The sequence below is a fragment of the Eleginops maclovinus genome, chromosome 1 (assembly GCF_036324505.1).
Source record: "Eleginops maclovinus isolate JMC-PN-2008 ecotype Puerto Natales chromosome 1, JC_Emac_rtc_rv5, whole genome shotgun sequence".
Lineage (NCBI taxonomy): Eukaryota > Metazoa > Chordata > Actinopteri > Perciformes > Eleginopidae > Eleginops > Eleginops maclovinus.
Genome location: NC_086349.1, coordinates 8575042 through 8715793, shown reverse-complemented (window position 1 = coordinate 8715793; position 140752 = coordinate 8575042). Strand labels below are relative to the sequence as shown.

The 140752-nt window shown below is 41.0% G+C and overlaps 11 protein-coding genes and 2 long non-coding RNA genes across 19 annotated transcripts in view; 7 read left to right on the top strand and 6 right to left on the bottom strand.

Moving 5' to 3' along the window:
* gnb1a (guanine nucleotide binding protein (G protein), beta polypeptide 1a) overlaps positions 1–16553 on the top strand; it is a 31894-nt gene extending 15341 nt beyond the window's left edge. The window contains exons 1-11 of one of the 4 annotated variants that reach the window (XM_063912674.1): positions 2147–2251; positions 3384–3490; positions 4456–4494; positions 4671–4777; positions 7605–7668; positions 8068–8230; positions 9519–9585; positions 10000–10201; positions 10684–10900; positions 13612–13727; positions 14327–16553. In XM_063912674.1, coding sequence (XP_063768744.1) covers positions 3434–3490; positions 4456–4494; positions 4671–4777; positions 7605–7668; positions 8068–8230; positions 9519–9585; positions 10000–10201; positions 10684–10900; positions 13612–13718 — 1023 coding nt within the window. In that variant the 5' untranslated portion in view covers positions 2147–2251; positions 3384–3433 and the 3' untranslated portion in view covers positions 13719–13727; positions 14327–16553. Of the gene's footprint in view, positions 1–2146; positions 2257–2782; positions 2933–3383; positions 3491–4455; positions 4495–4670; positions 4778–7604; positions 7669–8067; positions 8231–9518; positions 9586–9999; positions 10202–10683; positions 10901–13611; positions 13728–14326 lie in introns of those variants that run through there. The other 3 variants (XM_063912844.1, XM_063912763.1, XM_063912593.1) reach the window with 3 other exon arrangements.
* A 1396-nt stretch (positions 16554–17949) lies between these two features.
* Positions 17950–38534, top strand: nadka (NAD kinase a). Its single transcript, XM_063889278.1, has 12 exons — positions 17950–18084; positions 18840–19021; positions 26524–26607; positions 32255–32384; positions 32479–32587; positions 32674–32759; positions 32850–32952; positions 33039–33181; positions 34044–34136; positions 34564–34728; positions 35212–35294; positions 35756–38534. The coding sequence occupies exons 2-12, from the start codon at positions 18864–18866 to the stop codon at positions 35901–35903; spliced, it is 1302 nt and encodes a 433-aa protein (XP_063745348.1). The 5' UTR covers positions 17950–18084; positions 18840–18863; the 3' UTR covers positions 35904–38534.
* On the bottom strand, positions 20177–22451 carry LOC134868254 (keratin, type I cytoskeletal 10-like). 2 transcript variants are annotated; one of them, XM_063889253.1, is made up of 4 exons: positions 21498–22451; positions 21061–21343; positions 20586–20927; positions 20177–20482 (listed from the first exon to the last, which is right to left on the bottom strand). In XM_063889253.1, exons 1-4 carry the CDS (start codon positions 22064–22066, stop codon positions 20204–20206), a joined length of 1473 nt encoding a protein of 490 aa, XP_063745323.1. In that variant the 5' UTR covers positions 22067–22451; the 3' UTR covers positions 20177–20203. The 2 variants fall into 2 exon arrangements, with proteins under 2 accessions (XP_063745323.1, XP_063745316.1); XM_063889246.1 differs by having other exon boundaries at positions 20177–20927.
* A 145-nt stretch (positions 38535–38679) lies between the features above and the next one.
* LOC134868264 (uncharacterized) lies at positions 38680–47657 on the bottom strand. Its single transcript, XM_063889264.1, has 9 exons — positions 47502–47657; positions 45331–45439; positions 44752–44926; positions 42869–43014; positions 41377–41553; positions 40777–40893; positions 40584–40670; positions 39441–39588; positions 38680–39187 (listed from the first exon to the last, which is right to left on the bottom strand). Exons 1-9 carry the CDS (start codon positions 47513–47515, stop codon positions 39168–39170), a joined length of 993 nt encoding a protein of 330 aa, XP_063745334.1. The 5' UTR covers positions 47516–47657; the 3' UTR covers positions 38680–39167.
* A 4932-nt stretch (positions 47658–52589) lies between these two features.
* On the top strand, positions 52590–61848 carry LOC134865644 (solute carrier family 35 member E2A-like). The gene is made up of 9 exons (XM_063885305.1): positions 52590–52856; positions 54066–54536; positions 55908–56043; positions 56195–56322; positions 56872–56992; positions 57074–57127; positions 57214–57286; positions 58068–58213; positions 59325–61848. Exons 2-9 carry the CDS (start codon positions 54257–54259, stop codon positions 59551–59553), a joined length of 1167 nt encoding a protein of 388 aa, XP_063741375.1. The 5' UTR covers positions 52590–52856; positions 54066–54256; the 3' UTR covers positions 59554–61848.
* Positions 61849–62408: 560 nt separating this feature from the next.
* On the bottom strand, positions 62409–67331 carry LOC134865653 (solute carrier family 25 member 45). The gene is made up of 7 exons (XM_063885316.1): positions 67200–67331; positions 66526–66582; positions 66369–66412; positions 66221–66292; positions 65909–66097; positions 64907–65141; positions 62409–63002 (listed from the first exon to the last, which is right to left on the bottom strand). The coding sequence occupies exons 2-7, from the start codon at positions 66560–66562 to the stop codon at positions 62722–62724; spliced, it is 858 nt and encodes a 285-aa protein (XP_063741386.1). The 5' UTR covers positions 66563–66582; positions 67200–67331; the 3' UTR covers positions 62409–62721.
* Positions 67332–75772: 8441 nt separating this feature from the next.
* On the bottom strand, positions 75773–78133 carry LOC134865270 (uncharacterized). The gene is made up of 2 exons (XR_010165919.1): positions 78079–78133; positions 75773–77307 (listed from the first exon to the last, which is right to left on the bottom strand). It is a non-coding gene; the product is annotated as an uncharacterized LOC134865270 (long non-coding RNA).
* On the top strand, positions 78119–100972 carry mad2l2 (mitotic arrest deficient 2 like 2). The gene is made up of 8 exons (XM_063884749.1): positions 78119–78507; positions 78845–78963; positions 79062–79133; positions 93494–93594; positions 93720–93814; positions 97130–97203; positions 99589–99681; positions 99813–100972. The coding sequence occupies exons 1-8, from the start codon at positions 78468–78470 to the stop codon at positions 99849–99851; spliced, it is 633 nt and encodes a 210-aa protein (XP_063740819.1). The 5' UTR covers positions 78119–78467; the 3' UTR covers positions 99852–100972.
* LOC134869626 (uncharacterized) lies at positions 82883–83608 on the bottom strand. Its single transcript, XR_010166437.1, has 2 exons — positions 83226–83608; positions 82883–82936 (listed from the first exon to the last, which is right to left on the bottom strand). It is a non-coding gene; the product is annotated as an uncharacterized LOC134869626 (long non-coding RNA).
* Positions 83613–90523, bottom strand: LOC134871035 (uncharacterized). Its single transcript, XM_063893624.1, has 2 exons — positions 90306–90523; positions 83613–90016 (listed from the first exon to the last, which is right to left on the bottom strand). The coding sequence occupies exon 2, from the start codon at positions 89811–89813 to the stop codon at positions 83613–83615; it is 6201 nt and encodes a 2066-aa protein (XP_063749694.1). The 5' UTR covers positions 89814–90016; positions 90306–90523.
* A 665-nt stretch (positions 100973–101637) lies between the features above and the next one.
* On the top strand, positions 101638–107878 carry tmem82 (transmembrane protein 82). 3 transcript variants are annotated; one of them, XM_063894319.1, is made up of 6 exons: positions 101638–101909; positions 102011–102083; positions 102231–102426; positions 105350–105608; positions 106386–106573; positions 106997–107878. In XM_063894319.1, exons 1-6 carry the CDS (start codon positions 101816–101818, stop codon positions 107075–107077), a joined length of 891 nt encoding a protein of 296 aa, XP_063750389.1. In that variant the 5' UTR covers positions 101638–101815; the 3' UTR covers positions 107078–107878. The 3 variants fall into 3 exon arrangements, with proteins under 3 accessions (XP_063750389.1, XP_063750381.1, XP_063750372.1); XM_063894311.1 differs by having other exon boundaries at positions 105194–105608; positions 106997–107876; XM_063894302.1 differs by having other exon boundaries at positions 105194–105608; positions 106386–107060.
* Positions 107879–110938: 3060 nt separating this feature from the next.
* LOC134865581 (msx2-interacting protein-like) lies at positions 110939–115489 on the top strand. The gene is made up of 2 exons (XM_063885205.1): positions 110939–111198; positions 113849–115489. Exons 1-2 carry the CDS (start codon positions 111116–111118, stop codon positions 114171–114173), a joined length of 408 nt encoding a protein of 135 aa, XP_063741275.1. The 5' UTR covers positions 110939–111115; the 3' UTR covers positions 114174–115489.
* A 188-nt stretch (positions 115490–115677) lies between these two features.
* On the top strand, positions 115678–136553 carry spen (spen family transcriptional repressor). Its single transcript, XM_063885192.1, has 14 exons — positions 115678–115943; positions 120606–121220; positions 123784–123941; positions 124110–124310; positions 124399–124550; positions 124664–124789; positions 124924–125037; positions 125124–125237; positions 125328–125428; positions 125544–133362; positions 133495–133839; positions 133938–134132; positions 134266–134442; positions 134558–136553. Exons 1-14 carry the CDS (start codon positions 115795–115797, stop codon positions 134687–134689), a joined length of 10398 nt encoding a protein of 3465 aa, XP_063741262.1. The 5' UTR covers positions 115678–115794; the 3' UTR covers positions 134690–136553.
* Positions 136554–140752: the final 4199 nt, after the last annotated feature.

Below are 140752 nucleotides of genomic sequence, written 5' to 3'. Positions count from 1 at the left end.
ACATCTCACTGCCTACCCCACTCCCCCATGTCATCAGAGTGGAGTCGTCAGTTTACCCCCAAAAATATAACGACTACTAGACCTTCCTGTGATTTATTTCCTCTCACTCTCTGTACTAAGTTGTCCTCAGATATATAAACTGTAAAAAAAACATACTTCAAATGTTTTGTAATCAACTACTATTATATCTGCAAACAACTTGGTAATATGTGTTGGCCGATGAGGTTTGACATATTGTCAAATAGTGTATGGTTTCAGAACAATGGAAATCATTTTTCAAATGTAGAATTCTGTCAATCATTCTGTAAGTGACATCTTTAAATAAGTAATAATAAGTATCCATTTAATGTTTATTATATTATCCATCAATATTCTCGCTTTAATTCATTTCTGTAGAGAAGAAGTCGGCTCACATTTTCTTTCTCATCTTCTGTCCGGTGTAAGGAAGCTCTGCAGAAGTGTTCTCTGATTTTAAAACCACACCATAAAATCTGTGTCTGGTGAGAAACTGAGTGCTGCATGCATGATCATCGGCGTTTAGGAAGGAGAAATACCAGTGAAGTGTGTTAGTGTGTGGAGTCAAATTACACTTCCTCTCTCTTTGTCACTGTGTTGTGCTCGAGATGTCGGAGCTGATAGGAGTGGCTGGAAAATGTTAAGTCTGTTCTCTCTCTCTCTCTCTCTCTCTCTCTCTCTCTCTCTCTTTCTTTCTTTATTTTCCCCCTCGTCTCTCTCTCTCTCTCTCTCTCTCTCTCTTCCCCCTCCTCCCCCACCACCTCTCTAAAAATAGCTGGCAGAAAGAGAAGGCAGCGAAGTCGAGGCTCTATCTGCCGGGCTGCCAGTGGTTTTATACTCCCACCACCAGCGCAGGGAGAAAAGTCCTCTGAATAACACCTCTAATACTAATAGCCTTGTTATATATTTTTGTCCGTATTCTTCCTCAATTAGACATGAAACTGGTATGCATTTTAGAGGCCAGGATATTTTAAAGCATAGTAGCCATGGAATACAGCATAACTATTCATATAAAGCAGTCTTTTAGAATGATTTACATTCTTGAATCTTCTTTATACGCTGTTTCTCTGTCACAGAATGAGTTTTTCTCACTACCTCTTGCCAAAAGTGAAGCCAAATGCCCTTTTTTAAACAAGGAAGAAGTGAAGAATAGCTAAAGTGGAGACTAGAAAAGGCACTACAAGGAAATATACCATGCCTTTAATTTATGTTTGTTGCACTAAAGTTGGCTGGCTATGTTTTAGAATGGACCCAGTGTAGTGTCAAACTGAATTACAGCCTTTCTAACCATTATGCCATTGTTTTAATCCTTTTTTAGTTATTGATATCGTTTATACATTTACTGGTGACGAATGAACATCATAACCAAATAACTAGTACATGTGATGTGACTGTATGATTTCGAGACAAAGTCAGACACTTGATTAAGCAACTAACTAACCAGCAAAGAGTAAACCGTGTATCTCCTCGGCCACATTGTCTTTCAAAGTCAGGACAATCACTGCTTGCCAGAATGGATGCTGTTAGCATGTTGTAGCAGCCACAAGGCTTGTGACCAACGTTTAGCACTGACGACTCCACCCCCATTGTCCTTCGGCCCTGGGAAAGCACCACCGCAGGAGCAAAGGACGTTTATTCGAGCAGGATTCTTTTCCACGGTTCCTCTGCAGAGCTAAGAAAACAACATCCACATGTTCTGAATCACAAACAAACATGGCTTTAGCATGAGTTGTCATTTCTAGTGGCATTTTAATTAGAAGTTAAACATGGAATAAGACGTACAATAGAGTTGATGGTAATGTTGGTGTATTTGGTTTGGAGGAAGAATTGTCAGCAGTAGAAGTGTAGTATTTGAGGTATTTACACATTGCAGCCTACAGGGTAGACTTCAATAATCAGCGGAACATGTCCTACCCCCAGTACCCCATTTCCAAATGTTCACGTGTTACCGGGTCGCATGTTTGTAGACCAGCTTTTGTTGAGATGTCCCCTGGTGAAGTTACATTACCTCCTTCACACAGAGGGCTATCACAGACCAGACAAGAATTAGCTTGGATATCACCACGAGATTTGTTTATCACGAAGATTAGGGGTTAAGGCGCCTTGTCATTTCGCAGCGCTGGCCAATCAGGTAGCTATTGTGATGTCAGGCGCTTGAAGGATAAGGTGTTCATTTAGAAAGTCTCCACACTCCCAAAGACAAAGGACCTATATCGAAACCCAGAGAGACAGGGAGGTAAGGTGTGTTCGCGGGACCAATGGTACCGTTGTTGGCTTGAGTTCAACAGATTGGCTGTTTCCTGTTTGAGTTTAGTTTGTCGTGGCTAAAGGAACTGGAGACCAACAGGCGGCCTCATCTTTGAGCAGGAGTTCTCAGTTTGAACAAGTGTTTTTCTTATTTTGCATGACATGGTATTTAGCTTATCCACAGCAACCTACATACCTTTAGGACCATAGACCTGCCTATGTGAGCAATTTGGGGATAAGCGTCACAATTTGGGACTTTGGCGTGTTGACTACAGGAGCTGTGGATCGAACCCATGACCCTCTAACTGGTAGATGCGCATTAACACCCTGATCCGCCAAAAATGTACCTAGAATCTGTCTTGTTTCCATGTAGAGGGAAAGTGTCAGCGCTAAGGGCGTCGACCAGAGGATTGGGGTCAGCGGGATAGCCACTGCTTTTAGGATCATCAGCAGGTTTTGTCTTAACCGGATTTGCCTGGAGGAGCTGAATCAACTGTGTCCCGGGATTACAGGGATGACATTGGAGGAGAGTTTAGAGCCCAGAGGCCAGAGCATTGGTAGCTTCTTCAAACCAGCGTAGCACCTCGCAGTTCCAGTACAGCATCCACATCCAAGCTGGCTTTTTTGGACGACTTTCTGGACTCGTAACTCTTGTTGCTTTTGACTCTCAGTAAGGTGTCGCTCCCTTAACGCAGAGATCTTTTTAAATGTATATTTTACCTTGTCTGTTGAGGAATTTGTGGTGTGGTCAGCTCTTCGCCCAAGGCTATTGTTTGTAAGAGGGAGAAAACCACTCCAACATTATCCTCAAAATTGTTATCTTAAGCCTAAAGTAGCTGCACAGTCCTTGTTGCTAGGTAACTGTTTCAAGCTGTTAAGGACGAGTCTCGAGCCGTCTAGAAAGTGTTAGGCTGCGGTGATTCCCTGCAACTTTGTATGGGCCTTACAGGACGGATTGAAGACACACTGTATGATCCTCAAGTAACCATGTCCCTAAAGTCATCACAAACTATGATGCCTTTACACAGTCTTGCATGTTTTTAATTTGTGTGATCCCGCTGACAGGAAATGAGAAATATCTGGTGTGTATGTTGACCCTCATGTTTCTTCTTCTCCATCAGATCAGCAAGAGACTAGGCGGCGGAGCGAAGCACACCATTAGAAGAGGAAAATGAGTGAACTGGATCAGCTACGCCAGGAGGCTGAGCAGCTCAAGAACCAGATCAGAGTAAGTCCTTCAATCTCCTCAGGTCTGCCTGTCTGCCTCATTTTGTTCCCTTACTATCCAAATCCAGATTTACCTTCGTCTTTCAATGTGTTTGACTGATATCCCATCAGATTTTTCTATTGAGAAACGCCCATTTTAATGGTCTAAATCGCTTGATATAGCACAAATGAAATCAGTTAAGCCATTCAGAGCTGGGAAATAAATCAATATGATATAAGTTGGGATATAGGGATTTATATTGTGTAGGAATACAAATATCAATATGTGAAGCCAGTGTGGCCTTTTCCTGGTTTTAAAGGTGACATTACAGAAAAGTAATTTAACAGTATATTATTTTCCTTTCCCCAGTCATTTCTTCCACCAGTGATCATTGGTCATCATCTCATTGTTAACATATTTCTGAAAGCCCCAATAGTGAGCTCTGTAACATGTCAAAATATGGATAATGATGTGTTTGGTCCATTTTCTGATATTTGATTTGCTCCTTATCGCCCAGCCCTATCGGATCTAGTTTTTTTTAGGTTAATCAGCCACTAAAGCCAAACGTGTTCCGATGATATTCCAGAGAAGCGACTGTACTGTATTTCACATGGTCGCTGCTCAGCTGTACGTGTCCCTATTAGCATCATTGTACTGATATGCAACCTAATGAAATCCATCTTAGTTGTTATAATGCAGCGTTTAAGTGGCCATTGTTCCCACTTGTGTTGCTCTGTAATTGTTTATTTTATATTATTAACATTTTGGTTTAGTGTTAAGAGCCCATTGCCTTTTTAAATGACATTTATGATATTGGTGTGTCTAAGAAGAGGAAACCGTGATCCTATGATCGTATCACCATGACTACAGCTATAGTTTTCAGTACACTTTATGCTATAAATATCATTTGGTTTGCTGGTTGGTGATCAAGAGTATGCAAAATACAGAAGCTGATTCACAGATGATTAACTGATGTTGTGTTTCAGGATGCCAGGAAAGCGTGTGCGGATGCTACCCTGTCTCAGGTAGGAAACCTGTTTTAAACATGATATTCACTCAAAATGACGTTTAAATCATCATAACATGAACTGAAATACACTTAAGTTTATTTGTGAGTGTTATTTGATTTTAAGATTGCTTAAAATAGCTGCATTTTGGTCTCAAAGTGACCCTTTTTTTCTCCCATCTTACTCCCGTTTAGATCACAGCTAACATCGACCCTGTTGGCCGAATTCAGATGCGCACCAGACGGACACTGAGGGGGCATCTGGCTAAAATCTATGCCATGCACTGGGGCACTGACTCGAGGTAATCTCATTCAACTCTATTCTGTCCATTCACTAAATATTTCATCCCATTAGCTCAGCCTCAAAACAGGAAGTGGATCTAAAAGCCAGCCTGACTGTTTGTGCTGCTGACTGCTCCTGAGGGTCCACGGCATGTCATGAAATCCCACAGTAACTCTACCGTCCAAAAACAAATCTATTTCTTCAAGCAATTTTTTAAGATTAACACGTACTGAATGTTACAATTCACAAGTAGAATTTTAGAACACGTGCACAAAAGGTAAAGCATTCATTTCTTGCTGTGTGTGCTGTGCTTGTGTGCATTGGGGGTGGGGTATGTGGGTAGGGAAAATACTCAAAATGGCCTCTTGTTAGAGCCGTGTGGAGGCTAAATTAAAAGACAGATGAAGCACTCCTATCTCTCCCCCCCCAGAGTTGCACACACCTCTCCCCACAGCGAGCAGAAAGTTAATGACTGTGGTGCCGCTGTGAGTCCGTCCACAGAGACCCACCATCGTACGGCTGAGAAAAAGTTCACCACTGTGTTTACCCACCGTCAGTGCTTCCTGTTTGTTTCTTTCATCTGTTAATGTTTCACCACCCAGAGGAGTTGGGGGGGGGGGGGGATATTTATCAGGCTACCTGCAGAGATTCAGCCTCCCAAAAAAGAAGGTCACATGAACATGTTTTGACCCACAGCCTAGGCTAAGTGTGCTATTTTTAGCCCCGAGGAGACACTGCTTTGGCTTCAGTCTGTGGTGGGTCTTCCAACAGTTTTAAGAAAGAAAAGCATCAGTTAGTTCCACTTCCCCCTCGTCAACCAGTAACATATCAAGCTAAATGTTCGAGAACTCGCTGTCTGATCCAAAAAGAAATCATTTTGAAAGCAGAACTTTGTAGTTGTAGTATTATAATTTAATGTATCTGTCAAATTATAGAGTACATTTACTGTAACTGCAGATAATGATGGTCGTCCACTGTGTGCAAACAACCTTTCAGTCAGCCCAACTTATATGACTCAAGGCAGCATTTAATGATACAGTGTTCATCTTTACTCAATAATAATAATATATAAATAATCCCATGATATATCGAGGGAAGTGCTGGTTTCTAGTTTTAGCTCAATGCTGTAGAGAAATATGAGATCTCGGTCATAGACTCATGGTCTGTTTCAAAATGTTTTTGTTTTTTTATTAGCTACAAAACAACTTGAGGTTATTGAAATCATTTTGATTGAACTTGAGACCCTCGAACATCATGAGCTCTATATACTCTGTAATACTGCTCCTGTTACAGTTGCCATGTGTTTGTAGAGTTGAGCCATTTCAATCTGCACAGAGCAAGAGTAGCCACGATTAGAGGAGGTAGAAAAAGTATGGCTCTTGTTGTTTTCCTCATCTGCTACCATTCACTTCAGCCGAACCAAACTGCACTCCTCTCCTGGTGTTTGCCTATGTCACTCGACCGCATCACAGTTACTCAAACAGACCTGAGGAGTGAAGAGCGACACACTGATTCAAAGATTTTAAAATCAGGCCTTTCCAAACACGTCCACAGCGCTCTGTTCTGACGAAAATCTGGTTTATTGTGGAGTTACACATATGCTATGGTTTATAATTTAGCAAACATATAAATTAAGTTAGGGCTGCACAATTAATCGTAATTTTATTTAAGTGTAACATTCAAACATCAGTAAGCACAATATTTGGTAAAGGCAACAAATGTGAAAATCATTTCCAAATATATTTATATATATTTTGTCTAATGATAATGTGAATGTCTTATTGACCCTAATATTGCATTTGCATTATCAGTCAATCTAATCGCAATCAGTTATTTTTACTTAATCCTGCAACCCGGATTTTAAGTTAAGAAAATGTCAAAATATTCTGAAAAATATAACAAAAATTGAAGAAAAGAGATGTTTATAAGAGAAGTAAATACACAAAGTAAATACAATAACACAAATTCGATAAGCAATCATTCGTGTTGTTCAGCTTCCAGGAAATGGTATCAACATTTCCTGGAAGCTGAATTTGGGGCCAAAAGCGAGGATGCCTGGCTCTGAGATCATCATGGCTTCATTATTATGCTGGGAAGTTGATGCTTCATCTTCTTTTGGACTGAAATTCCCAGCACAGGCCACTTGCAGTCCCTGGCTTATTATCTGCCTGAGTGTGCACATGCAAGAGGTAGTTAAGGTTTGCAAATTCCCAGCAGGCATGGCTGTGCTCACTCTTCGTACTGGTCCTGTGTGTATTGGGACCGTTGCTGTAGTTACTCTTGTTGGAGTCACCCAGATAGCAGAGCACAGCCGCAGAGGGCCGGCTCCACGATGCTAAATAAGATTTATAACCATTCCTGTTGGAGTAACTGTGCCAGCCGCGGTTAGGATTTTGAGGGAGTAAAAAAAAAAAGTAGATCAATTGTCTTGAAAGTTGTTATTGTTGGTATATATATTTACTACAAACTGGATTGGTTTGCCCCAGCCTTCTACGTCTATACGATCAGTACTGTTCATTTTGATGAATACTGTGATATTGATACAGCACATCTTTAAAGGGGCCCTGTTGTTTTCTGGTTTTCCCTTTCCTGTAGTGTAGGTATAGAGGCACAAAATACAAATATGAACCTGGAAATGAGCAGAATAGGCCCTTATTAAATAATCCTGTAACATATTTATCTGATAAACATGTCAATTAAAGCTTTTATATTTAGTACCAAAAGTTAAAGGAGCTGTTAAAAAATAAGATTGTGATGAAGCCATTTGTTCATGTGATGAACTACCTTTTCATAATAAGCTAAAGAGTGGTTTCATTTGTAGTTTATACTTTTCTTTCTCTCATCAGGCTTTTGGTCAGCGCCTCCCAGGACGGCAAACTCATTATTTGGGACAGCTACACCACAAACAAGGTAATACAATCTTAATGATGTGTAATTCTTATGTTTTCTCACACTAGGAAGAAAAAAATTGTCCGCTGCTCATTGAGCTTTTAAGGGTGTGCAAGGACTTAAAATCAGATACTGTCAAAAAATGTTGAATTTGGTCATGCAAACTTTTGCCTTAACCTGTTAGACAACAACGATGATTATTTCCTGCAGCTTGTTTCATTTCGATGGACAAAGTGCTGAGTTCCTTATAGAATAACTCCAGGGAATTAAGAAGGTGCCATGTGATGCTATTAATAGTGTTTGTTTTGCCCTTGAAAGGTTAAGTAAACACGGCGGACAGACTCGGTCACATGGCCTCCTTTCTCCCTCCCATCTGTCGCGACACGATATATGATATTAAATCTTCCTCCCCTCTTCCAGGTCCACGCCATCCCGCTGCGCTCCTCCTGGGTGATGACATGCGCCTATGCCCCTTCTGGGAACTACGTTGCCTGCGGTGGCTTGGACAACATCTGCTCCATCTACAACCTGAAGACCCGCGAGGGAAATGTGCGCGTCAGCCGCGAGCTGGCCGGACACACAGGTAGGCCCCGACACATTTCCCAGCATTCCCAGGATGTTATCCAGGGTCAGATCATATTTGGACTTATTTGTGCCCAATGTTTACGATTAAATGCTTCCCACAGAATTTGTCTGCAAGTGGAGAAGGTTATGCACGCTATGGCACTATTATAGTTGTCCCAACACCATAAGGAATAATTATTTTCCCTTAGCAAGCAGTAGTTTCTATTAATATTTACCAACCATAATATGCACTACTGGAAATGTTTGCAGAAGCCTTCAGAAATAAAAGCCCTAATAGTAAAAGAAGATGTTACTTAAGTAAGAAAAAGAATAATTAGATTTGTCTTAATATTCAGTGAAATGTGCAAAATAAGAGAAAATGACACAATGCAGAAACATCTAGAATAAAGATATTACAGATGTTTTCGAAAACAAATAAAAAGATTCCTGAAATGATAGTAAATGTCAATTATTTTGTCATCGTTAAGTTGTTCCAGTCGGTTACTTTAATTAATAACAAGGCTTTTTAAACTTTATTTAGTGAAGAAAAAACACGATATTACCCCTTTGAATTGTAGTGAAGTTGCATGAAAAGAAAATACATATAATAAATTGGTGAAGTACAGGTACTTCAAGTTTGCCCTTATGAACAGAACTCAGTGAGTGTACCGAGTGCACTGCTTTACACAAAATGTCCTGTTATCATGACGGAGCAGTTGATCGTGCATTTCTGGAAACAGTTTCAATCAGTTTCTCTCTTTCTGTGAGGGGAAAGATCACACCCAAAGCCAGTGTAGTATTGATGTCTGGTATTGTTTAGCCTCGTGTGGTGGTGTAAGCCTCATGTTATTTATACACCAGAGAGATGCAAGTCACATGTTGTGTCTTCCTCCATAAAAAAACCAGGAGCCGGTCGCACCGTATCCCGGCTCTAAGTAATGAAAGTGTTGAGCTCTTAGGCAAGGAGCGTTCATCTGATCAGTGTCACATGATGCAGGAAGTGTGTCAGCATTTTAGTTCTAGTTCCCTCGCCCATATGGAGGGGGTGAACTCACTCTGCCTGCTAGTGAGGGATGAGTTATGGAAGCAAGTCATGAGCGATGTATACCGTACAGCTTTATTTCTTTTCCGGTTTATGAGATAATTAGGCAATTCATCTCAAACACCATCACACATAACACTCTGCTAGGGTGTGATGAGGTTATGGGAATATCATTTCTTTCTCTGTGCAAACAGTAAGGAAATGAGTGCTGTAGGAAAGACTGTACATCCCGAATAAGTAACTCAGTCTGTCTGATTTCTTTCAGGTTACCTGTCCTGCTGTCGCTTCCTGGATGACAACCAGATCGTCACCAGCTCTGGAGACACCACCTGGTGAGTTGTGTTACTGCACCCTATGTAGCCTAATGCTACACTCCCACAGACTACCATCCCAGTTATATCAACACAAAAATAAATAAAGATAGTCCAAAATTATTATCATTATATATTTCAAATGTTTTTGGCTGTTAATATGTTTCCTGGAAACATCAAAGCCTACACGCTTTATTTTCTTCTCAGTTTTTCAGTCTTGCATTTTGAGAGATTTTATTGTTATTTTTCCATTCCAAATATATTTACATTGACAAGATCCTTCTTTGAGTTTGAGGTTCTTAGTCATCTTGAAATCCCCAGGTCTTGGGTCTGCCTGGGCCAGACACTCTTAGATATTCACCTCTTAAATATGTCACAGCGTTGTTTTGTATTTTTCGACAGTAAGCTTACCATGTTCTCTATGCTTCCTCGCAGCGCTCTGTGGGACATCGAGACCGGTCAGCAGACGACTACATTCGCCGGCCACACCGGTGATGTCATGAGTCTTTCTCTGGCGCCCGACACCAGGCTGTTTGTGTCCGGAGCCTGCGATGCCTCGGCCAAGCTCTGGGACGTCAGAGAAGGAATGTGCCGACAGACCTTCACTGGCCACGAGTCGGACATCAACGCTATCTGCGTAAGGCCTCACACACACACTCTCTTTTTCATGTTATAAACTCATTTTCATCAAGGTGTCTGGTCTCAAATCATTCAAGGCATATCCAAGTTTAGTATCAGGTCCTTTAGGGCACATTCAGGTAACATCAAAAGCAGGTCCTTTCACACTTGGGTATGCTGACTAAAACAAAGCCACTGCATATAAATGTTTTCCTTTCAAAGCTTTAATAGCTTTGTGGCTTTCTTTTTTGCTGAGACCAAGTCCGTTGGATGCATTTGACTCGAACTGCTGCATATGTATGATTCAAAAAGAAAGTCCAGCAGGTCATGGTTTTGCACACATTACTGTAATAGTAATCCCTCCACCTTGCCCTTTGGTAAATGGCCAGAAGGAATTAACATATATAAGCTTTGGTAAACATAAAGGGTGTGGCAAGTAACTGTAACACAACCCAAGGACATAATAAATGTAATCACAATAACTCTTTTTTTTTTCTGCAGTTCTTCCCCAACGGCAACGCCTTTGCCACGGGTTCAGACGACGCCACCTGCCGGCTGTTTGACCTGCGTGCCGACCAGGAGCTGATGGTTTACTCACACGACAACATCATCTGCGGCATCACCTCCGTGGCGTTCTCCAAGAGCGGCCGTCTACTGCTGGCCGGCTACGACGATTTCAACTGCAACGTCTGGGACACTTTGAAGGCCGACCGCGCAGGTGCGTCGCTACAGAGAGGCTGAGCGGGCGTGAATAAGATGTGCTGATGTGGTGATGAAACGTAGACACAACACAGCTCTGTCAAAAACTGGACTCAACATGTTTTTTGCAGGAAATTGTTAGTTACTCCCTTTTTTAAATTACAATCAAAACATTTTTGTACACATTGGGAGTTAAATAAAATAAAATACCCAATAGAAGGATAAAATAAAATGATATATAATTATTTAAACATAGGAAGTTAGGTAAAAACACACAATAAAACATTCATATAAACAATAGTCAAATAAAATAAAATAAGAATATTAAGATAAAAAAAACAAAATAAAAAATTTAGATAAACAAGAAGTTAAAGAAAAATAGAGGAATAAAAATACAATATTTATATAAACATAAGATGTAAAGTAAAACAGGTGCACTGAAAAGATAAAGTAGAGAAAATGGTATTAGTATTAATAAAATGTATACCTATATGCTGAATTGCACAGTTAAACAGCGTTTAGCAGCTAATGGTGAATAAATTCAAGGTAGATCTATTGACTCAAGCAATTAATGGTATTGTATATATTCTGCAGGACAATATTCAAAATGTGTCATGAAGTCAACGTTACCAGGGCTGCTCCTTTACAGTGGTAGCACTTTGAGCTGTCTGAATAACCAGCAGTAAATGTCAGAGTTCGGTGTCAGGCTCAGTCAAAAATGTGGAGTAGAGGTGTTGGAAGAAACTGAGCAAATCTGTACGCCACTGTTCAAATCACCACAGCCCTCTCTTTAGAGCTGAGCTGATCGGTGCACTTTAAAGGTGTATGAGACACTGGAGGACTTTAAAACGTGAGGAATGTGGAGAACTAATCTATAGCTGGCTTTGAGCTCTTAGTTTCACACCTCTGCGACCCTGACCAGAAGATTCAGAAAGTGGGCGTGGCTTTCAGTTTATTGGTTTTGGAAAGTTAGACCTATTGGACAAAGCTTTTTACTTCTCGCTGAATAAATGAAGCCAGGAAAGTTTATTGCCGGGCATGTTATTGTGAAAAAGTGGTAGTGTAGTTGAGTTTGATCCTTTATACACGGTTGTCTTTCCTAATACTTTTTTCATGATGTAAGCATACATTTCCAATTGTTTGTATCTTTATCTGGAAGGTTAGACAGCTGGTAAATCTATGACCTGTTGGAAAACTACATCATTAAGGCAGCAGAACCTTTCCAAACCTAGTTGTGAAGAGTTTACTGAGTAGTACAGACCAAGTAAAAAGATACCAGAACTCCTTGAGGGCACTGAATACAGCTGGACACCCTGGAGGAGCTGCGATAGGAGACACAGCCGTACAATAGCTCTTGCCTCTCTGCCTCACAAGTCACAGCTTTATACTCGCTGAAAACACTCACATGACATCGGGACTAGTGTTTGCCAGAAGGCAACTCTGGAACAGAGGGAAGAAAAACAGAAGGAAAATAAGTGGGATGATAAGACGATTGTTAGCTTTTTGGCCATCACACTAAAATCTAAATTTGGAGAAAGTCAAATGGCGGTGTCGGTAGAAAACGTCAGACCTGCAGTGTGTGTGACGGTAATTTGTAAAACTGAAAAATGCAGAAAGAGCCTTAAACGTAAAGCCAAAACTGCACAGGAGTGGCTTCACGTCCTCCGTCTGGTTCAGAATATGATAAGATTCCTGTTAACTCACGCTCGCCATGAAACCGACAGAAGTAAATGCATTTTAAAATTGGGAATGGGGAGGAAAATGTAATGGCCTGAAATGTAAATCTGATTCAGACCTGTACAAATACTATATTACTGCATGAGGTTTCCATGCCAAAATACTTTACCTGTAATTAATTACAGTTCATTTGTGGAGAATTGTTTCCACAATGACTTGGCAACAAGATGTTAAACACTTAAGTGAAATGCTGTTTCTAACTCAAGTTTATATTATGCAGAAATCATTGACATTGCTGATGCAGGAGCAGGTTTCTAGGAACTTTGCATAAATACTAGATTGTTTACATTGTGGTATTGCCAATGTGAAAGTTAGCGCATGTACCAATGAAACAAACCTCTTGTTGGGGAGTGCATTTGAAGCATTGATTTCTGGCAGTGCCCCTACTTGTAATGTGTCCCTACAAACACTAGTTGCACCAAGGAGCAACAGGTCAGTCATTGCTGCTGTATCCGATAGGAATTTGCCCAAAAGAGTTGACTACATGAGACCTCCACTCTGCAGCAGTGGCATCTCTCTTCTCCTTTTACGTAGTTTTGAGCAGGAGGTGCTCTCTTTCCAAGTCTGGTTCTGACATAGCAGAAGAGATCCTCGGTTTTGTTTCTCCACGTTATACAAGGAATTTATATACATCTTTGGAGAGCAGCAGGCGTCACCTGCTCCAGCAGCGAGGAGCCCCTGTGGAGGCGTGAATACTTTACAGATATTGACTGAGGGTCAGGGATCAGAGGAAGCCCACATCTGAGCAGGCTATTTCAAATGCACACTCATTTGATCCGTTGGAGGGAGGATTTATTGATTATCAGCATATCGGGTCTGCATTGGCCTTTTAATCAGTAAATGCTCTGCCAGTGGCAAGTGGAAGGGTCTTTATGGTTTGAAATGGGGGTTCACAAATATCCAAATCGCTTATCCAGTTCTTGCCTAGCATGTTTCATCCATCAGGCAGAGCAGGTGTGTGTCTGTGTCTCAACCTCTGGTGTCTCTCCGCAGGTGTCCTGGCCGGTCACGATAACCGGGTGAGCTGCTTGGGCGTGACCGATGACGGCATGGCCGTGGCAACAGGGTCCTGGGACAGCTTCCTCAAGATCTGGAACTAGAGTCTAAAGGTGGGTGAAGAGGAAGGATGTGTGAGAACGAGCTGTCCTTCTAGAAACAGCATCAGCAACATCTACAGTTTGTATTGACTGCCATCTGGGGGTTTGGAATGAAGGTGCAACATGAGATATAAAGGGAAACCTAATAAAATATCCCATCACGGCTGGGTGATATGAACAAAATCATACATCACGATATTTTAGACCAAATGGAAAATATTGTTTGGTGGAAATTGGGGCTTTCAGAAATGTTTACACTGAGAATTTTCATTAATAATCATCAGTAATTTAGTTATAAGGCCTAAGCAGGTTAAAACAACCTTGCGTAATTTCATTAATCAGTATAATATTTATATATATATTGCCCAGACCCAACTGCACATGATGCAATTGTTATTATTGTTTTTTACCATGCAGTGCCTGTTTCTGCCTGATCAGCCTTTTCATTTTTCACTAGGTCGCACATTTTATATAAATGTGAGCAGTTATAGTTTGAGTTTTGTGGATATTTGTATTAACCAATCTTGATAAAAGCAACATGATGATTTTACCTTTATCTGGTAGGTTGTAATGAAGGTTGAGAGTAACTCGTGTGTTTTTTTTGTTTGCAGATGGCATCTGGACTCCAAAGTTGAGTGGAAGACCATTCCAACATCACAATGTTCAATTTTATTGCATATCCAATCTTTTCAAAAAACACCATGATACTGACTCCAAACACCCCAAAAAACTATCAAGGGCAAAAATTCTCTCTTTCTCTCCTTCTCATTTAAAAGAGCACAATTGTCTGTCAGTCATTCAGCTACACACACAAAAACAGAAAAAAAAGGTTTGAGGAATTTAGTGGTTTTCAAAATGGAAACGGAGGGGGAAATTGTGCATTCCTCCATCACCATGGTCTGGTATTGTAGTAAGTGAAAATACAAACACCCCACCGCTGCCGCCGCCACCACCACCACCAAACAAACGTGTCCTCATTACACACAGCTCTGAGTGAAGGTTATTACATGACAGTGATCTAACTCTTAATAGCTTTTTGGCCATGTTTCTTTTATTGTTTTCATTATTCCTTTTTTGTCGAAGAGAAGTAGATCAGCAAACTGTCAGGTAATGTTTAAAATGAGGATCAAAGCTTTGTTTTATTTCCTAGTCTTTACACATTTTAGAGAATGTTTTTAAGTTGAATACTAGAAAATCACGACATTTTAAATCCAGCTTTATCCCACTGGAGAACAAAGCGAGAGAATTGAGCTTCAACAGGGAGTCCTCGAGCCACTTCTGGCCCTTCTGTATATTTAGCCCCCTGATACTTTTACTGTTTGTTTTTCTCCAGTGTAGTCCACAAAAATCTTTGTTTGCACAAAAATTAAACTTTGCATATATAGAATAATGTCTAAAGGAAAAAAAAGTAAACTAACCAAGCACATGCTGTTTATGATAATGAATGCTCGTTTTTAAAACGAAAAACTACAAAAAAAACAACAACCATTTTAACCATTCTTACACCTTTTTTGTCTGGCGACAGTGTAGAATAAATAAATGAAGATTAACCCATCGGACCATAATCCACCCGCCCCTCTTTTTTTATTCTTTTTTTTTTTCTCCTTTTAATTTAGTGGGTTTTTTTCCCGGTTTCTGTTGCCCGTGGTTGGGACCGGTGATGTGATTTGGTCGGGTTAGGGAGTACCTCCACTTTAGCCCGGTTGCAATCCGGACGTTTCTCTTTTAACAGAGGTGCCCATTCCGTGCTTGGAAATGCAGTTACTACTCTGTGAATGACATGTTGTATAAATCAATGTTTGAAAATAATGATATTGAAACTTTTTAAGTTAAAAACGAAAAAAAAAAAAGATTTTGGTTGTCTGCCATGGGTGGGTTATCTCTTAGAATCGCATGCTGTAGAATTGCTTAAAAAGGTGCATATGGAATTAAGTCCTTTGATGTTTTTCTTTAAGAAAATAACCTGTTGAATATATCAATACAATGGTATTTATATTTTTCTTTTTTCCTTTTTTTTTTCTTTTCTTTTTGGCTACTCCGTGCATACATGATTCAACTAAAATGTCAAAGCTATGCACTTGAGAAGCAAACCCTGCAACATAAACGGTTACTCGGTCCATACTTGGGAGGGATTCCACAAATTTAAGAAGTAACGTAAATGTTTAAAATTGTACACATGCATACGTACATTCATTCACCGAAACATACACAATCTCAAACGGAACAAATAAATTGTCATTCCTTCTGTAGCAAACAAAAATTCCACAAAGAAAAACATTTTATAACAGGTTTTTTTCTGTCCTTTAATAAAAAATGAAAAAAAAAATCTTGCAGCATCTGAATGGCAGAATTTTCTGTTGTTCCCCTTCTCCTTGTAAACAGAGACGCTCTTTCTTTAGCAGTAGTGACATTTTTTCCATTCTGTTTTTTCTCTGCGACATTCTGTACAAAAAATGTGCTGTAATTGTGCGTTAGGCCTGGAGTTGGCAAAAAATAAAATGAAATAAAAAATATTAAAAATTAATTAAATTCCCTTTCCTTTTCTCTCTTTCTCCATCAAATAACTGTAGAGCTCTGCACCCCCACTGTTCCCTTTTCACCTTTTGTATTTAATTTTAAAGTCAGTCAGTGTACAACCGAAAGCTGGATGCAAGATAGAAACTATATTAAAATGTACTGTTATTTAAGATGTAATAAAAAGCAGTTTGAGATGACCTACTGTGTTGAGTGTGATTCACTTAGAGCGGTTGCCACTGAAGCTAGAATGTTGCAGACTGTTTGGTTTCCTTGTAATTATGTTCAAGTCAAATAAACAATTTCTTATCCACTGTTGAATCAGCTTGGCTTCTCTGTACAGTCATTTGCACAAAGTGTATTTGCTCTTGGCATATTGTTAGAAACAGAGTATAAAGGTTGAAAATACTTACACGTAATAAAAACTGCGGACCACGTCCGTCAATGCACTCAGAAAAGCTTCATAATTAATTTAAAACAAATCTAAAACCTCTCCTTAAAATACTTCCTGACCTTTGTGGCCACCTACTGGACATAAGTATAAATTACAACGAATGATTAAAATATTTATATAATTACCTCACTGAAATTAATGATTTTAAATATAATGTAAACTTTCTGTTTAAGCAAAATAAAAAATATGTTTGATTTTGCATTGTCAGTGATCACATATAACGGAGTACATTTACTCAAGTACTGTCCTGGTGTATTTTATGTCAAGCTATAAATGATATGTCAAGACTTTTATTCCAGCAATAATACTGCATGTTAAATGATGAACATCAAAAACTTTACTTTAAATATTTACTTACAAAGTTTATCCTATAATTTGACTAAAGTAGGTTCTGTGATAAAAAGTTAACTATGACAGCTCAATCTGCACCAAAACATAAGGTCACATCTGTCATGTGAATTGAAATGCTTAATAAATGTAATACCCTGCATAATCCAAAATGTTGGTACATGCGTAATGTAAGTGGAAAACAATGAATGAATAGACTGTGTGCAGCGATCCACACAGTGGCCCTCTTATTCTGTTGTTTACTGATTGGGCAATCACTTACTTACTGTACGCCCCCACATTACTGCAGATTTGGGTGACAAGAACTTAAAGTGGGTTAGAGCGCTAAAGATACTTTAACAAAGAGAAAAAATGGCCCAAGGCCTTAGGTCAGATTCCTAAAAGGCATGAGGGGGCCAGCACCTCATGTTTGCCTTAGGTCTGCCAAGCAAGTTAATGTTGGCCATGCAAATTTTGTCCCATTGCATCACTGTCTAGATTGCATTTCTTCAATTGCCCCTTTGGGATGTTTTGACATGTTGAACATGTTGAACAATATACAATATTGTATATCAATATACAAAAGCACACAATAAGCATTCCTACATTTTAAATATAGAATGATATACAAAAATATGAGCTATAGGTAAATACATGAAGCATGAGAAAACCTCTGTTTGTACCATATACATATTATAACATTGCAAACAAGGGAACCCCCCAAAATTAGGCTTTGATATAGTTTATTAAAGGGCTTACTATTAAGGCATTTTGAATGAGTTTATATTATTATAATGTAATCTTAGAATTATTTGTGCCTCTGTAACAATGAAAGGGTTTTTATCTGGCGCTCTACTCTGCCTGGTAAGTCGTCCAACATGACGTCGCCGCTGAGAGGGCCTGTGATTGGTCGGTCCGTACCAGGAAGTGATGGGCTGACCGTTGACAGCTCTCCTGCAAAGTAAGATTGTGTAACCTTTTTGTTATCTAATAAGTAATGGCGAGGCTCTGAACCCAGTGGCTCTTTCCTCCGCTGTGCATTTGAGTCGTCGCCTCTAGCGCTGTGGGTAAAAGGTATTGTTGGCCTCAGAAGTGAATGATATTACGCTGTGTGTTGAGCGTGGTTAACTAGCTTAGCTCGCTAACTAGCTGAAAACTAGCTTAGTTAAGGTTAGCTCACGGTGGATACTTGTAAGCACCATTCATCCGTTTAACACTCATGAATATCAGTTTAGGTCGTGTTGTTGCTAACGTTGTTTATCAATTAAACTGTGGGTGAATGTTTAACTTACTAGGCTTGTTAACTCAGTCGACAACGGGACTGCTTGCCTCAGGTTGCCAAATTATAATGATTAAACTGTAACAAGCTATGTTGGCCATTCATCCAGCTGACTAACCTGACGAACCTGTCCTGCTTCATATCTGACTTTAGCATTATTTAAAGAGTTTCTCAGTTTGAAACATTAATTTCAGTCGAACTTTCATCACGTTAATTTAAATTCGATATATACTCAGAAAAACTTTCAACTGACCCTGTTATCACTTTGTGTAACGTCAGTTTGGCGATGGTATGTTATTAAACCGATATAAAAAGGCGAATTTTGCAAAATGGTGGATTTAGTATGTGCCGAATAACAGACCGACGGTTATTTATCAATGCATATTATATGCCAAATACTGTTCGGAAAAGGTGTGTCATTTCAATGAAGTTTGAATTAAACTACGCATTTTTCCGATGGAGTTTGGCCTGGGCTTGAGTTGGCTAATATTTGGATGCCTGTTTATATTTGACTCGCGCCTCATTAATGATTGACGTGCCTGTCTGTCAGGCCCTTGCAGCCCGGCTGTGTGAGATGGACGGTGGAGAAGAGGTGCGAGTGGAAGCTGCCCCGTACTGCTGCTCCAGCTGTGACGGAGGGGAGGTGAAGGCACGCAGCCTGGCGCGGCGCAGCAACAAGAAGACCCGCAGCCTGAGCACATCCTCCGCCAGCAGCTCCTCTGACTACAGCAGGTAGGTTTGGAACAGGGGCCCACACATGGAGCATGAGGACGCGCTTGTTGTTATGCTTTGAGCCCTATGTCACAAGAATGTTAACAACATTGCCATCTGTACTACACCATGCATTACACCTGCTTGTTTTTAGACAGTTGAGATGCACAATTAATCGACATTTTATTGAAATCGCAATATCCAAATTGTAGTAAGTGCATTATATACCATACATTCATACAGTTACCTAAGGTATTTACTCTGTAATATGAGTAAAGCTGCTCTTGCTCAAAGCTGTTAACATGCCTTTAAAGTACCAATCAGGACTGTCCCAATATTGGTGAGGAAACGAAATGTCAGTCTTACATTACATTTGTCCAGGATGTTGAAATAAACTCCTACAGATCCAACATTACATTTGTCCAGGATGTTGAAATAAACTCCTACAGATCCAACATTACATTTGTCCAGGATGTTGAAATAAACTCCTACAGATCCAACATTACATTTGTCCAGGATGTTGAAATAAACTCCTACAGATCCAATGCTATTGAGTTTGAAAATCCTAATATGGCAATGGCACTAATATTTTTGACATTACAGTTTTTCTCTATTGCTTAAACACATTTTGTGATACTGCCCTCACTTTTCACAAAACTCTAAACACAAAACACTTTTCTAAAGCTACGTACACACAACCTCACAGTCTCTTTTCAAAACCAACCCATCACACCAAAACAGTTGCTCATATGCTCAAAACCAACCCATCACACCAAAACAGTTGCTCATATGCTCAAAACCAACCCATCACACCTAAACAGTGGCTCATATGCTCAAAAGCAAACTTTGACACCACAATACCACTCAAGGCCTGCAAAAATGTAAACACTACTGAGCATCATTAACCACGTTACCCAAAAAATTGAAAACACCATTTTCAGTGTGAGACTTCTTTTTTTACAGTTTCACAACTGCCAGGATGCATTTGAGCAACCCTTATTTATTCTCAAATATGTATTGGGCATTTACTATAGATTTGTGCATTTCATAGGAATAATGAATAATACATAAAATGCAGTAATATCACAACGTAATGCAGAAAATGAGTACTGTAAACTCCATGGAGGATCCATTACACACAATAGATAAAGTACAGTAACAATTGAAAACACAATGTTCAGGGTGCGATCTCTTTTATTAGGCCTACGTTGTACATGTAAATTGACACAGTATGTTGACACTGCAATCATTGGGCGGCATCACGTCGTCGGACTGGGTCGGGCCACAGTACCTCATCCACGTCACAGGCAATATTGTCCATAGCCAAACATCGTGGGAAGAATGCCCTGGCATGCCGCACCCAGCCTTGGAACGCCTCCACAGCCACATCATCACAGGCCAGGTCCATAGCCCTGAGAAGGTTCTCTCTGGTGTACGGTTGGCGGTCATAGACCTTCCACCGCCATGATGAGAAGAACTCTTCTATTGGGTTTAGGAATGGAGAGTAGGGTGGCAGACACACATTAATAAATTGCTGGTTGATGTTAAACCACTCTCTGACCTGGATGCTGCGATGGAAACTAACATTGTCCCAGAAGATGACATATATGGGAAGATCAGCCGGCCCAGGATTCTGCTGGTCGTTCGGGTGGTCATGGTCATGCAAAACTTCTCTGAGCTCTCCTAGGAAGGTGAGGAGACGCTCAGTGTTGTAGGCACCAAGTTCAGCATGCCGGTGGAGAAGCCCTCTAGAACTCATGGCAGCGCAGAGGGTGATGTTTCCTCCACGTTGGCCGGGCACATCAACGATAGCTCTCTGTCCTATGATGTTACGGCCTCTCCTCCTCCTTTTTGTGAGGTTGAAGCCAGCCTCATCCACAAATATAAATTCATGGGGTCTGGCCATGGACTCCAACTCGAAGATCCTCTGTGGAAACAAATAGCGTTTTCAGGTGTTCAGAAAGACAGTCAATACAGCACATTACAGTACGATAGTATAGTATTGTATGTTACATGTAAGTACTGTAGGCCACCGTGTACATAGATTTTACTGTACTTACTTGCACATACTGGTGACGGAGGTGCTTTATTCTGTCAGAGTTGCGCTCAAAGGGTACCCTATAGGCCTGCTTCATGCGTACTCTCTGGCGCTTGAGGACTCTGTCTATGGTTGTCAGGCTAACATCGTCAATGTTCGGAAAGTTCATATTGTCACCAATGATCCTCTCCCGTATCTCCCGTAGTCTCAGCACATTGTTCTCCCGAACCATATCCACAATGACGACCTCTTGGGCTGGTGTGAATCTGGAAGCCCTCCCACCTGCATATGGCAATCTTTCAACTCTAGAGAAACAGTCATTTGGTCAGAAATGGTCCTTGCAGTACACACTTTTACTGTAACCATTATTGCACTTGTCTGTATGTAGGTGCACTCCACTATACTACTGTATACTGTAAACATCTAGTGTAGTGACTAAAAAAATAGTACATACAGTACCTGTTGTGTTCTCTGAAGGCCCGAATAATGGTGGCCACTGAGAATCGGCTTAGGTTTGGTTGGACTCGTTGTCCAGCTTCGGTCATTGTCATGCCGTGGACAATGACGTGGTCAATGACCGTTGCTCTCATTTCATCTGTGATGAAGATGCGTTGTCTTGCTCGCCCTCCTTCTCCTCTCCCTCCTTGGCCTGCTCCTCTACCTCCTTGACCTGCTCCTCTCCCTCCTTGGCCCGCTCCTCTACCTCCTTGACCTGCTCCTCTCCCTCCTTGGCCCGCTCCTCTACCTCCTTGACCTGCTCCTCTCCCTCCTTGGCCCGCTCCTCTACCTCCTTGACCTGCTCCTCTCCCTCCTTGGCCCGCTCCTCTACCTCCTTGACCTGCTCCTCTCCCTCCTTGGCCCGCTCCTCTACCTCCTTGACCTGCTCCTCTCCCTCCTTGGCCTGCTCCTCTCCCTCCTCTGACAAAAACTCCTCTCCCTCCTCTGGCACGAACTCCTCTCCCTCCTCTGGCACGAACTCCTCTCCCTCCTCTGGCACGAACTCCTCTTCTTCTTCCTTGATCATCCATTTTTGTTTGGAACCTTCAGCAAACTGACTTATATAGGTGTGGTCACATCATTTGCAATAGGTGTTTTCAATTATGAGTCGTTGTGTTTACTGAATTACACCAGGTGTGTTCATTGTGTTCAGGTTTTGCTGACTGTGTGTGGCATTTTGCATCACATGAGCTTCACAATGCATATTTGAGCAGAGATATATGCTAAATGTGTTTTAGCAAGGCAAAATGTGTTTAGAGTTTTGAGAAAAAGGGGATGGGTTTTGTGAACAGTGTCTACAGGTGAATTGTGTTTTTGGTTGTGGCAAATGGGGGGTAGTTTTACTAAATGTGTTTAGGCAACTGGTCATTTGGTTTAGAGTACTGGGTTTTGTGTCTTAGCAATCGAGAAAAACTGTAACAGAAAGCTGTTGTTGTGGATATAAATAAACAAACAACTGTTTAACAATTGGAAGAGGAAGCTGATCATTTTTAGTGACATGTTGATAAAAGGGCAGTGGCTATTAACAAACTAACATTAGGGGAAGTGGGTTTCCTGTTGAACTCTTTTGAACTTCATTCAAAAGAACTAGTGCACAAAGCTTCCCTGGTCATCACATTTAAGGTTATTTTATATTTTGTTGTTTCCATTTTTTGTCCTATCCCAAAACAAAACATTTAAGACATCTTTTCCCAACTATTTTTTTATTTCTATTTCTATTTCTTCTTTGAGATGTCTGCACTTGAGCATTGTTTATTTCTTCTTTTTATTTCTAATCATTTTCAATGCCTTGTATTGTGTTATGCTGCGGCAACACAACATCTCCCAGTTTGGGATTAAAAAATGAATTCTTATTTTGCATCAATCTTATATGGAATCTGTTCCACTCATAGCCAATTTACCGTTCGTAGGATATGTTTGTTTCTGCAGCTACACAGTACTTCATTAAGAATTACAGTTCTACATGAGCTTAACCCATTTTATTTAATGAAATTTACCCAAATGTAAATTAACAAGGTATTTGTGTATATGTGCATTGGTTATTTGTAGTATTTAAATTGTATTGGATGATAATATTTCTAGTTTATTTTGGCTTGATCATATCAAAAGCCGTATAGTTGAACGCCATTGTACATGTTAAAGTGCCATGAGTTTAACATTAGCTTTGCATTGGAAATAAGTTGAATTGCATTGTCCCTGTAAATACAATTCCTAAACAGTTTCCCCCTGTCATACATGATGGACACTGAGCAGCATTATCAGCCAATGGGAGACTGTCTCTGTCCAAACCCAAAACATAAAGCTGAAAGAGGATTAAACTCAGATTCTTATTTATAATAATAATCCTCAGTGAGCAACACCCTTCACATCAAAGTCGTTTCATTTACTGTTAAAATGAGAATATTAAAGAACGCGGCATTACGAGGCAGTCAACAGCAGATGGTGAATCCTCAGATTCAGACTAAGAGGATTTGTGGGCTGAGTAGTGGGACGGAGCATAAAGGCTTCTGTAGACAGTGGCAGTCATGTAGCGCAGCTCAGGGTCATCGACCTTTCCCCACTGATAATCATATTGTTTTAACAAAGTCTAGAAGACAGGCTGTGCTGTGCGTAGTGCTCTCTAAGGCTGTTAGCCATCAGTTATGGATAAGAAAAGTTTGACTTTGCAACCATAGCTGAATCAATATTTTTTACTTCAATGGCTGCCTTTCAAACATCAAAAGTGTCAAATACTTTGCTGCCAGCATGCTGCACCTCTCGCTCTGCTGCAGATTCATTTTAAATAACTTCATCTAATCTACAGTATGTAATGATAAACAGGTTGAAGTGATTCTCTGTCTCCATATTTCTATAAGGTTACTTATTGGCTTTGAATTCCTGTGAAAAGGAACTGCGACAGCCCCCAACTGTTAACTGTTAATCGATATTTAAACCGTAGTCTTTTTTGCATCATTTACAGACATTGTTTGCAATGCAGACAGATTAGATAAAAGTGTTTTTTAAAACATTTCACAATGCATTATCACCATTCCCCGGAAATGTGAATAGTCGTGACACAGAATGGGCTTCATTACTCAGCACCAAAGGTCACAGCGTTAAATGTTCTTTAATCTTTTGGATAGATAGATTGAGACACATTGTATCAAATAAGCTCGTGTCTGCATGTGATGAATTGAATCTTGGAAATCCCGAGGCTCAGACTCTTTCTCTAAATGTCTGTCACTTCTCTTTTTTTCTTTTTTTTTTTTACAAATGTTTTTATTAGTTTTTGCACAGATAGCAAACTGATATTTTCTGGACATTAAATGTAAAATACTGTGATTTTCTAATACAAATGTTAAAACACCAAAAACCCCATTACCCCGCAATCTCATTCACACATACATACAGGGGCGGGGGGGAGAGGACAAGAGGACAAGGAAATAACAACAAAAACAAATAAAGGAAACAAATAAAACAAGGCTGCCAGGTTTTATGGAACGTCGTCAGGGAGCCTCTAAGGGAGAACCTAATCCTTTCAAGCCTGACGCAATACAAGATTTCGTGTATCCAGCTATTATGGGTGGGATGAGAGGGATGTATCCATTTAAGGAGAATAAGCCTCCTAGCAAGCAGAGTGGTGAATCCATAACTCGTTGTGTGGTAATGGGTGCATTGGGCAACAAAGGAATTCCGAAAAGGACAGCGAGGGGGCTAGGGTCCACTGTCTCACCTAAGACCATCCTGAGTGAACCAAATATTGCAGACCAGAACTCTGATAGTTAAGGGCACGACCAAAACATGTGCATGTAGTCAGCCGGAGATTGTTTACACCTATTGCATGCGTCAGACCTGTTGGGACACATCCTAGCCAGTTTTGCATGAGTAAAATGTACTCTGTGCAAAATCTTGTACTGCAGTAAACTATGCCTTGCAAATATAGAAGAGGTGTGTACCAGGACCTCTACACCCAGCGGTGTAGGAAGAAGGCCGGTAGGATAATAAAGGACCCCCATCACCCCAGCAACAGTCTGTTCTGTCTGCTGCCGTCTGGCAGACGGTACCGCAGCATCCGGACCAAGACCACCAGACTCAGAGACAGTTTTATACCACAGGCTATAAGACTGCTGAACTCCTGAGCTCTGTGAATGTCTACTCACATCTGTTTATAGTACACATATATATTATACACATCTGCCACAAATATCTGTTTATACGTAATATATGCATCTGTCTATACCTCCTCAAACGACAGTGTAAAGTATATAAATTACTGTACAGTTTATTTAAATAATTACAGTTTATTCTACATATGTATATATTTGACATCTTTACATCCTTATTGTTGTTATTGTATATATTTTCTTTTCTAATTTTTGCACTATGTATGTTGAGTTGTTGGAGGAGCATGGGACATAAGATTTTCATTGCCAACATGTACGCTGTATCTGCTGTGCATATGACAAATAAAACCTTTGAACCTTTGATATGTCCCCACTGATCATCTGACATGTTAATCCCGAGGTCCTGGTCCCATACAACCTTAAGTGAATGTAAGCAAGTAGGATTTATCTTTAAAATGTTATCATATATAATGGAGGTGAGCCTCCTTGAATCGGTCTTAAGTGATAGGAAAGAATCAATCATCGAATCAGGTGGTCAGCCTGGAAATTGGGGGTATTTCTTTTCCACAAAGTGCCTGATCTGACAAAATCGGAACAAATGGGAACTTGGAAGATCAAATTTGTTGGCTAAATCTGCAAACGATGAGAAGAGACCACCAAGATAAAGGTCATTAATAGAGCGCAGGCCTTTGTTTGACCAAGTCAGGAAGACTGGATCCGAGAATGACGGGAAGAAAAGGTGGTTGCGATAGACTGGGGCTAGACCTGATGACGCATGTAAGCCACACTGCCTCCTAAACTGACCCCAAATCTTTAAAATGATTATTTTGCAATCGGATTCTGGGCAACTTTTTTAATTGGGAAAAGTGATTGAGAACATACCACCGACCAAAGTGAGACACCCGAAGAGGACGCCTCCATCTGGGCCCTCCGAGGGCGTTCTCCCTGTGCCAAATTAATGTTCCAAAAAAGAAGCTTATTAATATTACATGCCCAATGATATTGGCGGAGATTAGGCAGTGCCAGGCCCCCTTCAGACTTGGGGAGTTGAAGAACTACTCTTCTAATACGTGCCCTCTTGTTACACCATAAAAAGGAATAAATCTGCTGGTCAAGTCTCGAAAAAAACGTTTTATTTATAAATATTGGAATATAAGAACTGAGGTAGCACCACCATTTTAATCAAATGTCACTTCTCTTTTTGTCCTTAAATGAAAGTGATATTTACTGATTATAAAGTGTTCATAAAGAGGAAATTAGAACGTGTTCCTGTTTAAATAGCGGGCACTTTCGTGAACGAATTGTTTAGGCTACAGTGTGCATACTTCCCTGACAGCATTTGTCTTTCTCTAACCTGAATGTTGCCCTTGTCGTCTCTCTTTCAGGAGGAATCAGTCCCTTCATGGACCAAGCCCTGTGACCACATTCGGCCCCAAGGCCTGCATGCTCCAGAATCCTCACACAGTAATGTAAGTTCTGCCTACCACATGGCTTTTACATTATAAGTAGTGTTTGTAAGCTTGTCCTTTTATGTCCAAGACACATATCCGTGAACATGCATGAGTCTGTGCAGCACTACAAATAAACACAGCCACTTGGTGTTGTTTCGGGTCTTGTTGTGCAACATTATTTCTGTCAGTTGTTATTTTAAAGCTTTTCTTCAAACCATTTGGACCTGAACGGCCAGCTGTCAGGTGACACTTATTTTTCTGTTGTTACATAAAATAGTGAAGCTCACTCAAACTTGTTTGAGTTTGTTTTAATAGAAATACATACCAACAGTACTAGTTCTCACAACGATTGCTAGCAGAAGCTGTGATCAACAAACTGACTGTCAAATTAACGCTTTACACATCGTTTCATTTATCTGTAACAACAAGATTCCTTTCTACTCAAAGTCAATAGCCGTGTCTCAATTCAATGGCCGCGTGCTTCGGAAGACCCAGCCTACCCGGTCAACGGAAGACCCAGCCGACATAGATCGGGTAGGCTGGACCGAGCGGCCTACAAAATGAGACGGTTTAGTTACCGAGCACCTCCTGTTTATGTCACGTGATACGAGCTGTTCGGTTGTGCTCCAGAAGCTTGATAGCAAGTTACTTAACAACCAAACTCAGCTGAAGAGGATCAGAAACTTTACATTTAGTTTTTTTGTTGAACCATTTATTGGAGATTACTGCCGGCGATGAAAAAATAGAATAAAGATGAAGCTGTTCCTTTGGCCTCCAGTAATGTTACTTTAGTTAGTTAACAAGTAAATGATGTATATATAGCTGGTGTCATTTAATCATATCATTTCCTATTTAAAATAAGTCTTTATCTTTGTTAATACATATATGTTTGTTTAACTACGCAACAAAAGCATGTTGTATAGATTGATTCTTAACCATATTAGTTTTCTAATGTTATTATCTAGCTGGGGTTTAAAACTGTTTATATTCTCCTTCTTCCCCTAAACCTATTAATATAATTAGAACAGAATTTAAGACTGTTTAATGAGCTAGAGATATGCTATTATTCCACTGTTATTTACTTTTACTATATTTAACAATTAATATTTAAGTTATTTTTTTATTTTCATCTAATCTTTAAGTAGAGGAAAGAATATATCCATCATCCCTCTGCAGCTTCATGTCTTCTATTATGAGAACTTCCATCACTAACACAGAGCAAATCCTTCAGTGAAACCAGCAGTAAAACAAATACCAACAGAAGTGTGTTTATCAAGTTGTTTATTTTTATCCACATTCAGTGATTCCTGTGCTTGCTGCTGCTTTTAAATCCACCCTGCTGCAGAGACCTGAACGCTATTTAATTTGAATAAAACTCCCTCGTCACCAGTGCGCATTGCATCCTGGGATATGGTAGACCGCGGAGGATACATCAGATGTATCCTCCAAATCCGGGAAAAGTGGGCCGCATTCGGAGGAGTCTTGTCTTTTTATTTTTTTTATTGGGACAGCCTTCTCTCAGGGGAAGTCACGCAAGCTGTCTACGAATGCAGCTTCCGAAGGATGCGGCCGTTGAATTGAGACACGGCTAATGTGTCTCATCTTTCAAACTTTTATTTGGACAACATAAAGTTCAGGTAACCTGGGTTCAAGTTTTGAGCCAATACCTCAGACCCCTGCTAACTACATTAGCACGTAGCTCCGTAAGTGTTAATCAAATCATTCAATCAGAAGAGAACATGAAAAGGAACTACGTTTTCTAATTTTCTTTTGTCTCCAAAAGTAAACAAAAACGTGTCACTCTTCTTCTAAACTAGTGGTGTTACAAGCAGCTATTTACCTCATGAACCCGGTCTTCAACCGAAAATTTCTTAACATCCTCTTCTGTAACTTCAGAGTTTGCGAAAAAGCTGTTGCGCACAGCATGGCAACGCCACATATGTTGTTTTGTACACTTGTGTCGTAGTCAGAAGAGAAATATTGAAGCCAAGGTTTGTGCTAACTGGCAGCCCTAAAACATTTTACAGGACAAAATATTGTTGCATAACTGTATCAAGATCCAAAGCAACAAGGAAATGTGTCGCTCTAATAAAACTTTGCATTTCTATCCAACAGAAGAATAAGTACTTTGGCAAAGGGATCTTACTGACTATCTTTCCCAGACGTTTTTCTTGAAATTGCTTGAGGTATTCTAAAAGAAAGGTTCCTGCAGATGCAAAGCTATACTATAACACAATTTATGTTTTTAAACACTGCATGGGGGTTCAAGTGTTGCAGAGCATTTGGATTGCGTTATATGTACATAGAAAGATGTTCCTGTTATTCTGTCCACCTGCTGAACTGTCACATACATCTACGCAGTGAGTCAGCCTGCTGTGTTATTTAAGCACTCTTGTAGTTGACCTGACAGAGCCTTGTCAGACTGCTGGCCCCTTGACTCTATCCGTCACATAAGTGGCCCCCAGCACTGTTTGTTTCAGGCAGCAGTAAGTGACGGATTAGGTCTCGTTAAGCTGCTATAGACGGGTTAAAAGTAGCATTACCAGGCTATCTTTACTCCAAAATAAAGGTAAGGCTGTAGTAGTCGCATTTAGAAAGACCTGGTTCCACAGAGGAATGCTGTTCCAAAAAACCCTTCTCTTCTTCTCTGTGGGGGGGGGGGGGGGGGGGGGTGTGGTCCTGATACTCATTGTTGTTATTTGTTGAGTATTGCTTTTGACCTTAAGTCTCGGAGAGCACTTGTTCATCAACTACCAACAGAATCTCAACCTACCCAAAGTTCCCTGACACCCTGAAAACACCCTGAACACACCCTGAAAGGAAACACTGGACAAACAATGGAAAGCTTTTTAGAGCCAGCCTTATGGAAACTGTGTTATATGAGTTATTTATTTTATGCTATCTCAATTACCAAAGTGTTTCCATTGAAAACCACAGGCGCATTCTTTGGATTTGGAAGTGAATATTGGAATAGTATAACACTAGCTCTGCTGCATCCCTGTGTGTACTATTGTTTGAGGTGATATTGCTTGTGAGAGTACAAAAGCAGCTTGCAGACCGTGGAAGCAGTGAACGAGTTAATTCTAAGTTATGATGCGGACAGAGGTTGGACATTAGGAGGCACAATTACATCCTGTTGTATTCCCACTACGGATAATTAAATCATTTACCCACATGTCGAGATATTTTTCCTTGCACTTCCCCTTCCTCCAGGTCTCTTGAAAATGGGTCATGCAATAAAAAGGGAGTTTTTCTGGCTTTACATAAAATAAAAAAAACATCATTTATTTTTAGGACCAACAACAAACCCAATGCAATACCATTTATGAACTCTTCTTGGATGACTGTAGAAAAATAGAACGTGACATTTTTGTTTCAGGATGTGAGAAGCTGGTCATATTTGAGATGGCTTGTTGACTTTAAATCCCGTCCTTACAGTGGATATTCCAGTTTCAAGGAACAGCATGTCATTGTTGTGTTTCAGTAAATCACACCCATCCAATAAGGAAGCCCTTTCCCTATGAGGTGGGCGGGGTTAAACACAGCAGAGTGGGCGTGTGCCGAGATGAAGTCAACTTTAAAGATGAGGGAGAGCTTTACCTCGGCAGCAGAATGCTCCTGGAAGCTTTAGTGTTAAGTCTGGGGGACAAATATAGCCGGGGAGGACTCAGCTCGAGGGGGTAGTTAGTTGATCCTGCTGCGCATGGAGACACTCTCCGCCTCGCTCTGCCTTTCGCACAGCCGGCACAGCTACACCGCCAGAAGTTAAACCAACCCGGTTGCTCTATAGCTGCTTTTTCTACAATGTGTGGCAACAGAGGAAGTTGTTAAAGGAAGAATGAGCTGAGCTGTGAGACACAGCCCCATTCTCCAACCTGAGGCAGCATCCTTGCCTACATGTGTACAGTCATGAAGTTTAACCAGAGCGTACTGCAGGATTCATCCGGCAACAACAACGACAACAAAGTGTGGAAATGGTGAGAGCCTCTTTCCTGACAGCTTCTAAGAGCTTTAGGCAGCAGTTGTTAATCAAATATGTCAAAGCTTGGCTTCTCTTTTACCTAATTTAAACTAATGTTAAGAATGCTGAAATACATTTTTGGGACCTATTTTAAGTAGACTTGCTTAGTTTAGATTTTTTAAATGATATTTATAGCTTATTAATGTTTTTTTATATAATAAATGCACTCTTTAGATGTGATGGAAAGATATATTGTAAAGACGTTCTGTTTTGTGTCTTCTTCTAAAGCATCAGATAGCTTATCCAATTTCACATATCTCCATTTTGTCTCATGATTGTACAATTTAACTGAAGTTTCTCAACACGTGTTTGATAAATATAATTGCCACCATGCTTGGCTTTGTTTTGCTGCTGATTTGTCCTGAGTGCACAGGGTTGGACTGAAATCTGGATTCAGTTGAATTGTTATCGCAGGCTGCATGGCCCTGTTGTCTGCACAGAGCGGGGCTGATGAAAGGACGAGGAAGGTCCGGGGTGTGGATGCTTTCAGGTGGTCAGAACAGAAACTGTCCATGAATAGATCACAGCTTGTCACCGTTTCAAATGCTAATGAAGTTTTGATTGGGTTTTGTGTTTGAAACCAGGCCTGCCCATCTCCCGGTAATTCCACGGTTAATGAGGTTCACTCAATTTAGGAAGTGTTTTTTTACGATTCTAGCAGTATGTTTACCTCCCTTTTTAAAAAAAAGTGGAAACACTGCAAGGGGTTGACACAATGGCCTGTGCATTAGGAGGGAATCTGATACTGGTAATTATCACCTGGGGAAAAACCTGTGGCCATTAGTTTTCTTCAAATGGGCTTTTAATGTGTGGTTGTTGTTATATTGCTCGATTTTAATGTGACTTTTACTTTATTTATTAGTTGTCTTTTTTTATGTACCTTTGCCAAGCGACTTTGAGCACCTGTAAAAGTGCTTATAAAATATTTGTATTATTAGTTTGTGGTATTTTGTGTTGGTTGGATTTGGTGTCTTTGATACTTGTTGAGTTGACAGAGCAACAGGATATTTTTTAATGATAGTTGTTGTGTGTTTTGGAATCACTGGTCTCATCTCTGATCTGTTGTCCTGGAATGTTCCTCAACCAGCAAGGAACCAAGAGGAGTGGAAAATCATATTTGAAAGTTAATGGGAGAGTGTGTGCTGGTTTTGCCAGTAAAACTGCCATGTCATAGCACAATATTCTCTACATGTGATCAGTCGATCAGTAACGGACCAATTTGTGTGACGCAAACCAGAGCCACCATCAGACTCTGCTTTTGTTCGCCTATTTACAGCTTTATTTTTTTCCACTAGTTTCAATATTAGTGGTCTCGGTCTATATCAGCCTCCGGGAGGTCAGATTTCCATGCTTCCTGCTTTTAGTTAAGTCTTGATTAGTTTGGCTAGTTTTTTAATGCTCTTTCTTCCTCTCACATTTGTACCTTTATGTTGTCTTTCTGGAAACATGGTTCCAATTATATCCCTGACCCTGTGTGGGGGGGTTGAGACAAGGTGAAGGCCATCAGACAACACAGGGTCTCTAATCTGGTGGCTCTAATTGGATGTCTTTAAGCAGTCCTGGTTGTGATGATGCTTTGGTTAAATAACAGCTGTTCGGAGGCTCAGCGCTCGGATCTGTATTTACGTAGATGTTTGTTTTCAGGCACATTCAGGACCCCGCCAGCCAGAAACTGACATGGAACAAGCCGCCAAAAAGTGTCCTTGTCATCAAGAAGATAAGAGATGCCAGTCTGCTTCAGCCTTTCAAGGAGCTCTGCATATTCCTCACCGAGGTGTGGCCACGTGTTTACCCACAGCATATCTGATGATGATTATTCACAGTCCTCGCTGTCAGGTCCTTATCTTGTTTCTGTTTGGTTCTTATAGGTGAAGGACATGATTGTTTATGTGGAAAAGAAAGTTCTGGAGGATCCCGCCATATCAGACGATGAAAACTTTGGGGCCATTATTAAGAAATTCTGCACTTTCAGAGACGGTATGAGAACCAGCCATCCTCAGGACACTGTACATCAAAGACTGGATCTTTATTTACAAGGTGTATTGTCTTTGTTTATTTCTCAGATCTCGATGACATCTCCAATCGCGTGGACTTCATCATCTGTCTTGGTGGAGACGGAACTTTGCTGTATGCCTCTTCCCTTTTTCAGGTATTCACTACTGACATTGTGTGGTTTTTGTTTTGTTTGCAATTTCTGGTGTGACAGTCCTCTGACCCTAACCTCTTTGTTAATTCGTAGGAAAGTGTTCCACCAGTTATGGCCTTCCACCTGGGCTCCCTGGGTTTCCTGACACCGTTTAAATTTGACACCTACCAGTCTCAGGTCGACCAAGTTATCGAAGGTACTCAAATGTTTCTCTAAGCTCTCTTTGAACACCGTGCTCCATCTTTCATATGCAAAAGACTATAAAACATGTTTCCTATTTAGGTAATGCTGCCATCGTCCTGCGCAGTCGCTTGAAAGTCCGGGTGCTTAAAGAGAACTGGGAGAAGAAGGCGAGATTGGACGAGAAGGGCATCATCCTGACCAATGGGGACTCGGAGAGCAGCCGGAAAAGCGTGCAGTATCAGGTAAATATGTCAAGCTTATATCACTTCTGTATAACGCATAAACAAAAACACTTTGAGCTTGAGCCAAACATTAATTTTCCCACTCTCCTGGGCAAGATAAAAAAATACACATTTCTAGTCATTTTAGTTTATTTTGAGGGACCAGCCCTGGTAGAGGACTGGCTCTCCTAAACTCAAACTAAATCACACAAAACATTAATAACTGCTTCTGTGGTAGCAGCCAATGAGAGTCCTTCTTAAGAAATGTTTGGTGATTAATCGCACCAGGATGCTCCGGGGCAGTGCCACTCATCCACCAAGTGAAGTTCAATCCCCGGATTTGTCCCTAGATATGTCAAAGTGTCCTTAGGCGACATACCGTAACCAAAACTGCATACGAACGGTGTGTGTGTCTTAATATCTGAACAGGCAGCATCTTGTTTGAAAAATGGTTTTCAATTTTCTGTATGTATAACACATGTGGAAACTTTGACAATAAAGTGGACTTTGACTCTTTTGGCTTTGAATGGGTGAATGCTCACACGTGTTGCAGCTGATTCTGATTCTGAAGTGTTTTGAGCGGTCGCCGTAGAAAAGCTGTGTATAAACGCAGTGTATTTACCATTGACAGTCAGGTAAAAACAGCTTACACATATTGAGTCATCTTAATGACACGTCTCGTCACCCCGAGGCCTCGGGGCTGTGAACCTGTTGTTAAAGAACCGCAGCAGTAAACACAGTCAGAGAGACGATCTGAATGCAGGTGTGAGGTTAACAGTCTCCCACAGGTGTTTCTACTGACAGGGTGAGGAGGGTCTCCTCCAGTTCAGACCAGTGTTGGTTAATGCCAGCGTGTGTGTGTGTGTGTGTGTGTGTGTTTCAGGTGCTGAACGAGGTGGTGGTGGACAGAGGGCCGTCCTCATACCTCTCCAACGTGGACCTCTTCCTGGACGGACACCTCATCACCACAGTGCAGGAGACGGTGAGTGAGAGATAAGCCGTGACTCTCACATGGAGTTACACACTGTTTAAACAAGTCCAGTACTCGCGCTCAAATCACCTCAGGCTGCCAGAGTGTTTAAATACTCTGAGAGAAACCGGTCAGACAGCCCCAACCTGACAGTCAGCAGAAAACAATGTGTTTTTTTTGTTGATTCACACTGTATATATATTTGGTGTCCAATGTTCACTTCCTGTTGGAAAGTTGATGCAAACATTGCCTTCTAAATGAGTCATGAAACAATTAGGAGGTTTTTTTTTAAATCGAAATAATATTCAGAGTGATCTCTCCTCAATCTTCTTTAGCTGTCTTGAGGACTTCTTTTAAATAAAGTGTGTTTTTGTGCCATTTTAAGTTAGTATTTTATTTATCATGCCTTAACTCCCCCTCCGGTGTCTGTGTCTCCTCAGGTGTGATAGTGTCCACCCCCACAGGAAGTACAGCGTACGCAGTGGCAGCAGGAGCATCCATGATCCATCCCAACGTCCCGGCCATCATGATCACCCCCATCTGCCCCCACTCCCTCTCCTTCAGACCCATCGTGGTGCCTGCCGGGGTGGAACTCAAGGTACTTACTCTCACTCCAGGAAGTACAACTCGCATGTTTACCTAAGTTAGAGTTAGATAAAGATCCCACACCTCTGGACTATAATTATTGGAGTATAACTGAAGTTTGAATCTATAACATCTTTTAATCGCAGACTGAATAGTCCGTTTCGACTCATAAACCCACATTTTTTTCACTTTGGTTTGGCCCATTTGAAGTTAATGCACCAGACTACAATGGTTTGGCTTATTCAAAGGAAACACATCTGCATTTTTCTTGCTTTTCTTAGTTTTATCTTAATGGTTTATTGCACTTATTGTAAGTTGCTCTAATTAAATGTAATTCCATTTATTATTTTCTGCATTTGTTTAAAGAAAAATGCATTTTACAGGCTGAGATCCCAAAGGATTTATACCAAAATAAATCAAAGTGTGTGATTTAAGAAAGAACACGTGGCAAGTCAAATTTGTAAACTAAAACTGTAAAAAATGCTCTTCTTGTTAGATAATGCTGTCACGCGATGCCAGAAACACAGCCTGGGTGTCATTTGACGGACGGAAGAGACAAGAGATCTGTCACGGAGACAGGTAAGTCCAAATACCGAGCTAGTCATTAAACACACACACACACACACACACTAAGGCTGACACTGAGTTAGTGAAGCAAAACCAAACCCAGAGACTGCGTAATGGATAATAAGTTTAGCTGGCAGGCCGCAGCCTCGACACTGGCAGGCTTTGTTGTGTAACCTCGTCAACCAGCTTAGCGGCCCGGGGCCCGGAGAGTCCCTGAGCGTCAGGTCCAGGTTCTTCCTTTATGTAACTCCTCTGGTGATAATCAGCTTCCTGGTTCTCCAAATGAGCTGCCAGTCAGTCCGAGTCATTGACACTGAAACAAACCCCCATTGTTGCTTCAGAGGGAAGTTACTGATGTCCACACCTCCTCTTTCTGGTGAATCATTACACGTACCTGGACTTTTTCTTTCTTCAGCGCCTGCAGTTATTGTGAAATTGTTTATGAGTTTTTCTTTTTTCCTTTTACTTTCCAGTATTACCATCACCACTTCCTGCTTCCCCGTTCCCTCCATCTGTTTCCGGGACCCGGTCAATGATTGGTTCGAGAGCCTGGCCCAGTGTTTGCACTGGAACGTAAGGAAGAAGCAGAACTACCTCAGCTCGGAGGACGAAGAGTCCTGAGGCACGAGGCGTCCTCAAGGTCTTCCTCAGTGTCAAGGAGCCCTCAGTGTCGGTTATTAGCTCGACCTCGCTCTGTGCCCTTTTCTTTTCTTTTTTTTATGGATTGAAGGGCTCTCCAAACTCCCTTCAAACAGTCTATCGAAATGATGTTGCTCTTAATCTTGTAGACCTTTCTACTTCGTTATATACAGTCGCAGTATTTTGACACGGGAAGTCTTATGCTCAAGGTTTCCATGTTCTCCCTCCATCCACGCCTGCCTGTATTTGGTGAACGTAGGATGTGCATGAACAAATAGATCCTCAGCACAGGACCCCCGCAGTGTGGGACACTCTATTTCAGTGCAGCATTTATTTTTCCAAAAGCCTTTTTTCAAATGTCTGGGTTTTTTTATGTGACAGTGGAGCTCAGCCAATCCTCCTTAAGGAATTAAAGCTACCAAATGTAACCAGCTAGCTCCTGTTAGTTAGCAGCAATAATGTCAAAGGCATGTTAAATGAACACAGAAAATAACCTCAACAGCCTACAAATTCTTCTAGCTAAGTCACTAGGCTGGCTAGCAATTGTTGTTAATCACTCAGCATCAAAGTAAAAATTCCATTGCTAATGGCAGCAGCTAACTGGCTTACTTAAATAACTCTGTGACGAGAAGTTTGTTTTCTTTTAGCCAACAGGAGCTGGCATAATGAGTCCTCCAAGCGGCTGGATGCATGTGATTGACAGCTACACCCTAAATAGTAACATTTTAAAAACTACAATAACAGACTCTGGAAAAAGGGAATTTAGAAATAAAACAATCTATAATAAAAAAAAAATACATACAATTAAAAGATATGAAATAAAATTAGGAGAAAATTAATTGCATTTAAATTACTCCTGAAAATATATTTCACAATGTATTGGACCATTGCTCCACTGAGATTAAATGTGCATACGCCTTAAACACTCTACTCAGAGAACCAGGCTCACAGAAGTAACCTCCCTGAGCTTGTATGTTAGCAGTATGTAGCATATTTATGAGTCTGTAGAATACTTTACATACTTTCATATATGAGGTCATTTTCTGATATGAGAGCACATTAAATCGATGGACTTTTGAATGGAGTTTGGCCCCGCTGTCTGTCCAGGATTGTTCCAACGTGTTTCCATCTGTATGCTGTGCAAACTGGCCTTTTGGAAATCAAAAAGCAGTTTGTATATCTTGGGCCATGTAGATTTTTAAATTGAAATAAGATGTAAAAGCAACTTTGGGATGACCTTGGACTGAAACTCTGAAGGTCAGTTGTTGAAGAGAGTTATTGCAATACTGTTGTTGGTCTGTCTTAGCACTTTTTAGTCTTGAAGAGGGACGGCAGGGACACATTACTTTATAAACAAAGAAGCTAGTGCTCTCAGTACAAATTAAGGATCAGTCACAGCTCTCAAAAAAGAAAGAAATGTTGAGTCAAACTTTCACAATATCTGTTTATCCAATCAGGATGAAATGCCAAGACAAACGTTGTCTTACACTATATTTCGGTGCATCCTGGGAAACAGATTTACGTACATATTGGGCAAAACTGGCCCAGGTGTACGGACTGTGCCTTAAACACTGGTATCATTGCTGTACAGATATCTTCTAATTATCCAAGGTTTACATCAGGGTGATGATGTAATCACACACGTGCACGGATGGGATTTGTGCATTTTCATTGAAACTACAGGTTGTCTTTGTTGTCTGCAGCGCATTGACGGTTCTAAAGTGTGTGTGTGTCCCACAGTCATGCAGTCAATGCGCTGGCTGACGTGGGAAAATACGAGGTGATAGTCATTCCAGGCAAACAGACCACAGCTCCCATGTCTTCAGTGTCTTTCTAACGCCTGGTTTTTAAAATGACGTCTAAGCCATAGCTGATCTCTGTAGGTTTTATAGACTGTGGGCTCTGGGGGGGTTTTAATGGTCTGTGTGTGTGTTGAGGAATTCCAATTTCAGATTTTTGGGTCAGTTTGTCTGCTGCTGCGCCGTCTTTGAGGTGGCCTACCTTACATATCTGTTCCCATAAGATGTCAGAGTGTAAATTGGCTCAACAGACAGTGGTGTCATCTGGTGTAACTCAAGGGGACCAACCGAGCTCTAAAAGGCAATCATTCCTAACTGTGTAAATACATGACGCTTGAATAAGATGTATTTTGTAAAGTCTTTATGTTTATTAACCCGTTTACAATGTGTCATTGCTGAAAATAAATCTATTTGCTACTTTTTTACACTAACACGTTCCTCAGTAGTTTTTTTTGTGGACATTTTTTAGCAGTTTTGATTTTCCAAATTTTAACTAGCTTGTGATTGGTCAGATGTACTTGTAGATTCAAAAGGAGCCAAAGCTTATTAAAAAAATGTAGTCTTAATTTTTTAGATATAATTATTAAATCCACATCTCTCAACACATTATGCTAACGGGTCATTTCCAATGTCGGGCTGTTAATTCCCTCCCAACCCGAGTTGTGCAAAAAGTGACATCTCTTTTCTACGAATCATTTTCTCTCTTCTCTCATTTTGTAACTCAGACTTTTGTATTGTTAATTTTCTTAATGTTTCTAAAATGAATCCTGCTACTTCTTTTTCCAGAGCACTTTAATAAACGGAGAGAAAGTTATACCAGGACGTGTGTATCCTCATGTTTGATCCAACTTGCGTTACACCTGGAGCCAGTCCTCAGGTTACCTGGAGGTAGGAAACAAATCAATCAACATAAAACCTTTTTTCACTCCTTTCGTGAAAGCAAATCAAAAACAACAACCTTGTTTTAATCATTTATTTAGAAGAGTGCAAAAAAGGGAGTCATTAAAAAAAAAGAGTCCAGTGTTGCATAAACAAGTAGTAGTCACAAGATTTAGGATGAACGATTAGATTTCAAAAAGCAAACTAAAGTCAGTCAACATTCACATGTAATTTACTGGAATTAAAACGTTAGACCTTTCGAGATTATATCATTTTCAAGTTGGAAAATATGTCTGCATTTGAAAGTATTTGGCTTTTACACACAGTACAACCACTAAGGATTAAGATCACAATGTGCATCACAGTCAGAACAATAGCTACAAAGGCATTTTCCGTATTCAGTTGTGATGCTTTACATCCTGTAGATGGAAAAAGGAGAGTTAGCTAAAATAAAATATGCAGTACTCCGCACACGTTAGGGAAAGGAAAGCTCCTGCTCAGAGGGCTTCCTAATGCCGGGCCCTCAGCATGCAGCTGTGTCCTTGGTCCACGAGCACTGGATGTTTTATCACTTGCCGGGGGCCATCACTGCAAAAAAAAGTAAGGTTGAGTGTTCTGAAACTTTCCAACCAACACTCACTCAAGGTCAGTAGAGGCGGGATGGTTTCTCAGAATTAACGATGTGTTCAAGAAGTAAAGAGGGAAGTGGTTCAGGATATTTAGAAATCAGCAAACATTATATAGTTTCTCTATTTCATATAGCCTCTTTTTTTGTTGTCTTCTGATCAGACTAACGTTTGAATAAGTGAAAAAGACCAATGATATCACTAAGTATACTCACTCCTCTCTCTCAGGCCTTGACCAAAGCTGTGCACCAGTCTGATGAGGCCCCAGAGCAAAACCACTTTAATCACCAGGGAAATCAAAGCTCCTGTGATGGCAGCTGCCTCCAGAGTAAATGTTCTGTCCTGGAACCATATGGTTACCACCTGTAAAAACAGCAAAAGAAATGTTTAATCGAGTAATCCAATGTTAAAAGGTAAAGTATGACATAACAAATGTCATAAAGGGCTGATCGGATTTTTTTTTTACTGAATGACATTCTCTAGTAGGATTGTTTTTGACATATTTTGGACATAGTTCTTTGCATGTTCTTCTCATATTTCCGACATATTATGCCATTTGTTCATATTTTGGACATATTATAGGTCTCTCCTGCTGTTGACACAGTGAACCACCAAATCCTTCTTCATGGTGGAATGAGCTCCCCACTGACATCAGGACCGCAGAAACTCTGCATATCTTCCGTGGTAAACTGAAAACGCATCTGTTTCGGTTGCATCTTGACAATTACACTCTTGCCCCAAAAAATAATTGAAGGACTTTAAAGAGTAGGTTTAGGTCTTGTAACAAATTCGCCAACTCTTACAAGGGTAGGACTTGCTTGAAGTGAATATATCTGTACTATCCTTGTTGATGGAGTTTGATTCTCTATGTTTTTTGCACTTATTCGCTTTGGATAAAAGCGTCAGCCAAATGAAATGTAATAATGTTGTTTTTGTCATCTTTTCAAAATACTACACTATTTTGTTTTTTGTGTTATAGTTTAGTATATAGTCAGTGAGGTAGCTACGGTTAGATTGTTTGCATTATAGACATACATTCACTTTGGTAATGTTAGTATTTGCAGCTGCCTAAACTAAAAAGTTAGTTTTGGAAAAAAAAGGAGGACCCTTTGGGAAAACGACTTTTTATCTGCGTACAAAAGTCATAATGTAGAATGTCCCTCAAAACATATTACAGTATGCCCATAAAAAATGTAAATAAGTCGTAGCATAGTATTAAAAAAAATGTCTTCAGGAATAGCCTGAACATATATTGTTTTTAGGGAAGCTACTCCTTTGTAAATGACAACAGACAGTCATTCATGCAACGGTATTTGTAAAGGTCAGTCCATTCACTGAGACATTTGAACGCAGCTCACCGTGTATACAATATAAACAAAGAAGGCCAGTTGAGGAAGGTTCTGCACCATGAAGACCCACACAAGGACCTTGGCTTCCTTCAAAACCTGAAAAACAACATGTTTTAGTTACAATTAACGACTGACTGTCATTTTTTGCCTTTTTTGTGAAGAGCAGTGTTACGAGGGCAAACATTGGCTAAAAAGCACTCACTGCAACTGCCCCGACAGCGGCCGTCAGGCAAGCCCACACCACTCCCACTGCCAGGATGATGGTGTTCTGAGCAGACATGGCCACCTCCGACGTCGTGATGAGGATACATAGACACAACTGAAACACACCAACACGTTATTCAAGAAATCAGCGGCTTATTTGAAGATATATATGTGATTTAAGTTCACACAAAGATGCGTTCATCATACACATGAGGAGAAACGGGTTGCAAAAGAAACACACGGACCAGTTCCTCGTGCAGCTACAACACAAACATCCAAATCAGTTAATTTTGCTGTTGTTATAACAACCATAGTTTTGTACATTTTTACTGTTTCATCCGCTGATAGCTGCTGTTGCAAAGTTGGTGTTTCATTCTGTACTCACTTCTGCGTGATAAAGGTGAACTTTAAAATATTGTCATGGTTCATTTTATATTTTCATTTTCTTCATACTGTTATGTTCCAATGTTAATCTGACTGCCATTTCATTGTATATATGAATCAAAAAGATGTATGTATAAATACCGTGTGCAGTGAATTAATCATCCTGACTGCAGAGGCTGTCTGTCAGATTTTGGAAAGAGGAATGCACCAATACCTGAGCCTGAAGGTCAAAGGTCACCATTGAGAAACACAGGTTCAGCAAGAAGTATTGCTCCTGGAGGCTCTCCAAGGCCCCGCCCACACGGAATGCCATAGCGTTGGGCCTCTGGATGAGCAGCGTGGTGCAGCAGACGTGGATCACGCCCAGACATATGATGCACACAAAACGAACCTGCCACACAAACAGATCTCAGTTCAAACGGGCTTTATTTTGTATTTATGGCATCCTTAGTATAAAATCCCAAGAGGGGCAGTAACTATGCGTCATTTAGAGTCTACAAGTCAATCACCCTATTCTTAACATGAGAAACGTACAAGTGTTGCAAATAACAGCAACATTTGATCAAAAATCATTACCTACAAGATAAATAAAAATGATAAATGTAGAGGATTCAGCCACGATGACCAGCCAAAGATATAAAGATGAACTAGGCTAGGCTGATACATGTGAAAATAGCGGCATCAAGTGGTGGAACAACACTTTTCAACAGGATCATAGTTATGAGTATTTGCTGTAATTTACCCACTCAATAACTCAACCAGCAGCTATCAGAAATCTAACCATGTCTTTTACAATGTCCTTGTTCTGTCCAGAGGGACGCTCAGAGTCAATGACAATGTTGAGAGTGTTGTGTTGTTCCATTTATTATCGTGTGCTTCCCAGTTATTACACTTTAATCGCAGTATCAGGCGATTTTCTGTCAATTTTGCCCTTGGTTTTGACTCTCAGGCAACACACGCCTGCTCCAGCTTCTTGGTAGAGGAAGAACCCAGGCACTATTCAGAGCTCAACAAAAATGACCACTGCAGATTGATTTTATACTTCTGTATGCTGTGTCATAATGTAGGTTTTAAATGTTGGGGTTAGCTTGAAATTCACATTTTCACTTTGTGTTTTTTTTATTTAAGAAGGTTAGATAATTCACTTTAACGAACAGGTCCATCATGTAAATGTGCCAGATTTAGCCATAGAGGTCATTTTCCTCTGTGTTTCCTGGCAACTTTATGCAATTAAAAGAAAAACATACAAGAGCAAATAATAACAGAGAAAAGTCAAACTTATTTTTAATTACATAAATATAAAAAGCACATAAATACTAACCCATACACACACAACAGACACAGAAGCACACACAGAATCACAGATAAAGTGTCAAAGCCATGCTCCTTATTTCTGTGGGCATCATTCCAGGTATGTGCTGCCTCATGGGTAAAGGCTGACTGCTTAAAGGTACTTTTTCTATGAGGCTGATTTTGTATTCTTAAACAGTCTCTATCTCTTGCATTCTTGTTGATTGTATAAAGTAACATAAATAATTCATTGAAATTAATAACAAAACAGGTCATTAAAACATGTTAGTATTTGACGATGATTCTTAAACTATACTTGTCGGCACTCCAAGCTGTTTTTTATTTATTTATTATCATTATTGAATATAAATGCTGCTCATGCAGTGTACTGCAGAGTCCAGTAGAGGGCGACCTACCAGCAGCTCCTGCTTGCTCTTTGGCTCCAGCACTGAGAAGTTGACTATGGATCGAACCATCACCAACAGCATGCTGAGCACGAACACCACCAGCTCCTGCCTGTTCTCCTGCAACACCCCCCGGCTGATGTAGTAGATGCAGAACACTGCGGGGAGGGGGGACACACCATACATTGCTCACATACAGTACAACACACTTTTTTACAATCATTTGCATATAGCTACACTTCCATATTTTTACTTTTACATGCACATTCTTTCCTTTCTGACTTCAAAGCCATTACAAGTGTTCAAATTTAGTTCAATATCTTCTTGGACTATTTTTAAGTCAGTTTTACTTGTATTGAATGTAGCATTTTTTTACATACTTATTATGTAAGTAGTTAAGTGGACCTGACCTTTTTATTATCATTTATTTTATAAAATGTCAATAATAACAACAGGGTTTGGAAGGTTTACACTTGCTTTTTTGCCCTTTCATGACAACGCACAAATGAATTAGGTTCATTCCGGTTAACTGTATGATAAGACATACAATTACTGGTGTTTTTTATGAATGTTTCCATGCTCACTACTTTACTGTTTTTTGTTTTTCCTTTTACAGTCAGGATATATCATTAAAATAAATGTGCTGTCATTTCTGTACAAGCCAATTAGTATTGAATATTATGCAAAATGCACTTTTTGCTGTCTTTTATACATAAATATGTGTCCCCGGTGTGTAAGGAGACTCACAAAGTGTCAGAAAATACAACCCTCTCTCTTTTCCTCCTTATCTCTAAAAACGGGGGTACAAACGAGCTGATCCAGATTTGCTGTCCTTATGACGTTGTAAGGAAAATGTGGGCTGGATTTACATTGAAATCCTGGCAACGTCCTGCCCACGTGACACGTCCCGACCTATCGTCCCCCATATACAGTCCCGAGCTGAATCCCCTGATTCGTTAACTCTCTGGGTTTTCCAATCCTGCTCTGAGCATGTTCATGTGACGGAGGGAGAGTTGGTGATTACAATCAATGATCCGATTCAACAGTGGAGGACTTGATATGACTTTGGGAAAATAACATAATTTCTGGGTCTAAAATCGAATTAGCAGGGTCACCAGTTTGTAAAGTAATACTTGGCTCTTGGCTGCATTTTACACAGGTTTTATATTTGGGAAATTAATGTCCTGAAAAGCCTCTATAATTGAGTTTCTAACCACAGAAAATAACATTTCTGGTCGGCCCACTTCTTAATATACAAGTTGGAGTTTAAGTTTAAAGTCATTATGATTACATTGCCATCTCCTGGTATACTGGATTGTCACAATACTTCAAAGAAAACTACAAAAGGCTCAAATTAAATTGGTCATTTCATAACAACTTAAAGTAATAATTCCAACACACATCTCAGTCCAGCATATTTTTTAAAAGCTTAACTGGTTATATTAAAATATTAAGAGATCATACATTTCAATTTACAGGCCTAATGGGCAAAAACCTGCCTGCCTACAAATCTGAAAGTGAGTATACCGTTTAACGCAGCTTTGAAGAAATGGTTCAAAAGTAATACATTAAATGAAGAGAACAAATGGTTAATGAAGGAAAATAAATGGTATATTAATCAATAAGGAAAATACCCGTTAGTTGTGACGGATAAGTTTGTAAGGACAATTTTGAGTATATTTGACTAGGTTCAAATGTGTTATGATGGGAGTGATATATAAGCAAAACTGATTGTAAAAAGTGAGGCAGTGAAGCCATGTGGAGGAAATGCTATTGCATTCATTTCCTCAACAGTATTTATCACGTGATCATTTTAGAAAGACTTCTGCTTTTTAATAACAGCTTGCTCTACTTGCCGGTGACACTGAAACTACGTTGCTTTCCTCCATACTCACATATTCCAACCATCTGGATGAGAGACACAGTGAAGTTGTCCTCATTGGTCGGATCCACATCCATGTGCTGCTGGTAGACGCTGTACAGGGTGAGGCTGAGCAGCGCCAGCAGAGACGCTATGGTGAAGCAGAAGTAGAGCCTGAGCAGACATGACAGCTCCGACCAGGGCTTTATCTGAGAGGGGCGAGATGGAGAGGACAAAGATTGAGAAAACAACCTGTGATATGATCAAAATGTTCTCTGGAACGAGTGTCTGAAAGTTGAAGTTAACAGGAATGTAAACACACTTTCTGCAGGATTAGTTTTCAATGGTTTGAAAGTGGTTCTGTTAATGCATGTGCTCCTGTATACCAAGCTATGTGTGTAATGTGAGTGTTAAAAGTGATTTCCCCATTTCAGGATTAATAAACTATGTCTTCTTCTTTCTTTCTTCTACTTTAATGATTATATTGTATACATGACACTTGAGCCCATCAGCACACACATAATTGGTTTCACTTCTCCTCTCAGTCATTATCCAGTTCAAATAAGTTGAACTCGGCCTCTACTTTCAGAACAACTTATGTAGAACAACTCACCGGTCCACATGGTGTGGGGATCAGCTCCCGGTGTCTGGGCCTCAAGTTTGGAGACAGAAGGTCTGGATCTTCCTGTGGATGCCCAGAATTCTGGTTGCCCAACAAAGGACTGCAGTTTGAAAAAGAAAATAAGATAATCCTTTGTTAGTATGCGACTGAGAGAGAGAGAGAGTTCTTTGAACTGTTCATTAAAGACACTAAAGTCTCTTCTGTATCCCTAATATTCAAATGTATCGTACCAAAGTGTATTGGGAATATAAGGGAGTTAATGGTGTGTAGGGTGCAGCAAACACACTAACCTTGAGTAGTTACTTTTATCTTTATTTAATATTTTGATAATGTTTTATCTTTGACAATGGCCATTAATCAACAGACCAACTGTTAATAGAAATAATTTAAGAAAAATTAACATGAATTAAAAGGAGCAGATTAAATGATCTGCAATAACAGCATAGTACGAAAGAAACAACAGCAGAAAATAAGCAAGGGGAAATTAAACATATGCATGTAACGCCTAAAAATGGACTGTGCAAGAAGAATACATTGGGTGGTACGGTAGGTATTTTCCACAGCAGTCACTTTGAGTAACAATGTGAGATTATGATTGTCTGACAGTGATCATTATTCACGCTTTATGATTTGCCAAAATGTGTGTTCAGTGACAAAGGCCAAATGTTTGAAAAATCTTAAAGCTGAATGAAATGGACCTCGTCACAATTTAAGAACATAAATGGATACAAAGTGCTACAAGTCAATAGAACAGAGCATGACACAAACATTAAGCAAAGCAACAAGATCACAAACTGATCCTGTTGTGAAACCAGCACAGAGACAATGTGGATAAGAATCAGCTTTCCCAAGAATGATTTAGTCATAGTCAGTATGTTGTAAGACACGACCAGCCCATAATGACTACACAGACGGAAGAGTTGGGAAATTCAGGAAAACATGACAATAAGTGGACATTTAAGGTCAATATACTAAGATTTTTCCAAACTGTTTTTAACTACTTTAAGTTAAGTAAAGTGCATAATGAAGCAGCTCTTAAGTGATCAGATTTTTGGATTTAATCACAGTACTGTTTTGTAATTTGAGTTTAGTTAAGGAATAAATTGAATATATGAAGTAAAAGATTCAAACAGTTTCAAAGCTTCCGTAAATACATTCGTTTTTAAAGTGTAAAAGTAACTCAGATGCAGTGTTGGGAAGTAACTAAGTACATTTACTAAAGTATTGTACTTAAGTCTAATTTTGAGAGACTTGTGCTCTACTACAATTCAGAGGTAAATGGTGTACTGTTACTCCATTACATGTTTTTAATACCTTTAGTTACTTGTTTACTGAAATATAATCTAAACTTAAATAAGACTTTAGTTACACCTGGACTAAATTCACAAGCTACCCTGCAGTATACAAAGTAACTTAAACTAGCTGCACCTTTACCAGCTTTGATAAACACTTCAATGCATCAACATATCATATATATTATTTTTGGAATGGCCCAATCTGCAGAATCAGTACTTTTGGTACTTTAAGTATAGTTAGATGTTAATACTTTTGTACTTTCATTTTAGTAACATTTTGATTGCAGGACTTTTACTTGTATTCCTACACTCTGGTTTTACTCAACTACAATATCTGAGTTATTCTCCCAACTCTGGTGACATGTGCAGACTAATACTCTTTTAAATACTTTTTTAAAAAAACATTCCTGTTTTATCATTTATGTGTGCTGATATCAATTTATTTTCTAGGTAAAATATGTTCTTCTCTGTAATTGTAATACTTATCATTCTTTTTCATACTTGTGTATTCAAAACTCACTTATAAGTGTATCTGGGTTTCTTGGTCTATTTATTTAATGTTGTGTTTTTTGGGTGTTCATTCATTTTAATATTTAAATAATGTACTTATGCTACATTTCTACATCAGTTTTCCAGCTCTGGATGGCTCAGTACTTTTTTCATAAAATAAGACAGTCAACAAATGAATCAGTTTGATATTCCTGTTCATAATTAATTTGCTTCCTGTATTTTTTTACTCAAATAACCAGTTGTTTTAGAAAAGGTTAACCGGGTGTCTAGAATTGTGAGTGCTGTTGAACTGATTTTTCCTTAACAAAGGACACAAACTGTTACGTTAATACATAATCAAGAAACTTCGTATCCGACCTTATCTCGTCCATTCCCTTTCGGAACAACCTGCACGATCCGCAGCTCACATTCTGACGGTTAGTCTAGCCTCCTGCTGACTAAACTTCAGCTTCACGTCTGACATGTAAACAGGAACAGGACTTCTTCTCTACAATCCTCGCCTCTCTTCATCGGCTGCTCAGGAGCGCTGCTGCCCCCTAGAGAGCTGGTCTGATAATGCAGTGGCATAAGAAGAGTTCCTGTTCAGGAATTTACAGTTTTCTTTCAATTGCTTACACACCAACAGGGACGTTGCAATGGGGTAGGCAAACTAGGCAATTGCCTAGGGTCCCGAACTGGAAGGGGGCCCCCCAAAAAGGTTGATTATATTGGTCCACAGCAACGACAACATTGAAATGGCTATGTAAAACTCACTGCAATGACATCTCCAGAACCCCTCTAAAAGGGTCCCTTTGCTACTTGGGAAGGGCCCCCCCCCCTAAAGACAGCTGTTAACATTTGTATACAGCAGCAACAACATCCGTAAAAAAACCTTAAACGTCTTGCCATGTAGAAGACACTGCAATGACACGTCGGGAAACCTCCTAAAGGGGGCCCCATGCTACTAGCGCACTGTCAAATGCTTCGTAATTTCAGCGCGGCCGGAAGATGAGGAGAAAACGGGACCGTGGTAAATGAGAATATGTTACACTGAATACATTTTTTACGCCAATGTTTTAATTTGTCCCATTAATCATCAGAGAAGTTGGTTGTCATTACATTGTTAACAACAGCTAGCCAACCATTTATCTAGTTTACTGTGGCTAAAAGCATGCTGTATATCTCAGAATTTGTTGGTACAGGGGTTGTTGACGTGACAAGGCAATTTCGCTGTCTCATGAGATAAAAATGAATTTAATTCATACTTTTAACATTTTAAATGCTGTAAAAGTTTAAAAATGTCTCTGTTTTGTAAAAATGTACTGTCATAAATCCAGACAGTTTTTCATATTTTTTATTACTTTGAGCTAAATGTTAAAATTGTCCTATGGTGTGACTGTCCCAACCTAGGTTCAATAGATATTAACTTTTATAAATAAATAAACAAAACTCAGGAATTCTTCTAAACACCCCTGGCATAATTGTGTAAGTGTCTATTTTAGTAAGTACCAATGCTTTTTTCTATACATATATTTCTAAGAGTGTAGGGATTTATTAAACTTTGTCACTGAAAACAATGTCCTATGGTGCGACACCATACCCTTATTTTGAGACGGGCAATTTCATGGACAACTATCTCTTATTGATGGACCCCCTCTAAAGTTATTTGACTGAAGACTCCAAAGAAGCCCATGACAAGTGCACATGGTAAGTTTTTCTATCATACGTGTTCAAACATTTACATATGTTTTCACACCAGTGAAAGTGTTGAGTTGTGTTGTCCTTTGGTGTGACTACCTTAAATGATATTTTTTGATAAAAATCTGTGTTCTAAACAACATAATCATTGAGAATTATGCAAATGTGTTTATCCATATGCTAATCAGAATTAAGCTAGCAATGGCAGGTCTATCAACTGACACAGAAGACTAAATGTCCTTCGGTGTGACAGTAAATGTCCACTGGTGTGACGCTTTGGACAGTCACACCAAAGGACAAAGATGTCACACAAAAGGACAAAGTCTCTTAAAAGAAGCTTTTAAAACAACCAACTATAGATTATTTGAATGATTTCTTTCTATATTGACCATATTTGGCCATTTTAAATTCAGTAATGATTTAAATGAAGTCTATGCTGCTGATTTTAGAGACAGTGTCTAATGTGATGAAATGACATTAAAGTAAAGTTTAAATTAGATATTATTGATGCAATTTCACTCTTTTTTAGAACAGTAAGATTTGAGGGTGAGATGAGCGGGAAAGAAAGAACAAGGAAGTACAGAGAGCGAATAAACAGTGATCCACACAGCAGGGAGGCGATCCTTGCAGAGCGACGGAGAAAGTAAATCAACCTGAAATGTTCCCTTTCAATGCAGTATAACACATCATTTGCATACTTTTAGCATAGCTTGAGTATCAGTCAATCTGTTACATTGATCTTAATCTATTTTCTTTTTAAACAGGTATCAAGAAAAGAAGACTGAAGGCAAACTATGTGCCTTTAACATCAATACAATACCAAAAAGGAAGCAAGGACAATTGCGAAAAACATGGAAAGAATCAAAGAAAAGATGCAGAGCCAGGGAAAAAGCACTGAATGCTATTCTGGACATAACCCCAACGTCTCCAGAAAACATACTGGTGGAGCCAATGGATTTGATACCAGCAGAACCTCCAGAAGAGCCTGCTCCTTTACCTCTTCAACCAGTAGTGCCCCCAAATCGTTCTCATGATTCCAAATATTGAGCACAAAAAAAAACAGTTCAAAAATGTGTTTTTAAAAAGTAGCCTACTATCTAAATTACATTTTATTTTAATAAATATTAAGCTAAATACATTAATGTTAATGTTTGAAAATGACGATCGTTTCTGCATGAAATTGAATATGCAAATGCAAAATAAATTGATATTGACTGATGATATATTACATATGTTTTACAATGCAGTACTGTTTTTTAAAATAAAAATGACTTACTTTATAAAAAGTTAACAATAAAACCTTTATAAATCAGTTTTCTGACTCAGTCTTGCGTTTACTTTCATCTCTGTCCTTTAGTGTGACTTGGATGTCCTATAGTGTGACATTTCTAAAAGAATCAAAACTGTGTTTTAACTTAAAAATGTCTTTGAAAAACATTGAATATTGCATTAGGGGAGAGACAAGTATCACTTCTGAAAATGTAGTATAATTTTGAAACATTTTGTACAATTGACAAGAATGTTATCCCTGCATTTCTAGGAAGAAGTCCAACGAGCTCAACTGTAAGTGGGTAAAAATATTCTTAATAGTAATTTCACATTAAATAAAAACTCTTTATGGAAATCAAGTGTGCAACAATGTAGAACAAACTGTTATTAGCCATTTGTATATTATTTCATATATTTTTTTTTCCATTTTTTAAACGTCACACCAAAGGACTTATTAACAGTGCAGTGCAGTATAAATGTAAAAAACAATGTAAAATTAATAGACTAAGATTGTGACCACTTGTATTTTCTGAAAGATCAGTTGTCACACTACAAACATATTTATGTTTTATCTTCATAAATGGTGTTTTACAAAAAAAACTTTTTTTACGGCCTATTTGTCAACTACCCACAGGTGTATAAAAGGTAATCAAAAGCTATGTAAGCTGAAGAATAAGTTAGTTAAGGCAAAGCGTTTCCTTTCTCCCATTAGCAGAATAATCAATTGCTAACAACAACAACAATGCTTAAAACAGTTAGGCTACTCTGTCAGTAGACTAGCTTGTTCGCTCCAAACTGTTACTAAAGCAATTGAAAGATATTATACATCTCCTTGAATTTGTTTGTAAAAGTGTAACAGTATACAAAATCTACATAGACTGGAGCGATGTCAACAGCTGTGAATGATTTCATATAGATCTTAACAATTGGGTGTGTGTGCACTTTGCTTGATTAAAATATAAAAACTATTTTCCTCTTTTTATCTCTAGGTGCTTTGCTTAAATTGTTTTGTCCTCCAAAAGATGCCTCATCAGATGAAGGTAGGATGAATGTATTATAAATTGACAGGGACTTGCTCTCCAATTTAGATTATTTTATTTAATATGGCCACACAGATATTTGTTTTTAAGCAATGACTTGTTTTTTGTATACTTTTTATTTGTATACTCATTTATAAAAACAATTCCCAGCCATACCATCAACTTCAAGCCATGAAGAGGAGTTGTGTGTGGGGGTGTGTGTGTGTGTGTGTGTGTGTGTGTGTGTGTGTGTGTGTGTGTGTGTGTGTGTGTGTGTGTGTGTGTGTGTGTGTGTGTGTGTGTGTGTGTGTGTGTTTGTGAGTGGGGCCCCCCAGGTCTCTTCTGCCTGGGGCCCCCAGAGTGTATTGAAACGCCCCTGCACACTGAAATAACACATAAAGCACAATTATTCAATCCCACGCTCAAAAAGCAAAACCTCAGCTCAAATCTCCAAAATTCTAAACACATTTTCAGCTCTGCACCAAGTTTGCAATTCAATTTGGCACTTTTTGCAAGACACTGCACACGGTTCTCTGAGTAAGACACAGAAATCTGACATATTCACTTGTTTTCCGTTTTCAAAACACTGCCATTAAAAATGCTATGCAATTAACAAATACACATGACAAATGACCATGAACACCAAACTGCTTTATTGTTCACTGAAAAAAGGCTACACATAAAACTTTTTACAACAACAGTGGATATATGGATAGCAGCAAGAGGAAGAGGGAGGATATATAGATATATTAGATACTGTATTAATATTGTGTTTATTAATACCAATAGAACAGCCTTGCCTACTCTTTTTGATTTACAGTAAACCTATACCTAAAGTCTAAAGTCTGTCTCTCTTTTAAGACCTCGGTTCTGGATCTGTATGGTAGTTCATTTTAAACTATCTTGCCCATTATAAAATGTACTATATGACACGTTGAGCCATGGCTTTATGGCCCGTTAAAAAACATTTAGAATGAGAATTCAATGCCCTCGTCAAAATAGACTACAACATATAGAGAGCCCCTTTTAAATTGTTCACGTTGTTAGGTTTTTATAAAAAAGGGTCAGATTTTTTAATGAAACCAAAAATTCCATTATTTTTAATTACTTCAGACTTACAAATGGTTAACTTTGAAGGCATCAATGGTGTGCACGATCTTTGTTTCGTGGCAGCTTCAGAAAGTTATGAAGAGTCTCACCGGAAAAGCAACGATTGTGTCTTATAAAATAAAAGCTTTTATTTGTATTGCGGCCAAAGGTTATCACTTACAAAAAATACACATTAAAAAAATATATACAATCTCTTATCTTAACATGTTAAAACTATTTTATTAGATTAAATGAGTTTAAACTACTACCTTACTTTACCCGGTATGGCCAATGTGTTAGTTACTGCATTTTGTTCATCCCCGCTTAAAGGTTTTATTTTGAAGGGTGTTTTTGTGGGATTTGTTTAATTTAGCTTGACATTGCGCAGGGATTGTTGTTAGCTAGTGTCCACGTCTCAAAAGTCAGGTGCACCAATACGGATTAGCAAGATAAATACAGTTTTTGTGTAAAGGGCGTAGTCTCATTTTACTCTTTCTCGTGTTGTGAACAATGGCGGTCAGCACTGCTGGCTCTGTAGCTGAATTGCATCTGATGTTACTACAAAAAACAGCGGCTAGCTAGCGTCAATGTGCCATTTTCTCTTTTTTTATAACACTCGATGCTATCTGGACTTGTTGAAGCATCTAAAACCTAAGAGGTAAGAGTTCTTGTAAACTTCAGTTTGCATTTAATAATGGAACCTTGTGCTTTATCTAGTTATTCTTAACTTATAGTCTCCTCTGTCTGTTTTGACAAGGCGGTGTTGCATTGTTTGCATGTGATTGACACTTGAGGACAAATACACCTAAATATTGTTTGATAACGTTACAGCAAACTGCACAGATTAGTGTGGTGAGGGTGTTGTTTCACCTGCCACACCTCGTTCTCCTCCAGCAACATGCTTCTTTTCATAGAGAATGTGGATGTAAAGTAATACAGAGTAAAATCGCCTATATGCAGTTGTGGAGAAGTACATTTACTCAAGTATTGTACTTAGTAGTTTTGACATAAGTATTTCCTTACTTTTTACTCCACTACATTTATTTACTGGTTACTTTTATACAAATAAAAACACATGATATGCTGATGTGGTGTAATGCGGAATGAATACTTTGACTCTTTTGGAGTACATTCTGATGCTTCTGCTTTTTTTGTACGATTACTTAAATACAATGTTGGAACCTGGGCTTTTATTTAAGACCATACGATACCAACATTTTTGTTTCGATCCCAAGTCAAGAATTGCGGTTTCGATTATTTTCTTAAAAAAGGGGAAACCGTCTTAAATGTCATTATTGTGCTTTATTTCAAACATGGGGGGAAAAATTGGTCAAACAAACTACTTATAGTAAATGAACTACATTATTTAAAAGTTTACATTAACTTTGGATGCTCTCTTTTCCCCTCTCCTGACAGCCAGTCGCATCCGTCTCATGCAGCTCAATGATCCAGTAAAGAGTGACCTGACAGTGAAGAATAAACATATTTATAACTAGTTTAGCTAGTTCCAGATGAAAATAAGATATTTAAGTGTGTTAGGTCTTTAACTTGAAGTACGTGTTTTGCTCTGCGCACCGGTCCCGCCACAACAGGTGGAGCTGCCGCGGTGATCACGTAGAGCTTCTTGTTCTCTGTCAGCAGAGATGTAACCAAAATACTTCCGAATTTCGTTTCGTTTACTTTTACTAAGTAAAAGATCGGAGTTCTTCTTCTAACACTGTCTATATGTAGCAATTCTAAGTATATAGCTAATGCAATGGTTGGACACTCACTCAATGTGTGTGTGACACAATGTAATACAAAAACCGGTATTTTTTACCAGAGCTGTTTGAAAACGCCTGTTCCCCCCTCCCCTTTTCTTGTTCAGCTTGTATCTCAACTGACAGGAAACTATAGAGAGGACGAGGATCACAGTGACTTCCCAGCATTAACTGCAAGACTGATTGATTGCTGGACCAATCAGAAGATGGACTAACAATCAAAACTCTCATCGACCCCTTCACCTCCCTCCTATCAGCCACCTGTTGGGCCCCCGTGGGCCCTCAGGCAGCAGGTGCGATGCAGGGCAGTAGGCAAAACACGCGGCATCCGCTGTGGCACCTCCTGTCGCCGTTCCGCACCCAGCAGGAGCGGGTATTGCTGACTCGAAGCGATAGCCTGCCAGGGGAGCAGGTGCTGAAGATCACAGTCACAGAGACTACAATGATCGAGGCGGAGTCAGGGGTGTGGAACTGGCGATCCATGACCTACCTGGGCCTCTGGTACTTCTTCAGCTTCTGCACCCTTTTCCTCAACAAGTACATCCTGTCACTGTTGGAGGGGGAGCCAAGCATGCTGGGTAAAGAAAAAGATAAATATACTTAGCCACACACATTGTTCTTTTAGGAGTACCTTACAAATTAGGACAACCCTGTCGGCTTTCTGCGGGTTGCATCGAATAAAAAAACCTGGGATTCAAAAAGCCATTGAGATTTGGCTTTCCTTCCTATGTCACATTCAGGTTCTTAAGAATATTGTCCCCAAAATTACTATCGCCAAAAACAGTTTGAGATCTACATTTTTTAATGTTTTGCTGCAGCCAGTAAGAACAGGCCGGGCTTTATCGGAAGGGGGTCTTAAAGAGACAGGTTCTTCAAAAGAGCATTCCGGGGAGAGGGTGATAACAGGTATATACGGACAGACAGTATGAGAAAAAGGTTTTAATTTGACATTAAAGCATGTAAACATGTTACAAGTACAAGTAAAAGGCAGAAATGTTAGCATTATATGGCCACTTTAAAAAGAACTAAAACCAAGCAAGGCATGAAACCTGTACAAAATGGCTTTGTTTTATTAAAATCTTATAGGTTTTAACCATACTTTTTCCTTAGAGTCACGGTTTGGAAACCTATCTTTTAAAAGACAGAAACATTTCAAATCAAATTCTTCAATAATATGGTTACAGTGGACATCCAGCTCTATTTTAAATGATGCATCCCTTTGCACTGTAAATTTGAATGTCTACCTTCCAGACAAAGGTTTATGACCACATGGTGTAGAACCAGGCTGCAGAAAAACAGCTTTGCTTCTGTGGTCATGACTCAGATGAACTATTCATAGTTACATTGGACAGATGCTCTGTGTATCAATATGAATGCCTCGTCTACTGCATGCTAAGTATAAACACAGTCTGCAAGTAACTTGTCACCAACCTTTGTGGTTTTACAGGTTTGAGCCCTTTGTCTATTGCATCATCAATTTTTTTACTAGTCATTGTTCAGCTTTTTGTAAAGCAACCCATTAGTCTTAAGATTGAACAAGAAAAACAACTTGCACAAAAAACATGTCACTTCCTTAAAATAGGTAAAAACAATAGATTTTGACTTTGCTGGTGCATTCAGGGACCCTAAAATCCAACAGATGCCAAACATTTTAATGATAGGGACTTGAACTTTTTTCTCCCACTAATTAGTTCTCTCAGATGTATTTACTGAGTTGTTTTGTTTAATATATTTAAGATTTGCTAAATTACACGTGATGAGAATGTTGCTTTGACAAAATCAGTATTGTATTTGTTGTTCCCTCAAGTGAATGGAAACGCAACAAGCAGGTAGTATGCTGCTGTTCTTGTTCTGCTTACACCTTTATTTGTCAAACAAGACAGTGGTAAATATTAGTGTTGCAGGTGACATCATGCCTCAAGTGTTTTTTGCTACCATATGCTCCCCAGGTGCTGTTCAGATGCTCTCCACCACCATCATAGGCTTCTTAAAGATGTTTGTACCCTGTTGCCTTTACCAGCACAAGTCCAGAACAGACTACCCCCCCAACTTCATCATGATCATGCTGTTTGTTGGACTCATGAGGTCAGTCCCATTCATGATTTCTTAGTCATTTAGTAAAGTTAGAGACTATCTAGTAGCTTCTAAGAGGGTAGAAAAGACGTTGTACTACATTTACAAATACTGATGCAATCTTTTGTCATATATTGGCATCATCTTTGTCTCCATTCCTCAGGTTCACCACGGTGGTTCTGGGCTTGGTGAGCCTGAAGAATGTGGCGGTGTCTTTCGCAGAGACGGTGAAGAGCTCAGCTCCCATCTTCACTGTTATCATGTCCAGGCTGATCCTCGGGGAGTACACAGGTAGACGACACGCTGAGTAAATGTCAGGAGAGAGGGGCTTTAGGGGACACTGTAGTCTTTCACTTCTGATGGAGAGTCAAACTGGTCCTGGTCTTTCCTCAGGATTTTTCTTGTTACTTGTAACATGGAGGCCAACATGCACTGAAAGTTGTTTAGTTGATGCACATAAAGGAATGTGTGCTTAGCTTATTTCTCTTATAACTCAAAATCCAGATGTGTGATTACTAACAAGTGTGGTTAAGATACACACTTAAATACATCCATGGTTGAAAAAGTGTATCATAAAAATGTGGTCTAAAACTGGATACAATATGTTACAACTTCTGACTTGATTGTAATTCAGTTAAAGTACATTGTTAACCGAGTGGAGTAAAACACCTATATTATCACCTCCATCCATTTATTTAGCAACAATTGTGTTGACAACACAGCACTAAATGTGGTTATTCCAGTTACACTACCACAACGAATTCAGCTGAATGGGTTTTGTGTTTAGAAAAAGCTTTGGACTACTTTGCTTATTTACAACGCGTGTCCTCTGTTCTGCAGGGCTGTGGGTGAACCTGTCCCTGTTCCCCGTCATGGCGGGCCTAGCACTTTGCACAGCCACAGAGATTAGCTTCAACATGATTGGCTTCTCCGCTGCGCTCTCCACCAACATCATGGACTGGTACTGCAGCACTCAACAGAACCATCCCACAGCAGTGTGATGCTCTATATGCTTTATTCAACCACTTATCTCTCATTTCAGTTTGCAGAACGTATTCTCCAAAAAACTGCTAAGTGGAGACACATACAAGTTCAGGTAAAAGACTGTGAACCCTCCTAATACCAGTGGTGAAATAAAAAAAAGTGACATGCATTTATAATACAAATCCTGGCTTATTTCAGCCCTCCAGAGCTGCAGTTTTATACCAGTGCCGCTGCAGTCATCATGCTTATACCTGCCTGGCTTTTCGTCTTGGTAGGTCAACGCACACACAATTGCTACAATTACTGCTGTACTGAATTATTGCAAGTGTATTTATAATGTGTGATATACCTAAAAGCTGTAGCTGTATGTGGCAGTGACTTTCACCCTATTATGCTTTTGGGGGTTTTCCCTTTCCTGTAGTGTGTTATATAGATTTTGGTGCATGTAAATGGTCTGCAAAGGTTAAATCCCAAAGTTCAAGCAACAGGGAGTTTCGCTGCCACACACTCCGTGCCTGAAATAGTTTGATCGTAGTACTTACTAAACAGCGGGACATCTCTAAGCTTTTGACCAGTCACAGCAAAGCCAGCCAGCTAACCAATCAGAGCAGACAGGGCTCTGGTTTTAGACAGAGGGTGAAAAGAGGTGCTGCAGCACAGGCAGTATGAGAGAAAAAAGACCTCTTTGAACATTAAAGCATGTAAACATGTTACAGTAGAGACACAAAATACAAATATGAAACCTCAAAATGAGCAGTATATGGCCCCTTTAATAACAAGCAGTCTGACACAGACAATTTCTTTCTTTGTCAAAATGTACTTTTTGGTATTTTTTTTTTATATTACGCAGATAAATATGAGCCAACCAAACACAAACATAAAAAGTAAGGAATTGAATTAACCACACCAATTTCTACCAGTGGTGAGACAATGCACTGGCAGCTTTAACATAAGAAGACATGAAGGATTCTGTATTTAGAGTACATGTTCTGATAGTTAAAGGCACAAGTTATGATGTTGATGCGTGTCATGCTCCGTCTCCATGTTTCCAGGACATCCCGGTAATCGGGAAGAGTGGCCGAAGCTTAGTCATCAGTCAAGACATTGTCCTGTTGCTGCTTTTTGACGGCGTCCTGTTCCACCTGCAGAGTGTCACTGCCTACGCACTCATGGGACGGATTTCCCCTGTTACCTTCAGGTAGGAGACAGACACAAAAGAAATACCCAACATGTGTAGTCGTGCATTTATCTTAAAGAGGAACTAAACTGTTTTACAGAAAGTCTGCAGACTGGTTGTATGGTTGCATATGCAAGTAAACAGTTCATAAAAACTGGAATAAAATAAAACGGGGGTTGCAGCAGCGCTCTTCTGAAGTCTGCTTGAGGCCACGATACTCACTAAGGATCGCACAATGGAAGTCCTACCAAACTCTCAAACCGGCCAAGTCGCATTGTTGTTAATTTGGGGGCCAGGTTCTCCCACCTGACATTAGTTTGCACTGTTAATAAAATACTTATAACTCAAGTTCTTTATGTTTTTTATTTTAATTTTGATTCTGACCGAGTTATAGAGTGAAATGTAAAATGGTGCGCTACTCCTTTAAGGGCACTCTGGTGGATTGATACGATTGATAAGACAATATTCAGGATATCTGATTAAGTTCAAATCTGTCCCGAGCTTGAAATGATTAGTACATTATGACTTGACACATTGACCTGCTGTGGCTTTGATAAAAGGTAAATGATCAACAACACTGCTTAGAAATGTTGGGTAATATTAATGTGGCTCAGTTAGGGAGCATTTTTAAATAGTCACCCTGTGGGCCCAGGTGGACTCTGGCACAATCTGGACCGTTGACCATAAACTCGCTGCTTAGTTGTAATGTAGCGCTTGTATATTAAGAGCAGCAGAACGCCAAGCAGTATATGTTCCTTTTTTGCTCTATTACTTTAAAAGAAAACTTTAAGCGACCTAACTAGCTCTATTTTTCATTTTCCATATGTAAATTAAAGGGTTTTTTCATGTATTTAAAACTTACTGTTTGTCAATATAGAAATAGAACACTGTGTTTGTTAAAAAAAGAAATGCTAAGAATATGTCATGCCATTTTTCTTAGTTAATACCTGACGTGGTCTTGTTGCTGTAGATGCAGATGTAGTGCACTCACTTTGAGCAATCTATCCTATTTTCACTAAACGAGTCATGTTTTGGCGTAATAAAGTAGGATGGAGTCATGCATCTTAAGGAATGCTCCCATATGTCACGAGTTGGATTATTCTAACAGTATAAACCTTCCTGTCTTCCTCAGTGTTGCCAGTACTGTGAAACACGCCCTGTCGGTGTGGCTGAGCATCATCGTGTTCAGCAATCAAATCTCTATCCTCAGCGCCGTCGGCACCGCCTTCGTGTTCCTGGGGGTCTTCTTGTACAACAAGGCCAGGCAGATCCAGAGGACCACCTTACGGGCCCTGGCTGCCGAGCAGAACCAAAAAACACTTCTACAGGAAAAGATCTCTACATCCCCTCAGTCACACTGACGACTCAGCACTAAAGACTACAAATACTGCCTGAAAATTGGTTCAAGGTATTAACAAAGATTCTCTTTGTGGCTGAGCAGAGGGGCTTATGGGATATTTTGTCATTGTGCACACATTCCAGATAAAGGGGACCACTTATGTAATGTTCCCCAAGGATTCGTTTTGAATGTCTTGCCCCTAAAATCTCAATTTGTATATGAATTACTCTTCCCGTTTTAACTTGAATTCTTGAAGAAAACTAATTTATTCTTGCAGGCGTCCGTGGTGAACTAAGAATGAACAACAGGAAACATTTGTGATGAATTGAAGTAAATGGTGGCCGCGTTTAACAACAGCAAAATGATATCACATTGTTTACAAACTTTCCCACATTTACAAGAACATGCATTTAGGCTAAAATCTTACTTTTAAAACATTTGCGCAATAAACGTCCCACTTTCACAGGCCAAAGTGTTTTAAATAGTAAAGCTTTAGCAAAAGTGTGAGTGTTAGGGAAGATGTTGGCATACGACTGGAGAAACGATTATTATTTTGTGTAAGATTTCATGAGAAGTTGTTTGGATATGGTTAAGACCTCATCTTCGATTCATAAAGAACTTTTTCTGTCACCATGGAGGCATACGAGAAAAACAGGGTTTAGTCCTGTGCAACAGTATAGACAGTATTTCTTTATCCCTAGCTAGATGATGTACTCACTTACACACCCTTGGCTTTATCTAATATCGGTCAGTGAAAGGGAGGGAAGCTCAGGGTGTCCTTCAGCTAAATGAAGGAAGTGACTTCTGTAAGATCTTTGTCTTACATGTGCATTCCAGAGTGTTTCTTTCTCTCTGTGGTACAGCAGCTGCTGCTGAATGTATGCTATTGTGAATATGTGTAAAGCATTGAAGCTGTAAGGTTATAATTCTGTGGTGGTGTAAGCAACACTGTATCATACCTGTGTAAAAATTTGATTGCATCTGAATATAACATCATCAGGGTGCCTGGTGACAAATGTTTTTAACAATGTGTGAAATATTTTAAAGCCACATACTGCATTCTACGAATGCTCATCCTCTATCATATACGTTGATGGTGTATGTAGATGTTTGTGTACTTTTTTTTTCTTTGTAAACTGGCTTTCCCCCCAATGCATGCTGGGAAAGCAACCTTGCCAACCTTAAAAAAAAAAGGGGCCTTTGACATAATGTATTGATGAGCAGCTGTAGATCGCGAATTCATAATCTCAAAGATTATTTTTTTTGTTACAGCTTGGGTTTTATTTTGTTGTCCTGCCTCTCAGTTTATCTCTAAAATTCTTCAGATTAGAAGGCAAACTGTTACGCAATCTGTCTGTTAAAGATTCATCAAAGCTAACAAAACAACTCCCTAATTCAACCATGACCCACTGTAGTTGATTGCCTTCTTGTTCAATGAATGATAATACGCGATAACACAAACACGGTCTGTTTTCTTTCCTCATTGGATCTATTTAAAGCCATATCACTGTGTTCCAGATGTCAGCTAATTACGTTATTACAAATAGCACAAGAAATGGCCTGAACAAAAATAAAACCCAGTTTGTAGTAATAGTTATTATTTTTTATTATAAGAAGCTTTGGGCCACATGCAACAAACCCTGTTTATTGTTACTATCGATGTAATGCCACAGTTCTTGATAAGATCTGTATAGACAAATGTGTGTTTCCTACATCGTTATTTTAACCAAAAGCAGCTGCATGGTGCCAATAATCAGATTCTTTTTCACTATACTGCTACAATCTTTCTGCCTCAAGTCTCCTACACAAATGGTGTTAGGTTCAGGCTTCTCGTCTGTTTTATGGTTGGACAAATCCATGATGATCATTGTCAGTCTGGCAGTTACGGTTTGAGCATTTTCATTATGTTCTACTTTTGTGCCTCAAGAAAAGTGTCTTTTGTTCTTTAATTTGATTATAAATGTTGTCTGACTTGAACATATTTCCAATAACTTCATGTCCTTCTGTTTTCCTTTTTAATGTTGATAAGTTGTTTCTTGGTGCCATTTAAATCCAGGAGTAGGGAAATATTTGATATTGATTCCCTACAAATATATCTTTCTACAATTCTCTTCCGTCTTTGGAATGATGTTTCGAGAGGTAAGTCCAAAAATGTTTTGAGTATTTTATCATTAAAGCTTCAGAAGTGGAAGTGTTGAGGTGAGAGCAACTATTAACTGTTTGGGATCAAAGATGTAAAAGTATTCACTAATGTAACTCTAGGGAGTTTTAAATGATGTTTGGTGGACATTAAAGAAAATAAAAATATTTCTAAGCATATTTTGTAAGTTGATTTGGTCTGCCAGTATTAACAGTGATCTCTTGTTGCATTGCTGATTTGGTATCGTAAATGTAAAACAAACATAAGCTATAAAAAAGGTTGGAAATTGAAACTAAATAAAAACAATTATTTAAAGAATCTCAACTGTAAGGAAGATGACTAGGGCCACATGTGAAAAAAACACAATTAAATCTTGATTTGTAACAAGTGATCCTTTGCACACAGCACAGTTTGATCCATTGTTGATGTAGTATAATATAATTGTTGTACATTTTGTCCTGCTAATCCTGTATCCATAGAAATGGTTTATTAAAGCAGGCTTAACTCAAAGTTCATCCAATCCCGGCAAGTCTTTAAGACCAGGGACCTTACTTAGCAAGCTGAAAAAAAAACCCATCCTCAGAGCAACAGTTCAATGGTCTTATTTCCACAGTGCAAAAGGTGCAATGTGTACAGAACCCACAAAGGAAGCAGCACATTCAAATGACACAGAGACTGTTAAATGATGAGTGGAGACTCCTGTTGGTATACACAAGTTATTTCTATGTGGGGTTTCTAGGAAAAACTCCATGGACCAGACACCAGAAAAGGAAATCCTCAACATACTTTGTACTGTTTTTATTAAGAAATCATTCACTGTTGGTATCCAGTTCAGAGTAATAAAATGCTTGGAAAGAAACACTTGTCGGTCCGCAGCATTGTTCACATTCATATTCTGTCAAGAATTTGGGATGATCGATCGATTGATGTCGATAAACATGAGCAGCTTGATATGATATCATTGTTTAAGGCAGTTCAATTCACAGGATGCTGAATCTGAAAATCTTCATCAGGTGGAGTGTTTTCAGGTTTTTAAAGAGTCTAAATATGTCATCTCTTCGGGGGATAGAAAAGTTTCATGAGACTCTCGTAGCTTAGGAAGGTGACGGCGTTGACGGGGAAGGCCCTCAGACTGTTCAGGGTGAGGCCTTTGAAGAAGACCCTGACTCCCTCCTCTCTGAGGCTCACTCTCATGCAGTGGAGGACCCCGCTGTACTCCCGGCCGCCAGCCCCCGACATCTGGAGCCGGGCTTTCACCACGTCCATGGGTGTGGCGAGGGCCCAGGTCACCACTCCCGCCACGCCGCCCGCCATCAGTATTGCATATGTACCTGAGGACAGAAAAATATGAGATATTAAGTGTGGAATGCTACATCAAAATAAAGTCAATATTTGGAATCTGGAGGCCGTTTGAGTACAGTGAACGCATTGTCATGTTCAAGAAACCAGTTTGAGAAGATTTGAGCTTTGTGCAGCGCGATGCCCTGCTGCAAGAATATGGTCAAAAAGGGATGGACATGGTCAGCAACAATACTCAGGTAAGCTGGGACGTTTAAACAATGCTCAATTGGTAATAAGGGATACAAAGTATGCCAAGAAAATATCCCCCACACCCTTACACCACCACCAGGCTTAACTGCTGATACAGGCATGATGGATCCATGCTTTCACGTTGTTTGCGCCAAAATCTGAACCTACTGTCCGAATGTTACAGCAGAAATCGAGAGTCATCAGAGCAGGCAACACTTTTCCAATCTTCTATTGTCCAGTTTTGGTGAGCCAGTGCAAATTGTAGCATGTGTTTCCTGTTCTTAGCTGACAGGAGTGTCTCCTGGTGTGGTCTTCTGTTGCTGTAGCCTATCTAGATATTAGTGTTTACGAGCAGTTAAACAGTTGCAACTAATAAAGTGGCCAGTGAGTGTACAGTATATGACCTCTTGTCTCAGATACATTTTACCTCTTAAATGTATCATTGAACAAAAACACTTTGGTTTTGACTATTATTTATAAGAGCTGAAATTAAAAGCACACAAAAAGGTTATTTCTCACATATTTTCGTTTTGCATTAGTTCTGCTATGGAAAACTTCCAAGTGCCAAGATAATCCAAGTAACAACTATGGCTTATCAAGCTGCTGATTAAACAGCATGATTATCACACAGGTGTGCCTTAGCACTGGTCCCAATGAAAAGCCACTAAATAATGTGCAGTTTAATCACAGAACACATGTTACTGATGTTATAAGGTTAAATGGAACGTGCTATTGGCATGTTGACAGCAGGAATGTCCACCAGAGCTGTTCATTTTGTTCTTTTTAATTATCTTCTATGTCGTTTCCTTAAGGAGGACATATTATGATTATTTTCCGTTTCATATTTTTATTTTGTGCCTCTGATGTGACATGATTACATGCTCTAATGTTCAGTATGTTATGAGCTGGTTTATTATAGACAACAAACAAAGGTGTATTACGTTGATATAAATATGAATGCACAGAGATACCGTGACAAGTCGCTGAGACACATTTTCATGGCATTCATCCATCTCCATCACATCCTGTTGCAGCCTTGTGAAGCATATCCCCATTTGTCAAGGATCTGCACACAATTTCTGGAAAACATAAATATCCTTGCATTGCCTGCAAGTGTATGTCAACTATTTAGCATGTTTGGGATGCTGTGGGTCAGTGGGTACCTACATTTGCACAGCCATTAAAGACGAGTGTGCCAATTGTGTGTAGAAAACTTTACGAGGCACATGGTGGTCAGACTAATTCTGTATGGTGTCTGTGCCTAAAAAAATGCATTTCTGTAACCCTGACCATGTGAAATTCAAATTCAAAAAATGTTTTCAAGATAAAACAAAAAATAGCTGTTTAATGTGACCAGCACCAGGTGCACCTGTGTGATATTCAACATCTTGATAAGCCGCAACTGTCACCTGAATGGATTATCTTGACAGGGAACAACGTTTTGGAATAATTTATCACTGAAATTTGAAAGAAAAAAGTCTATAGTGTGTTAAGTAAAAGGCTGAGATCTTTAACTTTTAAACGTTCTATTTTTGTTCAGTTCATTTCCTCATAATTTGTATTTAAAAAGTTTAAAATTTGGCTTAGCGGGTCTTCATTTTGATGTACCATTTTTATTAATAACCTTCCATATTTCATAAACTGCCCTGCATACATATTTAATTACTGAGGGTCGTACTGTTGCACTATTGCCTCTGAGACCAACCTGGCTCTTTGCCGCTCTCGGTCAGAGCCTTTCGCGTGACCTCATAAGGCAGGAAGTAGAATCCATAGCAGGGAATGTCCCTCAGGGCGAGGGCCATCCCTCCTCTGAACAGACCCCTGGGACCATCCTCCTTCAGGATGCTGGCGACACAATGAACCGGGCCACGGTATCGAGCAGTTGTTGTTTGACCCTGCAGACGCACCTTGACCAGGTCAATGGGTACGCAAACAAACACCTGAAGGCAGATCAGATAAAGGGTAAGGACACATTGTTCTTAGCAGCTTTGAATAAGAAATAAATATTGTTTTGGAAACTCTTGGAAACCTCCTAGTGGTCTAATAAAATACTGATTATTTACCAAATCAAATGATTGTCCCCATGACCTTTCCATCACCACAATCAGGTCAGAAATAATTATTGACTCATGGCCCTATTCCCAAAAGTTACCTTAAAGTACGCATGGTACTCTGACAATGAATTATAATGACGTTTGGCGCCCTCTTCTGTTAAGGCAATCGATGTTGACAAATTTTCAAGGTTTTTCTAACCTTACAGCCTCTACCTGAACCCAAGCGACATGCAAATTGTCGAACTGCACACCGAAAATATCTACAATGTACGTGGTTGAAAGCTACATGTTTGATTTTCCTGACCCTGGGCATCTCCTCAGGACCCCGGCTCAGGTCACATTCTTGATCTAGCAGCAAGACTTTTGTTCTGTGGGATGTAATAAACATTGCAACCTCTAGAGGCCAGTAGCACATTACACTTAAAGTTTAATTTCCCCATAACATCTGAATTGCATCTTGGAGTATGTGGGAAACACATACAACAAGAAATGAGTGATAATTTGCTTACACCTCTGTTAAAGCAGAGTTTTCTCAGCCTATAATGTCACATTTGAAAGTACTTGCAGTCCTATCTATCCAGTAATATTTGCAGTTATGTTAATTACAAAGGTGTTTTGAAAGAAGCCAGACCATGACCGATAGTTCTTTTTACCTGCACCAGGCCTGAGAAGCATCCGGCAGCGATAACATGTGCAGCAGAAGGTTCTTTGCCTTGGTTTCGGTCGCTGCGCTCAGACTGAGTGAGGTAGTCTAAGGCATTACTGTATGAGCCAAAGACAATGGAGTTGTTGATGCCCGTAGTCAGCACCGGAAATGCCATGCCTTTGAAGAATCCACGGAGCTGATATAATAAAGGCATTACAACAAGTCAAATATCCATCAATATTTTGAGGTGGAGGCTGGAGCTATCTGTGTCGGGATATACAGTATGTGGTGCAACAATTTAAAAGGGCAAAACACTTACCCCCTCAGCAGAGTAGGTTTTAGCTATACAATGAAATATCCCTTTGTATGCAGAATGGGCCTGCAGGCGCACCTACAAATAAAACATGTGGTTACAAAACTAGGTTTATGCATTTAGTCATGTTTATAAGTTTCAGTTTGGCATGCACCTTCACAGTATCCACTGGATGTCCAACTGCCAGGCCCACTGCACCTACAATAACCGACAGGGAAATGTTACTTCTGTACATCATAATATTCTAAATATTCTATTCAATCAATATCTGTTTTCTGTCACAAAAAAAACATTTAAAAAGTTTTTCTTACCTGAAATGCTCCCAGCTAAGAATTCTAAAAGAGGCATGTCTGGCTCAAATTCACCACCTGCGAAAAATACCAGCGTGGTTTTAAAGATAAAATATGAAGATACTGCTTTACAGCTGCTATAAAGCCACCTGACTATAGTCCTGCAGCCAAGTAAGGTTAATATGTGACAGTTAGGTTAGGTAAATGTTTACATCAAAGTTGGCAAAATCCTGTAAAACTGCAAAGAAAAACAAACAAACACTTCAGCCAGTCTCTCTTTCACATATCCCTAACATGGACATTGATAGTGAAAGATCCTAAACATAAGCCCATTTGATGTAAATATATACATAACTGGCTAATTCGAGTATTAAAAGTATTAAGAGTACCGAAACAAGGGAGCAAAAGTGGTTTTAGCAGCAAAATAGCTGTTTAAAAAAGAAAAACTAGCTTAGAATATCTAAAAGTAATTCATTACTTTCTCAAATGTTGTGGACACACTCAACTTTAATAGTGTATGTGCATTTTTACTATTGCAAGCCATACTTCGAGCGTTTTAAGCGTTAGATATTGTTAGCCTGTCTCTCTAGCTTAACACTTTACTGCATTGTCATAACCAGTTTAATAGCAAATGTGTGTTGTCATACAGCGCATATCGTGCAAAAAAGGTGAATTACACCAAACAAGTTGCCTACCTTTTGTAAGTATCACGTCATAGTCTGAATAGCGTAATCCACATCTTTTTCATTGTAAACCTCTGCACAATCTTCCCGAAGTATTCATGAATCAAGGATCCCTGGCTCTGCAGAGACTGCGGTAGAGGTCTCTAAGCAACCGGCAGTTAGAACACCATTTCCTGTTTGACAATGCATCCTTCAAAATAAGGGTACGAATAAGTCGTTGTATAACAAAACAATATACATAATACCTAACATGACAGATTTTAGGTATTATGTGCGTGTTCTCATGCTGGTACAGGCACAATTATGCATCTGATATTGTAACACTTGTAAGTGTTGCTACTGAATGTAGAGGGACAGCAGAAAAAGTCCACATATGGCATTTGGATGAAAGCAATGTAAGGTTTTTCTCATTTCTGCTAAAATAATCTTTTCAGTATTGAATCTGTTCATTTTATCTGTGATATTCTTCAAGTTCAGTAAATAGAACTGTTGATAGACAGGTTTAATTCAACATAATTTAAGATTGTTATTGCAAAGATGCATCGCTATATATATTTTTTAATGATATTTAAGCTTCTTTATAAACTTTGGCCCATCATTTCTTATTCCAATAATCTATGACTTTAAGGTTTGAAAGTGTAATTGATTGATTTCTGCTAAAATGATTGATATGCGTAGTGCAGCATTGACGTATTAAAAAGAGTCCATTTGGTCACTGATTAGGACAATTAGGAACACTCTGTTTCTCTGTTATAACCATCCATCCATCCATCCATCCATCCATCAATCTTCTCCCGCTTTTCTGTCAGGGTCGCAGAAGTAACAGCTCCAGCAGAGAGCCCCAAACTTTCCTTTCCCTGGCCACATCAACCAGCTCTGACTGGGGGATTCCAAGGTGCTCCCAGGCCAGCGAAGAGATATAATCCCTCCACCTGGTCCTAGATCTACCCCGTCACGAAGCGACTGCAGTACCGCAGTTCTCCGGCCCATCTCACGCTCCATTGTTCCCTCACTCGAGAACAAGACCCCGAGATACTTGAACTCCTTCACTTAGGGTAAGGCTTCATTCCCTACCTGGATAGGACAGTCTATAGGTTTCCTGCTGAGAACCATGGCCTCAGATTTGGAGGTGCTGATCCTCATCGCAGCCGCTTCACACTCAACCGTGAACCGATCCAGTGAGTGCTGAAGGTCACAGACCGATGAAGCCATTAGGACCACATCATCTGCAAAAAGCAGTGGTGCAATCCTTAGCCCACCAAACTGCAGACCCCCTCCCCCACGACTACGCCTCGAAATCCTGCCCATGAATATCACAAACAGGATTGGTGACAAAGCACAGCCCTGGCGGAGGCCAACCCCTAACCGGAAATCGGTCAGACGTGCTACTGAGGACCCGGACACAACTCTCGCTTTGGGAGTACAGAGATTGGATGGCCCTGAGTAGAGACCATCACCCCATAGTCCTGCAGCACCTCCCACAGTATCTCCCTGGGAACCCGGTCATACGCCTTCTCCAAATCCACAAAGCACATGTACACCGGATGAGCGTACTCCCAGGCCCCCTCCAGGATCCTTGCGAGAGTGAAAAGCTGGTCCATCGTTCCACGACGAGGACGAAAACCGCTTTGTTCCTCCTCAATCTGAGATTCCACAATCGGCCGGTCTGTTATAACACCTTGGTTAATTTGTCTCTTAGGGATCTTCCTCCTGCTCCTTGGGGTTTGTTGTTGTAGTTTAACCGGCAGAAGACCATTGATCTGTGACATGATTTGGTAGCACTACACTGCATAAAAGACACCATATTGAGTATCGTACACAAGAAAATGTCACCAAAATTATGCAAAAGGACCTTCCTTACTTGTTGGTTTTGGAATAACAAAGAGGAGACCATTATTGTGTGAAGATGAATTTGGTAGCAATAGCCATTGTGAAAAAACTATTAAATTGATTTGGGTAGCATTACACTGTAAAATAGTAAAGATATTAAATATTTTACACAATGTAAGCTGTCCAGTAGGGGTGGCCTTTTTGTTGTTGTTGTTTAAACGTAAATTAGGTTGTAGCTTGTCTACTTTACTACGGTTGGTATGACACTTCACAAATGATTTGTTTAAGTTTCCATCAAGTTTTAGTCCTAACTTTACTGTATACCCTGTCTGTGATCAAGGTGCACAATACCCATGTGACATTAAACAGAGATAATTGGTTAAGTTGTATATCTAATAATATTAATAATAATGCAGATTTATATAAATATATTTATATGGTAATTGTTTTGAACTTTTCCTTATGTAAGCTGTTTACACTGTAGTACCAGTTTTTTTGCATAGTGTAAGAAAACACATTGAATATGAATTATACTTGAAATAAATCAAATATAATATAACGTAATTGTTGATTTGTTGTGATAAAGTGTCTGCTGGCTAGAATATTGAAATACTGAAAAATTAACCCAGAAGTGTAAAGTAACTAGTACATTCAGTCAAGTCCTTTACATACAATTTGAGGTACTTGCTCTTTACTTGAGTATTTCAATTTGTTTTGTCTACTATTTGTTTACTCGACAACAATTCATCAATAGTTAACTTTTACTCCATAACATTTATTTAATAACTTTAGCTACTTTGCAGATTTTTATTTGTCCAGATTTTCACTAAACTACCTGCTATAGTTTAATAAACTCCCCTCTGGAAGGGTTATCCGGACAAGTACGGCGGATACAACTCGAGTCACTTTACGAAGTTTTATTGCGCACACATACACAATAAATTCACCCACTGATTAGCCCAATTGTTTCAGCTACACTAGCCCGTTGGTAACGTTAGTTACTTAGTGACATTTAGTTAGGTTGTAAACCTGCAATGCAAACACAAAACAAAACCCGAATTAACCAATGAAATTATACACTCGTTCATATTAACATTAATTCCTGATTTAACCTAGCTTAGTTTATAGTCACACCGACAAGGCGTACCAGTCCTGACCATCAATTGAATGAAAACAACAAAAGGGGGAGGCACCTTGTGGCGAGTTGTGCATATACACACACACAGGTCGGAAACCAAGTATGATAACAAAATAAACCTTAATATAACATGAAAGATATTACAGCAATCAGTTACAGTAACCTGGTTTGATTACAATATAAATATAAACATAACTCTTCCTATCACTTATAAATATATATATATATATATATATATATATATATATAAAGCAATAGTTTCCTCTGCTGGAAAGTTCTACACCTCCCACTTGGGCTACTGATTCTCGAATCCAAGTAGGCCACCATAACCAGCTCAAACAGTTAAACTTCTATATGAATTTCACCCCATAACCATGCACATAACGTTGCACTCTTGAACACGAATGCCACAATATGAATAACTACAGGATCAAGGTAGTTTTAATGTCCATAACCAACACTCATCATCCTTGATGAGATGACATCTTGATATCCTTTACCGAAACACACCACCAACCTCTAAGAGAATGGCGGTGGGGGAGCCTTGATCCTTTACCGAAACACACCATGGTGGGGCTCCTTTACTGTCCTTTACCAACCGAAACACACCATGGTGGGGAGGTCATTTGCTCCTCCACTGGTAGCAGGACCACCAGCCTCCTAACGTCCCTGTTGAGGGACAGTTCTCAGCACCACGGCTTCTCTTGGACTGCCTGCCGACAACCGGACAGCTTTGGCATGTTCTCACTCTCACGTCTCGTACTACACCCTTCACATCAGGACACGCCTCCACGACTCGACCCAGCCTGAACTGGCCCCTCAGCGCGTTCTGGTCAGCCAACCACACCAGGTCCCCCACCGCAACATTTCTAGCAGGCGCGTGCCACTTCTGTCAGATGTAGAGACCCGGACCCGCCAGCTGGCTCCACCGCTTCCAGAACTTGTTGACCTCGATCTGGACTGCTCTCAGACGGACGACGGGGTAAGTTGGATACTCGAACCCTCCGGCGTCCCCACTGGGTCCTGCGCATCCCAGGTGTCTTTATTTAGCCTACCAGCCTCCTGGAAGGCTCTTCTCACAAGGATCACTCCTTTCTGTTTCACAGGTGTTGCTAGACCGATCGGGTCAAACAGCCCGGCAACCTGGCTCAGTAGAACCCGACGAGTCAGCGGTTTTAGTGTCTTCACTTCCACTTCTTCCGCGAGGTCAATCTCAGTTCTCATCTTCTTCTTCCTTCTGGAGAAGTTGATGGAGACCATCACAAAGAGTTTGTCCTCTTGCACGAGGTAACCAACCCCCAGGGCTTTATTGTCTTCCTCCCCTAGCTGGTTTGGCAACATCAAAGTCACCGGCTTGGACTCTGTTCCTTCCCGCCTCCCACTTTGACCAGACCGGACCCAGGGCTTGAGGTAGAAGCCTCCTGCTTTTAATATCTCCTCCACTCCCTCTAGGACCTTGTCTAGGCATTGCGGGTCATTGTGGGACGTGAGGAGGTCATCGACGCAGGAGTCTTCTTCAATGACTCTTCTCTCCTCCCTCATATCAGAGAACTGGGGAAACTTTGCAGTCTCCCGCATGGCAACCTGCGCAATGCACCCCGCCGGTTTGTCTCCCATGTTCACCCTTACCACAGCGTAGTCCTCAATCTCCTCATTTGGTGAGTCCCTCCACAGGAATCGATGCACATGAACTTCTCGTTCCTCCAGCCACACCGAATTATACATCTTAGTGATGTCTCCGATAGCTGCGTGTCCTCCCTCCCGGAATCTGAGGAGCACCGCTCTGATGGGATTGAGGACGTCTGGGCCTTTGAGTACCATGCTATTCATGCTCACCCCTCTGAACTCCTGACTGCTATTCCAGACAAGGCGCACCGGCGTAGTCACTGAGTGGGGGTTTGGTGCGGTTAGGTGACTCACCCACCATATGGCACCATCCCAGCTGTCCATTACGTCCTTGGTGAGTTTAACAGCAGCTCCCCTCTCCACCATCTTGTGAACTTGCCTTGTGTAAGCGTCTTTCCACATGGGGTCTTTCATGAGCCGCTTCTCAGACCTCAGGAACGTTGCTTCCACAGCCTTTCGGTTATTGGGAAGAGAGGCTGGGTTTTCCTTCCAGGGGTACATTGCATCCCAGTGTGGCTGGCTGCTGTGTGTGTCACACTCTCTGAAGGTCAGGCCTGCCCTTATTATCTCCAGCTCCTTCTCGTCAGCCAGGGACATCTCCTTTCCTCCCGGTCGGCACTTTCCACAGCGACACCCTCCGCAGGCAGGGTCACAGGCCGCTCCGATACTGTCCCATCTCAGCCACTCAATGACCTCTTTATTGCACGTTGCTGTCATTCGAACTTCCACCCTGCTTTCTAGTTCCAAATGGCATCCCGGCCTTCCTACAAAGTGTTCTTCAACTTTGACGGCCACTGTCCTCATGGAGTGTGCGAAGTGCGTCTTTGAGTGCCATGTGGTCACCTCCACTTCTTCAAAGAGGTCCGGATGCATACCACTCACGGTCTTGCCTAGGGGACCATCCCACAATACCAGGTCGCCGACCCTTTGCAGTCTTTGAGGAGCTAACCGGCCTTCTCGGGTACTGATCAGTAGATCGATCTCCTCCGGGCGGGCCAGTCCTCCCGGCTCAACTTCAGGAAAAAACTGCTCCAGCCGCTTCGATGTCACCACTCTGTCCACTTTAGCGATGTCTTCCATCCCGTAACAGATCATTTCGTGGAGCTTCAGGGTTCCTCGTGAGGTCCACACTTTTATTGTCACAAGATACCTTTTTGTATTAACTTTCACCTTCATTGTGCCGACACCATACACAACAAGTGAGATCGGTTCACCTGTCAGCCCTAGTCTTTCCGCAGCTTGGTGCGTAATGTAATTGGTGTCAGACGCAAGATCGACCAAGGCGCCAAGGCCGTCTCCTCTCTTTGTCGTGACAGGTACGAGCATCATGAGGACCGGATGTTCCTTCAAGCCGCTCTGTTCTATCAGACTCTCACCGGAAAACACTCTCGACGTTACCTTGTTAGTACAAGCTCTGCGGACAGCTTGTAACTGGTGGGGAGTCAGTCCCAACTCGGCGAACACAACCTCTTGCTCCTCTGTCGGACCACGAGGTCCCCTCTTTCCTTCCGCTTTGTTTTCCCTCTTAACAGCATCCTCCTTTGTCGGTGCCATAGGGCAGAGGAAATAGTGGTGGTCCACAGGAGTGTCGCCCTTCTTACACTCCTCCTTTCGACAGAGAAACCTTGAGGTGCAGGCACCATCGACCCCATGAACATCCAAGCACTTTGTACATGCTTTTGCCTTTTTCACCTGAGCTTTCTTCTCTGACAGATTGGCCTTCCTGAAAGTCTTACAGCGAAACAATTTTCCTCCGTGTTCTTCACCACCACACACAGTGCATGGCGACTGCTGGGAGTCTCTTTTGACCGCACTTGCTGTAGTCTTAGTGAACGACTTTTTTTCTTTCCATCTGTCACTCGGCTTCTCCCGGTAGCTTGGTCTCTCGGGTGCGTTAGCAGGCCATGGCTTGCTGGGTAGCAACTGCTCCAACCTCACAAGTAACGACCTTTGTCTTCCAGGAACAGCAAGAGCCTGTCGAAACGGTTTCCTGAGTGGACACTGTTAACAGGGTTTCTTACATACATGAGCCACTCTCTTTTCATGATATCAGGGAGTTTACTCTCTAAAGACCGAATCACCAGCTGGTTCTGTATAGCGTCAACACACCCCAGGTCTGTGAGGTCCAATGCTGCCCTCTCCACTGAGGATCAACTCTAACGTCTCCCGTGACTGGTGGTTCCTTACAACAGGTCGTGATTGTAGCTCCACCACGATCTCTTCTGCCGTTTGCGCTTTATCACCATACCAGTTCTCTAATTCCCTGAAGATATCGTTTGCGTCTCTGCAACGCAACAGTCTGAGCTCATTTCTCACAGCCTCACCTATACCGTCTAGCAAATGAAGTTTCTTGCATTCCCGTGACCCTGTAGGTTCTGCCTGCGCCTGGATACTCTCCCATTCAGCCTTCCAGCGCCAATAATCCCTCCTGTCCCCGGAAAACTTAGGCAAACTTATGGGTGGGAGCCTTATTTTAGGTCGGGCCCACTGAGAGTTGTTACCCCACCCTTCGTGCACACCAGAGCCGCTATATGACCCGCTACTTCCTTGTCCCATGCTGAGATCGAAGGGCGGAACAGCCCGAACGTTAGACAGTTGTGGCGTGCTGGCGAGGGTCGGAGGTGGAGCAAAACTAACAATAAGTCCACCGTCAGACTGTCATGACTGCGGGTGGGCTGTAATGTCTGTTGGGGAGTACTGTCAGTGGCGGCTGCCGCATACCCGCTCGGAGGTTGACTACTGACCTTAGCAACTTGAGCAACGCTGGTAGTGATGTTTGCTCTGTCGCTTGATGTGACATCCCCACTGACTGCGTCATCATCTCCCGTGTCTTCATCCTCCCTCTCCTCACCTCCATCATCGCTGCAATCATCATCGTGTTCTGTACTGTTCTTCCTTACGACCTAATTTTCACGCCGGCATGTCCACTCATCCATCAGTTGCTCCTTGCCCTCTTTCAGTGATAAAAAGAGCACCCATTTCTCCTTTCCATGCGGCCGATAATCTCTCCAGGTGTACACAGTGTTTCTGAGCTCATGGAGTTTTCTTTCCAGTTTACTGCTTTCGATCCCTTGCTGCGTCCATGGCACTACTTTATCTCTTCCAAGTGCCTCAGCCCGATCAAAAACAGATTTGAACTGCGTTACAAGAGCACCTATATCTGGTGCTGCATACTTGGACCACAGCATTCCCATGACTGTGTTCTCAGCGTCACGGAACTTTTGCTCACTGGCGTCTCTCCTCGCCAGGGCATCTCGCAACTCACCATCGTCGTCAGTTGGGTCTACCTGCCCCTGTGCGTCGATATATTCATTACTGGCATCGGGGAGTTTATCATAATCGTACTTTAATCTTGCTAACTCTTCTGACAACTCAACTTCACGTAAACGGCCAGCACTAACATCAAAGCGGTTTATTCATGTTGTAAAGTTTCGTTGCGCATTTGAGCGCCTCCGCTTTAGGCTCTCTAGATCTAGCTTGTCTTCCGCCATTTGGTCCTTTCCAAGTGAATCAAATCACTAGAATCACTTTAGCAAAAGATCAGTGCAAAAAGGTTCGACTCGTTTTGGTAGATCCGTTCGGAACGAACGACTCGTCCTTGAACGGCCCAGACGTCTCTTGCTGGCTGCTACGGCTGGAGCAGTGTTGCGTAAAAAGTCACTTTATTAGCTCCGCAGTTTTTATGCTATCCACACAGCCTTACTTACGGTTGTGGAAGTTATTCAGCCCTTTAACGGCCCTGTTAGCTCTTGGCATCGGCTTCTCCGTTGTAGAGGCGTTGTTGACGGGCGCTCCCTTCACAGACTCCGGGTCTCCGGTCCCGACGCCGGCCCTCAACGATGGCTATTCTCCGCTCGGGGTCCGTGTCCTCTCCGGCACGGCTCCGACAGCGGTTTACAACTGTCCAGGTTTTCACTAAACTACCTGCTATAGTTTAATAAACTCCCCTCTGGAAGGGTTATCCGGACAAGCACGGCGGATACAACTCGAGTCACTTTACGAAGTTTTATTGCGCACATACACAATAAATTCACCCACTGATTAGCCCAACTGTTTCAGCTACACTAGCCCGTTGGTAATGTTAGTTACTTAGTGACATTTAGTTAGGTTGTAAACCTGCAATGCAAACACAAAACAAAACCCGAATTAACCAATGAAATTATGCACTCGTTCATATTAACATTAATTCCTGATTTAACCTAGCTTAGTTTATATAGGGTGACCAGATTTGAGGTGGCGAAAAAGAGGACACTTGCGATTGTTGGGGGGTGGGGGAAGCGCCAGTCAATTTAAGTACACGCTTAATGGTCCCAACAGTGAAAACCGGGCGTTTCCATGAATTTATAAAACCCCCCCGGACGCTCCGGACATGACGTAAAAAGAGGACATGTCCGGGCAAAAGAGGACTTTTGGTCACCCTAGTTTATAGTCACTCATCGACAAGGCGTACCAGTCCTGACCATCAATTGAATGAAAACAACAAAAGGGGGAGGCACCTTGTGGCGAGTCGTGCATATACACACACACAGGTTGGAAACCAAGTATGATAACAAAATAAACCTTAATATAACATGAAAGATATTACAGCAATCAGTTACAGTAACCTGGTTTGATTACAATATAAATATAAACATAACTCTTCCTATCACTTATAAATATATATATATATATATATATATATATATATATATATATATATATATATATATATATATATATATATATATATATATATATATATAAAGCAATAGTTTCCTCTGCTGGAAAGTTCTACACCTCCCACTTGGGCTACTGATTCTCGAATCCAAGTAGGCCACCATAACCAGCTCAAACAGTTAAACTTCTATATGAATTTCACCCCATAACCATGCACATAACGTTGCACTCTTGAACACGAATGCCACAATATGAATAACTATAGGATCAAGGTAGTTTTAATGTCCATAACCAACACTCATCATCTTTGATGAGATGACATCTTGATATCCTTTACCGAAACACACCACCAACCTCTAAGAGAATGGCGGTGGGGGAGCCTTGATCCTTTACCGAAACACACCATGGTGGGGCTCCTTTACTGTCCTTTACCAACCGAAACACACCATGGTGGGGAGGTCATTTGCTCCTCCACTGGTAGCACGACCACCAGCCTCCTAACGTCCCTGTGGAGGATGGTGGAGGGACAGTTCTCAGCACCACGGCTTCTCTTGGACTGCCCGCCGACAACCGGACAGCTCTGGCATGTTCTCACTCTCACGTCTCGTACTACACCCTTCACATCAGGACACGCCTCCACGACTCGACCCAGCCTGAACTGGCCCATCAGCGCGTTCTGGTCAGCCAACCACACCAGGTCCCCCACCGCAACATTTCTAGCAGGCGCCTGCCACTTCTGTCGGATGTAGAGACCCGGACCCGCCAGCTGGCTCCACCGCTTCCAGAACTTGTTGACCTCGATCTGGACTGCTCTCAGACGCACGACGGGGTAAGTTGCATACTCAAACCCTCCGGCGTCCCCACTGGGTCCTGCGCGTCCGAGCAGGAGGGACAAACAAAACCCGAATTAACCAATGAAATTATACACTCGTTCATATTAACATTAATTCCTGATTTAACCTATTTTAGCTTATAGTCACTCACCGACAAGGCGTACCAGTCCTGACCATCAATTGAATGAAAACAACAAAAGGGGGAGGCACCTTGTGGCGAGTCGTGCATATACACACACACAGGTCGGAAACCAAGTATGATAACAAAATAAACCTTAATATAACATGAAAGATATTACAGCAATCAGTTACAGTAACCTGGTTTGATTACAATATAAATATAAACATAACTCTTCCTATCACTTATATATATATATTATATATATATATATATATATATATATATATATATATATATATAAGCTATAGTTTCCTCTGCTGGAAAGCCCTACATTATTAATGATGTGAAATGTAATCAACACTTAAATAAGACTTTAGTTACACCTGGAGTAAATCCAAAGGCAACCCTGCAGTATACAAATTAACTCAAATTAGCTGCACCTATGCCAGCTTTGATAAACACTCTAATGCATCAATAATTGTAATCAAAACATATAATATATCATTCTGAAATGGGCCAATCTGCATAATGAGTAGCTAGGCCTACTTTTACTTTGGGCCCTTTGAGTATATTTTGAGGATAACACAATTGTCTTTTACTTGAGTAACATTATGAATGCAGGACTTTTACTTGTAACAGAGTATTCCTACCATCTGGCCTCTGTTACTTCTACTTTTACTCACGTACAAGATAATACAAGTACTTCTTCCGCCTCTGTCCACAAGTAGCTTGAAAGCAAATTGTAAACAACAAGTGACGTCAATTTAATGCGCGACTGAATAAGGTGGAAAAAAAGCCGCGTTCGAGTGGTGAACTAGATTATATACTTAGTTCGATTTAACAACGTACCTCTGAATGTGTACTAACCTTCCTTTAAGCTTTCTAGAAAATAACATTTCACTCCCCCCCTCGCAGTGGTTGTCATCGTCTAGCCGGGCAGAGACAACAGAAGGAAATCTTAACAACTTAGAAACAGCCTCGAGATAATGAGAGCTCCACACACTGGCGCTTTGCTATGGTTAGCTAGCTAGACCATTAGCTTTTCGTTTCATTTGACAGTTTTTGGGATTGAAAACATGACCACTCTAACGAGACAGGACCTCAATTTTGGACAAGGTAAGACAAATTAACCGACGGCATGAAACAGTTAATCACCCGTCCTTTAGCTGTGGCTCATAGCCCAAATGCCTCCACACAATTCAGTTGATATATTTGACAATGGATTTTCACCAAGCCAGTGAATAGATAACCCATTCACATATATATTTAGAATTATGGGTATGAACTGGATAATTCGGCTGTATAGCATAATGCATATCTGTACATTCTCCCTTACTTGCTTTTGCCATGTGATGCCTCTGAGCTAATGCGGCAACACTAAATTGGCAGGAATTTGCATTGAGTTTGGTCTTACAAGGACACATGAAACCCATGGTTGTTTCCCTTTTTCCAGTGGTTGCTGACATCCTGTGTGAGTTCCTGGAGGTCGCTATCCATCTCATCCTGTATGTCCGTGAGGTTTATCCATCGGGAATATTTCAGAAGAGGAAAAAATACAATGTACCAGTTCAGGTATACAGCATAAAATGTTTGTAATTACTGCATGCTCAGATTTTGCTCATCCCATTTGATCCCTAATACTGTTCGGGTTTTGATGTGTTTATTTCCAGATGTCATGTCACCCAGAGCTGAATCAGTATATTCAAGATACACTTCATTGTGTAAAGCCACTCATTGAAAAGGTAAGACATGACATAATGCTGACCAGTTATGGAAGATGCTTTTAAAAGTACTAGTTTACCACTGTCAAAAATATTTTGTGACAAGTAAAAGTCATAATTTGAAACTATGTGTATAATCAGATGAATATACTAATAAGTATTGAAAGCACTTAATGAAGGACATTTCCTTTGTGGATTCACATTACTCATGCATTACTCATGCATTTGTGTAAAACCAGGATTTTGTCTCCTGTAGTTTGTAGAGGTGGAATATTTAGAATTTATTATAAACTAATCCGCTGAGTATTTTCTCCATTATAGGATTGAAAAAAATAATCAGTTTAGTTTGTGAAAATGGTCAGATATGCACTCAGAGCCCCAAGTGACACCTTCACAATTCTTGTTTTCTAAATTAATTGATTAAAAGCAAAAGCAGCAAATCTGCTTTTTTTTAAATAAAAAAATTAACTAAAGAATCAAAAAACTTTAATTTTCTGTCAATCAACATTTTGATTCGTCGCCTATTGTCTGACAGATTTGGTAGTATTGATACTCGTAGTTTAGTTAAGTTAGATAATTAATGTAGTCTAATCCATGGTTTTATTTTTTTTAGACCTAACAAGATTTTCAAACTTATTTAAACCCATTGGTTTGAATGAAAGTGTTTGTTGCAGTTCAAGCTTCTCTTTGAATTCAATATGAATAACTATTATACTAACTAATATCATTTCTTAAAACCTTGCAATACAGTGTTTTTTAACAATAAGCTTTGAGTTAAATCTTAAACATGAGATTTGTACTGTGTACAGTATATGTAGAAATGACTTTCACCTGCATTCGCATCTGAACACATACATGTATATATATTTAACATTCCTAATTCATATATGTATATACAGATGTGGACAAAATTGTTGGTACCCTTCCGTTAAAGAAAGAAAAACCCACAATGGTCACTGAAATAACTTGAAACTGACAAAAGTAATAATAAATAAAAATGTATTGAAAAATAACGAATGAAAATCAGACATTGCTTTTGAATTGTGGTTCAACAGAATCATTTAAAAAAACAAAATAATGAAACTGGCCTGGACAAAAATGATGATACCCCTAGAAAAGACTGAAAATAATTTGACCACAGGGTCATGTTAAACTAAGGTGTGTCCTGTAATTAGCATCACAGGTGTCTTCAGACTTGTAATCAGTCAGTCTGCCTATTTAAAGGGTGAAAAGTAGTCACTGTGCTGCTTAGTATCATGGTGTGTACCACACTGAACATGGAGCACAGAAAGCTAACGAGAGAGTTGTCTCAGGATGTCTAAAAGAAAATTATAGACAAGCATGTTAAAGGTAAAGGCTATAAGGCCATTTCCAAGCAGCTTGATGTTCCTGTGACTACAGTTGCACTTTGGCTGCTGTTTGAGCCAAAGTGGACTTAATGGAAGACGACCGAGGAGGACACCACTGTTGAAAGCAAATCATAAAAAAGCGAGACTGGAATTTGCCACAATGCATGTTGACAAGCCACAAAGCTTCTGGGAGAATGTGCTTTGACAGATGAGACACAACTGGAACTTTTTGGCAAGTTACATCAGCTCTATGTTTACAAATGCAAAAATGAAGCATACAAAGAAAATAACACTATACCTACTGTGAACCATGCAGGAGGCTTGGTTATGTTCTGGGGCTGCTTTGCTGCATCTGTCACAGGGTGTGTTGAATCTGTGCAGGGTATCATGAAATCTCAAGACTATAAAGGCATTCTAGAGTGAAATGTACTGCCCAGTGTCAGAAAGCTTGGTGTTAGTTGCAGGTCATGGGTCCTCCAACAGGTTAATGACCCAAAACACACAGCTAAAAACACCCAAGAATGGCTCAGAACAAAACATTGGACTATTCTGAAGTGGCATTCTTTCAGCACTGATCTAAACCCTATTGAACATCTGTGGAAGGAGCTGAAACATGCAGTCCGGGGAAGGCACCCTTCGCTTGATAGCAGTGATTGACTCAATATGTTGTGCAACAAAATATTAACTTACCGTAAGTGTAACATCATTTTTGTCCCGGCCAGTTTCATTATTTTGTTTTCTAAAATGATTCGGTGAAGCACAATTCAAAAGCAATGTCTGATTTTCATTCGTTATTTTTCAATACATTTTTATTTATTATTACTTTTGTCAATTTCAAGTTATTTCAGTGACCATTGTGGGTTTTTCTTTCATTAACGGAGGGGTACCAACAATTTTGTCCACGTTTGTATGTACATTCAACTGATCATTGTTTAACCTTGTTATTTTGATATTTTTATTCAATGTTACTAACATGTCTAATCTTTTCACATTTTAGTATCCTTGTGTAAACTCTTATCTGTACTGTCCTATGTTTCACTCTTACTCTGTGGCTATGACACCTGAATATTCCCTACGGGGATCTATAAAGGTCTATCTTATCTTTCTAACAGAAAAACAAGAGACACACTTGTTTCACACAAATTTGATTTTAAGATGTATATCATTTTAACCCATCCCCTTGGAATTCAGGTATGTTTCACAGCAGTTATTAACTTACACATTTAATTAGACCAGTGGCCCCAGTACAAAGGTACCACACTTTTTGTTTTGTTTGTACTATGTACTGTTCTTCTGCTGATATGTAAGTTTGTTTATCTCTGTAGATGTTTCAAGGAATGTATAACTCTCTGTGGCTATTTCAAGATCTGTTGTATGCATTTTCTATACCTCTTTGACACTGTGATAAGACAAATTCAACCTTTTAAAGCCCTGAAGCTTTGTAAATGCAACAAATGTAACTATAGTAACTGTTTGATCATTAATTCAAAATCATTACAAATAAAACAGTGATTGAGAATGATTAAAATGCAACAATTAATTTATTGTTCAACAGTAATAGAAATGCAATGGTACAAAAGGAAAAGCAAACTGAGGAATATTCTCAGTCTGCTTCTTCAGATGGGCAGCACTATCAGACTGTTTCTGAACCAAGAAGGGCTGGACTCGTCTCTTCCTTTTGACCTCACCCTTCCTGAGTGTCAGTTCGTCCGGGGCTGCAGTTATGACAACAAGTCTATCATGGGGGGTTGGAAGAGCCAGAGTCACAGCAGGGCCTTGTTCTCTGCTGAGCTCCACATCCTCACAGTCTGTCTCTGGTGTAGGCAGCTCCACTGGATCAGTCTGACTGATTGTCATACCATCCTGGGTGACAGTTATGGCAGGAGGCTCATCATCAGTGGTCACAGAAGAGAGCAGGGCTGAAACCACAGCAGAGTTGTTTTCAAGGTTTTGCGCAGGGGAAAATTCTACTTCCCCCAAGCTGACATTGGCAGCAGGTTCAGCAAAAGGTGTCGGAGGAGTAGGTGAAGGAGAAGAGACAGGTTCTTGAACTGGTTCTCCGTCTTCCTCCAGACCAAGCTCCATATTCAAATCCCCAGCCAGACTGTGAATGGTATCTGCACTATCCACTACATCTGCTAGCTGGCTGCTGTTGCTTTCATTGCTTGAATTTTCAAACACACTGGTATTGCTCTGAGGCTCAAACAGCACACATATCTCACTCACTGCAGCATCTGCAATTGTGTTCAGTATTTGTGCTGCAAAGGAATTAAGCTCCCTCCTCCGGATGTCTTGAGCCGGGTACATCTGAAGGAACTGTAGGGGTGATTTGGTTCGGGGAGAGTGAGTGTGGCGAGCAGACAGGGTCTCGGTCAGAAGACCCAAAGGGCAAGGATGCAATGAGGCAAGGAGAAGGCAGGGTTTAATGCAAGAACCAGTATTTATTTTCCCTTTTGGTCTTGATTATTTTGTGTGCTGCATGAGAAAACAAAGAAACAATACAACTACAATTAAATAACGAAGTGGTCAATCAAACAGAGAAACCAACAATCATGTGCAAATACACAATTCAGAACTAAACAGCAAAGGCAACGAACAAGCAACAATCATGTGTGAATACGCAATCCACAACTAAACAGCAAAGTAACAAACAAGCAACAAACAATTCCCACATGGCTCCTAGCACATGTCTGAGAACAAAGGGATCAGCAAACTACCACAAAGGCATACAAATGAAACAATAAACAATGAATTGACCACTCACGTTAACTTGAAGACGCACACTTCAGGATATGTGGAGGAAACTCAGGACACAGGGTTAAATTGGTGTGCTGGCAGGGAGTGCAAAGGATGAACTAAAGGGTGAGCAGGCTATTTATAGTCTCCGCCCCTTAGCTGGCAGGTGGAGTGGGATTCAGTTTGGCAGATTCACCATATTAGAAAGATAACTGAAAAAAAAGGACGAAAATCCAGGGAGTCTTTTCATAGCCGCCCCGGAATTGGGATCAATTCCTCCTGAAAGAAAGACTCACTCTTCTTCCAACTCTGGAAGCACCATCAGACGACACACTGGTCTGGTGTAGGTTTGACGGCCGACCTGGACGTCAACGGACCGAACACGTCCGTCTCTACCGGCCATGACAGCTGTTACTCAACCTGTTGGCCAAGAGGCCCGCGGCAGTTGGGGGTCAAGGATCAGAACAGTCTTCCCTACTTCCAGATTCTGGACTTCCCTCAGCCACTTTCCTCTGGGTTGTAGGTTAGGCAAGTAGTCACGAATGAACCGTGTCCAGAAATGGTCCGCCAACATCTGGCTATGACGCCACTTCCTTCGCCCAAGGAGCTTGCTGTTGGCAAAGATGGCTTGTGGCAGGGAGGCGTCCCGCCGCCCCATCAGCAGCAAGTTGGGAGTGACCGGATCAGGATCACTGGCAGAAGATGAAAGATAGCCTAAAGGCTTTGAATTCATAATGCCTTCTACCTCAACCAGGACAGTGTGAAGGACAGCTTCAGAAGTGGTCTGATTCCCGAGGATCACTCGTAGGGCGTTCTTGACTGATCTGATTTCGCGCTCCCAGACTCCTCCAAAGTGTGGAGAACATGGCGGATTGAAGTTGAAGGAAATCTGCTGATTGGCCAAGTGTTCCTGAAGCTTGGGTTCCATGGCCTGGAAACATTGATTCAACTCCCTGTCCCCAGCACGGAAGTTTGTTCCCCTGTCCGCCCAGATCTCAAAGGGCTTGCCACGACGGGAGATGAAACGACGGAGTGCTAGGAGAAAGGCATCGACATCCATGCTTCCAAGCAAATCCAGATGTAAGCAACGAGTGGTTAAGCATTTAAAGATAATTCCCCATCGCTTCTCTGTTCTACGGCCATGGTGAATGATAAAGGGTCCAAAACAGTCTACACCAGTGGACCAGAATGGTGGTTTGAAGAGACGCAGCCTTGCCGGGGGCAGATCAGCCATCTTGGGCACTTCAGGAGAGGATTTCCACCTCTGACACTCTCTGCAACTGTGCTGATGTTTACGGATGGCTGGTCTTCCTCCCAGGATCCAATACTTGCGTCTCAACTCTCCAAAGACCCTCTCTGGCCCCGGATGCCGCAGGGACTCGTCATAGTGCTTAATGATGAGCTGCGTAGTGGGATGCTTTGGGTCCAGAATGATTGGGTGGATGATGTCTGGGTCTAGGTCCTGGGACCTGCGTAGTCTTCCTCCTACCCGCATCAGCCCAACATCTGGATCAAGCTCAGGAGAGAGTTGAAGTAGACTACTTTGCCTAGAGAGAGGCTTTCCTTTACGGAGAGCGCTGAGTTCTTCAGGGAAGCATGACTCCTGGGCTTGTTGTAGAATGAAGGTTTCCGCTGCTGCACCTTCGGTCACTTTGTCGGATTGAGTCAATGTTTGGTCAGTAGCGGTGATGAGGTCACTCCAGCTTTGATGCTTAGAGGCATTCGGCAATACACTGGGGGCAGCAGAAACATTCAGGCACGTAGCAGCCTTCCTCAGTTCTGTGCTGTCTGTGAGGGATGAGGTGTGGGAAACACCTGGAGCAACAGGCCAGCAAGTCTCAGGGTGCTGAAGGAAGGCAGGTCCGTCCGTCCAGCAGCTAGGTTGCGCCAGGTCACGCAGTGTCTTGCCTCGGGTCAGGTCATCAGCTGGGTTGTTTGGACTGTCCACATACCTCCAGTCATCTGAGTCTGTGAGTTCTTGGATCTCTGCGATTCGAGTGCCAACAAAGACCTTGTAGTGGCACGACTCTGACTTCAACCAGGTCAGCACTGTGGTGGAGTCACTCCAAAGGATGGTTCGGGCCAATGACAAGGTAAGTTCAGACTTCAAGGTAGTGGCCAACTGCGCCCCTACCAAGGCCGCGCTCAGTTCAAGTCGAGGCATTGACAACTGTCTCTTTGGTGACACCCTGGAGCGGGCCATGACGAATGCCACATGAACATGATCTTGGCTGTCATGGACACGTAAGTAGACCACAGTGCCATAGGCCCTTTCTGAGGCATCACAGAAAACATGCAGCTCTCTGTGTACACCTGACTGGTCAGCACAAGAGGGCACATAGCAGCGAGGCAGTCTGATGCTTGAGAGGTCAGCCAGTTCCTGTTCCCACTTCAGCCATCGGTCAACCAGTTCAGATGGAATGATGGGGTCATCCCAGCCTCGTTTGGTCTTCCACAAGTCCTGAACCAGCACTTTGGCCCTGGTGGTATAAGGTAAGATATACCCTAAGGGGTCGTATTGACTGGCCAGAGTGCGATAGATTAGGCGGAGTGTGGGAATCTTGATGGGTGTCACACGGTGTTTGTATCCCAGGCTATCAGGAAGGCAGCTCCAGCGCAAACCTAAGGTGGATTCCTGGGGGTCAATGCCAGCTTGAGAGAGCCACAAGTCCGTGCTAGCAGATCTTGCCTCTGGAGGGAGATGTTCGACAACGCGGGAGTCATTACTCGCCCATTGGCGAATTTCGAATCCCCCGCGAGACAGTGTGGAACGAAGTTTGTCCAGAAGTGCTTTGGCTGTGGCCGAAGAAGGGAAGCTTTGCAGGCAGTTGTCGACATAGAATGCCCTCAACACTGAGTTCATCACTCCCTCATCACTCTCTGGGTGCTCTTTGGCTTGACGCTGCAGGGCATAAATGGCGCAACAAGGACTACAAGTTGTACCGAAAGGTAACACCTGCCACTCATAGGTCTTTGGGTAGGTATCTTGAGCCATAGCTCGCCAGAGGAGTCTTAGCAGTGGCCTGTCAGCAGGGAGTAGATGAACTTGGTGGAACATAGATTTTATGTCACCACTGATGGCCACGCTGTGCTCACGGAAACGGAGGAGCACGCCAAGAAGAGAGGGACCCAGAGTTGGACCAGGAAGAAGGCTGCGATTCAGATTCAGGCCATGAAGCTGGAAAGAGCAGTTGAACACCAGCCGGTGTTTTCCACTCGCTTGTCTGATGATGTGATGTGGAACATACCAAGATTCTGAACCTGGCTGATCATCTTTGGGATCCACCTCCTTCACATACTCCATCTCGACCAGTTTCAGGATCTCCTGGTTGCAGATCTCAATGAGCTCAGGGTCCTTCTTCAACCTGCGTTCAGTTCCTCGCAGCCATGGCAACAAGTTATGGGTTGAAGAGGTTAGCCGTGGACTGTTCGGTGCTCTGAGCAATGGGGTAGCATATCGAGACACTCCACCTGCTTCTTTCACTGCAGTTTTCGTCTCGAGCAGCTCCAGGCAATAATGATCCTGCTTAGAGCGGGTTACTTCCTTCTCCTTACGGTGTGGAAAGGAATCGAGTCTCCACAGTCTCTCCACATTCTCCATCAACTCAGCAGTAGCTGGGCAGGATACAGTGTTGCAGAGTGTGAACAAGGCTTGTACATCAGAAGTCTGAAGTCGAGGTAAGGCATTGGCTGGGCCCTGAACAGCCCAACCCAAGGCAGTATGGACGGCGATGGGTCCCCCATAAGGTCCCATGTGGACAGGCTCTTTGGGCACCAACAAGTGGGAATGATCTGAGCCTATCAGGATCAGCGGCCGGGCTTGGACAAAGTCCGGTAAGGGTAGGCCTCGTAAGTGGGAATACTCCCTCTGCAGGTCAGAGGCGGGACAGGAATGCTCAGCCAAGTTGAGGACAGGAGCAGTAAAGGCATTGGCTATAAGGAATTTGATTTTCTTCTGGCTCACTGGGGAGATTGAACAGGAGATTGTCTCACCACTTATGGGAATCACCTCATGACGCACAGTTCTGAGATTCAGGACCTCTTCTGGTCCTTTTAGTTGCAGCTGGGACACTGCAGAGGTTAGGATGATCGTTCTTTCTGAACCATCGTCAAGTATGGCATATGTCTTCAGCCTCTGCCGGCCATTGATCAAGAAAATTGGGACTACCTTCAACATCACACGGGGAGATCTGTTTGGCTGATCCATGTACAGAGTGTCTGCAGAACAAGGTGCACGGACGAGCAGATTGAGGGTGTTTCCCGTTGCTGATTTCTCTGAGCCATGGGGGCCTTTAGATGTTGACGGTTGAGGTATGATGTTATGCAGGATGGTGAGATGCAACTCTTTGCAGACATTGCAAGGCTTTTTGAGGGTGCAATTATCTGGCTTATGACAGCGGGCACATCTGTAGCAACGATCATTCCTCTCTATCCAGGTTCTCAGTTGTGACGGGCTAAATTCTTTAACTTTCGGGCAAGTTCCCAGGAAGTGTTCCTTGTTGTTACAGTATGGACAAAAAGGTTGGAACTTGGGTTTCCCATGGATTGTCATCCCCCTTCCATGGCTTGGTTGAACATCAGGCTGGCTCTCCACAGTGGCGGTGTTGCTCAGGTACATCGTGGTCGGCGTCGCCCTTCTCCCCAGGTTCTTCTGGACTGGCTCTCGTCTCTCCACTGACGCAGGTCCCGAGACTTGTTGGGCAATACTCTTGGCCCGGGCTTTAACCTTGAGCCATGCTGAAAAATCTTCCAAGGTGTATGATTGTTCTGAACCCTCTTTCAAGATGCCACGAAGCAAACAGTGCTCAATGAAACTGTCTCGGTTTTGAATGGGGAGCTTGGCAAGAAGCCTGTCTACGTGAGAGCCACACCGTAACTCACTTCCGTCTGCACCTTCCACTGACCTCAGCATGCCAATCAATGAATGTACAGAAAGAGCGAAGTCCTGGAAAGCGTTGCTGTCACCAAGTCTGACAGGTGGTGAATTGAGGATGCTAGCTATTTCACTTTGGACCAACTGCCGTGGCTGGCCATACTTTGCCTTAAGGGCAGCAAGAGCGGAAGTGTAGGGAGTTGAGGCGTGCATATAGGACTTTGCCAGTTTGTATGCACTTGGCAGCCTCAAGTGATCCATAAGGACCTGAAACTTGTACTGTTCAGAAAGGTGAGCGTGGATATCTAAGAGATTCTCCAACGCCATGGTAAGCAGAACAAAGTCACTTTCCTTTCCGCTCTCAAAATAAGGCAATCTTGGCTTCGGGATGCCAAAGGCAGTCGCTACTAAAAGCTCCATTATACTAGCGCCCTCTGATACCCTCTCAATGGGGTTAGGCAAGGAAAGAGGTGCAGGTTTCTCACGAACCGGATCTGAAGGCCTCTGACTCCTGGCCGGACGAGGTGCGGTCAGCGCTATGTGGTGAAACAAAGGAGGTGATGGAGCCGCATGCTCGGGACTGGAAGTCTGAAGTAATGTGTGACTCTCAGCAGTAGGATCAGAAGTTGCTGCTTGACTCACAGCATCTACAGGTAGACTCACAGCTGGAGGTAAGTGGTGGTACGAAAGAGATTGTTCACTCACTGGAACTTGATAGGAGACCGATGTCTGAGGAACCTCAGGGGGAGCCTGCTGCTCGGAGAACAGATCAACAGGTTCAGCTGAATCCAGGACTCTGGAGCTCAGGGAAAAAGGAGCAAGCACTTGAGGTGGGTCATTCACACTGGACATAGCTGGCGGAGCGGGTGGATGTTCTGTGGTCATTCCTACATCCCCAGTGAAGGATGTGATTAATCGAGCCTCTTCCAGTTCTCTTCGGACTTTCCGTAGTCGTCGCTGTAGAGTAAGAGACCGGGTCATCCTCTCTCTCTCCTTCAAAGCTTCTTGTGCTCGCCTATCCAGTTCTTGTGCCCGTTCATCTATAGCTTGTTCCTCCTCAATCTGACGCTGTATCTCCTGCAGTTCTCCAAGTTTCCTCCTCTCATCGACCATGGCCGCCTGTTGTGGGGTGAGCTCCACCTGTTGGCTCCTGCGTGAGCTTCGGGAGCTTCCACTAGCATAAGTGGAGCTAGAAGAGAAGGCCGTCTTCGACCTTGGTGGTGGCTCACGCTTGTCGCTCTTGCCCCTGGATCTGCCAGGTCTCACATCTCTCAGGTGGATCGGAGCAGATGCTGGCTGTGTAGCTGGCTGTGGAGCGGGCAGTGGAGCGGGCAGGGGAGCGGGCAGTGGAGCGGGCTGAAGAGCTGCTGATTCAAGCTGGACATAGTCGTGGGTAACTTCATAGTCCTCTTCTTCTTCCTCCTCGACTGTCGTCTCTTCCTCCTCCACTCCTCGTTCCTCAGCGGCTGTGTTCTCTCTCAGCGTCTGATCAGGGTTTTCATGGTCATCCGCCTGGACATCAACAGCACCTGGGGGTGGAGGCGGCAGTACGGCTGCTTGGCTGTGACGAGGGAGGCTTTTGGGCTGGCTGGAGAGTTTCCCATCAGGATCCAGGAAGCCATAGCGGTCAGGTGGACGTCTCTCTCGTGTAGGTCTGGATACCGTCCCCTCACTTCTGGTTCCAGCTTGGGGGGCCTTCTCTGGCAACGTCAACTCTCTTGACTCCTTACCGTTGCCTGCCATAGTATCACTCACTCAGTATCCGGCTCGAAGGACCATTGAAGGAACTGTAGGGGTGATTTGGTTCGGGGAGAGTGAGTGTGGCGAGCAGACAGGGTCTCGGTCAGAAGACCCAAAGGGCAAGGATGCAATGAGGCAAGGAGAAGGCAGGGTTTAATGCAAGAACCAGTATTTATTTTCCCTTTTGGTCTTGATTATTTTGTGTGCTGCATGAGAAAACAAAGAAACAATACAACTACAATTAAATAACGAAGTGGTCAATCAAACAGAGAAACCAACAATCATGTGCAAATACACAATTCAGAACTAAACAGCAAAGGCAACGAACAAGCAACAATCATGTGTGAATACGCAATCCACAACTAAACAGCAAAGTAACAAACAAGCAACAAACAATTCCCACATGGCTCCTAGCACATGTCTGAGAACAAAGGGATCAGCAAACTACCACAAAGGCATACAAATGAAACAATAAACAATGAATTGACCACTCACGTTAACTTGAAGACGCACACTTCAGGATATGTGGAGGAAACTCAGGACACAGGGTTAAATTGGTGTGCTGGCAGGGAGTGCAAAGGATGAACTAAAGGGTGAGCAGGCTATTTATAGTCTCCGCCCCTTAGCTGGCAGGTGGAGTGGGATTCAGTTTGGCAGATTCACCATATTAGAAAGATAACTGAAAAAAAAGGACGAAAATCCAGGGAGTCTTTTCAACATCTCTCTAACCTTTTCCTGGATAGACAGGACCATGGCATCTCTGATGGAGCAAGAGAAGGTGACCGGATGGTGCACAGAGGACAAAGCGTTGGAGACTCTGTCCAAAACACACTTAGTAACACCAACAGCCATTTGACTGAGCTTCTGCGAGGGCATGTTGAGAAAGGTGCTTCGAGGAGGTGACCAGAAGCCTTGTAGGACTTTTGGTACCACCTGCAACACCACATCTCCTGGGCCGAGCAGTTTGGAGCTTGGGGCTGACTGCAGTCGCTGTGTCAGTGTCCTGCCGTACTCCAGAGCCAAGTTCATCAGCTTTGGGTTACGAAAACAAGCAGGGATGTCATCTGGAGACATGAGCAGCTTTCTAGCTTCAAATACGATGTCTCGCATTTTCATGCTGTTGATCACCTCCCACAACAGGTTGAGAAGAGGCTTTGCAACATCTTCATCATGGTCCTCTATTTCAAAGTCCCAGAGCTGCACTCTCAGTGAGCTTTTGCTTTGTTCTTGCAGCAGGTCTGTCATGTCATCGACAGTCACCTCAGATGGGATCACGCCTTTCTGCTGAAGCCGCAAAAGTTCAATCACCAGTGCGATCTTGGTCTTGTAAGAGCTGATATGCCAGCAGATTTGCAGAGCCCGCTCATATACGGGAGTGTCGAACAACACTCTGATGGGTCTGTATATGCCTGTGCTTCCTTCAAGGAAATCCATGGACATTTTGTTGCTTGATTTCTGAAAACTCTCGCTGACTGTTGAACCATCCTGGATAGAAGCAGGGGTAACAGAGCGTGGAGTAGTTGGAGCCGTAGAAGAGTTGGATTGAAGCCCAACTGCAGATGCAAATGGTACTTCCACCGAGCTTACAAGGGCAGTAGGATCATCACTTGGTGTCAGAGGAGTAGGTGAAGGAGAAGAGACAGGTTCTTGAACTGGTTCTCTGTCTTCCTCCAGACCAAGCTCCTTATTTAAATCCCCAGCCAGAGTGTAAATGGTCTCTGCACCATCCACTACATCTTCAAGCTGGCTGAAGTTCCTTTCATTACTTGAATTTTCAAGCACATGGGTATTGCTCTGAGGCTCAAACAGTTCACATACATCGCTCGCTGCAGCATCAACAATGGTGTTCAGTATTTGTGCTGCAAAGGAGTTAAGCTCCCTCCTCCGGTTGTCTTGAACTGGGTACATCTCTCTAACCTTATCCTGGATAGACAGGACCATGGCATCTCTGATGGAGCAAGAGAAGGTGACCGGATGGTGCACAGAGGACAAAGCAGTGGAGACTCTGTCCAAAACACACTTAGTAACACCAACAGCCATTTGACTGAGCTTCTGCGAGGGCATGTTGAGAAAGGTGCTTCGAGGAGGTGACCAGAAGCCTTGTAAGACTTTTGGTACCACCTGCAACACAACATCTCGTGGGCCGAGCAGTTTGGATCTGGGGGTAGACTGCAGTCGCTGTGTCAGTGTCCTGCCGTACTCCTGAGCCAAGTTCATCAGCTTTGGGTTACGAAAACAAGCAGGGATGTCATCTGGGGACATGAGCAGCCTTCTGGCTTCAAATACGATGTCTCGCATTTTCATGCTGTTGATCACCTCCCACAACAGATTGAGAAGAGGCTTTGCAACATCTTCATCACGGTCCTCTAGTTCAAAGTCCCAGAGCTGCACTCTCAGTGAGCTTTTGCTTTGTTCTTGCAGCAGGTCTGTCATGTCATCGACAGTCACCTCAGATGGGATCATGCCTTTTTGCTGAAGCCGCAAAAGTTCAATCACCAGTGCGATCTTGGTCTTGTAAGAGCTGATATGCCAGCAGATCTGCAGAGCGCGCTCATATACGGGAGTGTCAAACAACACCCTGATGGGTCGGTAGATACCTGTGTTTCCTTCAAGGAAATCCATGGACATTTTGTTGCTGGATTTCTGAAAACACTTGCTGACTGTTGAACAATCCTGGATAGAAGCAGGGATTACAGAGTGTGGAGTTGGTAGAGCCATAGGAGAGTTGCCTCTTCCTACTTCAGTGGTCTCCATTGATACGCTGTTGCCATACATCAGAGTACAGAACAGACTTAAAAACACAATTACAATGATAGACTGGGGAGTACTCAAGCACAGTTGATCAGTTGATCACACAGACAGAAGTGAACAGTGTGTATTCAGGTGGCTGAATGCTGCTGAATGTGGCTGGAATGAAGAAGGACTCCGACTCCTTATCTCAAAAATTCTGGAACCCTAGAATCTCGTAACCGTTGGTTTGGAACTCTTGTCTTGTGGAACTTGTTTTTTTGCTAAATCTACTGCGTGACAACCTTTTTAGTTTGTGAATCCTTTGAATCCACCAACAAGCATTTTCATACAAAGTTTATTAGCAATGAAACTGACTGAAAAAAAAGTGATTTTGTTGCAGTTATTTCTTTATGTTTAGTAGTTAAACATTTGTTGCAAACATTTCCAACTTTGTTTCAGCCAACTACAAATACACCAATAAAAAACACACAAACAGATTTTCCGGGTTCAGATTTGATATCTGCACTTTAAACGTTTTTTTCTTTCTCACTGGCGGATTCACAAAAGTGAACTGAAAGTGTAGTGTCTAACTAAGACCTTATCAGAAAAAAAGTTATAAACGCAGATTTTCTTAGCCAGTTGTACCTCCCTTATTGCCAACTCTTTTCATCTTCCTTCTGAAACCCCAATCGTTACCTTAAATCTCCAGTCTTCCATTTTCGGTAAGTAAAGCTTTAATTGATTAAAGGTATAACGTGGCATGAGAAGAAAATGCCCAAGTGAAGTACAAGTACCTCGAGTTTGTATCAAAGTAGAGAAACAAAATACAGCAAATGCACTTTAGGTCCTGTCCACCACTGACACTGACTGAGGTTAATTGAGGAGACATCTGTAACCTCTCAACTACATGTTTTTCATGTATTTACTGCTGAAGTTTTTCATTTCCCTCCCAGAATGAAGCAGAGAAGGTGGTGGTGGTCATCATGGACAAAGAGCATCACCCAGTAGAGAGATTTGTGTTTGAGATTTCCCAACCTCCACTACTGTCCATCAGGTTTTTCCCTTTCTTGTCTTTTGTTTTAAATCACAAGTCTGTATAAATACAATGCTCCAAGTTTCTGATATATGTTAAGGCTGGTCCTGGTCACTAACCGGCAGTTTTTTTTGTTGTTGTTTCAGCTCAGACACTTTACTGTCACATGTGGAGCAGCTGCTGAGGGCGTTCATCCTAAAGATCAGTGTGTGTGATGCTGTCTTAAACAATAACCCACCAGGTAACGTCACTAATGATCACATAAAGAGAAGCATTCTATGAAGATTTTTAGAAGTAATTTGCTCTGATGTCCTGACACAACTCAGCCCAGCTACAGAGTCTCCACACCAGAGGTTACCAAAATACAGTCTTTTTTAGGGATGCACCGGAACCTGATTTTTAAGATCCTGCCGGATACCGGATCCACTGCTTAAGATACTGCCGGAACCGGAACCGGAACCGGATCCTACTCGGATCATCAGCTAGTACATTATAATGCAGTGAAAACCACTTTACAGTTCATTACTTCATTTCCTTTCCTTAACAGATGAAACATACGCAATAACTTCTAACATTATCTATTTTATTTCAATAGTTACTTGGAACACACCGCTGAAATGTGCAGCTTAACGTCATTTGTGTACAGGCTTATTGTTCAACTTCTGTTCAATCCAAAGAACAAAGAAAGAGAGCAAAAAATTAGATTATTTATTACTAAAGAGAATGAGGCCTGTCATAAACAGCAAGCCATAAAGTGCTCTTTGAAAAGTAAAAGAAAAGAGTAAAAAGAATCCAACATAGGCCTACTGCTTTTACAAACTAAAATATAGCAAATGTAGCACATGTATAACTCTTGGATACAAAATGTTAATAGGCCTGGTAAATGTAATGAAAAAAGATGTAGGCTAATAGTAGCCTATTAACTGCAGACTGATTTTTTTTTCTCAGAAAAAAAAACACTGGGAATCTTGATAATCATGAATGCTCATGGAACAGGCTATTTCACTTTTCAAGCACATAATTGTAGGCTTAATTAGAACATTAAACAAAGTGTGGCACAAAAAACTCGAACCTACTCTATATTATGAACAACTTCTATAGCTAGCTTTCACAGAAAATGAGCGTTTCCTTTCAGAAAAACAAGACGCTCTGCATTTATCGGCGACAGCCGGTTGCGCGTGTGAGAACGGATGTCTCCAGCGGTGCTGAAAAGTCGTTCACTGGGTACAGAGGTTGGTGGTGGGCAGAGATAAACTTTGGCCGTTTTTGACAGCAGTGGAAAGCGCTGCTGATTGCCTCTCCACCACTGAAGCGGGTCTTCGGTTAGAGGAATCAGTGGCTCGCTGTAAAAAACGCTGACCTCTGTTTCGGCGCTCAGTGTGGCTGTCTCACACTCGGTGTTGCTGCGGAACAGATCGTCCCAGTTGCTCCAGATACCTGAACAGTGTCGTTTCGCTCGGCCTGTCGCCCCCTCTGTCTCAGCCTGGTCAGATGGCGCTAGCCTCGCACGCGAGTCTTGATCTGATTCGGATATGCGGGAGACAGCCTCCTGCACAAGTAACTTTGATCGGCACTGGAGTGTGTCATTCATCCAAAATTTGGTTTTATATCTCGGATCAAGACTTGTTGCCACAATGAACGCAGCGTTGCCCTCAAGTCCCTCAAATCTGTCTCGCAGGGACGTCAGCATGCGCTCTTTCATCTGTTTAATTCCACTGCTGTCGTTTTCATTGTGAATGAAGCGCTTCAGCATCATCACAGCTGGCAGGACTGTTGATATGCATGCATTTTCTGCACTTATTTCCCTTGTCAACTCCTCGAAAGGCCTGAGCACACTGAGCACATCTTCCATCAGAGTCCACCTCTGAGCATGAATATGTTGCATGCTCTCCGTCTCTGACACATAGAGGTTTATGGCACGCTTCTGTTCCACCAAGCGATTGCACATCAGATAGGTAGAATTCCACCGTGTCACTACGTCCTGGATTAATAGGTGATGTGGTAGCCCCAACTCCTGCTGAAGAGCTGACAGCCTTGATTTCGCGCTTGAAGAGTGTTTAAAGTGGCCTACTGTTTTCCTGCCCAGTGCGAGCATGTCAGAGATACTTTTTTGGGATAGAAGGCTTTCGTGTATGCACAGCTGGAGCGTGTGTGCGAAGCAGCCAGCACTGGGAATGCCAGCTTCGGACATGGCTTTGCGCATATTCGCAGCGTTGTCCCTCAGGACCAGGTGACATTTGTTGACAGGTATGTCCCACGCTTTCATAATGCCTTGCAGTGCGTTTGCGATGTTAATAGCTGTGTGTCTTCCATCGAATGCCTCGCATTGTAGGATAGCAGTCACGCGGTTGAAATGATCATCAATCCAATGTGATGTTACGCTCAAATATGACTGAGTGGTGTATTCGCAAGTCCATGTGTCACATGTAAATGAAAAGGCCTGCGCTTCCTTGACATGCGCTCGTATACGGGAAGCTACCGTTTCATACATTTCAGGAATTATTTTATCAGCAAAGAAACGCCGTGAGGGGAGTTTGTAACGAGGCTCAAGCAATTGCACTAGCTCGGTGAACCCAGTGTCTTCCACAATGCTGTATGGTTGCAAATCAACAGCTATCATTTTACCGATTGCGGCATGTATGGCATTGGCTTTTGGGTTGTCTGAAGCCCACGGTTTGTTTGGTACAGGGCTAGTGAAGTTGGTAATAGTGGTCTGAGTACCACTCTGTGACTGTGCTGCTGTGGTACCTGTAGCCTCACTGACGTTAGACTCGGCCTTGCACAACTCATACTCCGTTGGATGCTTTGCACGGAGATGTTTAAACAGCGGAGATGTTGAGTAGTGTCTAGTGTCTTTACCTCCACGAGCCAAATTTGTACTGCAAAGCTTGCATATCGCGCGACTTGAATCTCCCTCTTTCAGTTCAAAGTACTGCCATACAGCACTTTTTCGGCTCAATGCATCCATTTCCGCCGACGACTGCTAGCACAATGGAGGTTATCTTCTTTAAACATTTAACGACGTAATCACGTTGTGCGTACGTGCTGTAGGATCCGGTCCGGTTGGGGCACCGGGTCCGGCAGTAACCGGACCTCGTCAAAAACGCCACTATCCGGCAAAACCGGACCCCGGATCCTGGATCCGGTGCATCCCTAGTCTTTTTAGAGGTGCAACATTATTATTACTTTTTTTATCAAAGCATCTGCAATTGAGAAGGAAGACAAGTTAAATTGCAAATGATTTGAAATGATGCAGTGAAGCAATAAATAGATCATAGGTGAGCTTTTTAGGAGACCTGAGGAGAATAATTTGCCTTTAAGGCATAGTTCAGGGTTTTAAATTGTCTTATCAAATCCTTCAAAAGTAATACCTACTCTGAAAACGAGATTTATTGGACAAGCACACATTAAAGTAAGCAACGACTAGACATTTAGAAAATTAGAAGGGAACCAAGCATTTAATGACAGTCTGTGAGACCCTATGACACATAACATTGATGATTAAGTAGAAGTACAGTAGTACAAAGTCATTTTTTTAACCTGTTTTCTGTCACAGGGTGTTCATTTACAGTGCTGGTACACACCAGAGATGCTGCTACACGCAACATGGAGAAGGTTCAAGTCATTAAGGTGAGGCTTTTAAAAAAAACTAAAAACTTAAACTTTGTTTTCCTTGCACCCCCTCACGGTCAAATCTTGATGAATTTAAGTTTCAACAATACATCCATTTTCAAATTCATATGCAGCCTATGCAGTTTGATCCAAGTTTCATTATCCAGTTGGATACTCACTTCTTCACAAACACATGCATTTTGTTTCAACTATAACAATTTAAAATATAAACTATAACACCCCTTGTTATGCAATACCAATTATGTGCAATATATATAAACATATGCCGTTAATAACTGTGCAATATATATATATATATATATATATATATATACAGTGGGGCAAAAAAGTATTTAGTCAGCCACCAATTGTGCAAGCTCTCCCATTTAAAAAGATGAGAGAGGCCTGTAATTGTTATCATAGGTATACCTCAACTATGAGAGACAGAATGAGAAAAAACAATCCAGGAAATCACATTGTAGGATTTTTAAAGAATTTATTTTCAAATTATTGTGGAAAATAAGTATTTGGTCAATAACAAAAGTTCATCTCAATACTTTGTTATATACCCTTTGTTGGCAATGACAGAGGTCAAACGTTTTCTGTAAGTCTTCACAAGGTTTTCACACACTGTTGCTGGTATTTTGGCCCATTCCTCCATGCAGATCTCCTCTAAAGCAGTGATGTTTTGGGGCTGTCGCTGGGCAACACGGACTTTCAACTCCCTCCAAAGATTTTCTATGGGGTTGAGATCTGGAGACTGGCTAGGCCACTCCAGGACCTTGAAATGCTTCTTACGAAGCCACTCCTTCGTTGCCCTGGCGGTGTGTTTGGGATCATTGTCATGCTGAAAGACCCAGCCACGCTTCATCTTCAGTGCCCTTGCTGATGGAAGGAGGTTTTCACTCAAAATCTCACGATACATGGCCCCATTCATTCTTTCCTTTACACGGATCAGTCGTCCTGGTCCCTTTGCAGAAAAACAGCCCTAAAGCATGATATTTCCACCCCCATGCTTCACAGTAGGTATGGTGTTCTTTGGATGCAACTCTGCATTCTTTCTCCTCCAAACACGACGAGTTCAGTTTTTACCAAAAAGTTCTATTTTGGTTTCATCTGACCATATGACATTCTCCCAATCCTCTTCTGGATCATCCAAATGCCCTCTAGCAAACTTCAGACGGGCCTGGACATGTACTGGCTTAAGCAGGGGGACACGTCTGGAACTACAGGATTTAAGTCCCTGGCGGCGTAGTGTGTTACTGATGGTAGCCTCTGTTACTTTGGTCCCAGCTCTCTGCAGGTCATTCACTAGGTCCCCCCGTGTGGTTCTGGGATTTTTGCTCACCGTTCTTGTGATCAATTTGACCCCACGGGGTGAGATCTTGCGTGGAGCCCCAGATGGAGGGAGATTAGCAGTGGTCTTGTATGTCTTCCATTTTCTAATAATTGCTCCCACAGTTGATTTCTTCACACCAAGCTGCTTACCTATTGCAGATTCAGTTTTCCCAGCCTGGTGCAGGTCTACAATTTAGTCTCTGGTCTCCTTTGACAGCTCTTTGGTCTTGGCCATAGTGGAGTTTGGAGTATGACTGTTTGAGGTTGTGGACAGGTGTCTTTTTTACTGATAACGAGTTCAAAAAGGTGCCATTAATACAGGTAACGAGTGGAGGACAGAGGAGTCTCTTAAAGAAGAAGTTACAGGTCTGTGAGAGCCAGAAATCTTGCTTGTTTGTAGGTGACCAAATACTTATTTTACCGAGGAATTTAACAATTAATTCATTAAAAATCCTACAATGTGATTTCCTGGATTGTTTCCCCCATTCTGTCTCTCATAGTTGAAGTATACCTATGATGAAAATTACAGGCCTCTCTCATCTTTTTAAATGGGAGAACTTTCACAATTGGTGGCTGACTAAATACTTTTTTGCCCCACTGTACATACATACATACATACATACATACATACCTGGCTGCTATATGTGAGAACTGTTACAGGATGTCTGTTTTGTAACTTTTGTAGCTGTTGTTGGCTCTTTTTTTGCTATAACAAATGCAAATTTCCCCTCTGTGGGACAAATACAGGTATTCTGATTCTGATAGACAAATGCTTTGGTTATATTATCCCTGTAACATAAATGGCAAAAAAGCATTTTGAATCAAAACGTTTATAAACAGATGTTGTAATATAATTGTACAGTTGTTAAATGCCACCCATATTAACTTTTTTATTCATCATGAATTTAAAAAAAGTAAAGTATTCCTTAACTTATGATGTGAGACTGAATAGTAATAGAACAGTCTGAATCTGTTTACTTTTTGTTAGGATTACAATATCCTCTATTAATATGTAAACACTAAACAATTCAAAAAATGATCTGCCTGTCACATTTCCCTCTTCAGGATTTTCCATGGATAGTGGCTGATGAGCAGGAGGTCCACATGCAGGAGCCGAGACTCATCCCGCTGAAGACCATGACATCCGACATAGTAAAAGTAATTACCCCTCTCAATCAGTGTATCTGCTTTAAGCTTATAGTTATGCTTGGTCGAGTTGTCATAATGTCAGGTTGAATTTCCCCCAATTGCTCCTATTTTATTTTTTGATTGTTCTCTGTCTTTTACAGATGCAGCTCTACGTGGAAGAGAGAGCTCAGAAAACGTAGGCCTGGGATGATGTTAACCCATGATAAGAATTTAAAACACAGTCTATCACAGCTGGAAACTGTCTAAAAGAAGACTTCTATATGTAAACGAGCTTTGAGGGGTCGCAAAGACTACAGGCGCTATATAAATGACTCCCATTTGCCATTTCATGATCATCATAAAGAAACATAGAGCAAATACACTGACATTTTATTCAGAAAACTTGTTCAGAGACTGATTGGATCTGATGCCACATAAATATGCATGAATGTGGTTATGAATTGTGTTTGTTAGTTTCCACGCACATCTTTAATGTGACATTATGATCAAAAAGTAACTGTCACACCATGACGATAAAATCCCAGGGAAGAAGGATAACCCCAGTACAACAAATATCACCAGCATCATCTACTGACAACAGGTATCAGATTAACCCTCAGCTGTGGTGCATCCTCACTGTTTCTCTTCGTTTTTCCCAAAGCTGCCTAGAGATTATCTTTTCCCCTACACAGGGAACATTGTAAGACTTTCATATTCCACTATAATGTCCCACTGACTCATAGCAGGTCTGTGCATGGTATCTACAGTATGATAGATGGGAGAGGGATGCAGTGGGAGAGTCTTTGAGGGCTTCCTACGCAGTAACTGGGACCTTGGTGTGTTTACCCGTGCAACCAGTGTTTTTTTTTACCCATTCTTATGTGTCAAAGTTGTTGTAAATGTTGTGATAAAGGAACAGTTATAACTGCAGAAAAATATGTGAATTAATAGTATAAAATATTACATGGTGATAAAATATGTTTTCAAAGCACCACCTTGAGCAAGATAGTTTTAGGATGATTCTTGCTAAAACGTTTTTACTATATGGAATAACACTTGATGAGACAGAAGAAATTGTGGAGACAATGGCAGCAGCATGTTGAATGCTCACACGCTTTCTATACAATGCTGATGGATTTGAAGTATGCAACGGTTGCTGCTGTCACTTATTACCTTTTTAAGTGCATTTAGACATAACTCCTAAAGGTAACCTGATACTTAAAATGTGTCTAAATACATTATAAACTTATATTCAACTTTCAATGTCATGTATAGAAGGTTATTAAAATATGTTCATGAGATAAACTAAATTCTAACAAGATTGGTGTTTTGCTTTCCAGTCATTGTTTGTTTGCCTACTTTAATGTTCAAAAAGCTATTTTTTTTTTATCTCATACTGCCTGTGCTGCAGCACCTCTTTTCACCCTCACCCAACTTTGGGATTTGAGCCTCTGCAGACCATTTACATGCACCAGAACCTATATCAAACACCAAAAAGTATAATAGGACAGCTGGTTTGAGCTTTCCTCAGTAAAAAAAAGGTTGGATATGTTGCAGATTCACATTTTTATAGACAGGCATAATACATTTTTCTTCATTTTCTTTCCCTCCGCAATTCACTGCAAACACTTATACATAAAACACTTGACATTTTTGGTATACTTTATATTGAAAAGCGAATTTTCCATAATGTTACTTTAAGACTGCTTAACCGTAATGCCCCTGTTGTACCTCTTGTGTATTAACAGAGATCCCTCAAGTGTTGCCCTTTTTCACTCAGAATGTACAGCCTTGTGGTTTTTTTCACAAAAAAGGTCTATTAGGTAAGTAAGTCATTATTGGAGCAATGCTTACAATGCAACTCACAGATAACTTGAAAATCCACCCTGCCATCAATTTAGAGTGTAAAGTATGGCGCAGTAAGCTCCATTATCTTGTTATGACTCTGAAGGTCTCTGCTCCACCGACACTCCTGCTGACCTTTGGTACAGGGCACAGGACAACGCTGAGGCAACAGAAATAAACAGAAGAGCTGAGTTGATCCTCCACATGTTTGTAACCTGATCTGGAAAACCAAAAACAAAAGTGTGATTACTTAACTTCAATTTTGCTCCATGGATTATTTTGTTCAAAACTACTACGTTTAAAAGTCAATGGTAGTACAATGTTCTCCTTTATCAGGTCGCTCATTCCCACTTCCTACTTCCTGCCGGCTTGGTTGACTCTTGATATAAATCCAGTGGATAGTTTGCTTCAAGGTGAGTTTTATTTCCTCTGACGTCCACATTGTTACAGTTTGTTTTTTAAACCATGTATGTGCATGTCATCAGTAAAAACGTTAATGTCATATGATCTGCAGGACTGGTAGCTGCATGTGGGATCTCTGTTCTTTGCTCCTTCATAAGACTGCACTTATTTCTAGAAGAAGAGAGGTAAAGACTCTTAATAGATCTGTTTTTGTTCATTTACTGCTTGTAAGATTTGGACTATTAACATTCAAATATTATATTTAGTGCTTGTACAGATCATGTATAGTTTAGTTTTATTTCTTACTTGATTTGCTTTCTTATATTGTATAGTTGCATTGATAAAAATGATAAAGAAACTATCAAGAGGACACCGAGCCATCAAAGCAAAACTAAACCTGGACTTTTTGGGATGCTCCACTTCCTGTTTGTGACTGGGATGCTGGCTGTGGTGGGCTCTCGTGTTGCCTCCCTTGTGGTACTGGAGTTTTGTCTTCGAGCTGTGTCTGGACTGTTTACAGCGGGGCCGGTAAGAAACTAATTATGTGATTTTTTAAATGTGCTTAAGATTTTCCAGTTGCTTTTACTGCTAAATAATGCAGTGGAGACACTACAAGTAAATAAGGTACAAAAGATAAACAAATAACTATCACTATTAAACTTCTCTAGTTGTTTACTTACATTAGGACATTTTTTTGTATAACCACCTGAAAGTGTATGTTAAGAGGCATAATCTTATTCAAATTATGCTCATTTGCATATGATTGATATTCAAAGCAGGAATCTGAGCATTGGATAAAGCAAAGCTGAAAATACTACATATTAGACTCAAAGGTTTTTTTAACAGAAGGAATTTTGTAGATATCTTATTAAAACTTAATTAATCCGAACATACTGTCAACAGCCATAAAACAAAAATACACTCTGCCATAGGAATTCTTTTGGAAAACAATGTTGTGTATCAGGCTATGCTAAAAATCTTTGGATTACAATTAGGATTACATTTTGGAAGTTTGGTATGTAAATGGAGATTTCTGTCTCATTTTTGGAAGGCGTCCTGAAAAGAGATTTCTTGTAAAATTCCATACATTTTCCAGGACATACAGGTGAATATTAAAATATATACAGTGGGGCAAAAAAGTATTTAGTCAGCCACCAATTGTGCAAGTTCTCCCATTTAAAAAGATGAGAGAGGCCTGTCATTTTTATCATAGGTATACCTCAACTATGAGAGACAAAATGAGAAAAGAAATCCAGGAAATCACATTGTAGGATTTTTAAAGAATTTATTTTCAAATGATTGTGGAAAATAAGTATTTGGTCGATAACAAAAGTTCATCTCAATACTTTGTTATATACCCTTTGTTGGCAATGACAGAGGTCAAACGTTTTCTGTAAGTCTTCACAAGGTTTTCACACACTGTTGCTGGTATTTTGGCCCATTCCTCCATGCAGATCTCCTCTAAAGCAGTGATGTTTTGGGGCTGTCGCTGGGCAACACGGACTTACAACTCCCTCCAAAGATTTTCTATGGGGTTGAGATCTGGAGACTGGCTAGGCCACTCCAGGACCTTGAAATGCTTCTTACGAAGCCACTCCTTCGTTGCCCTGGCGGTGTGTTTGGGATCATTGTCATGCTGAAAGACCCAGCCACGCTTCATCTTCAGTGCCCTTGCTGATGGAAGGAGGTTTTCACTCACAATCTCACGATACATGGCCCCATTCATTCTTTCCTTTACACGGATCAGTCGTCCTGGTCCCTTTGCAGAAAAACAGCCCCAAAGCATGATGTTTCCACCCCCATGCTTCACAGTAGGTATGGTGTTCTTTGGATGCAACTCTGCATTCTTTCTCCTCCAAACACGACGAGTTCAGTTTTTACCAAAAAGTTCTATTTTGGTTTCATCTGACCATATGACATTCTCCCAATCCTCTTCTGGATCATCCAAATGCCCTCTAGCAAACTCCAGACGGGCCTGGACATGTACTGGCTTAAGCAGGGGGACACGTCTGGAACTGCAGGATTTAAGTCCCTGGTGGCGTAGTGTGTTACTGATGGTAGCCTCTGTTACTTTGGTCCCAGCTCTCTGCAGGTCATTCACTAGGTCCCCCCGTGTGGTTCTGGGATTTTTGCTCACCGTTCTTGTGATCATTTTGACCCCACGGGGTGAGATCTTGCGTGGAGCCCCAGATCGAGGGAGATTAGCAGTGGTCTTGTATGTCTTCCATTTTCTAATAATTGCTCCCACAGTTGATTTCTTCACACCAAGCTGCTTACCTATTGCAGATTCAGTTTTCCCAGCCTGGTGCAGGTCTACAATTTTGTCTCTGGTCTCCTTTGACAGCTCTTTGGTCTTGGCCATAGTGGAGTTTGGAGTATGACTGTTTGAGGTTGTGGACAGGTGTCTTTTATACTGATAACGAGTTCAAAAAGGTGCCATTAATACAGGTAACGAGTGGAGGACAGAGGAGCCTCTTAAAGAAGAAGTTACAGGTCTGTGAGAGCCAGAAATCTTGCTTGTTTGTAGGTGACCAAATACTTATTTTACCGAGGAATTTACCAATTAATTCATTAAAAATCCTACAATGTGATTTCCTGGATTTCTTTTTCCTCATTTTGTCTCTCATAGTTGAGGTTTACCTATGATAAAAATTACAGGCCTCTCTCATCTTTTTAAATGGGAGAACTTGCACAATTGGTGGCTGACTAAATACTTTTTTGCCCCACTGTATATACTTAAAGATACTACCATGAAGCTCTAGTTTCTTGTCACTTGTGGCCCTAATACAGTTACTGAAATGTTGTGTTAAATTTGAGGCATTATCTAATACTAAGATACTAAGATTAGGGCGGTGGTGGCAAAGTCCTTAAGGACTTGACTTTGGGAACCGGAAGGTCAATGGTTCAAGTCCCCGAAAGACCACGTGCTACCGAGGTGTCCCTGAGCAAGGCACCGTTCCCTATACTGCTCCCCGGGCGCCATACATATGGATGCCTAAGCTCCTAACACAAGGATGGGTCAATTGCAGCATGTAAATGTCCCCTCTGTGGTACGATTAAGGTTCCTTCTTCTTTTTGTTTCTATAACTGTTGGTGAAGTAATGAAAAATGTACAGACCCAAATAAACAACAGCGGTCAGAAAACTACTCCAAGTGTTTTAAGACTAAATTGACTAGTGCACCTTTACTGTTTCTCCTGAAATGTATGCCATCATGATGACTCTGTCATCACAATCACCTATCATCTCACTTGATGCATCCATTACTTCTGTTCATATGCTTCTTCATTCCCCAGGAGTCTAGTAAATTTGTGCAGCAGCTGCTCGTGCAGAGCCAGTTCCCTCTTGGCTGTGCCCTGACATGCAGTTTGCACTTTCTACACGAGGGGGCGCCGCAGCGCTGGTTGTGTCTGCTGCTGGCGGCTGCATTCAGCTGGTTTCTGTCCCTGCAGGCCACCCGGCTGCTGCAGCATGTCACGGCTCTGTATAAACTGCACAGCTCACAGCGCTACTGCGGCATCTGCATTGGCCTCCTCTCATCCGGCCGCTGTGTGTTGCCCATGCTGTGCAGGGCCATGATCATCACCTTCTCTGTGGCTGTGGTGGCCGCCATATTCATCATCAATCAACAATTCCTGTCTGCAACTGAGGCCCTCAGGTTCTGGACACCTCTCACTATCTGCTACACACTGCTGGTTGTGTACATGCAGGGTGAGGAACCCAAGTGGGAAACATGTCAGAGATTATTTAAAAACCCTCGGTGGAGGAAAGTAACTGAGTAGATTTACTTAAGTAATAAAGTGTAATTTAGGAGTAGGTGTACTATACTTATTTCTTTTCAATTTTTTGCTACACCACTACGCTTTCAACTCCAAGGGAATCATTTGAATATATTAAATTGTGAAACACTGAGTGGTGGAAAATAACTGAAGTTACTTCAGTACTGAAGCCTACTGTAGAAATACTGTACTTGAGTATTCCCAATTTCAGCTGTGTTATACTTCTACACAACTCCTCCATCATCTATCAATATTGGATTTTTTACTTCTCTAGACCGCTACTAAGATCTATTTATATAACCTATTTACTCCATTGTAGACAAAGAATACACAATTTGTTCAATGCTGATGATTTAAAACAACAAAAATCAGCTCTTACATATTTGTTGGTGATAATATTCTTTATTAATACAACACTTTTACAAGAACCATTCTTCACAGTAAGTACTTTTGAGTACATTTAGCTGATAATAGTAGTCTACTTTTACTTAAATATCATTTTGAACTCTATTTGACTACTTGAAATAAAGTATTTCTGGACTGTGGTATTAGTAACTTAAATTAAGTAAATGATCAACTCTTTCCACCACTGTAGACACTCATTGAATATGGCCATTAATGAAAAAATGCATCCATATCCTTACATCCTGCTGCTGCATAGATCATTCTAATTTTAACTTCCCTCTAATTTTTTGTTATGATTCTACAGAGGAGCAGCACCGGCTGCCCGGCAGCCAGGCTGTCCTGAACACAGTGGTGGTGCGTCTCGGTGGTTTGATGGTCCTGATGCTGACTGTTGGACGTTGGGCTGACGTGCTCCACATCATAATGTGTTTCCTGGGTGAGGCCGGCTGTCTAATCCCCACCATGGATCTGCTGGATGCTGCATCCTCGCAGGTCAGTGAGTCTCCCTGGAAGCAGCACACAGGGCCAAAAGCACTTTTTGTCCATCGGGATCCAGAAAACTGGGCCAGAATAGCAATGTGTTCATTAGACTGGGTCCCAAGATGAGGCTGAACTTCTCTAACTTGTATCCCAGGTGGAGAAGGTATAAGATCCCCAAGACAGAATGAGGTCAAAGCGTTCTTTAACTCGAGAACACTGAGCCTACTTTTCCTTTTACTGAGCTTGCCTGATAAAACTGTTTAGTTTCAAAAGAAGAACGCATACACTTACCTGACACATACATAAAGGGATTATTAATGAAAAAAATTATGATATGGTTGGAGCCAACCCCACAAATGCTCAATATCATGTTTTTGGGACTAATATAATGTGTGATTTTTTTTGTGAGTAAAAATCCATCTGTCATATTTACAGGAGGAAGAGGATTACAGAGAATATGTGAAAAGAGAGCATCGACGAAGACCAAAGGCCCAGGAGAAAGAACATCAGAGATAGAGATTTAGAAAATGTTACTTGTTTTTTTGAAGTACTAATACTGCTGCATCCTCAATTCATTATTTTGTATTTAAATGTAATATTTTTTTCATTAAAAAGTCCAAGTAGCATATTAGTTACTTGTAAATTCAAATTCTTAAAAAAAAAAACGTGCCTTTATATTTAAAATATTAATAACACCAACAGTGTCATCTTCCTCACAACTTTCTTATCATGCATATTTTCCACCTACGCTGTCTACTGTTCTCTTATAAGTGTGATTTCTTTTATGACTCATAGTTCATCAACACTGCCTCAGGTGACAAACCTGCAGTTATGGGTGATTTCAGAGGAGTATTTGTGACGTCTTTGATTAATTAATGCTGCAATCTTGGAGAGATGCTGCTCTAGATACTCCCAGGAGAGTCATTGTTCCAAATGTTTCTGTAGCCAGGGGCCGTTGTAACCCTTTACACGGCCTATTGATAAATATAAGGCAAAAATAAGCCAGTTTTACTTGCTGTAATGTTAAAATAATCAAGCCTAGCTAAGCAAACTAGCTGACTGTCATTGCTTCGCAAATTGGTATGATTCGGGCAGGTTTAAGAATGCATGTTATTTGCCTTTAATTTGTTACAAATGGAATAAAAGTGTTTCCAACTACCTTGAAATTTAACGGACACACAAATAGCTATATTCGACGGAACTAAATGTGCAAACATAATATTATACAGAATGCAGGCTACGTCACACGGCCTTATTATGAATTTCAATGGGGTTAAATTGTTATCACACAGCTCACACAAGATGTGAACTAACAAACACGTGGATTTAATGTGCAAAACACGCTTATAAAAATATCCACAGCTTGTTATTCTCATCTGTTTTCCAGTAACTCGGAGCTAAACGTTGATAAAGAACTGCAGACAATAACTGCGCCACACACAGCTCAGGCAATGGGTAAATTCGTTACTTTTATTTAATTATTTTTGAAGACAGCTACATTTTCACACAACCATGGTAATAAAATACCATTCTGCTTTGACATGTCTCTCCTGAGGCTGTCTGCTATAAAAGAAAAGCAAAATGGCTGACGACAACGTTAGTGCTATAAAGTCACACAAAATGGCGTTAGACAAAGAAAAGGCTGCGTTACTTGGTTTTCCTTTGAATACTAGCCCTTTCTATATACAAAACTAAAGTAATTAAAACAGTAAATAATAGATACTATTTTATACGGATACTTATTTTGCTTTATATGCTACCATAGGAGACATTTGCTTCTCTTTTACCGTCTTTACATTAATGTCTTTGTAACATTGTCTCAACGTCGAAAGCTGATGCCTTCTTGTGACCATTTCTACCCACATTATATCCACACTTGAAGCCGGTTTTATGCCCAATAGATGTGCCTTTATTGAGAGCTGTGGACTGAAACATATTCCATGAGAGGGTTTTTGTTTTATGATTCCTTATTCCTTGTCAAAAAAGGCGTGTGAAATTACAGTGGGCACATTAGCCTGACGATCCAGTTCCCAAAATAATCCAGGTCTGAGAATCACTGCAGACAGAGGAAATTTAGTTTTGGTGTCTAGTCGATCCACCAAAATAGGAAATTGTACTCCCACAGGTTTATTAGGTTTTTACTGAATATAGTTCCACATCAGGACGAGTTCAGTTGACACAGAGAGTTCGTGTGTCTTGTAGTACGTTCTCCATGAGCACCCGAACATGGTGAAAATGCCCATTGAAATGACTGAGTACTTCAGTACCTCCTCATGAGATTTCCAGACTTTTCCGTTCTCATCTGATAGGCGCACTGGGCGCATGCGCAGAACAGCTGTGTGTCCCCTGTTACCGCAGTTTGACGCATGCGTGCTTGCCACTTCAATATGCACGCTTAATATAGTAACACAAGCAGGAAAATGCTGTTGTGTAGTAACAGAGGTTTTCTCAAAAAGATTTTAATTGAAATTGTTTACTTTTAGCTTAACGTTATATTCAGCTCCTGCTGAGATGGACAAAATGTACTGAGGTGTAAATGAACTCTGAGTGAAACTGAGGTCGCAGATTATTTTATTTACAGATGTAGTACACAACATAATTTCAAAAAGAGCCACACGAGACAAGTAAAAGCAGGGATAGTCTTCCAAGTAAAAAATGTGCCACTTTTATTCACCCCTCATCAATGTTTATCACCACTAGTCTGTTGTACCTTTGGAACTGCTATTGCTCATGTTACTTATTAGCTTAAAACAGCTCGACCAGGTCAAAGTTTTTTACTGAATAGCCCTACAACAAGCACACTGCTAGTAGTAGTAGTAGTAGTAGTAGTAGTAGTAGTAGTAGTAGTAGTCGTAGTAGTAGTAGTAGTCGTAGTAGTAGTAGTGGTAGAACTAAATTAGTTTAGCTTAATTTATCCAATTAGTATAAAGTGAAATTGTTGAAAAAAAAAGCAAACCTCAAGTGTTTCATGAATAGCCTACATGTTGGTGTTCCATGTAAGGTGCATTGCTCTCCTGAACATACTTAATATTTATTTGGCGTGATTGCATTTTCTTTCCTCCATACATATCAATCACACAGCTGCTAAACATTCTTACTTGAAAATGTGATATATGATGCTATTTTACTTTTTTTTTCATCTAGAACAAATGGAAAGTAATCCATACTCTTTGCTTGCACTATTTTGTAAAGCAGTCGCTTTTTTTATAGATGGATCTATGCTGGTGATAAATTCACTAATTATAGGAAATGCTCAAATTTAACAAAGTTATAGTCAAATTTTACGAATTTGTGATATGGGTATATCAGTGTACAAGTTTCACTGTGGTAATGCGTATGTTATCGATACATAAGGAGAAAAAAAGTGTCTTAACATTTTTTCATAACACACATTGGCAGAAATGTCCAATGTGTCCTTTGGTTTGATTGACATGAATGTATAATTGAATGTTAAATGTATGGGCTAAGGTATATTAAATGAAATATTATAGGCTTTTAGGATTCACCTTATCAAAGGGCTGTTCATTTAACCTCAGAGCAATATTTGAAAATGTAGTTTATTCCACACAATATTGTTTTACATTTATATTATTTATACTGGAGCCCACCAGAGCCTCAAATGTGTTATTAACCATTATCATAAATCTTCACAACAATCTTTTTGGACTCTGTTTAAATAGAGGTGGGTTAATTTATAAAACCGTAAGGTGTCACTTAAACCCTGCATGTAATATTGTTTTACTGAACATTTCTTTTGTCTTTAATCAATTCCTCAAACAGTGTATTTATTTTTGGTTCAAATAAGGCTGGAGTCCTCCCCAACACCAGCAGTTCATAGTCATTTATCAGTGATAAATAAATGACGTACCTATCACCCTAGATGGAGCGACCCTGAATGCTCCCAGCAAAATAGCCTACAGTACAACTATGGGCCTATGACTCACCTGCTGTTTCTGTGCTTTGATAAACATATGTTGCCTGCAAGAATAACAAAACATGGTAGAAAAGAAATATGAAAATCTGTGCTATTTACTGTATGCAAAGTGCCACACCTTTCCATGCCTATCTAGGACTAAAGGGATCCTCCTGAAAGCTTCTCAGATGTCAACGCACCTTCATTCAACCGGGGGTTTTCTCACGCATGCGCATGGGCTCAAGACTATCTCATCGGGGAGAAAAAAAGAAGTTCACACACAAAGCCACGCCTGCGCGCTGTGCCTCTCATTACAAGCAAAGTTGCTGCATCTTTTTAGGAAGCTACATGCTTTCTTTCGACACCCAAAGGTCGCATGGTGTCAGGGACGCGCCTAGTCACGGGAACAGTCCAGAGCGCGTTCACGAGGTGCAAGATCGCGCTTTAACAGTGAAGAGTATCAAACAGCGTGCGGGGATCCAACCTAATGGTTTACATTGGGTCACAACGACCAGTCAATGATTTGCGCCGCGTATATTTTTTCTTGCGCGGCGTTTATTTTGCAAACGTTTTCTATTTTGCACGGGAAGGAACTGACATAGCAAACTCAGCTGTATGATAGGGGAGCAGGAGCTCACAGTATGGTCCGGGAAACCAGACATTTATGGGTGGGAAATTTACCCGAAAATGTGCGAGAAGAGAAAATCATTGAGCACTTCAAGCGGTGAGTAGAAACACTAATGAGCGACGTGTGCTTGTGTGTGTTTTTGTAATGTGACGACGGGTGCATGGCCAGCATCTCTCTCTGTTGTGTCACATTTTTGTGAAGTCGGGATGAAGCAGGAGGTTCCCCAGTAGCAAAGTCCCATTTGGCAACTGTGCTGTCAGCTCCCCATACGCGACAACACTGTGCTGCATTTCTGATGAAAAGACACGCTAGCAGGCGTCAAAAACCCAGATCGCGGACATATGGTTTTGCCATATTGACAGTAACTTGTAGGCTAGGTGATAACTTCACTTGTCATTTCATGTTGTAGGGTGTTTCATTCACGTCAGGTAACCATTTCACTTTTAAGAAGCATTCCTTTCCACCTGGGTAACGTAAAGGAAACACGTTTTTCCTTTTGCTACAACAGTGTAAACAAACTTCAGCCTATACCTGGCGAGCTGCTAGCAGTGTACAAACGCCATGCATTTCACAGTGTGCATCTCTGGCACACAGTAGTATCAAGTCTATCACCGTGTGTATTTCTGGTGCCTCAGAAAATCTGACCCGATGTTTCACTTGACTCTCTAGGAGTTTGTCAGGTTACTGATTCCTAGACATGTGCACACAGTATTGTTAATTTGCACACAGTGTATTTATCTAAGTGCACCGTAGCTGTTGCAATAACCAAAATGTTGAGAAGTCAGTGAAAGCTTAAAGGTGACGCGACATCAACGACCGCTGCAACATTGATGCAAACTGAATGTGATTGAACTCCGTGTTAACTGATATGCAACATTGTAACGTTGTAGTAGGCTGCCTGCTACACTGTGCGACAATAGAAATCGGTATATTTTTGCCACATTATTAAAGCGTCGCTCTTCCCCCAGCTGCTGACTGGCACAGCCTGCAGCGTGGTTTGATCTAACGCAAATCAGACAACATATCGATATTTTAATTACGATACTCTGATTAAGCTCCACTGGTGCTTTTTGTACGGGCTATTTGAGCAGATCGAACCCGTTCACCATATATGGGCTTTCTGCTCTTTGTTGTGTTCCTCGCAAGCAGACAAAAAATGTAAATATGAATTTTCGTGTGGCTCTCTGCGCGCTCTCGCCTCTCTTCTCGGCTGTCAAGGAAATAGCAGCCTGCCTCTCCGTCCATATGTGCTGGAGAGCATACTGCTGAAAAACATCATAGTCTATATATGAGCAGCGATCTTTTCTGTGAATGCGTCTCCGTGTGGGACCAAAGCTGCTTAATTACAAACATAAATCATCCACGTATGTTTAACGGAATTATTACCGATAAGCACCTTATTTTTCCCATAACGTTGCCACGACTGTTTAAAATATATAAACTGATTATTATTATTATTATTATTAATTTGCTTTGCACTGTTTTGGTTGTCGGTACGGTAGACTGATGCATCATTGAAGTACAAATATAATCCGCGTCTGATTCATGCAGCCGTGCAGAACGCACAATAATTGGCTACCTATATGGCGTTTTTTTATTTACATAAGCCAGTGCTATGACGTGCGTAACGTTATGTTTGGGGGATGGTGACTGGCTTGCATGTTATAGCAATAGCGGAGGGGAAACTGTCGGAGGGTCGCTTTTAGCACGCCGCCTGAGCCCCAGCGTTAACCCAGAGGAAGCCAGAGCATGCAGGTGCATGACAGCCCAATGTGTGATAGAAGTCATTGAAGATGGGGGACGGCAGAATGAGTAAGCAGTGTGAACAGCTTTTCTAAAATGGCGTCGGCGGCTGTTCAATGTTGGGAACTGGCATGCCAATAAATTTATGGGCACCCTACTGTCTCTGTCGGACAGAGAAAAAACACTCCCGAAAGGTTGGGGGTGGGGGGGACTCAACGCTCAAAGATGATAGCAAGCTTCATAACCCAAGACTGAGTTTGCACATTTTGTGTTTGGCTTCCCATCAGTCAATTCAACCATCACTTAACGAGGTATATTGTCATTTATTTACAGACTTATTCAGGAAACAATGGGACGCTTACCCTCATAAACTCTTATATCTTGATCAATTTTTTAAGAGGGAAAAGGAGGATAAGATAAATGTCAAATTGCACCAAATTGCATCGCCAAAAGTGAAAAAAACAGAAGAAGCCATATGCATAATGCATTGAGATTTTTTTTTAAACCCACACACAGCGAATCAGGACATGTCACGTCCCTTTTTATGCTGCCCTAACCTCATCTGTGCGCTATCCAGCAGGCAACAGCTATAATCTTGTGAGCACCCTCCTCCTAGACAAACGCAAATGTTAGAAAATATATGCATTTATTAACATGCAACGTGCCATGGTTTTGAGTCCAGTTGCTGGGTTACTGTTGCCTTGAGAGAAAGAACCACAGAGCAGAAAATAAGAGAAGCAAAGCCACCTTTACCTCCCACCCCTACAAACACACACACACACACACACACACACACACACACACACACACACACACACACACACACACACACTTGCACGCACACATTGACACTATTGCATAACATTGGAAAAAAGGTATTATCTTTCAGGAAACTGCAATATTTCCATTAGTAATTGAACTAAACACTGTTTGTAAATTCATTCACACTCATGCAGCATAACTGCCATTCAAAACCTAGTGATCCCCTTGTTTTCTATTTTAGATATGGACGTGTGGAAAGTGTCAAGGTCCTGCCCAAGCGGGGGTCAGAAGGCGGAGTCGCCGCCTTTGTGGATTTTGTGGACATTAAAAGTGCTCAGAAGGCTCACAATGCTATCAACAAGATGGGGGACAGAGACCTGCGCACTGATTACAATGAACCAGGCACGATTCCTAGTGCCGCGAGGGGGCTGGACGATAGTCTGTCCTTAGGCTCTCGTAGCCGGGATGTATCAGGGTTCACAAGGGCGGCAGGGGGAGCCGTGTATGGGCCCCCCACGTCGCTCCACAGCAGAGATGGACGCTATGAACGCAGACTAGACGGGTAAGTGGACAAAGTTTCTCTGAAGGCAGGGGGAACCATGGTTCCTGGTTTACACCTTACCTCAAAGCATCTTCCCACCATTTATTCATTTACTTGTTGAGGGGGGGAGAGAAGTAAGAGAGTGTGAGAATTAAATCGTATAGAGATCGCAGCTAAAGTCTTCAGAGAGTGATAAGCGCTCTTGGAATGACTTACAGGTAGACAGAGATATTCCTTAAATCAGAGCATTTTGTGTAGGTATTACTTGAAGGAATAGTGAATAGTTACATTTGTTGGGGATTACGTAAACATCTCTTTGAGGTGGATGTATCATATGCGGAAAATACGGGGCAAAGATTGGATATCGTAAAATTTGCCAGGATTATTGGAGATTGCTGGAGAGAGAGAGGGAAAAAGACAAAAAAGAGAGAGTGGTCCAGCGTCCATCCCTGGGATTCCCTTAATCTGGAGATACGCGCCCTGCTTGGTGGATTAATTTCACCCTTTTTTTCCTCCATGTAACAAAACAACCACATTATGTATAAGACACTATTGTTTGGATAAGTCAAATTTGGTGTTCAATTATCGTGCACATCCCACGGAGGTTTTCACTTCGGTCATGGGCTGGAGTCATATGGATAACCTACACAGGATATTCCTCTCTGTTGGATTAACACTGCCCTCACACCATAAGGATATGCTATCATGCTAAAGGTATGGGTTGCTTTCATGGTTCTTTTGTTGTTTTATTTTGGATTATATCTAAAATCAGGGCATTACCATTTGAATACTGGGAGACCTCTACTGGTGATCCAACCCAGTAGAGACAACAGGAACATGTGAGCAAATTACTTTTTTTTTCCAGCCTTATTTTTGTGGAGATTATTTTTTACTTTTCAACAACTAACACTCGCAGATTCATTGTGGATCAGCATGGACTATGTTTGGATCGTACAAACTGAAAGAAGAATGTGGAAAATTAAGACTGGAAAGTTGCTGCTGGAGATAACCTACCTCATGTCTGTGGATTACCTGCTCCTTTCCTGAATTTGGAACTATAATTTAACCATGGATATAACTGCAAACCAAACAAAAAAAGAACCATTTGTTTTCGAATCTGATTTGCTCTGGACTGCATGCAGGCTTTTCTGCTTGTAATAGAGATCGACAACAGACATGAACGTCCATGAGCTTTAAAACAACAATGTTCTCCATCCTGGGAATGAAAACAGTGCTTCTGAAAAATAAGAATCTGGATTACCATTAAGAGACATGTTCTTAATTCTTCATTGCCATGGCAATACATCCCTCCCTCTGCCAAAGGAATTTGACTTTACTGCGGGGCACAGCGCAACCAATACGGAATGTGCAGGACTTCATGTATTAAAGACTTCACTTTTCTGTCACTTTCATCATTGCTGTTGTTGAAACAATGGTGCATTTCCTGGATGTATTTATTTTTTATTGGACTCAACTGCAGCGATGATATTTTCGACCCCCACGTTTGGATTGTTATACAAACTCCAGTTGACATTATCCAGCATGCAAAACATCCTAACATGGATCCGTAAAGAAGGCCACGTTTGTTTTCATCATTTTAAATCCAACAGACACATATCCAAGAATGCGTGGGTCCCTGCCCGATAATGAGGATTACATTTTCTGATGTGAACAATTTTGCTTCTATTTTTCTCCATCTCCACTCAACATTTTTGCCCATTTTTTTCTGCTCACAAAGTTCTATCTCCCTAGATTTTATTTGGAATTATAGGTCAAGTTACCACTCTCTCAAAAGGTTGGTATGTCCTGCCCTGTGTATTTTAGCTGTCCTCTCTAACCCCCCTAGTTTGAACCCCTGTCTCTCTCCATTTTCCCCACTAACCGAAGTAGCTGGTGCATAGATGCTATTACTGCCTGTGTGTCTATATGCAGAAACCTTGTATTGTTTTCCTTTTCTCTTCCTCTGAACTGTCCCCACCTTTAACTCCTGTAACCCCGTCCTCCTTGATGACCCATATTTCAGCTTTTATTAATGCATAGTGATCAAAGTAAAAAAAGTTCTATATGAAAAAACGGTCTAAATATAGCTAAAGGACTGGGCTGTAGATTAAAGATTTACCCATTTTCATATTTCCAAAAGTTCAAGTCAGAAAGCAACAGTGGCAAACTAAAATATTAATACTTAAAATTAAATAAGTAAAGAAAATTATGATGAAAAAACAATGAAGTAAAAGGATACAATTTAAAGATGGAAAAATATGTGCCTAAGGAAAAAAATGCCACACAATTAAGTAACTATTCAAATAATATCTGAATTTGCTTCAGTCATTTTATGTCGGTATATTTCATGAAGCAGAAAATACGATCATTCTGCTTTATTATAGGTTGAATGTCATTTCAAATTCAATAATTTTCAGGTTGAGGTTCTGACGGTTGGTCGGACAACACCAAAATATAACCTAAGGCCCTAGGAAAAAGCAGCGACCAAGCATTTTATAGACTTAATGATTGATCAATTTAATTAGAAATAAAAGCCTGCCTATTCATCAATAATGAAATAATGATTATTTCTAGCCTCTGGATTCGGCCTTACAGCTGCAGTTTCCTTTATCATAAGCAAGTTTATTTTGAGTATTTATTCTATCCAGCAGATTCAAAATTTGATTCTCAAACCCATGAGAAATTAACACAATTAAAATAATTTTATAGCAATTCACTCTTAGTAGAGAGTTGACCACAGTCATTTTCAGGCAATATGCAGCTAGAAAGATTAAATCCACCCTAAGTCCCTGACTGGATTTAAAACGTCTCCATGTATGTTTTGCCGATAAAACGATAATTGCAGTGAGATGGTAGACATTTCCCCAAAGGTCAGAGATTTTTCTCGACCATTCATACTGTGGTATCTGTGCCTTTTTAAAAAAAATATCTGCCTATATTGGACTGCAAGCCACATTGCGAATCAATAAGAAGGACTGATTCATGGCAGAGCCGGCTTTACAGGACTGCGGCTTCAATTTGATGGATTACCTTAATTAGGATTTAATTCACTGGATTAACCGAAAGCAGACCTTCCAATTTGGTTATTTTATTAATAAAAGGTTTTTCAGTTGAGTTTCCAGAAACTAGATAAAGATATGTATCACAATCATGATATAAAATGACATACAGTGATAGAAGCCCAACCCAAGCTCTGTGGTTAGTGCTTTAGCCTACAGAGATAACAGGGTGCTCCGCAGCTGCACACTTTAACTGCTGGTTTGTATGGCAGAAAGATATTTAACATTAGGCTATTTATAAATATTTTGGGGATTTTTGGAATAGAATTGATATGTGTGTATTGCTCCCAGATGGCTGAGCCTCCACATTATAGGCCTTTTTAGCATGCTGCAGGAATGCATCCTTATAATTATGCTGTTCACGTAATCCCATAACAGTTGATTTGCTTAGCATGCACCAGAGCAGACTAATAATCAAACACTGATGGAAATTCTGCCAAAAAAAAAGTCTAACTGAATTATCTTTTTAGTTCCATGAATTATGTAGAACCTGTTTTGTGTAAAGTGAAATTGAAGTGAAATTGAAGGCTATCTATTGAGCAGTGAGCCTGCGCCACCAAATTAGCATTTTTGAGAGCATCCGGGGGTCAAGGTAATCCATCAATTTCACAGCAGACATCGTTATACCATAGATGTTATTCATGAATCCAGCACACACATGATTAAATCAAATAAGCTGAAACAGAATTTGCCCCCGACCCGCTGTACTTATGTATAGTGCACTGAAATACAGACATTGTGCGGGTCTTCTAAACCAATTTATCCTCAACATCCTGGAGACTCTATGCATCTCACGCCGTCTTTTGTTCTTTTGCCCCATGGCAATTGCCTTTGTTAGAAAGGCTTAATGAAAGATTACCATTAATGAGCTTATAAATGGAAGTTGTTAGTGTCTATAGGTTACATTAATGTCAAATGTTTCACATGGATGAATATTTCCAGATTGGCCACATCACAGAATAGCCACATAAGATAGTATAGAATAATTGCAGTGACTAACACTGAACATTTGTCGTAGACTTCAATTTTTCCTTAGTACCAACACAGACCTAAATCATTAATCCTCGAAATGAATGGTTGTGGAAACAGTTAAAGGGTTATGTCAGTACAAAGGGTTAACTTTAGGGGATGAATGCAGTCTATCAAAGTCATCAAGTAGGGCATGTGAATATGAGTTACACATTCATTTTCAGTTCTAAAGGTCAGGTTGGTTATTTATAAGAAACTCATCTTATGGATAATTTACCAAAATGCCTTTGAGGACATCACAGGGCATCAGTGATGCATAAGAAGACACTTATGCCGTATATCTGCGGAGAGAAATGGAGGCAGCCTTTTGATAGCATCTTCAGCTACTTGGTTTCTAAAGCTTAAGCGAGATGCAGGAAGCAGTTTTGGCTTTTACGAGTCATGTACACTATTTAGATTTGGAGATGTTTTATAAAACATTCAATAAGTATGGCTTATGTTTTGTGGGACAACCCATTTCCATATCAACTGGTATACAGTCAAACATTTTGTAACATTTCTAATGGAAACACAACACAGCATCTTATTAAAGTTGGAATATCATAAAACCAAAAACACATCAAAATGTAGCCTATGAAATCAATAAATGATGGAAGTAATAAAGAGTATTGTGCTCTCATTTTCACTCTTATAAAAACAATTCTGACCAAAGGATGCTGTTTTCAGAAGTTTCTTCATGATACAAACGTCTTTGATTCGTACTTACGGACAGTTACATGCAGCTTGCAACCACATCACACATCTATACACAGATGTAATCAAACAGTCTCTGTTGGTCCAAATCAATCAAATATACAACATATAAGTACATCATCCTGGACAGTTATTAAATGCCATCTTGGGAATTGATTGAATTTCCTCTTTTCGCAGTCTTAATATTGTAAGATTAATTTCCTTCTGAAATGAAAAAGAACATATTATTTCTGTTGAAACTTAAATTCCAGTTATGTACTACTTGATAAGTTTAAAGTAGATATTGACAGAAAATACAGGGAGCGAGTATAGGGGAGTTATTGAGGGGCTTAACAGACCATAAACCAAGGACTTTGCAGGTATATGATATACATATTAAAACACTAGTCCAACAAGACACTGTTAATTTCATCAACCATAATGCCATAATGGCTGTTTTGAACAGTACATAACCTGTTTTTGTTTGTTACAAACTTTAGGTTTGTTTACCATTAAAATATGCCACCGTTTTGAGTCCTAATTCTTTTCCATTCTCTTTTTTAAACTGGAGGAAAGAGAAAACATCTTATTCAAAGAACCATTATAATGAGGGTATGAACGGGTTATATAAAACCATATTCCTCCCTGTGTTGGAACATCATGGCTAATTTTCTGATTTATAATTTGATCGGAATTCAAACAGTGGTAATTGCTGTCCTGTCCTGCTCATTACTGGGAGTTGGGTAATATGACTATGCTGTAATGACACAGCAGTGGTATTACCAAATTAAATTCTGATTGCTTTATTCATAACGCGGATGTTCGGGTCTGTGCAGAGCGTCCTTGTTAGCACCGTTTCTAATGTGCACCATCATAAAAGGTGCTTTGAAGACCTTGTTTCAGGAGAACAAGTGGTGTCAAATTGTGTTACATTATAAACAAAAGACTTGTCATAAGTCACCTTTACAAATCTTTAACAAAGGCTCCCAGATAAATGAATAAAATGCCTCAAAAGTGGCTTTTGTTGTAGTTGCAAGACCAGAATGACTTGACAATCTATAACGGCATGAATTTCTTACAAAATCTTTGTGCGAGTCTGTTCTATCCTTCAATTATACTTTGAAATAAGCTATAGATTTCAGTTATTTCAAACACTGAAAGCATGCTGTTTGCTAAAAATCTCTTTTTGTTGTCTTATGTTGATTGTATTTTCAAAATACTGTGTTGCCTTTTACAAAAGAGAAAACTGAGAACATATTGAATGATCTGCATTCAAAGAAAATCTATTTCAAACAAAAAAAAATCTTGAAGATTGCACTAACACCTCCAAATGGACACATGTATACAGTTACCCACAGCATTATTGTAGAAATAATATGAAGTGGTTGATATGTTGGCAAAAGAATCTGAAACACTTCATCTCCAAGTCAAAAAACAGTTTAAAAATGCTCAGTTGCCACAAACAATTCATCATTTTAAGTTTAGTTGATAGGCTTAAGGAATGATCTCTTTAAATTCCTGAAAAAAGTACCCTTCTCCAAACACTTCAGTACCCTGTCTTCCCATGTGTCTAATTAAGAAAAACCCACCAGAGACACCTAATAATTTAGTTTGTCCAATGTCAGACTGTGTCAGATGCTAGAAGCTGGCTTGAATGAAACTGTAATGTGATGTTGTTCTCTCCTCCTGTTTGATAGGACGACTGAAAGTCGGGATCGGCCGTACGATCACAGTACCTACGGACATCATGAGCGTCCCGGTAGCAGTTTTGAACGCCAGCGGCACTACGAAACAGACTATTATCGTGAAGCTAGAGAGAGGACTCTAAGCACGGCTGGTAGTGTGTCTGGTACCTCCAGCGGAAGTGGTACATCGGTGTCACCTGGAGTCAGTGGAACTATTGTTAGCGCTGTCACTGCCAACACCGGAACGGTTGGATCAGCAGTGGCCACGACGGTGGGAAGTGGTGGATCTACGTCCAGCGTTGTGGGCTTCTACCGCTCCCACAGCGGGAGCCCTTGTCGCTTTGAGACGCCAGAGCCTCGCTATGAGTCTCGTGCAAGGGAACCCTTTACTTTGGCCAGTGTGGTTCACAGGGACCTTTACAGGGAGGACAGGGGTCGGCGCGGGGAGCGCTCGTATCGCCACAGCCGAAGCCGGTCGCCACATTCAACACATTCGCGAAATCCCTCTCCGCAGAGACTGGCAAGTCAGGCTACCCGCCCTGCACGCTCCCATAGCGGGTCAGGCTCCCACAGCCGCTCCTCCAGCTCAGACTCAGTCAGCAGTACCAGCAGCAGCACCAGTGGCAGGTGAGTGAAGCTGTCAAGATTTCTAACCTTGCGTGTGGCTGTTGTTTACCTTTGTGCATCCAACTCTGTAACAAGTGCTGGACAGAGTATTTACTCTGAATGCTGATTCAAATGATTGTCCACCTTTATTCCAGAGAATCAACCAATGCTTCTTATACTTTTAATACTATTACCACCATCTGTCATTTTCTGCTGCTTATGTGTGTGTAGGTCACAACTGTAGCAGGATGGGGAATACATTTTTGAGGTGGCTAAAAAAGCATTAATGTCTGCACTCCGTTATTTAGTGTACATTTATAATATTAGCGTATACTAATTACATAACATTTCATTATTTTCACTATTACTCAAGCTTTTGCTGGAAAATCCTACGAACAATGTCACTGAATTAATTTTGTACCACTACATCACATAAAAAAGTGTGGCTGTATAAACACAACAGGTGTGCTTTTCTCAAATGTAGACCCAATTGTAAAATTGAATTCTATACCGGAGAAATAAATAGAGAGTTTATAATTCTATGTTTTTCAACGTAATGGAATTCCACCGGCATATTTTTACATCAGCTGTATTCATTTCTGCAACCGTTTTGAAGACCCCAGAGTTGCAAACAAGCAACAACTTGCTGGTGCATTACTTGCCTTTTCACAGGTTAGTGCAGACTCCTATCAAAAATACAATGTTTCTCAACATGCCTCAATACAGAACCTGTGGTTTATAATATTAACCGTTTCAAAGTTTCATACTCCCTAATACTGTGTCTTAATATCTGTTTCTTCAGCAAATACGGTATCCGTTTTTTATTCAACGATGATCAAAATAGTGTAAGAAAAGAACTGACAATTAATCCAAACTAAGATGTTAGTGATCATATTGCTAAAACACACTATGACAGGAAACAGTAGTGTGTAGCACATGGTCTTTAACCCCCCCCCCCCCCCAAGAATTCAAATCAATCCATAAATGGGCAATGGCGCCACTTTGAAAGATGACATCACTTACAAAGTCCATCGTATGTTTTTTCAATTTGATTTTTAAACACATCTTGATAATATGCAGACCTTTGGACCAGTGTGCACATTTCTACTTTGCCCTTTTTTGTATGATCACTGTTGCATTGTTTTCAGAAGACTAATCTGTTTTTACAAGGCTGTTGGCTGGGTAGGCGATTTCTGGTGGGAGTCAAAGCGGAAAATGACCTTTGCTACATGTAACTGCTTCAATGGCATCCTTTTTTGTGTTGAGATTTGATCTGAATTGGTTCTTTTCTACTGATCATGCTTGTGGTTAAGTTTAGGTCTACGGGTTTGATTTTACAAACAATGGCTGTGAGTTTTGTAACTCAAGTGAATCTGGCAGCTGCTGTATTTTGAATTTGACTTGCTAATTTTTGAATTTTACATTCGTTTTTTGTATATTTGCTGTGGTGATAATTTCATCCAGATTTCTCGAAGTTTATAAGTTGATTTAGCTTATGGTAGACAATGAGTTGTATAAGGTATGCATAAATAACAAAAGGTTAGGAAGTTCAAATGTCTGCAGTGTGCAGTTTAGGAAACATAAGCATGTCCGTACTCCACTACCTATGTTCCCCTCAGCCTTCTCCAGTTGTTTTTTTAATTACTGCATCACCTTTGGACACAGCAGAGTCCACAGCTTTGAACGGCGTGCAGCGACACATGTGGTTTGATGAGGTAGTGCTATGGGGGAAATTTCAGGAGACGGCTGGTATATTTTTCTCACTGCCTACCTCTGTGTATGTGTAATGACTCCCCCCCTCCGTGAGATCCAGTTGGAACTGGAAATTTCTGGCCAGTGCTGGCTGCCTGCCCACTCCCACAGGCCAGGCTCCGTCAGCAGCACTTCCGGGAGTGTCTGAGCAAAGGAGGAGAAAGTGAGAAGGAAACAAACAGCAGAGGGCCTAGAAAGCAGAGAGAAGCATGGGAATGAGGCAGCCATGAATTTGCCACTGACGGGCAAATCCATCCTTTTTGTACTGATAGCCAGATGCACTGAATAAATTGGGGAGGAGGATGTTTTTTTTCCTCTTCTGCTGAGAGACATAGTGTTTATTACGGACACATTCATGATGCGTTGGACTGGCTTTTATGAAAATGCATCACTATTTATTAAATCTGAAATTGTGCACATACATTTGCCTTTACAATACATTCTGTAATCCTACCCCTTACCCGCAGATTAGTAAGAGAAAAAAACACATTTTGTGAGTTTACAAAAATAACATTTCTAACTTTTGTTCTTCGCATTGTAATAAAGCATTTAGCACATATTTTACATCTATGAATTATGTATTATTAGCACTTACAGTGTAGCAATGCAAAATGAAAAATCTGCATAAGGTCTACAAATTATATCATTACATTTGATCATTTTGTTAAGGTCAAATAATAATTTGCTACATTCTTATATATAACTTAGATGGAAAACGGCAACAACCATACACAGTAACAGAAAATGACCATTTCATCATTTAACCTCCATCATGATCGTTAGACTGTTAAGTCCCAACAACATCTAAGTGAATGTTCCTCCTTTGTTTCAGCGACTCAAGCAGTAGTTCAAGTGATGAGTCCCCAGCACGCTCAGTGCAGTCTGCTGCTGTTCCTGCACCCTCAGCACTTCCTTTATCCTCTCTTGACAAGGATGAACCACGTAAAAGCTTTGGCATCAAGGTCCAAAATCTTCCTGTACGCTCTACAGGTTAGTTTTTAGCTGCATTTGGAAAGTTTTATCCAGCAATAATTGTATTTCTGTATATCCATTCAAATGTTCACTGACTTTTGAAAATACCAGTTAAAAATATCATCTACATTTACTCTTTTTGTTGGTATACACATTTAAAAAAAACATTTGTTTGTTCTACTACAGATACGAGCCTGAAGGATGGTTTGTTCCATGAGTTTAAGAAACATGGAAAGGTCACGTCTGTACAAATCCACGGAGCTTCAGAGGAGCGCTACGGCCTTGTCTTTTTCCGCCAGCAAGAGGACCAAGAGAAAGCACTTGGAGCATCAAAGGGAAAGCTTTTTTTCGGGATGCAAATTGAAGTCACAGCATGGAATGGCCCTGGTAAGTGCTTATCTTTAGATATATGGCAACACAAACATGAATCATCAAAACGCACAAGGTTCAAATGAGCTCTCGATGTATTTTTCAGAAACGGAAAGTGAGAACGAGTTTCGACCCTTGGACGAGAGGATAGATGAGTTTCACCCGAAGGCTACACGAACATTATTCATTGGAAACCTGGAGAAGACCACCAGTTACCATGATCTGCTTAACATTTTTCAACGCTTTGGAGAAATAGTGGTAGGTCATTGGTGTGACGTGGTTCAATATACGGACCATTATATATGCAATGCACCATTTTAAAAAGACCACACTTACTGACAGCATATGTTTGTTTTTATTATTCTGCTAAGGATATTGACATTAAGAAGGTGAATGGAGCCCCACAATATGCCTTTCTACAATACTGTGACATTGCCAGTGTCTGTAAGGCCATAAAGAAGATGGATGGAGAGTACCTTGGTAACAATAGACTAAAGGTGATTAACGTTAAGTCATTTTTAAATAATATCTTCAAAACCATATTTAATATACCAGTATTTAAGAGCACCATTTGTATTTGTACTGTTGGAAGTAATAATTGGAATCTAAAGTTTTATGGTTACTTTTTCAGCTGGGCTTTGGAAAAAGTATGCCAACAACATGCGTTTGGTTGGATGGATTAGCCTCAAACACAACTGAGCAGTTTCTTACTCGACATTTTTGCCGCTATGGACATGTTGTGAAGGTAAGTCTGTTTTATTTCCCCCCTCACAGTTGCCCATTGTTTTCTTCCTGGCTCCTTGAGATTCTATTTTCCTCTGTCTTCCGCAGGTTGTATTTGACAGAATGAAAGGAATGGCCCTTATCCTGTATAACAACATTGAATATGCACAAGCCGCTGTCAAAGACACAAAGGGGTGGAAGATAGGTGGCAGTAAAATCAAGGTAAGCAAAACAAAGCTTTGCTCTGTAATATTCAGTGTTCTCAATCCTGGACATTATCTAAAAAATGCATATTAACCTATTTTTATTCAGGTGGACTTCGCCAATCAGGAAAGTCAGATGGCTTTCTATCGTTCAATGCAGGCTTCTGGCCAGGATATTCGAGACTTTTATGACCTCCTCACGGAAAGAAGGTTTGTGTATTTTGTTTAAGCAATGCTATTTTGTCCCAGTAGTGTCAATGTTAAAACTATATTTTTGGTGCTTAAATGTAAAAAAACTAACTTTTTTGTCTTTATTTATTGGCAGGGATGATCGACGAACTCAATATGAGTTTCAAGCAGAAAGACAATATTTCGAAAATGTAAGAACACCAGGAACATATACTGAAGATCCACGTCGCAAATACCCTGCCAGAAGTCGTGAGTTCTTTACTGAATGGGACCCATATCAGGGAGATTACTTTGATCCACAATACTTTGAAGACCCCAGGGAATATCGAGAATACAGAGCTGATCCTTATGAGCAGGACATTCGCAAATACAGCTATTTGCAACGGGAACGTGAAAGAGAGAGAGAGCGCTTTGAAACCGATCGTGGAAGGGGTCATGGAAGGAGGACTGTTGAGCGTAGCCAAAGCCCATCTCACATTGCCTCTCGGCGTCCTGCCAGTCCTGCCGCATCTCCTTCACTCTCCGAGAGGATACCAAGTGACTCAGATCGCCGTATTTGCTGCCAATCTTCTGAAAGAAGTGGTAGCTGCAGCTCAATCTCCCCCCCTAGGTTTGAAAAACTTGAAAAGGCCCGCACCGAAAGGTATACTAAAACTGACAAACTTGAAAAAGATAGAGTCTTTGAAGTTGAAAGAGGGAATTTGGTTGAAAAGGAGAAGCGGGCTGGACGTAAAGATCGTGGGGACAAGGACAAAAGTGATAAACAGAGGCTTAAGAAGCTAAAAGTTGCATCACCTAGTATCCAAGCATCTGAGACGGAACCTGAACTTGAACGAGATGTTGGCCCTGAGTCCGTCGTTCGAGGTAAAAACAGTAAAATTCCAAAAGAATGCTCAAGCAAAGGAAGGTTAGACCTTCTTCCTTGTGTTGTGCAACTAACACGGGTTAAAGAAAAAGAAGGAAAATTGATTGGCCAATCTGTCCAAGAAAAACAAATACAGAGGGGTGGTAGTGACAGTCCCAGGTTGGCATCACCCTCAACTGACCAGAGAAGTCCTCCATTCCGTCCAGAACCATCAAAAAGTGATGCCTCTAAGCATGTAAAGGTCCCTAGAGACAAAAATATGCACAGTTTAATAGAGGTTATTGATAAGGATGCTAAAATCAAATCAAAGAAACATGGAAAATCTGAAATGGGATTTGAAAGTGGTATATCGGTGGATATTGATCGTTTGGCTGCAAGGAAAAGGCGTTTTGAGGACTCTGGGAAAACTGATAGACAGAAAAGAACTATTGAGGAAGATCTTGTTAGACCTGGACTTCATAAACTATGGAGCAATGCTAAGGAGACAGATTTTGATAAGAACCTTTTGATAAAGGGGATGCATAAAAAGGAGCACCACATGGAAAAATGTGTCAGGATGGTTTCAGTTAGCAGTCCTAAAGATGGACGAGACTTTGAAAGCAGCTCTGTAGGCTTTTCTCTGGAGCAGCAGTCACAGCTAGGGGAACAGCCTGAAGATTCTACAGATCAATCAGACTCTCCCTACCTTAAAATGGATTTAGAGGGATCTAAAAGTGAACACAGCCCCAGTCTTACAAAGATGTCAGATGATGGCATCATTGATTTGGATGAATTAAAAGAACAACAGAAACACAGTGTGTCTGAAAACAAACAAGGAAGAGGGATCTGCCGAGATTCAGATGACGGAGATGAACACTTTGTTCCCATTGACCAAAATATTTGCACAAAACAAATTGAACAGAGTCGATGGCTCCATCCCAAACATGTCGACCCTGATAAGTTAGTCATGTTTAAAAACCCAGCAAGTAAAGACACTCATGACTTTGAAAAGGATTATATTATGTATGATGTTCCAAAACCAATTCAGGAAATGGCAAATGATGATTTCTCTTCATGTAAAAGGAAAACATTAGAGAATTTTGACTTTGAAATAGTCACTGCAAAAAGAGAGCGCAACTTTTCAAGTTCCCAAAAGCTGAATGAGGAGATTTATCAGAGTATAACATCGTCAATAGGACGTAGTCACTTTTCTGCAAATGAGGAAGAGGAAACTGCCCAAATTTCTTTGTCAGTTATAAAGAAAGATAGAAAATCTTCTCCAACAACAGATGAGAAATATTCACACACAGAGTCATTGAAAAACCGTTTGGGCCTGACAGCCACACATTTTCAGTCTTCTGACACTGATGTCCCAAAACTTAAGACAACCTTGCTTGGCTGTGATGAGGAGTTAATGCAATGTTGGGAAAGACAAATAAAGTCTGACTCACTGAGAATGGAAATGACTTTCCCCAGTGATATTGCAAAACGTGAAACCATCCACAAACGCCTTGGCCAAGATTTAGAACCGGGAGAAGTGCAGTCTGATTCAGATGATGATGTAGAAACCAAACACATGTCTCCCAAGTCCAACAATTCCTTGTCTTATATGCTCAGGGAACGCGATGAGAGGATGACAGATCTGAAGCTTTCAGGCTCATTGGAAAAGAACAAGTTTTATTCATTTGCATTAGATAAAACTATAACTCCTGACACTAAAGCACTTCTTGAAAGAGCCAAGACACTGTATTCCTCCAGGGAAGATAATTGGTCCTTTCTCCCCTCACGTTTTCCAACTTCCCACATTTGTTCAGATAAGGACAAGGTAGAGCTTGCACCCAGACCTATTCCTTCTTGGTATATGAAAAAGAAAAAGATTCGTACTGACTCAGTTGAAAAGCTGCATGATAAAAAAGAAGAACTTAAGCCACAGGACCAAGAGCGACAAGACCTGTTTGCTTCTCGCTTCCTGCACAGCTCAATCTTTGAACAGGATTCACGTCGTTTACAGCATCTTGAACGTAAAGACCCAGATTTATTGTCTGGAGTTGTTAAGCCTTTGGCAAAGCCAGGTGCTATTGAGGCACAGTCTGAAACTGGAGTAGTTGACATGCCACAAGAGCCCATAGTGCTTTTCCAAAGTCGTTTTTTGGAGCTTCAACAACAAAGAGACAAAGACCATCCACTCCCTGACATTGAGAATATCTTGACAGTGGAGATTAAAAGAGATGAAGTGCATAGTTGTGATAATGTGCTGTCTGATAAGGAATCTGAACCAGTACTGAAGGTAAATGATAAATCAGTCAGCCCCCCATTAACCTTTTTAGCACCACCTTTTGTTCCTCCACCGAAAGAAATGTCTTCACAAGAAAAGAAAGAACTATTAACTCCACCCTCAGATCAACCTTTGTCATTTGTCAAAGAAGAAAAAGTAGAGGCAGTTGTCGTGGTATCTCCAGCTCATTCTTTTCTTATGGACGACATGAAACCAGTTGCTCCTAAGCTAATCATCAACCCTCCACTTGTCAATTTGGGGCCGGAAAATGAGATGGAAACAAAAGTAGAGTTAATTGAACCCAAAGCAAAAATTGGAGATAGTTTGGCAAAGGAACATGCTCCTTTTGCAGAGGATGAGCCTCCCACTCCTTGTGCTTCAAAAAAAGGTTTTGAGAAAGAGACTGGAGAGTGCCTTTTTTCTGACTATCCAAAGATTGAAGAAAAATATAACATTAATAAGACAGAACCAGACAAACTGGAAACGAATCAGGAAACAAAACAATGTGAAGAATCCCAGAAAACTGAGACGGATAGTGATGCATGTATGCCAGAGCTTGAGGCGGAAAGAAGACCATTACCAAAACGCAGACAACCCAAGAATAAAAGGGCAAAACCACTCTCAGCATTACGTACTTCACAACAATCCCAAATTGTTGCCACAGATAAGCCTGCAACACGAAAGAGTGAACGGATTGACCGAGAGAAACTCAAAAGGGCCTCATCTCCTCGGGGAGAAGTACCAAAACCCTCATTTGAGTCCAGAGTAACATCCAAGTCTCCAATTCATGCATCAGATTCTGAGCAAAACCTTGAGTCAAGTCTGATCCATGGTAGAACACGTCGCAGGAATGTAAAATCAGTCTACGCAACGCTACACGAAGAAGAACAAGCTTGCAAAGACGTACTGGAGTCATCCCGCTCCATGCGCAAACGTGTTGCTGATAAAGAACCAATACAGCAGGAGGTTCCAATACCAACTACCACTGCAAGACGCGGACGCCCACCTAAAAAAGGCTTTAAACGAGGTGGAGATGTTTCACCAATTAAGGGGGATCAGCAGAAAATGATTGAAGATGACACAGAGGTCAAAGAGACTTCCACTAATGTAGAGGGATGGCGTTCACCCCGCACACAGAAAGTGCAACAAATACAACTTACTTCATCTGCTCCAGTTAACAAGAAAGGAGGTAAAATAGACAAACAGTCTGGGAGCACTACAGTGCTAGCTGGACAAGCTGATCTGGCAAGTCAGGATGAGTCAGAACTTAATCCTAAAGCTGATTCTGAACTGTTTGTGAAGCTATCAGAAAACTCAAGCTCACCAGTGGACGGAAATGAAAAAGACCTAAAAGATCCGGTTGGAAATATATCTATTGATGGGGACATTCAAAAGGAAGAAACCAGCTCTTCCGATAGGAGACAACAGCCTGAAAAGAGTGTTAAAATGAAAACAGCAAGGCTGAAAAGAAATGCCAAGCAAGTTGCTGAAGAGAAATCACACAGCTTGAAAAATCTTGAGATCCGTGTTAGCGTTGATGACGTTAAAGGTTTACTTCGTTCAGAGGATGATGAGCCGGAGTCATTTGAAGCCCCGACTATTATCAAAACCAAGACTGTAGTTAAACAGAATGAGGAAACAAAAAGCACAGGGTTTCCAAAAGAATCTAAAGAATTTGATGCACAGGAACAGGAAGACAACCTATCAGAACCTGAACTTCCTGCTGATCCAGCAACTCTCTTAGCACAGCAGATGGAACTAGAGCAGGCGGTTGAAAATATTGCCAAACTTTCAGTTGAGCAACCTCCTCGACCGTATAAGGAACCACCATCACAGCAACCTACCATATTGCCTCCTGTAGTCGTAGAACCAGAAGTCGAGGTTGAGGAAGAGAAGCGAGCTAATCCGGCAAGCGAGACTGAACTTGCAGCCGCAATAGATTCCATTACAGCGGAAGAAACATTGGCAGATGCAGATCATTTTGCAGCTCCTCCTCCTTACACTGCACTTATTCCTACCCCTGAATCCCTGACATCCCCCTCCTCCAATGAGATCATGGAACCTGAAACACACATGGTGATCAACAGTATACTTGCTGCAGACTCCGATGATGGTCCTCTGACACCCAGCCCAAAAGGGCTAATAGCAGAGTCTAAGGCAGCTGATGATGTTCCTCTCCTTGAAACTCCTAAGAAAACGGGCAGAGTTAGACCTAAAACCCCAAAGAAGTCAAGAGGTCGCAAAGGCGCAGCTTATAAGAAAGGAGATAATGCTTTAGAGGTTCCTAAACTAGAGCCGTCCCCAGTGAAGTTACCAGAGTCTATCCCAGAAGACCCAGAAACGATCAATTCAAAAGCAGTCACAGTTACAGCTGGGGCCACTGCAGCATCTTCGGTGGTCACTGCCGTTGCTACTTGTAGGCGTGCTGTTACAAGTGCTATAACTGTAGACACGCCCAAAGAGGCAGAACAGCCTGAAGTTGAACAGCCTGTACCAAAAGAATCTGCCTTTCACTCAGGCAAAAGCAACACCCCGGGTAGTAAAAAGAATCCCAAAGTAGAAGAACTACCTACCCCTACTCTTGCTCCTGCCCGCCCACAACCTGTGTCCCAGTTCAGTATACCTCTATTGCGGCCTGCCAAAATGCCAATTTCGCAAGACTGGCCTCCTAGAATTGAAGAAAGTAGAATCTATGTTGCTCCTCCGTGTCACGTTACAGTGGTAACTCCTTCTCCACCAGCATCGACTGCACTTGGAACCCCTTCAACAAATCCCCCATTGCCTCCTGACACAAAGGCCTCAGATATTGACCCTAGTTCTAGTACATTAAGAAAAATACTAATGGAACCTAAATATGTGACTGCATCAAACAGCAATTCTATACCTACCACAATGGTGACATCTGTACTGTCGGAACCATCACGGATGTCAGAGAATGAAAATCCTTCTGAAAAAGTTGGTTCAAGACAGTTACATCATGAAGAGAGACCACCTTTACCCCCTCAGCCCATACACCACAAACCCTTTCCATTGTCAGAGTCCCAACAGAACTGTGGAGACAAGATCCAGCATACAGTTATTTCTCCTGTTACCTCAGTGATAAGTCGAATTCCAATGCCTTATGATACAGAGGAAACCCCACGGATATCTCTTAGCAACCGGAGCATTGGAATTTCTATTCCCAAGCAAAAGTTTAGATCAAACTCTAATGAGAATAATCGCTACCATGGCATGGATGTAGTAGAAGATGGCACTAGAGCACGCTCTGTTGTTGAGCCCACTCCCTACAGTTCTGGCTCCAGTCCTGGGCTTAGGGTCAATACATCAGAGGGTGTTGTTGTTTTGAGTTATTCCGGACAGAAAACTGAAGGACCTCACAGAATGAGGGCCAAAATTAGTCAAATTCCTCAAGCCAGTGCTGGTGATATAGAGTTTCAGCAATCTGTGTCCAAATCTTCAATAAAGCAGGACCCACTCATAACACCATCCCAGTCGCCTACCCCAAAAGTAGGTCCAACACATACAGTTTACGGGCACACAGGGGTTCTCTTGACTGGCCAATCATATAACTCTCAACCTGTAATTTCAAGTATGAAACATGAGAGTATTGTGTGTGAAAAATCTGATGCCCCTTATCACACAACATCCCAGGGTGGTGTTGTGAAGATGTACCAACAGCCAGTTAGTTCTCCGCAAGTCTTGATGTACAACCAAGCTGTAATACAGCAGCAGCATGGCAATAGAGGAATGGGGTCTGAACATCTTCAAAAAAAAATTGAACTAGGCAAAGCTATTCAGCAATCTAATTTAAGCCCAGTCATGAGCCCACACCACCCATCACCGTCTGGAAGCCGCATGAGCCCAAGCCCTAGCATCCCAACTGATCGGTCAGCTCTACACCAAAAGCAAGAACCCCAGTCCCCAAGAACAGCTGTTCAATCCCCTTCACACTTTGTCAAAGCCTGTCCTCCCGGCAGTTCTCCTAGAGGAACCTCTGTCGTTCTGGGTCATGGCATGCCACAAATGTCTACATATCATTCTAGTATGCATCACCCACACTCAGAGCAGTCCTCCGTCATAATACAACCTCATAGTGTCACTCAGGCAATGGCTCATGGAGCCAGGATGAACACCCCACCGATGTCTGCGATAAACTATGGAAGGCGAGCTGACTCGCTGTCCTCTTCCCACCAAGGGCCATCACAACGCTCAAACACACCGCAGCCAAATGTTATCCGAGATTTGGTACTGCAGTCCCATTCAAGTCCCCAGGGGTCAGTTTCAGGTGGTGGTGGCAGCAATAGTCTTAATGAAGAAGACAACAGACACTTTAACCAAGCCCTTAGCAGACCTTCTGTGCCCCAGCTCCAATCAGATGTAATGATGATTCACAGTGATCACCGGGTACTCCACCCAAGCATGCGCATAGACCAGTACAGAGACATGCACCATCGCCTCCTGATGCACCAGCAACTGGGAGAGCAGGCTGCTGTAGAAGCAAGACAGTCCTCAGAGAGGATAACTCCTTCAAACAACATCTCTGGACATTCAAAGAGTCCTATGGTGGCAAAGAGCATTGATATTTCCACAAAAGAATCTCTCAAACCACTAGAAGGAAAGGTGATACATCCACCCTCAAGCGAAAGTAGAATCAGGGGAGTCCATGCATCTTCTCCTGCCCTGGTGTCGCCTCACCCACATGGGGTTCAGCTGATGCATCAAGCAGGGACGGGCTCCTTTCCAATATATCGCGACATGCGAGGCTTTCCATCCCAGTTTCCAGGACATCCTTCATCTGGACACAGCCTGCCTAATCAAGGCATAACATCTACACAGGTCAGTAGATGAACTTTTGTTACTGACATTTAGCTGATATTTCAGTGTTATGTATTATGTATTGTATTATTTTATGGAGCATAACCATGTACATCAATTATTCATTTGTTTTTATTTTTGTTTTTAAATCAGATTCCTCAGGAGCCTGAGATGAGTCACAGGGGCAAAATCTCTCAGTCATATGGGGGAGGCAGTGATTCCAAGCCGGAGAGTTCCCATCTCCGCCATGCTACCTCTACGGACCTCTCCCACATTTCCCGAATATCTCGGGATACAGTCTCCCCCTCATACCAGTCTCCCATGTCCTCTCCTATGAGTCTTACTCACAAGCCAGATCTATCTCTACAGAAAGGCCCTCCAGCCTTCCTGCCAACACCTCCACCAGTTGTACCTCAATCAAGTTCGCTGCATCCACGGCCTGATTCTAAGCTGGATCAGTCGGGGCATCGTTCCGTTGACATGGTGCAGCTTTTGACGGTAAGACAGCAGGTTGACCAGCTATTATTTATGAAAACACTCTCAAGACAATACCAATGAATAAGCATGTGTTTATAAAACATGTTTCTGCTTTACAGAAATACCCTATTGTATGGCAAGGTATGTTGGCACTGAAGAATGACCAGGCTGCTGTCCAGTTACACTTTGTTTCTGGCAACACCATACTGGCCCAGCGCTCGCTACCGCCCACAGAGGGAGGCCCTTTTCTCCGTATTGTCCAGAGGATGAGGCTTGAGGCTTCCCAGTTGGAGAGTGTGGCACGCAGAATGACTGTGAGTATTTTGTTTTTACTACCTCAGAAAAGCACAACAAAAGTTTAGATTTGATTGCACAATTCATGTACCATTGTATTCAATAACCTAACCTCTGTGGGATGTGTTTTTTATGTTTACATTTATGATAAAGAATTATCATTCATGGCAGGTGGACAATGACTACTGTTTGCTACTGGCTCTACCCTGTGGTCGAGATCAAGAGGATGTCCTTGGTCAAACTCAAGCCCTGAAAAGTGGCTTCATCACTTACCTGCAGGCCAAACAGGCAGCTGGCATTATCAATGTCCCCAACCCTGGCTCTAACCAGGTCTGTGATCCTCAAAACTTGTCTTCTTTTTTAATTCTACCTGTGTTTTACAATGACATCTCAAAGATATTTTATTCTGTCTCTCATCATGTTATTCTTATCTTTTGATTTACAGCCAGCCTATGTGGTGCAGATTTTCCCACCGTGTGAATTTTCGGAGAGCCACCTCTCGCGCCTGGCCCCGGACCTTCTCAACAGCATCTCCAGCATTTCCCCTCACCTCATGATTGTCATTGCCTCTGTTTAAATACCTCCGTTGTTTTCTTGAACAAAGCCAACACCAGCCCTTTTGACTCGTCCAGTTTTCTAAACTGGAATTGCCTCATATTTTTATGAGTTTGACTCAAAGAAAGGAAAACCTTATTAAGCATGCACTCACCTTTTTCTTTCACTTCACCAAGTCCTTAAGTCAATCAATGACATCGAATTCCAAAAACTATTCCTTTTACAGAGAGGATCTAAAGGGTTGAACCGGGATTTTTGATGATCATTTTTGATAACTCGTTTCATTTTTTGCCATTTTTGGAGGTGTTGTGCATAGCTTTTCTAATTCATAGCATCCATACAGCTATGGATTGAGACCTTCCTATTGGACATTTTTTACCTTCATGAAAGTGATTGTGATTTTTTTTCTCTTTAAAAAAAAAGACAAACGACATGATAAGTCATTGCACTATGTTAAGGAAAAGAATTGTGAACTCTGTACAGATTTGAGTATAAAATGATACATGTTATGGAATTACTCTCGTGATCCGCCACGCTTGCGCACGAAAAAAGAAAGTCATTGCCTGGAAAAAGATCAAGAATCTTTTCAGCCTGATCCATCATACTACTTTCACTCCTTCACCATCAGCCAACTTCTACGTCATTTCCGGACTCAGCTCTCCATCCCGAGGTGTTCCCTGCCCCAGGACCTCGTGAGGGGACGTTTAGAGTTGTACACTCAATGCCTCAACAGGGGACTACTATATAAAGAGTATTTCATTTGTTTATTTTTGTTTGCATCTTCTTTAAGTCTTAGGGTATTGTGGACAATTGTTAAACTGTATATATTATACATATTTAAAGACTGAAGCAATGTGGAGAGACCAAGTGAATAATTTTACAGGACAGATCATCAAATGTTTTCTTTTTTTTCTTTGGGAAGGGGCAGGGAGGGGAATAGGGGGAAGGATCTGTACATGATCCAGGAGTGATATTCAAGAAAAAATATTTTTAAAATTGATTCTGTGCCAAACCGTCTTTTGCAAACGCTCAACACATGAAATGTATCGAGAAAAAAAATTGATTAGAACCTATTTTCATATGTGACTTTGTATTTTGCCCCTCAGAGGGCAGACTTGATTCCTTTTGTTTTTGTATTGGTCATCAACCCAACTCTGTTACTACAGTGCTTTTACATTATGAAGTTTTATCCTCATTTTGAAGGAACCATTATATTGTAGGGGTTGCATTTCTGTGTGTATTCCTGTTCTCCTCCTCCTCCCTGATATGGGCCTTTACTGCCCCCTGCTGTCTGAAAAGCATCCTCTCATATTTAGGACTGCATCCTGAGGTCATGTTAGCCCTGACTTCATGACAGACTATAGCATGCTTTATTTTCAAATTGTGAACTGAAATCATGAAGGCAAAGAATGTGTACTCGACATCATGCCGCTAATGGATGTGTTGATCATCTGTCTCCATCTCTCCCCTTAACTGTCTCTTTGAGCCAAGCTGTAAATACTAATGTCCTTAATCTGTGCTCTTGTGTATTTTTCTCATTTATAATTGTCTTTTTCAGGGTCTTTTTGTTTTTGTTTTGTGCAACAAAACAAAGCAGTCTAAAAGAGACATGAAATAAGGTGTGTGAAACCGATGCTGAAAGTAAAAAATGGGCTTGTCAGTTTTATGGTGTAAATATTTCTATGACTGCAAGCTGAATACTCTCATGGTTATGTTGAAGGCACTTATAATTTTTGATAAAAAAAATTAGAAAAAAAGGAGAAAAAAAAACTTAAAACGGTGATTAATATGAAAACTGTCTTTTGATCAATCTTCATTTTGAGTGTACTTTGCTGTTCCTCCATGAGGACATTTTAAAACTGTAAAATAAATGGTTGTTTAACTTACTTCTAAAGATCATTAAATGGTCACTTCTGGTTTGTGTTTTCCTGACTTTATAAACTGAAGTTATTTTGATGCACTGATTTGAAGAAGAAAGATTACTCCAGAATCTGAAAGAGGACTTATTATTTTTCAGGTTCATATTTGTATTTTGTGCCTCTACTGTGACATGTTTCCATGCTTTAATGTTAAAAAAGGTGTTTATTTTTATCATATTGCCTGTGCTGCAGCACTTATTTTCACCCTCTGTCTGAAACCAGAGCCCAGTCTGCTCTGATTGGTCAGTTGGTCTGTTGTGATTAGTCAACTGCTTAAAGATGTCCCACCCCTGTACAACCTTTTGGAGCACTAGCCAATAGAAGTGAAAGTGTAACATTGTGATATCATTATGGAATGGAGGTAAACAAAGGACTTCAATGGGGGCGTTTCAGGCATGGAGGGGAGTGTGTGGGAGAGAAACTCCCTCTGGAGGGTACTTTAGGATTTTAGCCATTGCAGACCATGTACATGGACAAAAACCTATTTAACACACTACAGGACAGGGAAAACCCAAAAAGCACAATAGAGCCTTGCTAACTGTGGCTAGGTTAGAAGATGTTTTCTTTCAGTAATATAAAATCAAGATAGCTAATCTGTTCACTTTCTAGGAGTCTCATGCCTTTGCAACATGTTGCTATAGTGAAAATACTTAATGGATATTATTGCTCCTCAGTGCTGCAGTCCGTCCTGCCGTCAGAAGGTGTCAGTATATCCCTTAACTACATGCTGACGGTCCAAGCTGTGACAGCATTGTGAACCTAATTCAGGTTTCCATAAAAGTCAATTGTCATTTCAATACACTATGAAAATGATGTTGTTCCTTGGAACATAGGCCTTGCCTTCTTTCTGTTACAACTACCTATTCCTTGGGGCATAGTTTGTATCTTTATATTTGATTGTGTCAAAGGGAAAGTGCACTGGAAGCAGAGAACCTTTGCTTATATCTTAACAAATAATTTCCAACGCTAAACAATTTCAAAATGTGTCTTTGATGGAAATTGAATTATTTTTGTTTGCAACTAGCAAGACCTAGGTTTAATTATGGTCTGCCACAGAGGGAATTGTGGGGGATCTTGTATGCCTTAACATGCCTGTGTTGGTCAGGAAACATTTTCTACTTTAAGTATTATGATGCACGGTATTGCTGTCTCACTGCACCTCAGCTGTTATGGATACTGTAAAATTATAATGATAAAGGGTGCACATCAAATCAATATTTACAGCATCCAGGATTTGCTACACGTGCAAGCACTGTCAGATTTATTATAATGTAATGCCAAATCTTGAGTGTGTCTAACATATTCAAAGAATGTTTTTGTGTCTCAGTTTTCAGAGTGGTATTCACATGGCATGGAGCAAGACAAATGTGCGCAATGTCTGTCGAAAGCTGCAGTTATAGAACCATCCCTGAGGCAAACAGCTCCATGGTCTCGAGAATTTTAAGACCGTGGCTTGAACATTTCCGGCTGTACCCGTCACATTTAAAAGTACACTAGCCTACAGATTTAGCGGCTATTGGAATTCTGTTTCGGAACATTCAGTGGTCAGGATCTGTCATTGTTTTTGGATGCTTTCCAAAGTGCAAATTTGAAGTGCAATTAGTTACAGTCAAATGCAGGCAGCCTGGGAAAAGATAGCAACTTAATGCTTATGGTAACTAAATTGTTATTAGTCAGCAGAATATATTTATGTAACAAAACAAAAAAAACAGCTCGCAATGCATTATGGACTTTTTTTATTTTCATCCCACAAGGCTGATGCAGTTGATCAGGACTTGCCATAAAAAAGAATGACATGGGGAAGACCAGCTGCAGCCGCATACGCCGTGGATTGAGCAACCAAACAAGGGTAAAGAGGCCTAAACTTGTGCTTAGCTCATTTTCCTTCTCCTGTCATTATTCTACAGCAGAAAGGAGTGCGACCACAGAGAAGAGGTGAGGCACAAATGATTTATAGTTCCCTGACAGGCCAAGACCTGGAATGTTAATTGACGCCCTGTACGCAGCGTGAGAAGAAGCAGATCATATTGGGACAATGAAAAGGCAAGACTTTAGGAAGAAATCTGGCATACTTTCATGCACGTTGTTCCATTTTCCTGTAACAGATTTGCTGCTCTTCTAAAATAACAGGCCTTGAGCGATGAAGCGAAGACAAAAAGGAGTCGTGTGCCACTGTCCTTAAAGTAGACCTCATTCATATCTCTGAGCTGCTCTCTTCTTGAATTCCTTGCCGCAAGATGACATTTCGAAAACCCAGTTTTAGCTCCAAAATGTTAAGAATGTTGCAAATTCAGAGGTTGGTTTTCTAGACTCTGATAAGTGCTTGTTTTCTTGTTTGTGCCCTTCTTGGCATTGAGCTCACTGCATTCCATGCTGGTGTTTGGACACTTGCATAAGAGTGTAGACTAAATCAAGTAAAAGGGATCATTTGATTAAAAAAAGACTTACTTTAATTACTTTACTGCCTATTTCAAAGTGTTTGAGTCGGTACCCATAAAGTTGACAACTAGCTTTGACTTTGGAAGAAGTTTGTTAACCATCACACATCAACACACATTTGCATGCTTTTGTTTAGCCATTATTTCAAGAAATACAGCAATAAGAACATTTACAGAACTTCTGCTCAACAGATGGTTGCTTTTCTTGCCAGAAACCTTCGAAGACCTTAAACTTCATAACCAGAGGCACCACCTTGTGAAAAGCCCTGAGGTGCTCCACCAGCCTTTTCTTTCAGCAGAGCTGTAAGCCTGAAGCTTGACCCATGGTTGTAGCTGACAACTTCAAATCATTTGGCTAACCTCCACCTACAGCTATGTGGGGGAACTATCATACAGCATCCTAGCATTTTCCTCAAGGTCAAAGTGTGGTGTTCAATTCAAATTAAAAACATATTACGGATACTAAAAGTGTAAGTCTGCAGCTCCTAATGTCTAAATTCAAGGTTAATTTTCAAATATTTCAACAATATGTATTATCAGTTTTCAAGGATACATTAAACATACACAAAAACATGAAACTTATATGGCACAAAAAACTAATACCTAACCATACCATAAAAAAGAATAAGTTCTAGCACAATGAAGTCCATGCATTTCAAGTAAAGAAAACAAGACAGAATCTTCTGAAAAAAAAATCAATCATTTAGAAAAAGCTGTGAGAAGCCCTTTTGGTGAGAAGCCCTTTTTCCTTTCTTTTTTACTTATTTTCCTAGCAAGAGAAATGGGCCCCTGACTGCCAGAAGTTTAAGTCCTGGCTAAAATTGAGTAAATACATGTGTGGGTGTTTGTTGGGTGAGGCTGGAACAGTACTTGTTCGTAGTGGAGAAAGCTGACTCACAGCTGTAAGTAAGTAGAGCTACTTAAGTTTTACCAGGCAAGAATGCCTTTTTTATTTTGCCTAATTTGTACATTGGATGATGAGAATGCAACACGTCAACAAAAACTAAAATGTTTAACATTATATTTATCTTTATTATACTTGTTACTTATACTTGATACTTGTTTTAGTACTTTTAGACTAAACGATTGACACCAAATGTGTCTGCATCTTCTGCTGTCAAACAGGTTAGCATAATGTCTGTTTATGCTAATTGTTGGTGCTAAGCATTATCCTAAAAGAACAACATTTAGGGATATTTACTGTAAAAGGTTTTTTAAAAAACCTGTTAAGGCTTGTTAAGAGACTATGGCATACATTTAACAGTGTTAAAAAACAAAACATAAACTTTGAATGTCACAAGGTTCTTGTTAGCCAGAAATTTGCCAGCTAGCCTACTGGAATGTGCTGCAAAATTAATGCAGCTTTTAAAGCACAACATTGACATGTTGTTTTATACGGTTCAGATATACAAAAACAAGAATAAAAAACGATAATAATAAAAACACTTTTTAGTCTTAAACAAAGTGTTGATGTGACACCCATGCTAGCAGCTGCTCCGCTAGCTTTTTTTTTAGCTCAGGTAGACTTTTTAAAGATTCCATCTGGAGCACACTTTAAACTCACTATACATATCCTAACATAAATGAGTATCTGCAACATTTTTTACCAGTACAATTTGAACATTATGTGGTCCACGCAAATCACTTTATATTAGTTAGCATTTGGAAAATAACAGATCACGTTTTTAAGGAATGTTGCTGACTTTAGATGTCCAAGTTTTAGCTTTA

What these genes read in the sequence shown, in the direction of transcription:
- nadka (XM_063889278.1), top strand. Translation starts at nt 18,864, where the DNA reads ATGGACGGTGGAGAAGAGGTGCGAGTGGAAGCTGCCCCGTACTGCTGC. An exon ending in ACCTCATCACCACAGTGCAG is followed by an intron (nt 34,137 to 34,563) that starts GAGACGGTGAGT and finishes GGTGTCTGTGTC; the next exon opens with TCCTCAGGTGTGATAGTGTC. An exon ending in GAGATCTGTCACGGAGACAG is followed by an intron (nt 35,295 to 35,755) that starts GTAAGTCCAAAT and finishes TTTACTTTCCAG; the next exon opens with TATTACCATCACCACTTCCT.
- LOC134868254 (XM_063889246.1), bottom strand. Translation starts at nt 22,066, where the DNA reads ATGGATGATCAAGGAAGAAGAAGAGGAGTTCGTGCCAGAGGAGGGAGA. An exon ending in GCCTTCAGAGAACACAACAG is followed by an intron (nt 21,344 to 21,497) that starts GTACTGTATGTA and finishes CTGTTTCTCTAG; the next exon opens with AGTTGAAAGATTGCCATATG. An exon ending in TCCGTCACCAGTATGTGCAA is followed by an intron (nt 20,928 to 21,060) that starts GTAAGTACAGTA and finishes TTGTTTCCACAG; the next exon opens with AGGATCTTCGAGTTGGAGTC.
- LOC134868264 (XM_063889264.1), bottom strand. An exon ending in AGAGCAAGCAGGAGCTGCTG is followed by an intron (nt 41,554 to 42,868) that starts GTAGGTCGCCCT and finishes TTTGTGTGGCAG; the next exon opens with GTTCGTTTTGTGTGCATCAT. An exon ending in TTGTTTATATTGTATACACG is followed by an intron (nt 39,589 to 40,583) that starts GTGAGCTGCGTT and finishes CTGTTTTTACAG; the next exon opens with GTGGTAACCATATGGTTCCA.
- LOC134865644 (XM_063885305.1), top strand. Translation starts at nt 54,257, where the DNA reads ATGCAGGGCAGTAGGCAAAACACGCGGCATCCGCTGTGGCACCTCCTG. An exon ending in GATCCTCGGGGAGTACACAG is followed by an intron (nt 56,323 to 56,871) that starts GTAGACGACACG and finishes TCTGTTCTGCAG; the next exon opens with GGCTGTGGGTGAACCTGTCC. An exon ending in CTGCCTGGCTTTTCGTCTTG is followed by an intron (nt 57,287 to 58,067) that starts GTAGGTCAACGC and finishes CCATGTTTCCAG; the next exon opens with GACATCCCGGTAATCGGGAA.
- LOC134865653 (XM_063885316.1), bottom strand. Translation starts at nt 66,562, where the DNA reads ATGCCTCTTTTAGAATTCTTAGCTGGGAGCATTTCAG. An exon ending in CTTAGCTGGGAGCATTTCAG is followed by an intron (nt 66,413 to 66,525) that starts GTAAGAAAAACT and finishes CGGTTATTGTAG; the next exon opens with GTGCAGTGGGCCTGGCAGTT. An exon ending in CGAGAGCGGCAAAGAGCCAG is followed by an intron (nt 63,003 to 64,906) that starts GTTGGTCTCAGA and finishes TTCTGTCCTCAG; the next exon opens with GTACATATGCAATACTGATG.
- mad2l2 (XM_063884749.1), top strand. Translation starts at nt 78,468, where the DNA reads ATGACCACTCTAACGAGACAGGACCTCAATTTTGGACAAG. An exon ending in AATACAATGTACCAGTTCAG is followed by an intron (nt 78,964 to 79,061) that starts GTATACAGCATA and finishes GTTTATTTCCAG; the next exon opens with ATGTCATGTCACCCAGAGCT. An exon ending in AGAAGGTTCAAGTCATTAAG is followed by an intron (nt 97,204 to 99,588) that starts GTGAGGCTTTTA and finishes TTCCCTCTTCAG; the next exon opens with GATTTTCCATGGATAGTGGC.
- LOC134871035 (XM_063893624.1), bottom strand. Translation starts at nt 89,813, where the DNA reads ATGGCAGGCAACGGTAAGGAGTCAAGAGAGTTGACGTTGCCAGAGAAG.
- tmem82 (XM_063894302.1), top strand. Translation starts at nt 101,816, where the DNA reads ATGTTCTCCTTTATCAGGTCGCTCATTCCCACTTCCTACTTCCTGCCG. An exon ending in GACTGTTTACAGCGGGGCCG is followed by an intron (nt 102,427 to 105,193) that starts GTAAGAAACTAA and finishes TTCATTCCCCAG; the next exon opens with GAGTCTAGTAAATTTGTGCA. An exon ending in GCTGGTTGTGTACATGCAGG is followed by an intron (nt 105,609 to 106,385) that starts GTGAGGAACCCA and finishes ATGATTCTACAG; the next exon opens with AGGAGCAGCACCGGCTGCCC.
- LOC134865581 (XM_063885205.1), top strand. Translation starts at nt 111,116, where the DNA reads ATGGTCCGGGAAACCAGACATTTATGGGTGGGAAATTTACCCGAAAAT. An exon ending in ATCATTGAGCACTTCAAGCG is followed by an intron (nt 111,199 to 113,848) that starts GTGAGTAGAAAC and finishes TTTCTATTTTAG; the next exon opens with ATATGGACGTGTGGAAAGTG.
- spen (XM_063885192.1), top strand. Translation starts at nt 115,795, where the DNA reads ATGAGGATTACATTTTCTGATGTGAACAATTTTGCTTCTATTTTTCTC. An exon ending in AGTTACCACTCTCTCAAAAG is followed by an intron (nt 115,944 to 120,605) that starts GTTGGTATGTCC and finishes CCTGTTTGATAG; the next exon opens with GACGACTGAAAGTCGGGATC. An exon ending in CCAACCCTGGCTCTAACCAG is followed by an intron (nt 134,443 to 134,557) that starts GTCTGTGATCCT and finishes TTTGATTTACAG; the next exon opens with CCAGCCTATGTGGTGCAGAT.